The 128336-nt window shown below is 40.6% G+C and overlaps 7 protein-coding genes and 1 pseudogene across 8 annotated transcripts; 5 read left to right on the forward strand and 3 right to left on the reverse strand.

Moving 5' to 3' along the window:
- Window positions 1-9375: 9375 nt before the first annotated feature.
- Window positions 9376-9494, reverse strand: LOC133511573 (5S ribosomal RNA; annotated as a pseudogene).
- An 862-nt stretch (window positions 9495-10356) lies between these two features.
- Window positions 10357-19705, forward strand: LOC133511487 (bcl-2-related ovarian killer protein homolog A-like). The gene is made up of 5 exons (XM_061840451.1): window positions 10357-10684; window positions 11877-12123; window positions 12898-13026; window positions 16787-16950; window positions 18979-19705. The coding sequence occupies exons 2-5, from the start codon at window positions 11901-11903 to the stop codon at window positions 19102-19104; spliced, it is 642 nt and encodes a 213-aa protein (XP_061696435.1). The 5' UTR covers window positions 10357-10684; window positions 11877-11900; the 3' UTR covers window positions 19105-19705.
- Window positions 19706-19849: 144 nt separating this feature from the next.
- On the reverse strand, window positions 19850-23753 carry thap4 (THAP domain containing 4). Its single transcript, XM_061840452.1, has 5 exons — window positions 23642-23753; window positions 22441-22594; window positions 22257-22366; window positions 20872-20975; window positions 19850-20780 (listed from the first exon to the last, which is right to left on the reverse strand). The coding sequence occupies exons 1-5, from the start codon at window positions 23664-23666 to the stop codon at window positions 20664-20666; spliced, it is 510 nt and encodes a 169-aa protein (XP_061696436.1). The 5' UTR covers window positions 23667-23753; the 3' UTR covers window positions 19850-20663.
- Window positions 23754-24146: 393 nt separating this feature from the next.
- Window positions 24147-30950, reverse strand: agxtb (alanine--glyoxylate and serine--pyruvate aminotransferase b). The gene is made up of 11 exons (XM_061840450.1): window positions 30690-30950; window positions 28832-29024; window positions 28691-28755; window positions 28123-28223; window positions 27966-28036; window positions 27776-27860; window positions 27579-27677; window positions 27348-27417; window positions 26580-26675; window positions 26320-26448; window positions 24147-25118 (listed from the first exon to the last, which is right to left on the reverse strand). The coding sequence occupies exons 1-11, from the start codon at window positions 30948-30950 to the stop codon at window positions 25011-25013; spliced, it is 1278 nt and encodes a 425-aa protein (XP_061696434.1). The 3' UTR covers window positions 24147-25010.
- Window positions 30846-70520, forward strand: kif1ab (kinesin family member 1Ab). Of its 2 annotated transcripts, none has more exons than XM_061840448.1 (48): window positions 30846-30970; window positions 35824-36094; window positions 38906-39090; window positions 40532-40605; window positions 40684-40863; window positions 40941-41009; window positions 41112-41290; window positions 43809-43920; window positions 43981-44058; window positions 44153-44218; window positions 44452-44469; window positions 44556-44634; window positions 44724-44802; window positions 45064-45206; window positions 47387-47586; window positions 48446-48525; window positions 48901-48976; window positions 49186-49265; window positions 49343-49449; window positions 49569-49652; window positions 49777-49957; window positions 50737-50809; window positions 50889-50979; window positions 51070-51218; window positions 51977-52155; window positions 52260-52397; window positions 52472-52590; window positions 52662-52747; window positions 53079-53217; window positions 53297-53477; window positions 54871-54961; window positions 55045-55163; window positions 55244-55299; window positions 57037-57145; window positions 58337-58403; window positions 59750-59834; window positions 59929-60034; window positions 60463-60577; window positions 60672-60805; window positions 60890-60951; window positions 61040-61185; window positions 62509-62697; window positions 62777-62848; window positions 63819-63928; window positions 64808-64927; window positions 65599-65791; window positions 65869-65987; window positions 67049-70520. In XM_061840448.1, the coding sequence occupies exons 3-48, from the start codon at window positions 38985-38987 to the stop codon at window positions 67104-67106; spliced, it is 5097 nt and encodes a 1698-aa protein (XP_061696432.1). In that variant the 5' UTR covers window positions 30846-30970; window positions 35824-36094; window positions 38906-38984; the 3' UTR covers window positions 67107-70520. The 2 variants fall into 2 exon arrangements, with proteins under 2 accessions (XP_061696432.1, XP_061696433.1); XM_061840449.1 differs by having other exon boundaries at window positions 47456-47586.
- Window positions 70521-73788: 3268 nt separating this feature from the next.
- Window positions 73789-81575, forward strand: espnlb (espin like b). Its single transcript, XM_061839610.1, has 8 exons — window positions 73789-73880; window positions 74525-74657; window positions 77016-77137; window positions 77722-77736; window positions 77778-77939; window positions 78055-78067; window positions 80137-80566; window positions 80624-81575. Exons 1-8 carry the CDS (start codon window positions 73866-73868, stop codon window positions 81573-81575), a joined length of 1842 nt encoding a protein of 613 aa, XP_061695594.1. The 5' UTR covers window positions 73789-73865.
- A 1843-nt stretch (window positions 81576-83418) lies between these two features.
- On the forward strand, window positions 83419-97166 carry rab6bb (RAB6B, member RAS oncogene family b). Its single transcript, XM_061839164.1, has 8 exons — window positions 83419-83731; window positions 85977-86035; window positions 86434-86487; window positions 89674-89779; window positions 92215-92326; window positions 92402-92495; window positions 94518-94584; window positions 95925-97166. Exons 1-8 carry the CDS (start codon window positions 83662-83664, stop codon window positions 95987-95989), a joined length of 627 nt encoding a protein of 208 aa, XP_061695148.1. The 5' UTR covers window positions 83419-83661; the 3' UTR covers window positions 95990-97166.
- Window positions 97167-98275: 1109 nt separating this feature from the next.
- aire (autoimmune regulator) lies at window positions 98276-117367 on the forward strand. Its single transcript, XM_061839611.1, has 18 exons — window positions 98276-98398; window positions 98850-99098; window positions 100432-100606; window positions 100755-100859; window positions 101249-101308; window positions 101393-101497; window positions 103043-103370; window positions 103467-103536; window positions 104322-104405; window positions 104491-104588; window positions 105858-105936; window positions 106501-106584; window positions 107074-107236; window positions 108989-109709; window positions 110710-110774; window positions 111137-111232; window positions 115663-115822; window positions 115894-117367. Exons 2-13 carry the CDS (start codon window positions 98952-98954, stop codon window positions 107152-107154), a joined length of 1416 nt encoding a protein of 471 aa, XP_061695595.1. The 5' UTR covers window positions 98276-98398; window positions 98850-98951; the 3' UTR covers window positions 107155-107236; window positions 108989-109709; window positions 110710-110774; window positions 111137-111232; window positions 115663-115822; window positions 115894-117367.
- The last annotated feature ends 10969 nt before the right edge of the window (window positions 117368-128336 follow it).

The following is a 128336-nucleotide window of genomic DNA, read 5'->3' on the forward strand; positions in this document are numbered from 1 at the left end:
TCATAAATTGATGACGTAAATGTGATCTACTTCTTCTTTTCCTTTCGGCTTGTCCCGTTAGGGGTCGCCACAGCGTATCATCTTTTTCCATCTAAGCCTATCTTGTGCATCTTCTTCTCGAAACACCCATGAACATCCTCATGTCCAAGTATTTGAAGTCATCCACCCTCGCGATCTCTTCTCCCTGGAGCTTCACTCCTCCTCCTCCTACCCTCTCATTCATGCACATATGTTCTGTTTTACTTTGGCTAATCTTCATTCCTCTCCTTTCCAGTGCACACCTCCATCTTTCTAATTGTTCCTCCACCTGCTCCCTGCTTTCACTGCAGATCACAATATCGTCTGCGAGCATCATCGTCCAAGGGGAATCCAGTCTAACCTCATATGTTAGCCTATCCATTACTACCGCAAACAGGAAGGGGCTCAGCACAGATCCCTGATGCAGTCCCACCTCCACCTTAAATCTTCTGACACACCAACGGCACATCTCACCGCTGTTCCGCTGCTCACATACATGTCCTGTACTATTCTAACATATTTCTCCGCCACACCAGACTTGCGCATGCAGTCCCACAGTTCCTCTCTTGGTACTCTGTCATAGGCTTTCTCTAGGTCTACAAGCAATGATGATGTAAATATGATGAGATGATTAAATATTTTTGTTCCACAGTCATAATGGCCCTCTGAGGGAAACTGGAACAACAATGTGGCCCACGAGAAAAATTAGTTTGACACCCCTGAGTTAGAGCTTTAAGATTTCAAATGATGTTTTTCAGTGAGGTTTGGGGATACAAACCTGTATTCAGTTTTCTAAATGAGTTACGGTTTTAAACTCATATTAGTTATTCTTACTAGTTTTTCAGACTGGTTTAGGTTTTCAAACTTAAGGTTAGGTTTTCCAATTGAGGTTTTTTTTTTTTGGGTAGACAGGATTACGATTTTAAACCATGGGTTCAAGTGGTTATTGGTTACAAATCTGGGATAGGTTTTCAAACTTGTTTATTAAGACGAGGATGGGGTTTCAAATTAGGTTTAGCGTTTCAAACGTGGGATAGGTTTCAAGGCAGTTTTATATGGTCTTTTCAACTAATTGTGTTTACAAATAAGGTTTTAAAATGGCGCTATGGTTTCAAGCTAATGGTTTGTGTTTCAAATTCAAGATAGCTTTTCTAATTAGGGTTTTAAGACAGGGTGAGGCTTTACAATTAGGGTTTCAAGCCAATTTGAGGATTCCAAATAAAAGTCTTGAACCAGATTTAATATATCAAATAAGTTTAAGGCTCTCAAAGACCAGGTTGTGGTCCCACGCCCGAGAGAGGGTTTCCAAAATGGTTATGGGTTGTAAGTATGTTTTCAATACAGGGTTATAAGTATGCTTTCAATACATGGCTTGGGTTTCAAAGTAGTTTCAATGCAGGTTACAAGGTTTAAAATTGGTGTTTCAAGTGTATCAAGTTAGGATTTGAAATTCAAAATAGGGTTTGGAGTCGGGGCAGTGGCGTACAAAGCTCAGGAGTTGCCTGGGGCAGAGACATGTATCTTATTGCCCTCCAGATCGCATTTTTCCTCCTTGAAAAACAATCAGAGATGGTGGGAGGGTGGCAGGTGGGATGGTGGTGGTGGGTTGCCGGGTGTAACGGTAGTTTTCCACACCCTTGCAAAATACTGGGAGGCCCCATCCTGACCCCTTAGGATTCTCCCTCCCATGGTGGTATAACCAAGGCCATCACCCAATTTGCCCCATACCTCCAAATCACCCATGCTTGCTACTAAATTTGGGGTTCGAACAAGGTATTGGGTTGAAAGTAAGGTTTGAATCCAAGTGAAATAAAGAATTAAAAGAGATGTGAGGTGATATTTATTGCAGGGATTGTCCTTTTTCCTTAAAGGTCCACTATCATGAAATGCATGATTTTTAGTATATTATTGCTGAAAAAACAGCAGCCGGTGGCTTTTTGTAACTAAAAGTTTCTTTCAATCCTTCTCAGGGAGTGGAGGCCCCATTGGGATATGAAACCAAAACCCCTGGTTCACCAAACCAGTGCTCTAAAAACTGAGCTACGGGGCCTTCCGGTGGCGTTCGGTAACTCCTGCCATGAAAATCCTATCGAGGGATTTGTTTTCGAGAAGAAGCAGGAAGTGACATACAGGGCAGTAGCGTACGCAAGCGTTCTCGTATGTTTATACTACTTTTACCTGCTGGAAGGTAGCTCGTTGTTCCTTCGTGTTAGCCAAAATGCTGGCTCGTTGTATTGCTAGATAGTGCTCGAACAGTCAGGAGCATGGACTCGCTCTTCATTTCTTTTCCAAAAGACCCGGTTCGTCGTGAAAAATGGATTGCACAGGTGCAAAGGATGAAACCTTCGTGGGTTCCAAATGACAGGTTGGTGTGTATACAGCTACTAAAAAAAATAATAGTAAAAATAATAGTAATCTGTAAATCAGGGATGCTAAATGTGTCGATGTGCCACCCTGGCCGAAGCCGTGATCGGCGGATGCGGCGCCGCCGGGGTGGCTCATCGCAGTGCCGGGCCACGGTGGCTCATCTCTGCCACGGACGCGGTTTGGCCGCGGCGTCGTCGTCACTCGCGGGCGACATTGTTTTTATCACCGCCGCGGAGATGGATCTGACAGGGAGGCAGTTTAGCCGGGCCGTAGTCGTCACTCGCGGGGGGCGTTGTTTATCATCGCCGCGGGCGCCGTTGTTCAGTGCCGCCGCGGAGGTGGATCGGGCTGGGAGGTGGTTTGGCCACATGCGATTTGGCTGTGATTCGCATATCTTCTAAATATGGATCGAAACGATAGAGTAATATTGCCCCGGTCACTTCACTCAGTTGTCTGATGCTCTCTTCTTTGAAAAGAGCTTCCTTGTCAGAAGGGGTGTGTTCGTCTCTCATAGTAGGGGCCACAACGTGGTTTCAATGGCGAATGTCCCAGTGTGATGTCTACTGATGACGTTGCAGCCAATATGGCTACCACTCGGATGTTGAGTGAGACTTCTGCAACTTTGCGCAAGGATGACGCGCTCTCCACTCATATTTATTTTTTCATATAGACATTGAAGTGAATAATGTTATATGTATTTTTCATTACAATATCTATTTTAGAATAATTATAGGTATGACACTTGACCTTTAAATGTAATGTTCAGCAGCCAAATGTGGGGCAAAGGTGAAGTTCTGAAGGCAGGCCTGAGTTGGTGGCTGCCCTTCCCTTGCAGCCGCAGCAATGAGTGCAAAGGAGGTCGTTGTTCGTTGTTCATCGTCCTCGCTCCTCCGTCGTCCAACCAGGTGACGAGCACCCCCCCCCCCCGCCTCTCTGGTCCAACCAGTTCCCCGAGATGAGATGCTCCCCCACGCCCCACCGCCACCCCCACCTCACCCGGCCTGTACGTTACTACTGTAGCTATGGGCTCCCAAAAAAAAAGCCTCCAGGCACGAATGGAATCTGAGCACGAGAGCCCAGAGTGGGAGGCGTGTCGCTGTTTATGTTCTGAAGCACATGAAGGCCCTCTGCCAAAATCAGCCGAAAAGTGCACAGAAGTGCAAGTGGGTCAACTTGAAACAAGTCAAGTGCGTCATGATTATCAACAGCCCAGCAATATCTCTTTTTTTTAATTGTGAATTAAAAAAAAATTTAAATGCCAAGTAAAACAACATTACTTTGCATTTTTTTTTGCATTATTAACTCACTTGGGTTATACATACATTCAAAATGACAGTGAAGTATATTTATATTATTTATTTTAATCTGTGAAATAAACTCATGTAAAAATTAATTTATACAAACATCAATGTGCCGTATTCTTCTTCTTCTTTTCTTTTCGGCTTGTCCCGTTAGGGGTCACCACAGCGTGCCATCTTTTGCCATCTTAGCCTATCTCCTGCATCTTCCTCTCTAACCCCAACTGCCCTCATGTCTTCCCTCACCACATCCATAAACCTTCTCTTTGGTCTTCCTCTCGCTCTTTTGCCTGGGAGCTCCATCCTCAGCATCCTTCTACCAATATACTCACTCTCTCGCCTCTGAACATGTCCAAACCATCGAAGTCTGCTCTCTCGAATCTTGTCTCCAAAACATCCAACTTAGACTGTCCCTCTAATGAGCTCATTTCTAATCCTATCCAACCTGGTCACTCCGAGCGAGAACCTCAACATCTTCATTTCTGCCACCTCCAGTTCTGCTTCCTGTTGTTTCTTTGGTGCCACCGTCTCTAATCCGTACATCATGGCTGGCCTCACAACTGCTTTATAAACTTTGCCCTTCAGACTCTTCTGTCACATAACACACCAGACACCTTTCGCCAGCTGTTCCAACCTGCTTGGACCCGTTTCTTCACTTCCTTACCACAGTCACCATTGCTCTGGATTGTTGACCCTAAATATTTGAAGTCGTCCACCCTCGCTATCTCTTCTCCCTGTAGCCTCACTCTTCGCCCTCCACTTTTCTCATTCACGCACATATATTCTGTATTACTTCGGCTAATCTTCATTCCTCTCCTTTCCAGTGCATGTCTCCATCTTTCTAATTGTTCCTCTGCATGCTCCCTGCTTTCACTGCATATCACAATATCATCTGCGAACATCATGGTCCAAGGGGATTCCAGTCTAACCTCATCTGTCAGCCTATCCATTACCACTGCAAACAGGAAGGGGCTCAGAGCTGATCCCTGATGCAGTCCCACCTCCACCTTAAATTCCTCTGTCACACCTAAGGCACACCTGACCATTGTTCTGCTGCCATCATACATGTCCTGTACTATTTCAACATACTTCTCTGCCACACCAGACTTCCGCATGCAGTACCACAGTTCCTCTCTTGGTACTCTGTCATAGGCCTTTTCTAGATCCACAAAGACACAATGTAGCTCCTTCTGACCTTCTCTGTACTTTTCCACTAGCATCCTCAAGGCAAATAATGCATCTGTGGTACTCTTTCTAGGCATGAAACCATACTGTTGCTCGCAGATACTTACTTCTGTCCTGAGTCTAGCCTCCACTACTCTTTCCCATAACTTAATTGTGTGGCTCATCAACTTTATTCCTCTATAGTTCCCACAGCTCTGAACATCCCCTTTGTTCTTAAAAATGGGAACTAGAATATATATATAACGTATATAATCTATAATATGCAACAATATATTGCTGCGGTACGGCAGTAGGTTAATTGAAGGCTCTCTCTCTCTCTCTCTCTCTCTCTCTCTCTCTCTCTAAATAAATATATATATATATATATATATATATATATATATAAACACATTTTCACTTTAGGAGTGCAACAATCAATCAAATAATTATAAATGGTATGATGAAAAAAGGAGCATACATACACTGTTATTACAATAAACACTTTTACGTAAAAAAAGAAAAATCTGGGTAAAAAAAACTCTTTTTCATTGCAATAAATTATCGCTTAGTTATCATTATATTCTTCATGAAGAATAAAATAAGATCAGTATTTTGGTATGAAAATCAACAATTGAACATTTTCCAAACACATTTTGTTTTATCTTATCTACAAGCGATCAATGAATGAATGAAAGGTGTCAAACTCGTTTTGATCAAAGGCCGCATGGTAGTTCTGAAAGCTCCAATTTGAACAGTGAAAGCTTGACATGGGCTCTGGCCCATGGGCCTTCCATTTGACACCTGTACCTGTAATTCCCGAATCAACTCAATTTATGGATTACATGTTTGTATCATTGTATGTCATGAGTGGAATACCCCCCAGTTCCTGCTTTCTCTTCTGTGTTGCCCCAGAATTGAAAGTGACCTAATTAACATGTGCACGAGTTGAGTTTCACTGAAGACGAGCAGACCCAAAAATGTGAACCACAACTCACCCCTCCCGCAAAGAATGCTGCAACGCTGTCGCTCAGCAACTCTAGTCTGGAATGAATTCAGAAGCAATTAAATCATTTAGTCCTAATGTATTTGAACTCTGAACAGGTGAGCAAGTGCTGCTTCAATATTGTTAAAAATCCATTAATGTCGGATCTTCCATGGAGTATCTATTTCTCCACCACTTTGGTAGACATCATAGCAATAGATGGACATACTTAATTAATGATGAGGAAGATCAAAGGGCATTACTCTTTTTTTTCATTATTATTTTTACTTTTATCGTTTCCTCGCACATCCCCAAAACATGCATTCATTGGACACTCTAAATTGCTCTTAAGTGTGATTGGGAGTGACTATTGTCTGTCTTCATGTGCCCTGCGATTGGCTGGCAACCTCTTCAGGGCGTGCCCCGCCTCCTGTCTGACGATAGCTGGGATTGGCTCTAGCACTCCCGCCACCCTCGTGAGGATAAGCCGCTCAGAAAACGGATGAGATGCAGATTTCAAGAGGGTGCGACTCAGTGCGAAATGGCTGCTTCAAACTAAAATGGCCGTATCCTCTTCATTTTTCATTAGAGGAGTCTGAGCCAATTCATGCAACCTGTTATGATAAATACACTACATTGGCAAAAATTATTAGGGAATTTCTGAGCATTCTTCCAGAAGAGTATTTTTGAGGTCTTGCCCTGGCTCTCAGTCTCCCCTCTTATTCATCCCAAAGGTGTTCCGTCCTGTTGATGTTAGGACTGTCCCGGCCAATCAGGTTCATTTACAGCAGACTCTGTCATCGTGTCTTTGTGTGTTGGTGAACAGAAACAGGAAGGGGCCATGCCCAAACTGTTCCAACAAAGTTGGGAGCAATGTGTTATTCAAAAGCTTTTGGTATGCTGAATCCTTCAGAGTTCCTTTTCCTGGAACTAAGGAGCCATCATTTTGGACACTTTCACACTCCCAACTTTGTTTTTCCATTTCCAACATGTCTGTGCACAAGTGCACAAAGCAAGGTCCAAAAAGACGAGAGGAGGGAAATGAGGGAGTTTAGTGTAGATGAACTTGATTGGCCAGCAATATTGTCACCAGTAGGATACGACACCTTTTAGATGAATTACAGAAGTGACTGAGAGTCAGAACTTTTCATCCAGCATAAGTGTAGGACCTCACAAATACGCTCCCGGAAAAAAGTGGTCAAAAATTCCCAACACACACTCCTGAACCTTGCAGAAAGCCTTTTCAGGAATTTAAGCCTTTAAATTGGTAAAGGGTGAACCAACGTCATATTAAACTCTATTATTTAAGAAGGGGATGAAACTGTGGTTGGGGGCTCCCCCCCCCCCCCCCCCAACGTCTTACACTGTGAAACGGTTACTTCAAACCAAAATAAAGGATGTCTTTTTCAATTTTGGGAATGGGTCCTTAAGACTTTTCCATGCATCTTGTTATAATAGAAAGGTCCCCCAAATTTCATGTCCATTGGAAAAACTGCTGTTGAGAGCATTTTTTATTATCCAACTTTCAAGGCTATTGTCAGTATTTTGGCAAAGTGCGCACCAACCTCTTTTTCAGCCTCTATATTAATTTAGAGCGGTATCTGTTCCTCGTGGCAGATGGCCACGAGTCAAGAAAGCAAGACAGAATGAAACACAGGATTGCCTGTCCGGCGTAGTTGTCCGTTTAACTGAGTCAGAAAAGAATTCACATGGTAGTCGAGGCTTACCACTCGTCGTCAATTACCGAATCCCGGCATATTATAGTCTGCTTGAGTTGCTAAACCTGATGAATGGATCTTCATGAAGAGCACATGATCTCACGGCCTAGTTTGTGAAAGCAGGATTGCCTAACGTACGTCACACTGAGCTCATAAATTCCCGTCACCGTGACGCTGACATCAATGGAATACTTGTTTAGGTGCACTAAAAAACAAGCTTGAATGTTTGCTTTGGAAGGTTTCTAACTTGATGTTTGGGGGAACACTCAAAGTCTGTCAGTATTAACTGGAAGATTCCCTTTTCATGATATTTGGTAGGATACGGCATGACGACTTTGGTTGTTTTGATGACTTGATTTGACAATGCATTGAAATACGGAGGGGAATTCAATTGTTGATTGAAAAATGTGTTGACTGATTATGAAGCCAAAAATGCAACTGAGACCCCGGACTGTTGAGCAACTGAAATTGTACACCAAGCAAGAATGAGAAAGAATTCCTCCTACAAATTTTCATCAATGAATGTCCTCAATTCCTGTATGCTTATTGAGTGTTTTTAAAAGAAAAGGTGATGAAACACAGGTCACAACTTTTTTAGAATGTGTTGCAGGCGTCAAACGGAAAATGAGTGAATATTTTCCCCAAAACGATCAATCTGCTCGCATACGATTGGGACCAACACTCATGCTGATAATCAGTCCAAATATGGACCTTTAGCCTCTCTTCTGATCAAAATGTAAAGGTGCAATGATTGTCTTCTAAGTGATTATGGTAGTATAGAATACCGGGGAGAGCATTTACATGGATTTTTTATTGTAATGACGACTGAATCATTATTTGGTATGAATGAACAAAACATATGAATGATCATGCAGACTTTTATTACAGTTTTATTGCTGTTATGGAAAACGGCACAAGTGCCTCGGTCACGTTGCTATGGCTGTAGTTGTCCACTAGATGTCACATCACTGAAGCCTTGAATCTTAGGAAAAGCCTCAGTGCCAATGACGTAGGATAAATACGAGACTGCCCACGTTCCCCTTTCACGTGGTAATTCGGCTTCAACTTCCAGTCAGGGGAAAACATTGGTTTGGGTACTATTTCACGTGAAGGTTGACGTCCTTTGACATCCTTACAATTGTACATTGTGAAACATAATAACATGGAATTTAATTGGAATACGGTGTCAATATGGTTGATTCTTGTTGCACTGTTGGCTGTCAAAACCATGCAGGGTGTCGCAAAGAAGTAACTTTTCAATGGTATGTGTGTTTCAGTTTAACCCTAATAATGAGTTGTTATCATTATGAATATGGAAAATATATCACTACAGTGCAGATTAATATCCATCCATCTATCCTTTTTCTGAGCCGCTTATCCTCACGAGGGTGGCGGGAGTGCTGGGGCCTATCCTAGCAATCACTGGGCAGGAGGCGAGGCACACCCTGAACTGGTTGCCAGCCAATCGCAGGCCACATAGAGACAAACAGCCACGCTCACAATCACACCGAGGAGCAATTTAGACTGTCCAATTAATGTTGCATGTTTTGGGGATGTGGGAGGAAATCGGAGTGCCCGGAGAAACCCACGCAGGCACGGGGAGAACATGTAAACTCCACACAGATGGGGCCGGAATTTGATTTGAAGGTTGCATGACCTCACAAACTAGTACCAGTACTCATGTCTTCTTCTTCTTCTTTTCCTTTCGGCTTGTCCTGTCAGGGGTCGCCACAGCGTGTCATCTCAGATGAACGTACATTTGTTTGGGACAGTTTTACATCGGATGCCCTTCCTGACACAACCCCTTTCCATTTTAGCCGGGGAGAGAAGCTTACAGCACCTGGTATTCCCAGGTGGTCTCCCATTCAAGTACTAACCAGGGCCAAACCCGTTTAGCTTCCGAGATTTAACGAGATCGGGCGTTCTCAGGGTAGCATGGCCATAAACCCAGTACTAATGGACTGTGACAAAAACTGATGGGAAGTAGCGACGCCCAGTGGAGGAACATAAAAGCACACATCGAGATTACTGTATTACCTCACAGATGAAATACTCACTATTAGTTAAACTACAAATGACATTTTCCAACCCTATTTTGAAACCCTAATATGCAATCATAACTCTGTCTTGAAACAATATTTTGCGACTGAAACCTTCATTTTGTCTTGACCCACAAATTTTTCAGTTTTGAAAACCCTGTTTTGAATTCCAAATTTTTCCGATTTTTGCAAAGCTACTCTGATCATTAACAATAACAAACAAACAAACAAACAACCGCCCCCACACACATTTTAAAACCCCAACAACTAAATTTGACACCCCAATTTGCCACCTTAGCTCTTAAAATACCCCTTAAAAAGTCTCCGTCTTTCTGAAAATCCTCAATTTGAAAACCCAATCGGTGGCTTTCTGATGACCCGAGATACGATGTCCTAAAGTTACGAATGCAACGTCATTGGATTGTTTTAAATATTTACGACTTTGAAGTACTGCATGCAAATACTGGACTGACTTTACGACGGTATTAACTACGCAGTGTTTCAGTTTACGCTCAGATTCGCCGCCCATCTAAATTTAGCCACTTGACGGAGAAGGATTAAATCTCGTTCGCACCATATTTGGAACATCCGCCTGCAACGAGTTGTTACATAAAACAAAAGCTAAATGAAAAACAAACGTGGATTGCATTGCAGAACTACGGACCCCTGTTGGTTTTTTTTTAAAAAAACAAATAGTGTAAAAAATATATATGTATATTCAAAGCCGACTGCTGCTGATATTGCCATTATTTTTAGGAGGGGAGTCGTTTGTGGGGCGGGCCGCCCAACCGGTCGCTCCGGACGTTTCCCGTTATTGAATGGAGCGTACCCGAGTGGAACAACAGGTAGTAATATCAAGGCGTCTTCCTCTTTAGTCCTTCTTCTCTTTTCCCCTTTGCCCTTGTTTGGAAGCGGAAGTTGGAGTGAAGAAAGTGCAAGGATGGGCAGCCAGGCAGCTGCCGGGCACTTGGAGTTGTAGCTTCCTTCGTGAGTGTTTGCGACGGGCTTTTGCCGTTCTTGGACACTTCGGGACGACTCTTTGGGGTCCAAATCGGCTTCGTGTGCACAGGACGCGGCCCTGTGGGAGTGATGTGCAAGGTAAAGAGTTAAAAAAAAAAACACGCTGTGCTGCTCGCTTAGTTCCTCCTTGCTACAACTTTGCTTCGGAATTGCATTCTACTTTGTAGTCATACAGTTAAGAAAGTGAATTGTTGATTTATGTATGCGTTTTAGTATTAAGTGTCTGTATGTGTGCAGGTATGTACAGGTATGTATTCATTCCTACTGAAACTTTATTTTTCATTGAATTTAATGTTTTTTCTGATTTTCTTTAAATTGTGTGTTATATATATATATATATATATATGCACACCCTTTTTTATTCTGTCAAATTAAATTTCTGTCCACGTTTTTGACTAGTAATATATTATAAACTACTCTATATGCACATGTATTTTAGTTTTATAAATATTGGTTATTAATTGTCATATTTCTGTTTGCAATTTATTTTATATTTAATTTCTTATTAATAAAAACGTTTATTTTGAAATAATTTTGTAACCCTATTTTCCAACATTTATTTTAATGTAGTTATTAATCAGACTTAGTAATATTTACTTATATTTTTATTGGTTTATATTTTTTATGAAATGTGTACATGTAAATTTATTTATTTTGATTTTCAGTCGAATTTTATATTTTATTTGACTTTTATTGAAAATGTTCAAGATTTATTTTTTTGTTTATTATTCCTTTAACATTTTCATTTGAAAGCTTTAAATTTTCTTTTTTTAATATATATTTATATTCATATTGTTGATTGTGAAATGCCTCTGTACTGTACCAATTTTTAATTTAGTTGTATTTTCTATTTTCTTATTTTTACTTTTTTCAATTTATTTAAATGTTCACACATTTTTAAAAAATGTTTTTAATTAAATTATTCAATTATTTCTATTTTGTATATTATTAAATATTCTTCAAAAGAATATATTTTATTTTTATTTTATTTTTTTAAATTGATCTTCAGAAGAAAAAAAAAGCCCTCACGTACAGTTCTATGGTAGGGGTCCAAAGCATTGCATAATGTAAGAAGACATCCAGCATTATCTTGGCTAACCCCGCACAATAATAATAACGCCTCCAGCCTGTTCTTATGTAAGTTGCTGGTCACATTCTTTTTCTAAAAATAAGCAGTGTAGTGTTATGTTTGCGGGATGTTGTCCAATGTGATAAAACCAAACAAGGTGACTAGTGTCTTTTTGTAATTTTTTCCTTTTTCCTTTAACAGCTGATTTGAAATCGAAAGGAGGTCATGGAGGTTCTGCGCAAGTCGTCGGCGTTCGCCGCCGAGGTCCTGGAAGTGTTTGAGCGATCCCTGACGGAGAAGGAGCTCGTGTCCCAGGCCAAGGCCTTGTGCCGAGACTTCATCGTGTCCAGACTTAACCAGAACGGGCTGGCGTGGTCCAAAAGCGAGCTCAATCTGATGCCTTCCGGCGCCGCCCTGGCCGACGTCTCCTCTGTGCTGGTCTGCCTGGGTAAGAAAATGACGTGGGTGAAGGACGCGCTTCCTAGAAAATGTTGCAAAATACGCACTGTGACGCATTGTGGAGCTTATCAAAGATGGAAAGATATATTTTTTTTTATACTGTAGTTAGTTCCTCAAATGGGATCTCCACATGTCTCTAGTTAGAGTAGCACTGAATTTTATGAAAATTTGAAGAATAAATCTTTTTATCTCAAGAAATGTACATTTTTTTTCTTGTATTGTTTTGAATTTTTTTTTCTCAAATATGCAACATTATTTTCACATAAAACAATCTTATTCAAGATTTGTTTTTAACATTTTATATAAAAAATATATTTTTTAAATATAAAAAAACATCTATGATGAATTAAAAAAAATCTACAAAAATTAGGTTTTTTTTTTAAACTAAAGAAGCCATTTTTAAATCTGCTAAAATCAAGATTTATATATATACAACCCGATTCATGTAATCAAGAGAATATGCGACTTTACTCACCTACATTCAACTTTATTCTCATAGTTTTAACAATTTTAAGGTAGAAAAAGTACAATTCTTGTAAATTAGTTTTATTCCTAGTTGTGTGATTTTTTTTTTTTTTTTTTTTTTTTTTTTTAATGCTGAAAATTAGATATGCGACTCTTCCTTGAACAAAATCAACTTTATTTTCATAATGTTACGACAAATCTCAAATAGACAATTTTAATCTGGAAAAGTGTCCATCTTTTCTACTTTATGATGCGACATTTGAAATGCATGTGCTGACGCTTTGTGCGCATTGCCTAGGTGACGAGCTGGAGCGCATCCTTCCCAGTTTATACAGGAATGTGGCGTGCCAGCTCAACATATCCGTTGCCATGGAAACCATGGTTTCAGACGCCTTCATCGGCGTGGCCACCGAGATCTTCTCCACAGGTACGGTCAGACCACCACGTCCAGGTGTTGCCTTTGAGTGGTGGTCAAATAGTCCAGTTGAATTCTGGGTGTATTATGGCTTCTGTCTTAGAAATGTACTACTTTTTAAAAAATCTTTAATTTATTCAACTTCATTCTTGTAGTATCCCGACTTTAATCTCAATAGTAAAAAAAAAAAAAACTATGGCTGTAAAGTAATGGTTATTTTCGTAATTGCATACTCGTGGTCCAGGACCTGATTTCACAAAAAAAAAACAAAAACAACAATAATTTTTTTGAAATGTAAAAAAAAAAAAAATGTTTGTTTTTCCATTTTTAAGGGAACAATTTTAATGGGCTGTAATTATCCACCAATTTTCACAGTTCAGCCCACTGTTAAGGGTTTTGGGGGGAGGGTACTTTAGTCCAGATTTTTTTTTTTTAAATCATAGAAGATACTCCTAATTTGTCTTTGCGGGCCACATAAAATCTTGCAGATGGCCAGATTTGGCCCTCGGGCCTTGAGTTTGACATAAGTGCTTTAAAACAAACAAAGGGCAAAGCTCAACAAATTTCAACGTGAGAAAATTGGAGAATGAGTGTGCATGATTAGAAGGTGACCAGTTGAGAAATTGCAGTGTAATGTCTTTAAACGGATCAGAGGCTCATAATGTCTTGAATCATATTATCAAAATAGATCAACAGCTAATAAGTAAGTCGTACTGCATTGATCCATTTTGTGTGTATGCACGTGTGTGTTGAGAGCACACGTTTCGTGTCTCGACGTGTTGAGCCCAACCCACGAGAGCCTTGGCGAATGCCTTCGGGCCTTCACCTCAAAAATGCCCTTTTTGAAAAGGCCGCACCCCTCCGAGTGCAAATCCAGCTCACTGACTCCGTGCGTCGTCGTTGTTTGTCTTGTACAAAACAACTTTTAACATCGATAAGCAAGCCCTGCGTGGGGATTTAAAAAACATTTTTTTTTGGTACGTTTGTCATTATCATGAAATGTGGACAACACAATGATAAATGAGTGATTATAATTTTACATTAGGAGGAAAAAATACACTGAGATTGAAGGAATAGGACAATATTTAGAAATCAGAAATCGTGTATGAATTTTTTTTTAAATCATTATATTACAATCATAAAAACACTGTAAAAAAACAGTGTCACGGTTTCAAGATTCAAATTCTTTACTTTTGAGGTTTGTTGTAACATTACAAGAATGAAGTCAGAATTTCTTCAGGGGGAGGGAAATTATTGCATATTTTTTGAGATTCAAATTCATTTTCAAGAATGAAGTCCTATTTTCAGGAAAAGAGTTTTGTATACCTTTGAGATTAACGTTGCATATTTTCAAGATTTGTTGGAGTATTAAAAGTATAACTTGAGAATATCTTACAAAAAAATGTCAAGAATGAAGTTGTACATTTAATTTTAGTCATTCATTTCAAGATTCACGTCATACATTTTTGAGAATAGTCATTTTTCTGAGAAATTAAGTTAAAGTTTTTAATTAACAAAATTGTATATTTTCAAGATTGAAATTTGTGAAATTATGAGAATAGTTAGTCATTACATTTTGCCATCCTGAATCATCCCATAAAAACCTAATTGTCCAAATTATACAATTTTCCATTGTACATATTTCCTGGGATATTCCAGTATCCTGGCCGCTGCAATCTTGACCATACCCACCAGGAAAGTTTTCAAATATATCTGTGCTCCTTTTTTCCTTTTTTGGGAGGTGAGCGCAAGGATGTGCGCATTTTTGAGGGACGGTTGGCATGAGATTCCGCCAACAAACTTGGTGCACTTGTGGGATTCTTTGAGGCCTGCCTATAAATAGAAAAAGAAATGCAGTACGCTTGATTTCTTCTTGGCTACTTTTGTAAGGTTGGGGCTCAGCTGCCACCAGTTTGAGCTCCACAAAAGGAGGACAATGTTCTCTAAAGTACTTGGATTAGTTTCAGTGACTACAAATGTGTCTACTGTGGATGTTGACCGTATACAGTACTGTACTGTACAAGTCTGGTCCGGGTCATTTAGCGGTGGTTGGAGGAAAAAAAAAAACCCAAAAACAAACAAAAAAAAGTCCTTAATTTAAAGTTGTATGTATAATCCATATACTTATTTAACCAAATATTTCTTAAGAAATATGGATATTTACTATCATTTAATTTAGTTACAATTAATAATTAAATTATTGAATTAGGAATGTGAATAAAAAAAGAATACCATTAATGAATGAGTAAATCAATATTAGAAAAAACAGCTAAAATAATTATCTATTTTTGATGAATGGAATTATTCCTCAACCAATTTATAAAACATTTAAAATTTTGTTTGATCATTATTGTTGTAGTATTTCTAGTATTTTATTTACAATAAAAAGAACCCATTTTTACAATACATAGAAATGAACATATATTTTAATATTTTTTATCTTGTTTGAAAATGGCTTTTTAAATGTACATGTGTAAAATTGGCAATTTTACCAATTATTTAATTTCAAATGAGAATTTATTACCCTTAATAAGACAAAAAGACATCTTATTTACGTTTCAAATCCCAGCTGTAAAAGATCAACTAGAATTACTTCAAAAAGGTCATTCTTTTTTCCCCATTTTTTATAATTGAATTGATTTATAACTAGTTATAGTTTATTCCCCAATATTTAATAAAAATATATCTAAAAATAGTCCATTTTATAATAAATATTTTTAGCTGTTTCCTATAAATATATCAACAAATTATATGAACTACATTAAAATGAAAATAAATAAAAATGTATGTTTACACTTGTAATGTTTTTTTTCTAATTCACCAATTTTAAGAGAAACAATGTAAGCAATATTCCAGGAATGTAAAGAAGGGAGCACTGTCTATTTTTCACGCTCATGCGGCTTCCTGCATTGGCCGTTCCTCGTGGCTGGATATCTCATTTCCGCCTCGCTCGCTTGCTTCATCCCCGAGACAATCTCGTCGCTATTCTCGGTCAGCTTCTCTGAGCTTCCCACAGACACTTATCTCGTTTAAGATGGCCTCAGGCTCAGTGCTCAGGGCCCCGTCCCGTTTATAGATTGCCATTGTGGGTCAGCATCGGGAGGTGATGATGCAAGCGTACACTAAAGAAGGTTAATGTCATTAGTGTAGTCGTCTCACGGGCTGCTAACAATAACGAGCCAACTGCGTCTCGAAGCGACCAATAACAACGTTGTGTTCACTTTCTGTTGTCACTGTAAATAAAGGAATTAGCCCAGTTTTCCATGCAATGTAATGGAAATTTCAGTGTAATGGCAACCTCTTATCAGCTCCAATGTGTTGACACATTGTCCAATGTAATTACCCGAACAAAGTCCAATGTATGCTAGTGCGTTATTAAACAGGAAACAGTATGTTGTGTTTTACCACGTGGCAACCGAGATTATGACCTGATAGTTTATTACTACATGGCTACAGTTTAACGACATCCAGGTGCCAAGTTTATTTTATTATATCCTTATTACTTTTATAGAGTGCTATAGTTTTTATGAAACAACTTTTTCCCCAGTAGGAGTTCTGGAACGGATAGATGGCATTTTCATTCATTTCAATGGGGAAGGATGATTTAAGATAAACATTTTAGAAGTATGTGCATGAGCTCAAAACAAATTCAACTGCCGCTGAGGTTGGAAATGCCAAAATGCAAAATGGTCATCACAGCGTTGCTGAATATGTTTTCATGTGTTATTGAGTGCTAACATACAGTAATGTAATGCATGTTTTTGCGGTGCAGGCATCACGTGGGGCAAAGTGGTGTCCATGTACGCGGTGGCCGGCGCACTGGCCGTGGACTGCGTCCGCCAAGGACACGCTAGCACGGTTCAAGTCATCGTGGACAGTCTGGGCCAGTTTGTCCGCAAGTACCTGGCCCAGTGGCTGAAGAGGCGCGGTGGATGGGTGGGTGGCCACAGTTTTTACTGGCAAATATTTATGACTTTTACATTTCCCTAATGTGACAGTAAATTGGACAATTGTATGCAATGCTAAAATAGACGCACTTACTGATTTTTATATTGCAACATTACAATTACATACTGCTGAGTGTCAGTCCTACTCACTTGGGATAGACCCATCGTGTCTTTGCACTTGCAAAGTTGAAAAGAGTAACGTTTGTATTTGGCTTTATCCAGCCATCCATTTTCTGTACCGCTTATTGTCCATATGTTTGACTTGAATTCATTCCCATTTGAAAAATTAAGCATGAGGTGAAGTGATGATAGTAATAATTCAGCCGCCCATTTGTGACACGCGCAAACGACATCATGGTTAGTAGACGTCACCCGTGCAACGGCATCATCAAGGAACGCCCGTCTCAATTACCCACACCATTGTTACCTCCTCCCCCATCTGTCAATGTCCTTCTTTGAATTTCCAGTGGGAGGAGCTAGCATGTAAACAGGAGTGAGGAACAAGGAAGTTACAATTAGAAAACTGATATGAGCCCAAACTATTTTATTTATGCCGACTGAGTGCAGCTGCTAAAGAAAGCCACTGTGTAGGTTTGAAAATCTGATTTGGGTCAGGATGTTACGCAGATGTTGGTGGTGGTGGTGGTGGTGGTGGGGGGAGCTGGATATTGTTTTTGAAGTACCACTGACATCCCTATACATGTTGTAAAGTAGATATTGTGATGAAAATTACATATAACATTATTCACGTCAATGTCTCTATGAGCAGAGAGTGTGTCATTCATGCGCAAAGTTGCGGAAGTCTCACTCGACATCCAAGTGGTAGCCATATTGCCTGCTATGTCATCAGCAGACGTCACACTGGGACAGTCGCTATTGAGAAGGCGCTTTGCCACCTGCTATGGGAGCGGAACAACAGAGATTTTCGGATTTTTCCAACGCCCCTTCTGACACGTAAGCTCTTTTCGAGGAAGAGAACATCTCACATTCAAGTGACGTGACCGGGGCAATATTACCCTATCGTTTTGAGCCATATTTGGATGATATGCGGCTCACTTCTAACCAACAACAGACTCCCCGACAGTATGTATGACAGTATGTAGCGCAGTCAAGAGGATCCATGCCGGGCGAAACACTGGTGGCCGGGAGAGCTCCTTTTTTCTCCCGCGCACGCCAAACCACCTCCCCGCCCGATCCACCTCCACGGCGGTGAATTAACAACATGGAACAGGGGTGTTAAATGTGTCGATGTGCACGGCCACAGCATTCGTTGTTGTCGCTCGTGGCCGCGCACATCGACACATTTAACACCGCTGACTTACGTGCTTTATTAAATTATTATGACACGGGTCTTTTGTCACTTCTAAGAAGATTACGCTCCCCCCCAGCTGTATACACACCTACCTGTCATTTGGAACCCACAAAGCTCTCATCCTTTGCACCCGCGCAATCCCTTTTTCACGACGAACCGGGTCTTTTGGAAACGTGTGAAGAGTGAAATCATCCTCCCGAGTGTTTGAGCAATGTCCAGCAATACAACGAGCCGGCATTTTAACTAACACGAAGAAACAAAGAGGTACCTTCCCGCAGGTAAAACTGGTATCAACACATGAGGCCGCCTGGGTGGGTGTCTGCTGATAAGGTCACTTCCTGCTTCTTCTCCAAAACAAATCCCTCGATGATTTTCATGGCGGGAGTTACAAAAAGCCATATGCGTCAAAATCCTGTTGTGTGGTGGAAAAAAAACACATGGGTCCATTCTGGCTGCTTTTTAAAAAAATTAAAAACATCAAAAAAAAATCATGTTTTTGGTGTCAGTGGGACTTTAAGGATGCTACAGCTCTTAACTTTAGCTGAAAACACATACCACCAAATAGTTTCTGGGGCAGCTGGTTTTTTTTTTTTTTTTTTTTTGGGGGGGGGGTGAAGTGCTAGCAGCTAGTAGCGACACCACTGGCATAATTATAGAATAGATTGTATTTTTCTTAACGTATCTTTTTCTCTTTACTTCCTGCAGCTGGAACTGACAAACTGTGTAGTGAAAAAGGACCTTTTCCCCGAACACCGCTGGCTGTCCTCTGCCCTGGATTCCTTGCGATACTACCTCACTACCATGTACGTGTACATCATGAAGGAAGCGTGACCACCACCAGTCCATCGTCCGACACATACAAAAGACACTCGCAGGGACCCGTCAGTTTTTGCTTGGGGTTGCCGGGCTGAGAACCGCCTACGGCAGCTGGATGCCTGTCAAAGAACGTTTTCCTCGGCGTCACATGAGGACTGGGCTTCATCCAAAGTCTGGTCACAAGACACCCAAGGTGGTAGAACGTTTGTATTTAATCGCACTGGTGCATGTGAGATGAGCAGGGAAAGATTTTCGCTCAGGATTTTACACGAGAGAACTGCAATATTATGTCTCCCTTCTTTCGTCTAATTGCTTCAGGGCAAGTGTTTTGGGTCCTTTTTGATCAAAAGTGCAGACTTCACATTCACCAATGAATGCTGGGATGCTTTTTTTAATCATCATATGTACATGCACACATTCATGGTGTTTTCCTTTCCTTTTAAATATGTACATAGATTTATTTATGATTTTATTTTGGAAATAATAAAAGCCATTGCAGTGTATTACAAAAACAGATGCAAGAAAGCGCTTGAGAATGATTGCGTGACATGCTCGTTTCTTTTTCCTCTTAAAATGTTTTTTTTTCTGAAATAAATCCTACAATCCTGCAAATATATTCCATTTTTCTATTTTTTTTTGTCTTCATTAAAAAAAAAACTTGAAAGTATTATGTCACTGTGGTCAAACTTGAGGTCTGTGGGCCAGTTCCAGCCAGCCAAAAATGTTTTTGTGGCCCACCAAAGCAAATCGTCTGTCATCTTTCTTACTAAATTGATTTTATTTTAGTAAAATATTTGTAACATTGGTATTTTTTTTAATTCACTTTTTTTTTTTATAGAAGTCACATTGTCACCAAATCCATTAACATAAAATGAACCCAATCACAACTTACCCTCATGAAAATGTAATAGTTTTTAGTTATGGTTCTTCATTTTGAATGAATGTATGAACAGGTCTCTTGTATCTTTTCTAAAAAACGATTTTAGAAATCACGTATTTGTTCTTTATACAGATAAACTGATGAGAAAACAAAATATCAATTATTTTAAAGTGTGTTATTACATGTGTACAGCCTGCGGAAAGTCACCATAGCATGTTTGGTGAATGAAGAATGTGCAAGTAGATTTAAAGTTGTCCAATTCCAACACGTTGGCATTCATCTACCTCATGATCAACGGAAAAGCTTTAAAATCCGACCCTAAATTTTATCTTACGTTCAAAACTGTGCTGAGGTCAAATGCAAAGTGATGAAACAGTGCCACCCGCAGGCATGTATTGGTGATTACAGATGTTAATTTTTGGTCCTGCGCAGAACATAAAGACACTTACCACATAAGACAAATCAGAATAAACCCGGTGTCCCTAAATAATAACCATGTGGAAGTTAGCATATAGTGTACATTCTTTAGTGCTACATAAGTTTTACTGTAAACAAACACGAAAAAATCATCCCAGATAACGGACAACTAGAGAATTCAAATCTTCAAATGTGATGCAGCACAACCATTTCCAGTTCAAAATAACACCACAAACCACATGAAAAAATTTCTCTGAATCATTTGGCTTTTTTTTCTTCAAGACGAGCGGACGTAAGTGATGCGCAAGTGCTCCATCAGTGGCTGGTTGTCTGTTGCCATGGAAACCCTCTGTTCCAGTCTCCCATCTGCGCTGAGCTGAAACACTCGTGAAATCTGAAAGAAAAAAAAAGCGATTCGAATGGCTGCGTGAAGAATACCAAGAACAGAAACTTTGAGATTTCAACCTATCAATGTACTGTGGTACCTCCTTTACGTGAGGTTTCTTCGCGAAGGACATTCTGGCAATGGTGTGGCTACGCAGGTTCAGCTGCTGGCCTGTAACCTCACCCTCCTCAATCTCCACCAAACCTGCACCAGAAAGCAGACATTTTGTTGGTTTGCCAAGTGTGTACAACAGAAAAATAGGTTAGGTGGAGTTTTAATGGTGGACATCTGCCACACAGTTCTGATCCGGCCCTGCCTGCGTGGAGTTTGCATGTTAGATGGAGGTGGATCAGCTGGAAAGCGTCGGCCTCACAGTTCTGAGGTCTGAGGTTCTGTGGTCAATCCTGGACCCGCCTGTGTGGAGTTTGCATATTCTCCCCGTGCCTGCATGGGTTTTCTCCGGGCACTCCGGTTTCCTCCCACATTGCAAAAACATGCATTAATAGGGTGACTCTAAATTGGCCGTAGGTGTGATTGTGAGTGCGACTGGTTGTTTGTCTCGATGTTCTCTGAGATGGGCTGGCAACCAGGTCAGCGTGTACCCCGTCTCCTGCCCGTTGACAGCTGGGATAGGCTCCAGCACTCCCCGTGACCCTTGTGAGGATAAGCGCCGAAGAAAATGGATGGATTGATATTATAGCAATATTATATGTTATAATATATTTTTTTGTTGATAAAATGACTCAAAAGGTTTCAAAACTCAAAGTGTAGGACTTGCGACTTGACTCGGGACTTGAGGGCAAAAACTGGAGACTTACTATTGACAAAGCAATGACATGGTTGCACTTCTCCTAACACCTAACACAGTTCAGAGAACCTAGCATTTATGCTTGTGCTACTTATAAATGTATAAATAGCTTGTATTTGAACAAAAAAATGGTCGCAACACAGGCAGACAAAGAATGCAATAAACTCACAGGCTTATTTCTTTATTACAACAGAGTCATAGGGTCAACTGGTGAGAGAAAACCCAACAGGGCATGATTTTAAGTAACCATGGTGAGATATAAAGTCATCATGATGGAATTTAAAGTGATCAAAATGAAAACGATGAGTTCCATGTCAACAAGTGATGTGAGGAAACAAGCGTTATCATAGATTTAGTGTTTAAACATCAACAATTGACGAAAGAGTATCCTGGCATTGTAACTTGGTCCCACATGACCACCGCTCATCAATTGTTGATGTTATATGTTAATTCTTATGTTAACAGGGATCCTTTCACATCGATTGTTGAGTTTAAATGTCATCATGACGACATTAAATCACATTTCACGATTGTTGTTCACGAGGTGACCCTAATATGTTCTTATACTTTATCTTCTGGAAAAAAAAAACAACAAAAAACAAACCTCGCAGCTTGTGGATGATGTATTTCGTATTATATCTACAAGTACTATGACGACATCAAAAGCCATCAAATACCTGAGTTCTGGGCCACAATAAAAGCCACATTATTGGTTTCCGGCTGCATCCGGATGAAGCCGCACTCGCGGTGCAGCGGCTTCTTGGAGTCTGCGTGGAAAGCGTTGAACCTAAAAATCACCAAAAGAAGAGAAATGAGTCAGTGGGTGGTTCCCCTTAATCACGGCAGAAGTGGAAAACCGACGCAAAGTTGACGACAGGCTGCCCGACGTGGCTGAAGTGAAGCGTCTCCAAATAGCGGAAAGGTTTGATGTTAGGAAAGCGGCCCTCCCCTGGTTCGTCAGACTGCCAGGTACCCAAAAGCCAGTCTAGAGGCAGGATGGCGGGGTTCATCTCCACTAAATACATAGAAACAATGCAACATATAATTCAATACAGGTTCAGGGGAATACATTGTCTCAAATAATATCCACTTATTTGGGCTAGGCAAGTAATCAAATTTTATTGATTAATTCAAGTTTCTTTGTCAGGTGTCAAGATGACTCTTTCATTTTATTTATTTATTTTTAAAATTTTGGACATACTGCTCTGCAATAAATGTTTGATAGTCAGTAAATATATATCACAAAACTATAGCACCAAAAACATTCAAGAGCCCATTATTCACAATCACACTCCATATATTTATAACTATATCATATTTTCAAGAATAAAATAACAACATTATTCCTTTACCATTGCAAACCTTGTGGTTTCCAATTATTTCTTGCCCATGAGTGGCATCAAATATTGGCTAAAGAAATAAAGAAACTGTGGCTACTGTCATTTAGATATTTACACAGATTTACAAAAACGAATGCAATTACGGCAACTTTTCAAATATTGTTTAATATATAGGCACAATTTTCCCAACAACAAAAATTTGAATGAATAATAATGAATAAAGCATAGCTCCGTAGCGAATGGAAGCAATTCGCCTCTTATCCAGCAGGTGGCGGCGCCATTAATGCAGAAATTAATTCTGTCGTGAAAAAGAAAAAGAAGAAGAATGGTTGCACGGTTGCCCTGACAAAACAAATGAGGTAACTCTTGTACTAATTTGACCATATAAATCACATATTTCAACTTTAAACGAACCCCATTGACGCCAAACACATTTTAGGGGCACTCCGAAATTGTTCAGAAGTGTGACATCTACTTAAATTGAATCAGTGGGAGGCGACTTGAAACGTTTTCTCCAGCGCTAACACGAGCCAATTCCACTGTGAGGTTAGCATTCTTAGAAAATAATGAACTAAACCATATTTGACAGGTTTTATACTTCTTGGATGGCACATAAAATATAGGTCATAGGCAATACTCCATGGTCAGTTTATGACGAGTCTAGATTTAGTTTAATTTTATTGCATTCATTACATTATTAAATGACGAGGTAGACGTCCTACCTGGTTGATGAACAGGAGAAGTCATTATTTGAGGTAGGAACGATTTAAATAAACCCACAGACTGAGAAACAATTTTAACTCCGCCTGATTGTATAACGTCACACAATCTTGAGCCACGCGGGCATTCTGGGAAATGTAGTTTGGGCTATTGCATTTAGAACAGCGATGCTTTTTTTTTTTTTTATAATTTCCTATATTTTAAATAGAAAAACAGACTTCTCATGGAGCATGAAGAAACATAATCCTTGATAAGGGCTGTTTGGTCCCTTTACAAGTGGTGTCAAAGTCTGGTTTGCATTGGCAGCAATAAGTCATAATTGTTTCATTTCTGCCTTTTGCAGATGATGAAGTTGTGATGGTTCATCAAACCATGATCTTCCATCTACGTTCCTACCCTCACTTACGATCACAGGCTGCAGGTCATAAATAAAAAGGAACAAGATCGCAGATACAGTTTCCTCCACAGGGTGTGCGGGGTCTCCCTTAGAAGATAAGGTGAGAAACACGGTCGTCTGGGGATGGGCTTGGATGTTGGCCTTGAGGACATTGTCTGGTGTGGCTGGTCAGGCCGATAGGAGAATGTCAGTCTCTCCTGCATCCAGGACAGATGAACGTAGTTGCTGGTCTACAGTATCTGCCTGGGTTGAAGCCCTTCTTTGTCTCTTTGCAAAGTGATAAAAGTTAGATATACACTTCTGAAATAACTAATTTGCTTAAATTACGTTTAATATTGCTGTAATATTTTATTGTTAATAGTGATGATCATTTATGTGAATGTACTGATCATATTCATGATTTCTCACCACTAGGACGCTGATAAATATCGATATTTCTATAAATCTCTTCCATTGTTCACATTTTAAAATAATTACTTTTATAGTATTCCTCGAAAATTACAATTCATCATCACTGGTGAGCTATTTTTAGAACAGGTCCACATGCTACTGATGTGGTCTTTGCGAGATATTAGTTGCCCATTGGGACCACGTTAAGGACCCCTGGTTTAGGCCAAGACAAAACCAACAAAAAAAAAAAAACTGAGTTTGGACTCAATATGAAAATGAGGAACCTTTTGCAGCTGCCCCCTCCCCCAATAATACAGTGTATTGCTTTTTATACTACACAATGACCCCACAAATTGATTAAACAAGCCACATTTATTGACAGGTATCAGTGCATTTTAAATAGACCATGTGGTGTCTATTTGTCATTAATTTCCAAAAATACTACTCAAAACAGAAAAGAAACACAAGTCTATGTTTTTGCAACCTGTTTGCAATCAAAAGAACAGATTACGCATTCTCATCTGCAATCCCTGCTTCTTTTCCTTTGCCCATGGTCATCAAGGTCTCCGAGACTCTTCTCCTTTTCAAGCTTTGCTTTTTCTACAGTTTTTCAGCGCATCCGCCAAGGCGTGTAGCGCCATGTCGGCATTACTCTTCTCACAGTTATAGCCCATCAGTCCGATCCTCATCACCTAAAGGAAAGAAAATAGCGTGGATGTGATTGTGGGTTTGAAGATCAAGAGTGGAACAGGTTCATTCATAAAGCAGTTCGAAGATTTGTTTGTGGCTCGAGCAATCAACAGTTGTTGCAGAAAATAATTTTTGCCGAATAGCATAGTTTACTAAGGCAATTTAAACATGTCATGATATCAACGCTTGTTGAAAATTGTGGGGATATATTTCGGTCTGTGTAGATTCTAAAGCATCCAGATTAAGGTAATCTGCCAAGGGTGAATGAAGGCAGTGGAATCCTTCTTGTGCATTGAATTTGTTGTGTTTTGTGGTATTTTCACAAGATGTTGAATTGTGACTTTGGCAATAATTGTTGGCTAACAACAAAATATTAGAATGTTATTTTGATTGCCAGTTTTTGTGTATTAATATACTCCCAGCATTCTATTCACTTAGTTTTGTAGTATTTCTATTGGCTGCACTGCTTCACTGTACTGTATGTGGAATAAATCCATCCATCCATCCATCCATCCATCCATCTTCTTAGCTGGTTATCCTCCCAATGGTTGCAGGAGTGCTGGAACCTATCCCAGCTGTCAATGGGCAGGAGGCAGGGTACACCCCGGACTGGTTGCCAGCCTATGCCAGGGCACACGGAGATGGACAACAGTTGTACTCACAATCACACCTAGGGGCAATTTAGAGTGCCCAATTAATGTTGCGTGTTTTGGGGATGTGGGAGGTAACCGCAGTGCCCAGCTGAACCACCGTGCCGCCCATTTGGATGTTCTCTCTTTTTTTTTTTAAAATCCAATCAGATTTCAGCCTCTGTGTGTTGCTAAATCAGCCTAATCTGCCCTGCGTTAGGTCAATCAGATTTCAAATCCATCTCACAGGGCTGCTACCAGTAGCTGATGTGCATTTTTCCATTATCCTTGGTCACTCAGAACAAAACTGTTACTGCCAAATGTGACAAGCAAAACACAAAACAAAATCTGCACACACAAAGACAATTCACATTTTTTTGCCCGACAGTGGAGGAAAATTTGACTTTGTCTCAGGCAGACCTAAAAATCTTTTCTGGACAGATTTTTTCAGTTTTGCAACTTTGTCAACCATGACGGTAGGTATTTTTTTTTTTTTTGTCGAGTCAATTGCTGCCAAAGGCCCAGGAACAAAATGCAAGCCCAACACATTCAAATGTTTCCAGCAGATGCTCACCATGCCGGTGGAAGGCCCGAGACCTCCGGTCATCTCCATCTGGTGATTCTTCATGATGTACTCCAGCAACTCCTTCCAATCGTAACCTTCGGGGATGGCAATGGTGGTGACGGAGGGAAGTCTCAAATCCTGCACAGGATTTCACAGTATCAACACTAGCGAAACATGCAAGTGTGAAACAATTTTACCACCCCCCCAAAACATCCCGTTTTGCCTTTTCCCTCGTATTCTATGTGTGTTCTTTACTTTATCTGCCCCACCTTGTCAGAAATGAAGAGTTTGAGACCCAAGTCTTCAAGTCCTTTGTACAAGTAGGCTGCCACTTCTTTGTGTTTCCTCCAAGACTCCTCCAGACCCTAGAGTATGACTCAGTGAGTATCTCTCTTTATTTAAAACATTTTCTTTAGCTTCAGTTAGCAGTGATGGCAAAGAAGAAGAAAAATGATAACTAATAATTGGAAATTGAACCTAATATCACGGAAAGAGGCAATCTGTAGCATCGTGCTGGTCAATATTAGATTAATTAATTTTCAAGATAGCCGGCACGGTGATCTGATTGGATCGTGTCTCTTACTTGGCGTGACATTGGCAGTGTAACCCAAATTGGCTTGGTTTAGGTTTAAAGTGGTTTGGAACAGTTCACCAGAACTTTTTTTTTCAGTTATGTTTGTTTTGAAGGTGTGAGTCCTTTCAGTCTCCTCTTTGGCAGATGAAATGCATTCTCAGTAGAGTTTAAGTTTGGAGATGGAATTGACCTAACAGTGCAGTGCAACCTCTTTTGGTTGTTTTGTTTTGAAGGTACTCCTTTCAAATCTGCTCTTTAGCAGGTATTGTGGGGTCCTCAGGTTATGATGTAATTCTGGTTCCTACGGTGGCGCCATAACTCCACATAAAACAGAATAAATGGAAATCGTCCTGAACAGGGGAGCTTTCCTATGGCAATCCTTGTGAAGCATGAAGAAAACGCAAGTTGACCAGAGTCCGGTGACAGATTGCGTTGGACTACTAATCATAGTTTTTAGTTTTACCCTTTCAGCCAGAATTGCCAGACTCTCTCTTAAGGCGAAGAAACCCGATACTGGGCCAGTGTGGTGGTACCTTTAAAAAAAAAAAAAAAAAAAAACTCAAACAAAAAGCGTAATACAGTTGTAGACTACTGTTCAATTAAATAATAGATGTTTTTTTGAGCAATGAAAGTGCATCTGCAGTAGTGTGTTAAATCTATTCATGGATTGATTTTAATACATTAGTGAACTTACATTCTGGCTGGTTTGCCATCACAGCCCCAGTAGTTGGATAAGTGTGTCATGTCAAAGAGGTATGAGACTGGTTTTGTTTTCCTGTTAAACATTTTGTGGCTGTGCAGGGTTGAAAATAGAGACAATAGGGGGTTCACTCCAATACCAAGACCTACAATACAATATTTGGTGTATTTAATTAAAAAGTCCTTCCTTACCATGCTCTGTCATTAAAAGAGATAGGAGCCGTGCCGGGCGGTGCGTTCAAAGCTTTCTGAGAACCCGTGTATAGGATGTCAATATCTATTAGCGTAACAAGAACAAAGAATATTTTTAAAGATGCACTACTCATGAAAAGGAGTCTTTAAAAAAAAAAGAAATATATATATGTATATATATTTCTCATACTTTGCTGATCCATAAAAATCGGCGCAGCCCCGAGTGACGCAACAGTGTCAACCAGGAAGAGGCAGCCGTGTCTAAAAAGATAACAGATCACGAGAAATGACGCATGGGGTTCCCCAAATGCATTTACACATTGAGATAGATGCACTAGGGGGCGCACTTTCTGCAGATGTCACCAATGCCGTCGATTGGGTGGCACAGACCAGCAGACGACTCTCCGTGTGTTAGAAAGAACAGCACCGGCTTGTGTTTCTCTATAGCCTGAAAACATGTGGAGGATGTTGTTTTATTTCTTACTTTTCATATATATTGTGGTGCCTTGAGATACGAGTGACGTGACTTCTGAGATTTGTGGGTAGGAGCTGTGGTTTAGCCTATTTTTCTCTTCGAATTGTGACCAGAAGCTTAAGAGACAAGCACTGTATGGTGGCAGGAACTTCAAGGATTTGAGGAAGTGAATTGTCATACCATCTCACATCACAACAAGCAGCTCCTTAGCAGATAGTAACCATGTTTTTTTTTTTTTTCAAAAGAGAGGCTTTGATGCCTCTCCCAGTTGAAGTTTATTTTCAAACTAAACATAAAACAAAACTAATAGACTTTGTGTATTTCAAACAACTGCATCATTCTGCCTTGCAACAGCGCATTTAACTGAATGAAAATCCAAATTGTATCTCAAGGCAGCACTCAAGTTGTCAAAATCTTGATTTCGCTCGGATTCCTCTTACCTGTTCAATCTCCTTGTTGCTGAAATAATTTCCGGGTGTTTTCTCAAGTCTATGTACATTAGCACCTATGAATTAAAGACAGTTCAGAGACAAGGTCAAATGTCAAGCGCCATTTCTTCCAGTGGGAGTCTTTTAGCATACCCATTCTCTCTGCAATTTCTGCAACACGCTCCCCCCAGATGCCATTGATGGCGATTAGGACGCTCTCCCCGGGCTCCACCGTGTTAAATACTGCACACTCCATTGCGGCGTGCCCTGAGCCGCTCATGGAGATTGTCATGTTGTTCTCTGTCTGAAAGGCGTACTGAATCCCCTTCTTTATGTCGTTCATGATCTAACATAAAAAAAAAAACGCTTTCACATAAACACACACAAAACACTCGCCGTTTTCAATCGGTATTAATATTGACTGCACTTATTAAAAATCCAAAAAAAGGGATGGGAATTAGCAATAGGATGCAGAACATGTGACATGACTTTCATTGTTTGGCTGTATGTATTCAAAGTGTTGGATGCAGGCTCTTTTAAGTGGTAGGCAAAATAATAATAACAGAAATACAAATAAAGTTTACATTTAAAAGATGAAATACAATCACATATGAGAATGAAGCTTGCAGCTTTAAATACAACCAGTTTAAACGTTTTAACCCTACTGCATTTATTTATTAATAGGGGTAGTGTAGCAATAATACTTTTCAACTACAATGTGGCGGCACAGTGAAGCAACTGGTTTTAACGTTGGATTTACAGTTCTGTGACCCGGGGTTGAAATCCCAGCTCCACCTGTGTGGAGTTTGCATGTTCTCCCCGTGCCTGCGTGGGTTTTCTCCAGGCAATCCGGTTTCCTCCCACATCCCAAAAACGTGCATTAATTGGACACTACCTATTTCCCTTAGGTGTGATTGTGAGTGTGAATAGTAATCTATGTTCCCTGTGATTGGTTGGCAACCAGTTCAGGGTGCACCCCCCCTCCTGCCCGAAGATAGCTGGGATAGGCTCCAGCACTCCCGTGACACTTGTGAGGATAAGTGGCTCAGAAAATGGATGGATGGATGATGTACAGTTCAATTCAATTTAAATTTTAACAATAACAAATTTGCATTTAATCTTCCATCCATCCATTTTCCGTACCACTTACTACCACGAGGGTTACGAGCATGCTGAAGAGCAGGATAAACCGTGAACTGGTCGCCATCCAATCGCAGGGCACATATAAACAAAAAACATTCGCACCTACAGGCAATTTAAAGTCTTCAATTAACCTACCGTACATGCTTTTGGGATGAGAGAGAAATCCCATGCAAGCACGGGGAGAACAAACAAACTCCACACAAGAGAGGCTGTACTTGAACCCAGGTTCTCAGAACTGTGTTGCAGATGTGCTAACCAGTCATTCACCGTGCCACCCGCATTTAATGTTGAAATGTTTCAATCAAATGTAATTAAACTTTTGTATAAAAGTCATTTATTTCTAAATGTTCGTATGTTTAAGCACCATGTTAGTGTAAAAACTGCACATGATGTTAGTGGTCTACAAATGATAAATATACATTTTTATCTGTTAATATTGCTTTTTTTTACTGTAGTTTTCAAGTTTTTGCATTTGCATTTAATCTTTAACGGCATGTTTAAAAAATAATGTAACTTTTGCGTACAATTTATTTTTATTTTAATCTCTGAAGTATTTTTTTAAATGTCCTAATAATTAAGTGCAGTGTTAATGTTCAAGCAGCAGAATGTTACAGTGGCTTAAAAGAAAAAATTCACTTTGATTTTTTTTTAATGAACATTTAGGTCTAACGCTGTACTTGGAGAGTTAAATATATGCATATTTTTTGAGCTACTAAAACTTTGAGACTGCATTTAACTGCACAGAATCAATACATGTAAGTCAGGAAGAAGGGATTAGAGTAACAGATCCAAATGACAGTCAGTTAATTATTATTAAAATGATACAATTGATACTACTACTGATAGTAAAAAGTCTCAAGTGCATTACCGTATACATTTCTGGATGAAGGTGACCAATTATCGGCTTGGCCCCTGCAGCCAGGACACGCGGGGGGATGTTGGAGGGTCCCGGCCCGAACAAGTAGCGTAGAGGCGCCTCCAGTGGCCGCAGCATACACGCCGGTGGGGGGATGGTGACGGACGACACGGTGCGGCGGTCCAGGCGCTGGATGAGGGGGCATTCGAGGGCCGCCGCCGCTTGCTGGGCCAGCAGTCCGCTCCTCCGGCTGAACAGAGTCCGCTGCATCATGGCTGGTTGTACCGACCAGGGTAAGACTGAAGCTGAGCTCTGAGGCCCGCACGTGTTTTGACCAAAGGTTTTGAAAGACAACAGGTCTTTGACCTATTGGCCATGGGGCGGTTTGCGTCATTGGATTGAACACTTGTCAGTGGAAGGCATTTACTTGAGATATTGACATGTATTTGTGGCTTTTTGATAAACCGTACTAGTGTACACACGCTATGCCACCGTCACTCTGTTTTGCTCTCTTATATAACATCATCAGGAAAATACACAAAAAGTAGACAAAAACAAACAAACAGCTTCCTTTGCTGTTTTTAGTGTGACCTCACACACTTAAGCAACAGCAAGAACCTCTTTTGAATATATCGATTGAAACCGGATGAATAATCGCTAAAACATTAACCGGTACGTCAGAATATATTAGAATACGGTAGAAAAGTTCCCTCCATGAATTCAAAAAAGGAAATCCATAGGTCAGTTTCTCTCTCCGAATACATTAGAATATGGTAAAATAGTTCAGTATATGAATTCAAAAAGTGAAATTCATACATCACTTTCTCCCTAATTACTAAAAATTAATTTGATTGTTTCTGATATCATGTCTATTTTCTGGAGGTGGTCAATTTGCTGTTGCTCAAGCTGTAACCTATAATCAACAATGTAAAAAAAAAAGCAATAATGTAAATATTTTCTTAGTGAATATAGCATACCATTTTCATATATAAATAATTATATATAGTGACTCCGTGATATACACTCTTCCAATGGAACTACTGACAAACAGCAGATCACGTTCTATTTTATGGAAATAAACCTATGCATCATAATTACGTGGGTGTCTTTCATAAAATCGAGCTGGGAAAATATGTATTTGAACACGGACCAAAACAGATATGCTTGCTCATACACTTGAGCAATATCAGAAACCTCTCTTAAATCTAATTAAATTGCTAACAAAATCAAATTAAACCTGTAAGATATATCAATTTCCAGTGAATGTAAAAATAATGCTAAAAATATAATAAAAACAACTAAGTTAGTGGTATCCAAGGACTTGCACAGTACAATACAAGTAAATAACCACAATGGTTAAGTACTATAAAGAAAGTAAAGTAAGAAGAAGTAAATAAGTAGTAGAATGGGCTTTCCCATTGAAAAAAAAAATGGCACTCATTAACAGACTCTCATCATAGTACACCTCAGCTGTTTAAGAAATCGACCGTAACCGAGTTTTAATATTATACTGTGGCTTTGCCTGTTTCACTTTGTTAGGAAATGAAAGGTCCCCCTTTTGACAATCCACCTCCAGTCAAGCAGCTCAGAACTGGTTCGGGTTAGTTTGCAGGTGCTCTTGTTGATTTTTTTCCCGTCTATCTGATTGGATCGTGTCTCTTACTTGGCGTGACATTGGCTTTGGGGAGGAGGTGGAGGCTCCTCTCCGGTCAGCCAATCAGCAGATATACAGAGACACAAACACACACACACCCACACCCGTGCACGCACGCACGTGTGCGCAGCGATTATCAGCGCTTTCAAAACAATTAAGTTTTCCGTCCACGTCCTCCTTGAAAATCTTCTGTACAGTAATTGATGTTTATTGCCATTAAGTCAGAATGTTCATAGCTTACGAGTTACTTATTTAACAAAGACAACTCGTAGAGCCGATACAAGATGTCTAACATTGTTTTATCAATATTCAAAAGTCAGACATTTTTTTGCGGCACCCTGATACTTTTTCTTCCAGGTGTTATGTCATGTGTTGCAGGTTGAGGTGTCCTTATCTGGCTTTGGCTGGGTAAATAATTAGACCTTTGGTAAATAAATGGGACCCGTTGTTACCCTACCCTCTGCCCTTTTGGCCTTTGCACTGGACACAAGACTTGAAATGTGGCCAAATGGAGCAAGATGGACGCGTACGGAGCATGTAAATAACAGCGCACCAGCTATGGAACTCTGCCTGGTGACATCGGATGATCCAATTCATTGCATAGATGTTTTTGTTCCTGGGGCTCTTCGGTTTCGGAACACCGTGCTTGAGTTCAACAGTTGCATTTGAAAGGGCACATGAGTGAATGTTAGTTAGGTTTCTGTTTTAGTCTTGTTGTTTGAAAAAGGAAATCATTGGTATCTAATTTGAACACAAACGGTAGAGCAACAAATGTATACCAACAATGTAAGAATACTCAAAGGCATATGTTTATGCTCTGTGAAGATTGACTGTTTGAATGTTACTGCAGCTTACAGAGGAGCTCAGATCATCTCCATACTGTACTGTAGCTGTGGATCTGTTTTATACTGCCCCCAGGTGACCAAGATGCACACAACAGGAGGACCTGCACAATGTCTCCTGATTTGAGGCAAAAATGGGGCATAATCTATTACATTTCTTTACATACTTCTTAATCATGTCAATATTGTATGTTTTAATGGATAATATTGCGGAGTGCTTCATTTCTCATTAAAGCATCATTTTGTTTTTGGTGGATGTACATTCAATTAATGGAACATCCATTCATTTAAATGAGGAAAGATAATTTGCATGACGAGTGTGGTCCCAGAACGGATCAAACTCAAATCTCAATCAATCAAAGTAACACTGACATTTGTGACAATTACAGTAGTTGAATTGATTGATCAGAGCTGATCAGACATGTTAGAGACCATACATAACTGGTGGGTTAAATATATATTGATTAGCAAGAGGGTGAAAAATACAGTGTCAAATAATTAGTGGTTTCTTATGTTAATCTTTGAGCCACTCCAATAGAGTTCTTCCTTGTCCTTAATGGCAGCAAGAGGCTGGCGGTATTCATTAAGATGAACTTTGCACTCTGAGTCTTCAACTTGGTAAACAGGCAGATTTGAACATCTCCCCGTGGAGCTTGTGGCTGCCGAACCTGTCTCTTGTGTTTTCAATCACATTTAAACATCAATGGAGCACTTTGATGCTCAATGTCAGCGTTTCACTTTGGAGTTTTAACACAGATTAGTGTGATTCTGAAGAGGTTAACTTCTTTTTTTTTTAAATATTTCAAATGTGAAAAAATACAAAGATTTGAACAAAAAAATAGTTCAATATCGATGTAATTTAGACATATTGTGCTGTGGTTAAATCCCGGACCCGCCTGTGTGGAGTTTGCCTGTTCTCCCAGTGACTGCGTGGGTTTTCTCCGGGCACTCCAGTTTCCTCCCACATTCCAAAAAACATGCAACATTAATTGGACACTCTAAATATCCCGTAGGTGTGATTGTGAGTGCGACTGTTGTCTATCGCCATGTGGCCTGTGATTGGCTGGCAAACAGTTCAGGGTGTACCCTACCTCCTGCCTATTGACAGCTGGCTCCAGCATTCCCCTGACCCTCGTGAGGATAAGTGGTCAAGAAAATGGATGGATATTGTCCTGTATTCACAAATGAATAGAAGAGGACATCAGAATAGTACGAACCTTGATTTCAATGAAGTTTGAACTTTGTGTAAAAAGTATATAAAAACAGCATACACTAATTTGCAAATAATTTTCAATTGATATGAAAATTAATACACGGTACGAGACATTTTATGCTCAAACATTATGAATCAAGATGGGAGACCCTTCTGTATGAGCCTCTTCAGAACTCAATAGACTTGACCCAGACGCCACCGTCACCTGACACAGACACCAGCCACAAGCCATTCATTTTATTGGGTTTCTGATAACAAAATGTGTCTTATGAACAATTGGGATAAGAAGTATAGAAAATTGCCATTCATGGAATTAAAAAAAAAAAAACAAAAAAAAACCTATCAGAACACACATATAGGGGACCAAAAGATAAGTAAGTTTGTTTCAGCTTGTCCCGTTAGGGGTCGCCACAGCAAAACGCTCATATTTGTTTTGCACAGTTTTTGCGCCGGATGCCCTTCCTGGCGTAACTCCTCTCGGGGAGTGGAGGCCCCATGAGTTATTCACATTTTGAAATTAATCAGCTTTCTGAATTTTTTCACATTTCACTTTTTTTTTTAAATAGTGAATTGGTGGCTCAACAGACAGTCAAGAGGTTTGTGTTTAGCAGGAAAAAGAGGAGGACTCCAGCGCAGGAAAGTGAGTGGTGAGTGGCTGCAAGGAGCTCATAGGTTGACACAAGGTCGAGGGCTGAGGAGAACAGGTGGAAGCAAAAAACAAATGCATGGACACAACATAAACATGTGGCACTTGACAAAACATGAAACAAGCCAAATCCAATCAAAACCTAGTCAACAAAAATACAGATCACAAAAGAAAGATGGCTCAGGGGTGTCAAACTCATTTTTGTCAGTGGCACAGCTGTAGAGCGTTGGCCTCACAGTTCTGAGCTTGTGTGGAGTTTGCATGTTCTTCCTGTGCCTGGGTGAGTTTTCTCCCATATCCCCAAAACATGCATTCATTGAAGACTGTCCCTAGGTGTGATTGTGAGTTCGACTGTTGTCTGTCTCCATGTACCCTGTGATTGGCTGGCAACCAGCTCAGGGTGTACCCCGCCTCCTGCCCAATGACAGCTGGGATTGACTCTATCAGTCCCGTGTGGCTCATGAGGATAAGTTGCTCAGAAAATGGATGGATGCTATTTTAACAAAATACATGAAGTTGTTGCATAGGATTTACTTTCATGGGGCACTTAAAATAATGTGGTAGGCTGGATCTGACCCCCCGGGCCTTGAGTTTGACACCTGAGGTACAGTTAGCGAGCTAGATAGATAATTCGATGCATAGACTGATTGATACTGTATCTTTTTTTTGTTTGTTTGTTTGTTTTTTTTTTTTCCATAGCAGCTGTATCATGGCTGGTGCTGATGCTGCTGTGACGTAATCACACGCAGACTTCGTGCATTCGAATCTTTGCCCTGCATTTTTTCTGACAGGCGTGTGGATCGAGCATCCTGTTTATCGGCTCGCCATCACCCGCCTCCACCTTCCTCCCTTCGTCCTCTCGCCGTCACCCGTTCGAGTCTAAATTGACGCTCAAGCCAGCCAGGCCCCCACCCTCCCCGCATCCATCGTTCCGGCCCACTTTCTCTCCTTTCCCGGGTGCCGAGCGCAGTAGGGAAGGGAGGCTGCAAGCGGGGGAAGCCAGACACGACCAAAATAGGAACCGGCGGAGCCTGGCGCTGATTCTCGCCCGACGCCATCGCGGTAAGAGCTCATTTGTTGTGCTTCCCGACACATGGCCGTTGTACGTGTTATTTGCTGGTGGCACGGGGAGGAGGAGGAGGAGGAGGAGGAGGAGGAGGAGGAGGAAGAGGTTGTTCATGGAGGTGTCGATGCCAAAGGCGTCAGTGTTTTGCTGCGCCAGGGCATCAAAACGGGGGGAAATGAGGGATAAATTCGTCTGTAGCCAGATGTGTTCCGCCTGCATATCATTTGTTGATGCGATTTTTTTTCAGTCTAAACGTTGTCATGCTGACGCAGCGTGCAAATGAGATGATTTGGGTTGTGTTTACGCGGCCTGTTTTTGAGGTGCGGCAAGATGGAGGAGGCAGTGCATTCCGTCCACTACCCGGGCTCGCAAATACAGTGGAAATAGACAGCTCGATTTCCACAATTCTTTACAGATAACGGGGTAGACTTAATAATACCACAATATATTTTAGTATGTAGCGCAAAAGAAAGGAGTTACACACAGTGGCGCTCAATGGTACATCGGGATCCTTGATGAGGTCCTTAAGTGAGGCCTAGTCAATATGATTAAACCCAGTCAAGATTTTGAATACTAACGTTGATCATTAACTAAAAATTGTGAATTCGATGACATTCTATTTCCTTAAGTTGAACAAGTCTTGAATTCATTCACTGCCAGCTGTTTTGAAAGGAGAGCTGAGAGCTGTTTTGACTGATCAAGACCAACAGAATGTGTTCAATAACAATATGAACACCACACCTACCTCCACCAAAAAGTATGCTCCCTTATTTCTGGAGTATGCTTCTAGATTTTTACCTTCTTTAATAATCAGCAGTAGAACAACGGTTGCCCCCCCCCAAAACAAACAAACAACAACAACAAAACAAAAACAAACAAAAAACATTGGTTTCTCACCCAAAAGCAGAGAAAGCAGGCTTTTTCTGAAAAGAAGCATGTCAATGCAGAACAGTGACTTCGACACTGATATATTTTGCTTTGGTGATGCCTCCATTAAAAAACAAGACTGAGAAAGGGCTTTTGATGGCAAATGATTTATTTACAGAGACACGCAGTGAGCAGTGCTGACTCACCGCATGGGTCAAGTTGAACGGCAGTGGCTTGTTAACAAGGTGTTCATCATTCACTCTGTGAATCTATTTTTTTTCTCTCCTCACAATGATGACGCACACTTTCTACTACCTACTGTGACACACACTCTGAGTGTGAGGTTCCGAAACTCTGCAATTATCTCCCTCATAATGAAGAAAAAACCCAAGCTCCACCAAATAATCTCTATCCTGTACTCAAAAGCTGTGCTGATCTTAAATCCGAAGCAATGCGGTGCCGCCACCTGCGGGGATGTGTCACCATTTATGGAAGTAGATTAGTACCACCAAGATTTGAATTCGAAATGTAAGAAATAGGATTTGATTTTGAAATGCTACAGAAAACAGGATTTGAATTTGAAATGTAAAGTGATCACATTTTCAATAGTTGCTACAATTCGCTGTCTGAAATTCAACTGGCTACAATTGGCTGTCTAAAATTCACCGTCTGTCCATGCAGAACACCCGGCCAATCGCAGTTATGCTTTCTTAGTCACGTGATGTCACATACTAAGAAAGCGTAACTGGATAGGGTGGGTTTTTGGTTCTGACCTGAAGTAACCCTGCCTTAGACAGCCAATTGTAGCCAGTTGAATTGTTAACATTGAAAGGTTACACTGAAATACAACTATTGAAAATGTGATCACTTAACATTTCAAATTCAAATCCTGGTGGCACTAATCTACTTCCATGACCATTCCAGCAATTTACAAGCCTGAATTTTGCAGACCAGCTGGGCAAGACTCTTTTTTTTTTTTTTTTTTTTTTTTTTTTTATCCCCACCCATTGAAAAATGCACTTGATGTATTCGTCGGTGGCAGAGTATACAGGTATGCTTGAATTTGAATTCATGAAAATAAATCTTCAATCTGAATCTTTGAATCTTAGTTTCATCCTTCTTGTACGGCTTTTGCATGTTTTATTCATACTTGCTTGGGGTTTCTTCTGGTTCTCCAACTTCTTCCGACATTCGAAAACCGTGGTTCACGGATTCATTGAAAAGACCAAATTGTTCATACTGTATGTGTGAATGGTTGTTTTTCTATACGTGCCCTGCAACTGACTGGCGACCAGTCCAGGATGTAGCGAGGAAAAGTGCTTAAATTAGGCCAGATTGTTGGAATCTGTACATTAAGTGTTTACATTTAGCTTCCTTTTGTCCCTTTTGCAAGAGTTTAGCTATTAAAGTAAGATGTTACATAACAGCAACAAATTTGAAGCCAATCGAATCAGATTTAGGACATTCTTAAAAAGTCTTCAATTAGATTATCCAGCCTTGTTTTTGTGCCATTCAAAAGTCAAAAAATGCCACAGTGACACCATAAATGTCACTTTATTTTCTTTGGGGAATATCCTCATATATTCATACTAGTTTTAAAAAGTACCTAAAAAAAAAACAAAACACCAGTTTCCCGAAAATGTTGTATGAGTGCTCTTAAATGCCATTAAAGTGGTCTTAAATTTGGGTACTGTGTCTTATCATGCCATCATTCATCATTATCATTTCCATCTAAATTGATATCCCAGCCAATCACTTGATGAATTTTCATTTGACATGAAAGGTAGTAGATTTCGTTTAAAATTTTTTTTTTCAATTTTCACCCTCCCCTTGGACATATCCAGGGACAAATATCAGAAACTGTTTAATTTCCACACAAATGCCAATTAAAACACAATGAAAGTAATTAAATGCTAATTGTAGTCTGGTTTCCTACGCAGGTGTCTCGGCGTATGTGTGCGTGTGTGGTCACACAGTTTAACAGTGCTGCACCCCCACACTCCCACAGCCACCAGTAACATGGCCGGGGCGTCAGTCAAAGTGGCGGTGAGGGTTCGGCCCTTCAACTCCAGAGAAATGGCCAAGGACAGCAAATGCATCATTCAGATGACAGGAAACACCACAAGTGAGTCGGATTCATCAGCTCGTGATTATTGACGTTATGTACACAATGTACGTACAGTATTGTACAGAAAGTTCAGGTATGTATTCTTAATCTTTGTCGGAAATTTGCCCATCTTTGCAAGCAAATGTATTGTTGTGGTTTATTAGGTGGTCTTAAAGATGGGACTACAAAAGTCAGTTTGGGAAAAAAAAAAAAAGGTAAGTTAAAAAAAATGAGCCCATGAAACCCGTTTCATAATTGGGTGGATTATATTTGCCACAGCAGGAATCCTGAAAAAAAATCTCTATGAATCATGCCTGAAATTGAACAGTAAGTTTTGATTTGTGTTAGCCATTTTTCCTTTTGGTGGAAGACTAGAAAAAATTTTTTTGCTTCCGACACAAGTTTTGCTGATATGCACAAAATTGGGTGGCAATGTAGTCCGGTACACATAGAAAAATCTAAAGGACACGTGCGTGGAATTGAACAGAGAGCCGCCCATTTTGGCTCAAGCAGCCTTTTGGCACTCAGTTGCACCCCCTGGAAATTTGTCACACAGGACACAGAAATAAAAGTCTTTAAGACCAGTGCCAGGAATTGAACAGGAGGTCTGCCATTTTGGTTTGCAGCAGCCATTTTACACTCCCTGGAAACTCCCCCCAAAAATTCAGTTTTGATCAGAGAGCTGCTGGGCAGGCGGACATGCAACATGCCGACATCTTACAGTATGAGGAGCCAGACAAAAGCTTCAGTCAGGCCTGCATGGCTGACAGAGGGAGTGTTGAAGCTCTTTTCTGTCATCACCCGGGCGTCAGGGACCCACAAGGCCGCCTTGTTCAAGTTTGGGATCCTGGTCAGCTGATACCGGAGGCCTTGGGGGGCGGTGTCAAGTCCTGTTGTGCCTGTCTCTGTCAGCGAATGATCTTGTTTAAACTGGACATGCAAACATTTATCACTTTGGCTCATTCATCTACTCTATTAAAGTCTCCCACAATTGATTATTTCGCAATACTTTTAGGGCAGGGAACCATAGGATGTTACTAATATTTGTATAGATACCACATACTGTAGCACTTTACAGGTAGGAGTGTAAGTTGAATTTCCCTCATTTAAATAAATCATTTAAAAAATAAATACATTCAACTAAATTTTGATGAGAAATATGTCCCAACCTATCGTATTGATGAATATAGTTTTTTTTTGTTTTTTTCATTTTTTAAAGAGGACCATAATCATTTAAGAACATTAAATTTTAGAAATAGGGCACAATAAACTATTAATGAATAAACTGAATTTGTTTTTTTAATTACATTTTTTTTATTTGTGGGAAATGATTTGGACACATTGTGACAGAGTTGAATCAATTAAAAAAAATCTGAATAAATTCGATATGCGAGCTTTGCTCGACTGTTTAATGCTTGTATTAAAAAAATAATAATGCTTTGTTTTTTCTTGATTTTAGCAATCCTGAACCCCAAACAGCCAAAAGAGAACAAGAGTTTCAACTTTGATTATTCCTACTGGTCTCACACCACGGTCAGTGTCGAGTGAACTTGAACTTTTAGAAACATCCATTATTTTCCATTTAAAACACATTTCCCTCTGTGTGAACAGCCTGAGGACATCAACTATGCGTCCCAGATGCAAGTGTACAAAGACATCGGCGAGGAGATGCTGCTCCACGCGTTTGAAGGCTACAACGTGTGCATATTTGCATACGGGCAGACAGGAGCGGGCAAGAGCTACACCATGATGGGGAGGCAGGAGACTGACCAACAGGGCATCATACCTCTGGTACATTTAATATCGCTTGGATTTCAAGTGGAAGAAGTTTGACTTCTATTATTGAATGTTTTTAACCTTTTTTAAAGCTCTGTGAGGACCTTTTTACCAAGATTAGTGACAGCAATAATGACAACAGCATGTCTTACTCTGTGGAGGTAGGTTTATGTGCAACCTTGAGAAAATTGAGCTTTTGACAGTTTTTTTGGGGGTGGGGGTGGGGGCTATGTGGCATACTCACATCTGATGCCTCCGCCCAGGTGAGCTACATGGAGATCTACTGCGAGCGTGTGCGTGACTTGCTAAACCCCAAAAACAAAGGGAACCTGCGAGTGAGAGAGCATCCGCTGATGGGGCCCTACGTGGAAGACTTGTCCAAGCTGGCTGTCACCTCTTACAACGACATTCAGGACCTGATGGACTCGGGAAACAAAGCCAGGTAACATACAAGCAACTGGAAAAGAAAGGTTGTGTTGTGTCTCAATAGTTCTCACCCATTACAACTTAAAGCTATTTTAGTGGATAAAAATAGACTTTGGTGCATATGGATTTCTTCAGCTACTTGAAGTTAATTGGATGATTTTGTTCTGTATATAAATACATTTCCCTTGTCGACTGTGCGGTCAGTCCTTTTTCAATGTATATTTTATTATGCTTTTATTCTTTAATAATTTACTTGGTTGCAAAGTTCTGTTTAAGGTGGCAAAATTTGTATTTATTCTAATTTTCCAACCATAAATTAGTATAGGGTGGCACGGTGGGGCAACTGGTTAGAGCGTTGGCCTCAGACTTCTGAAGACCCAGGTTCAAGTTCCCGCCCCGCCTCTGTGGAGTTTGCATGTTCTCCCCGTGTCTGCGTGGGTTTTCTCCGGGCACTCCGGTTTCATCCCACATCCCAAAAAGATGCAACATTTATTGGACACTCTAAATTGCCCCTAGGTGCGATTGTGAGTGTGAATATTGCCCTGTGATTGGCTGGCAACCAGTTCAAGGTGTACCCTGCTTCCTGCCCGATGATGGCTGGGATTGGCTCCAGCACTCCTGCATCCCTGGTGAGGATAAGTGGTTCAGAAAATGGTTGGATGGATAAAATTAGAATACTGTAGTTCCTAGGCGTCTCTGAAATCCCTCTGTCAAAATGCAGCATATGTCCCCTTTAAATATCCAAATTTCATAGAGTATTGGTTGGTTTTTAGATGGAATCCTTATATGTCCATGACTACTTTTAAGGAAATTAAAAGAACGCCACATCGATAGTGTTTTACAATGACTGCATCATTCAAGTCAGTACTGGTATCAAATCCTGGTGGCCCATATTTACTTGCATACACTAACATCAGCACAACATCTTGGGCTGTAGAATTATTCCAATTTTAATCGTGATCACAATTTTTGCTCCCATAACTAAATTAACCTGATCCCCGGCAACGTATGTATTTCTTTCGGCTTGTCCCGTTCGGGGTCCCCACCGTGTGTCATCCCAGATGAACACTCATATTTGTTTGGCGCAGTTTTTACGCCGGATGCCCTTCCTGACCCAACCCCCTCTGCATTTATCCGGGGAGAGAGCTGGAGCCTATCCCAGCTAACTTCGGGCGAAGGCAGACTTCACCCCGAACTGGTCGCCATCCAGTCACAGGGCAGATATCGACACCATCACTGAGCGGGAATCAATCCCATGCTGCCTGCACCAAAGGCAGGCGTGTGTACTACAACACCATCAGTGACTGTTTACATGTAAAATGTAGGCTCTGCTGGATATTTAATGGGGCATACGTGCTCAAATGTTAGTCATCCAACCACCAGGGGGCAAAGGCATAGTTAAGACTTCATTAAGCTGTCTAAATAGCAATTGAGTGCACCCTGCTGAGTGAAAAGAAAGTAGAGCAAAAAACAGATCAGCAGTATCATGGTGAGTTGCTAGCACTCAAAGGAATTACTTCAGTTCAGGCCACTATTTTGAACATTTATTCTGTAGGTCCTCGGTGAATTTTTTAAAATGATGATCATCATTTGTAATATGATAATCCACTTTAAAGTTTCATTTTCCTTCTCAAGTGCTTACATATTGTTTGTTGTAAGTATCGTGCTGTAGAAATGTGTTCCTAAGCATGATGAACTATTGTGATGAATAGTCATGATTAAAATATGGATCAAAACAAATATGTCCATAACCGTGAAGGCCTAACAAAACCGCCATCACCAGCCGTCCACATCAAAATCCCTGGTCAACCCCACCCTCCAACTAGACAAATAGCCTTTAATACTTTACAAATGCGAATGTCTGCTGTTACATGATCTCCCCAAAGTCTTTCTCAAAGGTCTTTGAGCCACAAGTGATGTAATAAATGAAACAATGAGTGGACTAAGCAGTTTAATAGGCGAAAATGAATCTGCATGCAAATGTATCTCCGCGTCTTACCAGTTCCTTCTGCACCCCAGAATTATTCATCAATTTTTAACAAAACATGTTAACTCAAATGTATCAAAACCAACTACTAACTTAATTTGTTTCTGTCGAAGAAATAAATCCAGACTTTAAATCTTGAGGCACCATAATGTGCATGGCCCCCGCAGCCTGAGGGAGGAGGTGGAATTTTGCAGCTGTTTTCTCAGACCGTTCAAGCATTCAAGAATGTCAGTAGATTTTTTCACACTCAATTTATTTCAAAATAATGTTTTAAAATAACAGACGACACTATGAATAGATATGAAAATATGAAATTTATCACATTTGGATGTAAGGTTTCTGTCTGACAGCGAGAATGTCGCATAATAGACTCAAACTGCATCTAGTTGATGTAGACATGGATCATTTGAATGTGTCACGAGTAATGTGCTAACACAACGAGTTGTCCTACCTGATTTTGCCCGTTTTATTGTATATCTGTGGTTGTTAGGCCAAGGACTGACTGCAATTCCTATTAAGATGAATTGAGATTCTTTTTCTTTTCCAGAACCGTCGCCGCCACAAACATGAACGAGACCAGCAGCCGCTCCCATGCCGTCTTTAACATCATCTTCACTCAGAAGAAACACGACTCGGAGAGCGAAAACACATCAGAAAAGGTATTGAGTCATTTTGTCAAAGAGTGTTTCATTCTTAAAATATTGCATATGTGGTCATAGGTCAGCAAGATCAGCCTGGTGGACCTGGCTGGTAGCGAGCGAGCTGACTCTACTGGTGCCAAAGGAACCAGACTGAAGGTAGAATGTCGTGTTCATGGTTCCAATACGTGGTCCCTGAGTTTCTCAAGGTTGCTCAACTTTGAAATATTTTTTTTGGGGGGGGGGGGTTTAGGAAGGAGCCAACATCAACAAGTCTCTGACCACACTGGGCAAAGTTATTTCTGCTTTAGCTGAGCAGGTAAGTTCTCAACCTGAATTCTAGTACTGGAATTCAGGATTCACCTAACCTAGACTCCATTCAATGTGACGAGATTATTGGAGGTGTTGGTTAAGGCTCATCTGGTATCTTTAGTACTTGTGGAATTTGATTTATTTTTTTGTTCAAACAAAAACAATGCAAAAGATGATGATTTACTGTATACAGTCTCAAAGTTCTTAACTGTTGCCATCTCTCCTCATACATTTTTACAGGACTCAGCCCCAAACAAGGTTAGTTGAACAGAACATTACCAAAAGTTTTATTCTAAATGTATGCTTTTTAAAAGCAATTAAATGTCAGACTTAAATGTGTTCAGAACAAAAAGAAGAAGAAGGTGGAGAGTTTCATTCCCTACAGAGATTCAGTTCTGACATGGCTACTAAGGGAGAACTTGGGTATGGGCGTTCAGCTCCAAACCTTTAAATGTAAATATATGAGACTATTGTAAGCGGGCTAGAAAGTATCCACTTTTTCCTCTTTTTAGGTGGAAATTCTCGTACGGCCATGGTGGCTGCCCTCAGTCCTGCTGATATCAACTACGACGAAACCCTCAGTACCCTCCGGTAAGAGAACATCATTTCTCTGTAAAACATTTTCAAGTCCCAAATTATTATTCATGTAGGATTTAAATGAAATAAACGTTTGAAAGCACTCTCTGATAGCATGTTTCATAAAAATACAATTGAAGCTTTGGCTGCTAGGGTGAAAAATGAAATGGTGCAGGCTCCATCATCACCTGACCTCAACCCAATTATCCTTATCCTTAATGATGCACACTCCCCCCGTGCTACGTTTTCAACGTGATCATTTTTCATCTTTTTCAGGTACGCTGACCGCGCCAAACAGATCCGCTGCAACGCTGTTATCAACGAGGACCCGAACAACCGTCTTGTACGCGAGTTGAAAGAGGAGGTGGCCCGCCTCAAAGACCTGCTCTATGCTCAGGGCCTGGGCGACATCATTGAGAGTGAGTGTCAGGATGGAAATGCCATTATTATGAACAAACACACACACTGCGCGCGTCAAGTATTTCGCGAAGCTGGGGGAATCGAGTGACATGACATAATTCGGGTTAGATTTGAGTCACAGATTTTTCAACTTGAGACATGCTTGGCTAAAACTTCAGAAAGACTTGACGTTGACTTTGTATTCATGAGACGTGACTTGATTTCAACTGCTTAACATCTGAAAGTCTGTATTTTTAATGTAGTCTGCCATTTATTTTGCTTTTGAAAAAAAAATCTATGTAGAGCATTGTCTTGGAGGCACCACTGGATGTTGTGACTGAGCAAGATTGTATTACCTGAATGATAACTTGCTTAACCCTAGTAGTGACTCTACTTGGCCTGCTTGAAATTGAGCAGGGAAACCGACTTGTTTGATTTTTGTCACAGTAACTTCAGACTTGCTTGTAACCTCAAATTTTTCGGGCTTACTTATGACCTGCACTTGTGTGACTGACCTCCACCTCTCCTATTTCATTCCAACTTCTGTGCGTTCAGGACAGGATGACTGTGACACTTGGAGTCTCAAATGTCTTCCTCCTCTTTTTTTGTCCCGTCAGCATATCGGTGCGGCGCTCCCGTCATCAGCAGTTTACAACGTGTGTATCATGCGAGCACGCCTGACGCTTTGCAACTCAAAAGAACACAATCCTCCACACCTGAGAGACAAAATAACGAGCCCCCTGATGGGAACAGGGGAACATAGAAAATGATGCAAACGAATCAGTTATTGAAATGGTTTTGTAAAATTTGATCCGCCAAAACTCACTGAATTTGTAGATGCCAGTTCATTAGCTACAGCTGCACAATCTAATGGCCTCCAGTGCTCTACGTCTGCCTTGACAAAAAAACAGCGCTCATTTTTATTGACATCAAAGACGTATTCAATTATCTCAATTACGACATTAACATATTCACTTCTGTATTTAATTCAATTCAAAAAGCCAAAACCGAGATATGAATAAATAATGAGTATGATATGAATAATTAAAGGAACTTTACTTTTTGAATTGAAGTATTGAACTGAACTTTTCCACAATCATTTATTTTACTGAAATTCACCTCTATGTTGCATTTTTGGAGTTGGGGTTTGCAGAACCTGTACAAGTGTGCTGCATAATCACAAGTGGGGATTTTAATAGCTCTAATTAAAGCAATATTAAATGGTCCGATCTCAGTGTTAGGCAGTGCAGTTCAATAGCTCTCTCTTCAAACAATTCCAAGTAATGTTACAGCATCTATCAAACCGAGTATGATCATGTGCGTAATGGTGAGATCATGCTACATTGGCTCTCATTTGATTGTGCACTTGGATCTAATGTTTGTGTCCTTTGGTAAAGCTGAAATCCTGCACAATATACATCGTTGCCACAAGTGAAGCATTATTGATAAAAATGATAGTTTTAGTTGCCCGTCATGTTCGTTATTTTTCGTCCTGTGCGTGTGGAGAGCAATGCTTCTGTCCAGAGCCTGCGCTGCCAAGGACTGAATAGCACGCACTGTAGCACTAAAAGTGACCAGTGAATTTTCAGGCTGTGGAGACTTGCTTCCTTCTTGTTTTCTTTGTCATAAGCACACAGATGGGTGACAAATTATTGGAAACGAAAGAAGGAATGAGCCAGTGCAGAATTAAAAAAAAACCAAAACAAAAAAGCTAATCACGAAAAAAAATCGAATGACAAGATGCTATTAGAAAAAAATGTTTTTCCCCCACTGCTGGGATTTTCTTTAATTCTCCTGATTTAGCCTATATAGATTGTATTGATAAAATCAGTTAATCAACCAGCCCTATGTTTTTTTTTTTTATTTTTATTTTGTGTCCTCTTGCACGGATCTAAAATGAGGGGATATTTTTGGACAAAGACCTTAGGACACTTAAATGTTGTGTTTTCCTTTAACATGTCATTCGTTTGTCTGGACATGTAGCTTCGTGAAAGTCAAGCATAAAAAAAGAGTTCATTTCTGTCCGTTTGCAATGGCCGCGATTCTATTTATTTGAGCTTTCTCATCTTTTTTTCTACTCCTTGTTTCCCCCCCTCGTTTGCTTCCTCTTATCTGTGACTCTGCGTGTCCCATCCCCCCCGGTGTTTCTCCTCAATGATCGTCCTTTCCCACCTTCCGTCCGTCCATCTCTTTCTGACAGACCTGTGCGATTACAAGAACTTTGTGAATGATCGCCAGGCTGTCAATCAAAGGGGTGATCTCTCCACAGTGACCAATGCCATGACGGGCATGAGCCCCTCCCCCTCGCTGTCGGCCATGTCCAGTCGCGCCGCCTCCATCAGCAACCTCCACGATCGCATTTTCAGCCCGGCCAGCGAGGAGGCCATCGAGAGGCTCAAGGTAGGTCTCATGGAAGCCGAAAACTGGACCGCTCTTGATAAACACCTTAACTTGCGAGCGATTCCACTACACGCTTACAAAATGAGAACACTCGCAGCGAGCTGGTGTTGGCCATCACTGGGCTCCATCTCCTGATGGGAATGACTAGGCCACGTCCCTTAAAGCCACATCTCCAACACATGAATACTGTACTACAGTAAGTACAGCATAAAACTAAGATTATTTGGATTTATTTTGTTTATGCAATGCAGTGTAAAACACACATCAAAAAAATAAAAAAAAAAATTGGGGCGTGGGGGGAGCTTTATACCACTTTAATTGATTTCAATGGCAAAAAAGATCAGTAAATTCAGTTGTTTTGGTCGTGGAACAAATAAGACTGATAAGCCAAGGCACCATAATACAGGGAATCCCTGCCTCTTTGGTTTATGTTTCCTCGCTACATCCCAGTTCGCTTATTGTGGATTTCTTATTAATATTCATGTCACACATAATTTACCAAATGTCAGGATTGTAAGTGGATGGTGCAATTCTTTATTATCATTATTATTTTGGGTGGGGTAAAATAAACTGCTTCCAAGTCTAAAATATTAAAACTGGAAAAAAAATCATTAAAACCCATTACAAGAATATAATTTACATAGTGTACAGTACTACTGTACATTACTGTACGTTTAGGACTTTAAAAGGTGTGGAACAGTTGTAGTGTTTTTATTTTTAAACAGACATCATGTGGTATTACTATAGGAGATTGTAACCATTTTTGAGGGTGTTTTAAGAGCTTTTTAGTTGGTGTTTACTATAAATAACTTCATAGTGTGAGGGTATTAGTAAACAATCTATTTTTATTCCCCAACAGGAAACCGAGAAAATCATTGCAGAACTCAATGAGACTTGGGAAGAGAAACTACGGCGTACTGAGGCCATTCGCATGGAGAGGTTGGTCCAATTCTTTGCTGGGTTCTGGATTCATGCTACCAGCTGAAATTCTGATGCTCAACTCCCGCTTTTCCACAATTGGTATATGCGTCACAGCAGTGTAAAGACAAAATGATACACATCAGTTGGAATAGCTTCAGAATCGTTCACTTTGATAACATCCAATCCGGCATGTTTGAAATACTATTGCTTAGTTATAAATCGCATGTCACATTTCACCCAATTTTATCATATTGTATTTTCACGTTTCACGTATTTAACAAATTCACAAAAACAATACATTGACATGTGAAGCAATTACTAATAGAATTAAATACCAATGCACTCCATTCAGCAGCTCGCAGTGATACACCCAGTGTGACTCTGTGTCCGCAGAGAGGCCTTATTGGCTGAGATGGGTGTTGCCATGAGAGAAGATGGAGGCACTGTTGGCGTTTTCTCCCCCAAAAAGGTTGAGATTCTTACATCTCCCATTTCCCCAAAGTTCAAAATATGAATTTACCTGTTTTTTGTTGTTGTTATTGTTGCTTTAGACACCACATCTAGTCAATCTGAACGAGGACCCGTTGATGTCAGAGTGCCTGCTGCACTACATTAAAGATGGCATCACAAAGAAAATCTGAATTTACCTGTTTTTTGTTGTTGTTATTGTTGCTTTAGACACCGCATCTAGTCAATCTGAACGAGGACCCGTTGATGTCAGAGTGCCTGCTGTACTACATTAAAGATGGCATCACAAAGTAAGTTACATTGTATTGCTTGTATTGGGGAGATTCTGCTTTCATTAACGTATCTATCCCACCTCTCCCTCCATAAGGGTTGGACGTGAAGATGCCAAGGCGCGCCAGGACATTGTCCTCAGTGGGCATTTTATTCGAGATGAACACTGCACCTTCAGCAGCACCACAAGCCCTCAGGGAGAAGGTGGCTTTTATTAATATTACTGAAATGTCAATACAGAGACTTAAGGCCAGGTTTACACTACAGGTCCAAGTGCAAAATCATTTCATTTCTGTTAAATGTATTGCTTCTCATTCAAACAGGTTGTGTGGTTTTGGAGCCTTGTGAAGACGCTGAGACGTACGTTAATGGAAAGCGAGTGACGTCTCGCACCGTGCTACGTTCAGGTATCACAGCAAAAAAAAAAAAAAAAAAAAAAAAAAAAGTAATCATGTACTTTCTTGTACATTCCTGCAAAATGTTCTCCCACTTGAATGGGAAAATGTGACTTTGCAAATTTCTCCAACATAGGCAACCGCATCATCATGGGCAAGAGTCACGTGTTCCGCTTCAACGACCCCGAGCAGGCCCGGATGGAGCGCGAGAAGACTCCGTGCGCCGAGACACCGGTGGAGCCCGTTGACTGGGCCTTTGCTCAGAGGGAGCTGCTGGAGAAGCAAGGCATCGACATGAAGCAGGAAATGGAGCAGAGGTGCGATGACGTCTCACTCTATTGCCTCTTGATTGTTTGATAGGAAATACAGTAAAAAAATGAAAAGATGGAAAAGGAAAAAAGCATTAGAATAACAACATTTGGCACAGTTTACATGTTCAAAAGGAGTAAGACTATCAAGCCCTGCCCCTTATCACGAAATAGGTTTTGACTTATGACATATTAGCACCTGAATAGCTTCTTCACGTGCAATATACTCTGCTCTATTTTTTTCAAATAATGGACCCCGATACAATTTATATCTACAGTAATTCTTTTATCACACGAAATATATACCGTATAGCCCTATTTATATAACCCTATTTTTACAGACAAAATCAAGTACTACTAGCTACATTTGACCAAATACATTGCGGAAATAGTCTCATTACAAAATAAAATTAGTTATAAGTTGTCATAACTTTTTATTACATTGTGTATTTTGTCTACTAAAATTTTCTCACTTTTTTATTAAATAAAATTACAGATCCACATAAAAATAGTTGTACAGAACAGTTTTTACCTTTGTTTTCAATTTTCATGTTGTTTTTTTGTTAAATAAAATGAAATTATAATCAGCCATTGTAGCTAATAGCTTTTATGTATGTCTGCTATTTTATTTTATTATTTCATTATTATTATCAAATTTTAAAAAAAGTTGCAACTTGTATCTTGTCATTGTCTCTCTTTCATTCAATAACAAAACAAAGTATGAACATTTTACGTAAGAAAAAAGGACCTCCACCAAGTCCAAGTAATAATGTCAAATCCTATTTCAGGCTTCAGGAGCTTGAGGATCAATATCGTAAAGAAAGAGAAGAAGCCAGCATCCTGCTGGAACAACAGAGGCTGGTAAGCATAAGATTTATTAAACGCCCTTACAATATATGTCTCTTTTTATTATTTTTGTACATTTTTCTTCTGATTTTAGGATTATGAGAGTAAGCTGGAGGCTCTCCAGAAGCAAGTGGACTCACGCTACCTGGAGTCACCCGAAGAAGAAGAGGAATCGGAAGAAGAAGGTGAAATTAGCTGAAAGATAAAAATGCAGTCATAGACATGACTGCATTTTGCATCATGGACTTATGTGTAACTTCTGGTTGCCTCTCCAGTGCCGTGGACAAAGCGTGAGACGGAGCTGGCTCTGTGGGCCTTCAGGAAGTGGCGCTGCTACCAGTTCACCTCGCTTCGGGATCTGCTGTGGGGTAACGCCATCTTCCTCAAGGAGGCCAACGCTATTAGCGTGGAGCTGAAAAAGAAGGTAGGGGGAAATTTTTTTTACTTATTTGTGTACTAGTCTTAGATATTTTTGGGGCTTTTGTCCCCTATGAATAATGCAGCTTATATCTGACGTCTCCTAATTCCAAATTTTGTGACTTTCAATGTTTTTATTGGTATATGTCTGGGGATTTCCAAAAAAGGGATGATTTTGGAGATGCAAGGGTTTTGCCCAATGCCAGCGAAATGTTTACACACTTTCAAAAATCTCCCTTTAAGTTACTACCACTAGAAATTAACTATTTTTTTCCACCGATTTTTATTTGCAGAATTGTTCCTCAGGATCATCTTTCAGCGAGTACTGATCATCTGATCTTGTCTTAATTTAATAGGAAATAGGCTTAATTGCTCAAATTAAGCCAGAGTATCGGTACGCGTGTACACTGTTTAATTGGGTATCATTCCAATTGATGTCACAATCAGGGACACCATGGATGGGCCAAACTCTCTGTTGGCCACACACAAACGAGGATTTGTGATCGTAATTATTGATCTGGTTTTGGATGTATAATCCTCGTGAGCAAATCAGGGAGGAACCACTCTGAACACACCACACACCTAAGGATAATCACTCTGCTTAATCTTTTACAAAGTTCAAGAATCAGGCTAAATTCTGCTTGACTCTTGGTATTGTGTTTAATTTGATTTTATTTTTTTTCTGTGACTGAAGGTTCAATGGTCACTAGAAATTTTGGCTTTTGTCTCTCTGATGAATTCAATTTCCCATGACAACATCTTTAGGTCCAGTTCCAGTTCGTTCTTCTGACAGACACCCTGTATTCCCCCCTGCCTCCTGACCTGCTGCCTCCCAGTGAGTCCAAAGAAAGGGAGAGGCGTCCGTTTCCGCGGACCATCGTGGCTGTGGAAGTGCAAGACCAAAAGAACGGGGCCACTCATTACTGGACTCTGGAGAAGCTCAGGTACTTTGGATTTTGCCTCTCCAGGGGGCTTCCAATGGAGTTCCATTCCTATGACGTGTATGAAAATCGTAACGAAATATTGCTCTGACATTTTGCCCACGTAGGCAAAGACTGGACCTGATGAGGGAAATGTACGATCGGGCCGCAGAGCTCCCAAGTAGCGCCGTGGAAGACTGTGACCACGCTCTCACTGGAGGAGATCCTTTCTACGACCGCTTCCCGTGGTTCCGTCTGGTTGGCAGGTGAGTGACAGCTCTCCATTTGTACCCGATGGAAAATATCACCATTTAAGTCATATTTCCCTATTTGTCCTCAGAGCATTTGTGTACCTGAGCAACCTGCTGTATCCTGTTCCACTGGTCCATCGTGTGGCCATCGTGAGCGAGAAGGGCGAAGTGAAGGGGTTCCTCAGGGTAGCTGTGCAAGCCATTTCAGGTCAGAATTTAATGGGCATTATTGAAAATGCCATTTGCTTTATATTTTTAGTAATCTTACTTTCTCTACAGCGGATGAAGAAGCTCCTGATTACGGTTCAGGTGTGAGGCAGTCTGGCACGGCTAAAATCTCATTTGAAGATAAACAGTTTGAGAAGGTGATAACTAGTTTCTATCTAAAATATCCGCTAGTTTCAATATCAAAGGTAGGATCTTGTGAGGAAACGCGTACTAAAAATCACACTCTAAAAAAGTGAACTTCAAAACCAGCTCCCAAGTGACCTCTGGCTTTCTCTCGATGCCTTACATGAGTTGCATACAATGACCAAATACTAATCCTATCTTGGATTTAGGCAGTTTTCAGTAATAAAACTTACTGCTTTAAAAAGAAAAAGCTTTGATTGACACCAGAGAGGTGTGAATTTATCAATATCTAGCAGTGTAGAACTGCACTGTATCCCAATTTTTTTTTTTTTTTCATTCCTCCAGTTCCAGACTGAGTCGTGTCCACCAGGCACTCTTTCCCACTCAAACACCTCCCAGGAGGAGCTCCGCATTGTGGAAGGAGAAGGTCAAAATGCAGAGATGGGAATCTCTGCAGATGAAGTCAACAACAACACATGTGAAGGTGGGGGGAAGGACTTACCCTCAAGTGATCTCCGAGGGCTCAATTCCAACTCAATGCTTTTGATTGTTGTTCTCCGTAGCTACCCCGGAGCCTCCACCCAGTCCCAAGAGCTCAGGACTGGGTCTAGATCTTCCCTTGGAGCTCTCACCAGAGAAGGCTTTGTCCCACCTGAAGATAGGCAGCACTTTCACCTTCAGAGTCACCGTGTTGCAGGCCTCCAGCATCTCGGCCGAGTATGCTGACATTTTCTGCCAGTTCAAGTGAGTGAACTGCACTTATGGAAATGTTTGTTGAAGCCTGTCAAATGTCCCATTTAGGTGAACACTTGTTGTTTCAATGACATGAAATCCAAGAAACATTATGAGAACCCTTTGCAAGAAACAGTATGAGAACCTTGTAAAGGTTCTTTTGATTTCTCCATAAATTGGTCACTAAGTGCTATCTAATCTTCATCTAAATCCAATCAGTGGGACGAGATTTGATGCGCTGGTCAAAGCTACCCTTCGCCATAAGAAACACACACCAGTTTTGAGGTTTCTACTTTCAAGGTGTTGCTCAATGTGCCTTGCACAAAATAGCTCTCACAAGACCTAAAAAGTAAGAACTGGTAACTTGCATGAAGTTTGAAAAGGTCATGGAAATATCTCTAAAAACCTTAGTCTTTATCAGTGCATGTTATGACAGATTATCAACAATGAGAGAAAGTTCAGTACTGTTGCTGCTTTCCATGGGAGTGGTAGTAATGAAAAGATGACGAGAAGAACACAGCGTAGAATGCTCAATCTTCTTCTTTTTATTTCGGCTTGTTCCGTTAGGGATCGCCACAGCGTGTCATGCTTTTCCATCTAAGCCTATCTTGTGCGTCCGCCTCTCGAACACCCACTGTCCTCATGTCCTCACTCACAACATCCATCAACCTTTTCTTTGGTCTTCCTCTCGCTCTTTTGCCTGGCAGCTCCATCATCAGCACCCTTCCACCAATATACTCACTATCTCGCCTCTGAACATGTCCAAACCATCTACGTCTGCTCTCTTTAACCTTGTCTCCCAAACATCTAACTTTGGGTGTCCCTCTACTGATTGAAACATTTTTCTAATCCTATCCAACCTGTTCACTCCAAGCGAGAACATCAGCATCTTCATTTCTGCCACCTCCAGTTCTGCTTCCTGTTGTTTCTTCACAGCCACCGTGTCTAATCCGTACATCATGGCCGGCCTCACCACTGTTTTATAAAATTTGCCCTTCATCCGAGCAGAGACTCTTCTGTCACATAATACACCAGACACCTTCCTCCAGCTGTTCCAACCCGCTTGGACCCGTTTCTTTACTTCTTTCTTCCACACTCTGTTTTGCACCCCCAAGTATTTAAAGTCATCCACCCTGGCTATCTCTTCTCCCTGGAGCTTCACCCCCCCCTCCCATTAACGCACATGTATTCTGTTTTACTTTGACTAATCTTCATTCCTCTCCTTTCCAGTGTGTACCTCCATCTTTCTTTGTAATTGTAGAATGCTCACTCAGGTGGAAAAAGAATACAAGAATTGTTGGCTAAAGACAAAGACAGAAATCTCTGTTGACAAATTTTCAGACAGTCACATTAAAGTTGAGTTGCTAGGAACAGTGAATAAACTCTCCACCCCCCCCCCCCAAAGTTTCATCCACCGCCACGATGAAGCGTTCTCCACCGAGCCGCTGAAGAACACCGGCAGAGGGCCGCCACTTGGCTTCTACCATGTGCAAAATGTAAGCTCTCAACAGCCTCATTTTCTTTGCTAAAGATTCAACCTGACATTACCTTTACAGTCCAAGTGATTTTCTTTCTTTAGATCTCAGTGGAAGTGACCAAGTCATTCGTGGAGTACATCAAGACCCAGCCCATTGTCTTTGAGGTGTTTGGTCACTATCAGAAGCAACCTTTCCCGCCCCTCTGCAAGGACCTCATCAGGTCAGGATTTAATGGATCCATAATTGATATCTTTAAGATACATGAAATATTTTCACATGAGTAATTTATGTGCCTTTCAGTCCACTAAGGCCTTCCAGAAGGCAGTTTCCCAGAGTGATGCCATTGTCCAAACCAGGTGAGCAGCACCAAAATGATCTATTTTTCTTTTAGCCAAGGAGACTTACTAGCAGAAGTGAGAGTAAACCATTGCCCCATTTTAAATCCAATTAACCTGAAGAATCGTGACCAAATAACAGTTGCCGGTTCAAACCCGCACACCTGCCAAGTGACCCTCGTGCATACCGGCCTTCTGTAAAGGAAAAACTGCGACCCCTGGTGTTCTTTTCATGAAACTACGTTTTGAAGCGCCACAGATAGTGTTCTCTATTATTTTTCATTGAACGACAAACAATGTAGTGCGATTGTCAAGGAGGAAGCAGATAATCTTTGGCAATATTGTAGTACAAAGAGACGGGAGAAGGAATAAACGGGAGTGTGGAAATTTGAGAGGTTGCTCACGTGACTTACGTCCTCCACTTGTTCGTTACTTGAGTGTTTATAATGCTTTGGAACTGCCATTTGGTCTGAATTTCAATACTAACTCCATACACACAGACTTCTGTCAATGTCATACGACCCCAATACAGATCAGCAATTATTTTTTGTAATGCAATAATGTTCCAGGGTTAATAAATATTGAATGGGTTGATGCCCTTTTATTGACTGATGCCCAGCCCATAGTGTAGTCTTATCTTTTGCCCAAAGATGGGTGCTATAGGTTTCCTCGCAAACCTGAACTACACAAGTGGTCCATAAATTAGATGAATGGCTGTACGAGTTGTGTAAAGTGTTAATAATTAATCAGATCAATAGACACATGCCATAGTAAGCACATACATAGGGTAACTGTATGGTGATAGTAAAGGTTTTTGACCTGAACTAGCGGATAATCAATGAACATTCTATGAAATGTGTAAAAAGCACAAAGATTATCAGCTATCTGAAACCAGCAAAAACTTGTCTGTGCGTCATAAATGACTCGAAGTTCACATTATCATATTTTTAAGTAATCTAGTAATTCCCAACCACTGTGCATGTGCTGTCAAAGATTATCAGTTGTCCTGTGAGAAACGGTGCAGTCTTACATAAGTGGTTCAAAAATTATTTACGACAAAACCAGTATCTTTTTTCAGATATTTATTTTGAGCGGGGGGGTCGGGGATTGGTGGGGGGAAACCTTTCCAATTTTTAAACTGGAGAAGCTAGTAATTTTCAGGCTGGCACAATTTATTCAACACAAATCAATCTTGTCGTTAAGAAAAAAATGATCTTAAATCGGGCCACTACTTTGGGACTATTTTGTTTCTCTAAATCTGTTGTTGCTTCCTGATCCTGCCATCCTGTTTTTTTTCTTGTGCTTTATAAATCCCTACAGCTATAATTAGTGATTTTTGGCTAGAATTTCACATCATAAAAACATGCAACTCCCTTTTTATATCGACATGGGCGCTGTCCATACATGGGCCTGCCCATCCACAGGTGAAATAGATCACGACAGCATTTTAGAGGGATACCATGTGATCCAGAGTGATAAATGGATAGGATAGTTCCTAAATATAAAGAAAATAAAAATATAGCAAGATGTGCCAGAAGCTGATAGACCCACTCAACATTCTGTCATCTCCTGTCGTGGCTTAGGTGAAATTTCTTTTATCCATAAAAAATAATTTTGGATTATAACTATAAGATCTCAGTCAAGCTTTTTCTCAGCCATTCTCCATTTACATCTTTTTAATGTCGCGTCATCATGGTGGGGGAAAGAAAGAGCCTATTTGGACTTCCAGTTTAGTACTGTATGTCTTTTCTTTTTCAGTGCCAGCCACCAAACTCAGCACTCTGACCCGCTCTGCCGCTGGACCTTGTCACTCCAAATATGACCTCATGGTCTTCTTTGAGATCTGCGAGCTGGAAGCCAGCGGAGAGTGAGTTTGATTTCCATCACGATCTCCCATAAGATACGACCTCGTCTTTACAAGTCACCTCTTTTATACAACATAGTCACGTAGCATTTTTAGATTTTTCTTGTTGGCTGTATCTAATAATTGTTTCTGTTGCTACTGGATAGCAGAATTCCTTCAGGATCAATGGAATCTCGGGGGTGGGCAAACAAGATTTTTAAAACCAACAGATGGGCCAGGTCTTTGATGATGATGTAAAAAGAAAAAAGAAGCGTGAAAATGTTTTTAAAATACAGAATTTTAATAATAAAGAAAAATAAAAAGAATGCAGCATAAAAAGAATTAGTGGTTTTATTATTCATAATTGATTTATTTGCATTTAGTTAACCAACTCATTTACTTTATAAATAATACATACATACGTACTGTATATGTAAAATTGTTTATTTTAGTAATCAAATGATTGATTCGCATTCTTTAAATTCTTTTCAATTATTATTAATTGATCAATTATTCCGTAATTGAAAAAAATAAATGTGTGTACTTTTTACAAAAATGGTTCTTTTAAATTTTCTACGCGATTCTTTTAAATTAATGTAAAGTGAAATAATCAATTCTATTCAGATGAATGTAAAATATATAATGTAATTAATATAATTTATATTATGTAATTAAATAAACTATCGTAGATATAATACAACAAAAAATGTTAATAGTTTACATCCATTTTATGAGCCGCTTATCCTCATGAGGGTCTCGGCGGTCAATTGGCAGGAGGCGGGGTACACCCTGAACTGGTTGCCAGCCAACCGCAAGGGACATAGAAACATGCAAACCCCACACAGGCCGGGCCGGGATTGAACCCGGGACCTCAAAACTGTCAGGCCAATGCATTCCAGCTGTGGCACCGTGCCGCCACGTAATTAACCAATTATTCACAATTATTAAATGTGTTTTCAAAATTGTATGTTCTACCAATATTTTTTCTCATTTACTACAAATCAATCACCTATTTTTTTTAGAATAAGGTAAACAAAATGAATACATGAATACATTTTAATTGCCCAATTTAAAGGGAAAGAAATGGCTAAATGAATGCACCAAGACTCTTGACAGTGTAAATGTTCAGTGGGCCAGTTTAAAGAACAGAGTTGTTTATTCCGCGTCAACTCAAAGCTTAACTTTTACATGCATTGGTTTTCTTCCTGTTTCCAGCTACATCCCAGCTGTTGTGGACCACCGAGGTGGGATGCCCTGCCACGGCACGTACCTCCTGCATCAGGTCTGAACACATCACAAAAAGAAAAAAAAAGGGGGGAGGCGGGGGAGATACCTTTTTTGGATGCTGCTTATTTTTGTATTTTCCCGATTCCAGGAACGACACATTCTCGTCTATTCTTAGCTTCTGTTTAATTCGTCCAAACGGTTACTTGGGCAGACAGCTAAATGTTCTCCAAATGCTGGTCTTGCTTCTAGCTTTTCATTTGTCACCATAAATGTTCCCTCAAAGTACTTTGAACACAGCACCACGCCCTTATCATGAGCCAAATGTAAATTTGCGGCCTTAATGCCAGTGTTGAGGAGTAACAAATTATATGAAAGGACATTACATCATTGAACTACAAAATATACGTACAGTAGTTTTAATGGTAATGATCATGAAGTTTGAGTCGAGTATGCATTCTATTTGAGATTTTGAAAAGGTTACGTCAGGTTATAATCACAATGTATTGTTTGAGCTTTGAACAGGTCACAGAACATTAGCTTTTGAAAAGTTTCCATTCCAGAATATTTGGACATTTTTTTTCAAATGAAACATGAAAGGCATAACTTATCTGGGTTGTTATTATATTTATATGAAACTCAGTGAACATTTGATCATGTTTTCCACGTGTTGCACACATATAATGCAATAAACACGTTTCTAAATCAACATCCCATGTTTAATCATCTTAGTATTTGACGAAGTAACAAATATGTGGTTAACTCGAAATTAATCCCAAATTTTAATTTCCATTTTTAAGGAAAAATTTCTAGGTTCTGTCGATGCATTTCTTCAAGACAGGTTATCAAAATGTAATCAAATGTAATAATAGTGCTTTAAAAAAATTTACTGAAATAGTTCCACTACTTACACAAATTGTAACCAACTAGTTTATCAAAGTAATCTTGGTGACAAATTATGACAAACAGGAGAATGAAGAATGCCATACACAGGCTAATATATACAGTATTACCATCACTATTGCGATCATTTTGTGCCATAGAACAATGGTTTCTTTAGTACAAGTAACGTATCACAAATAAGAATCATAGTTATTATAGTTCGTCATATATACTCTGCTCCATGGAAAAAATTAGAAGTACTACAGTTTGGATTTAGTTCAGTTTGTTACATCTTCTTGACCTCATCAATCAACTCTACTCGTACTCGTATCTTTCCACTGCCACATCAGGTTAGGGCATGCAAGTCAGATGGGGTAGCACACTTGTGTTTGTATCTCATTTTAGTTTCCTAATCTAAATTTGGGCTTGATTGAAAGATTCTGCATTCAAATCTACAGTAGACAAAGCTGATATCGAGCATGTCCATCGGCCTAATCAAGTTGTCTTTTTCCCGAGCCTTAGGGTATTCAGAGGAGGATCACAGTCACCATCGCTCATGAAAGCGGAAACGACATTGAATGGAAGGAGGTCAAGGAGCTGGTTATTGGTGAGTGTGCAGAGAAATGGCGTGTTATGGATATATGTCCTCCCCCGTCACCTCCACATTAATATAATTTTATTTTGTATTTCTTCAAAAAAAGGTCGCATCCGAAACACTCCGGAGGCTGACGAGACCATCATAGACCCCAACATCCTCTCTTTGAACATCCTCTCTTCTGGATATTTCTGGCCAAAACATGATGACAAGTATGCATTTTTCTTGCAAATAAGCCCATTTGTATAGAATATATAATAAATGTGTTTATACTGAAATGTTTATACTTAAAGAAGAAAAGAATCACATACACAGAAATTATTCTGTCTTTTCTATTCTGCTTTTGGCAACTAACATTTGATCTATTATCTGCCTCTTTCTTAACCCATGTCTATGCTTGTATTTTTTTCATGGATTTAATTTTGCCCTTTGATGTTGCATTTCCTACTTCTTTCTTCCCTAATGGCAGCGTCTCATTGGGACTTGACCATAGGTAGATTTTTTTTTTTTTTAATCAGTTTTACTGATTTCTCACCCTTTCTTTTCCAAGTAGCTGACTCATTTCCTCTTTCAAAAACATTTAGACAAAATCATAACGGCGATTTTATTTATTTATTTTCTCTCTCCCTCTTGACATCAGAACCTTCTACCGCTTTGAGGCAGCATGGGACAGCTCCATGCACAACTCCCTCCTCTTGAATAGAGTTACGCCCTACGGAGAAAAGATCTACATCACCCTCTCAGCCTATCTGGAGGTAATACTCATCACCTGTCAGCCTAATGGGAACAAATGCAATCAAAAATGGATAGTTGGATGAGTTTTACTGTTGTCATCTATCTTTTAACCAGATGGAGAACTGCACTCAACCTACAGTCATCACCAAAGATTTTTGCATGGTGTTTTACTCGCGTGACACCAAGCTTCCTGCATCTCGCTCCATCCGAAACCTCTTCAGTACAGGCTGCCTCAGGCCTTCCGAGAGGTTGAGAGTCCTCATAGTTGTCCGACTTGGCTGTTTTTAATGGAATTTGTTATTAAATTACTGTACATACATACACCCTTTCAGTAACCGTGTCACTGGAGTCTACGAGGTGACTCTCTGCTATGTTGCTGACAACGGGAGTCCAGGTAAGGGAATGCGTAAGTCAACCACAGATTCAAATGTCATTTGTATTTTTTTCAAATCTCCTTTTAAATTATTAATTTTGAACTTCAGGCATGCAGCGGCGTCGCAGGCGAGTGCTCGACACGTCAGTGGCGTACGTCCGAGGAGAGGAGAACCTGGCCGGGTGGAGGCCTCGCAGTGACAGTCTCATTTTGGACCACCAATGGGAGCTGGAGAAACTCAGCCTGCTTCAGGAGGTGCACTAAGCGGATTCCACAGTTACTAACAATCGTGAAGAAAATTTGAGCTGTTCCCCTCACTGGCAATTAAAGTTAGCAAAGTCCCGACTGTGATGGATTATCTTGAACAATTGTCCTTTGGTGTGGTCTATTAAGTGATTTTCCTTCACAACTATTTCCAAAATGGTCAGTGCTGACAACTGTCCATGCTAAACATGTTCAATTTTGGTATTATATTGAGTCTGCGTAAAGCTTCAGTGAGCACCCAGCATTATTTGTGAGACAGATCTAACAACAGTTCACTGTAAAAATGAATTATTTTTATATTATGGAAGTAGCCTCTGCTTCTCTAGATTATGTTTTGTAATCAGGATTAGACATCTGTTTGTTTCGGGATTTTTGGTTTCAGTAGCCAGTGGAAGAATCACGCAAATGTCCTTCATCTGCAGTCTGTACCAGTACTTGGAAGGGTCAACCTCTCCAGATCTGAAGGGAGACCCAAAGTATATTCGGTAGATATAGATACGTTTATTGCTTGTGACTTTTGGGGAAGAATAATCCCTAAAGGGGTCAGAAAATATCTCAAGTACAACAACAAAGTGGCTAAGTGGGGTAAAACTGGGTATTCCCGACTCGACCTCTGGACGTCATGGACACAGAAGCTGTAGTCGTAATTTGCATTTGACACTTTGTCACATTATGCCAGATCTTTAATTATGAAACCTGAAAACTGTTGTAAAATGTGAAAGAAAAAATGCACGAGTTTTCTTTGACAATTGAAATCTAGGTTGGATTAAGTTAGCGAAGTAAAAATATTTTAATAAATCTAAAGTGTCGCGCAATCAATCTAGAATAAAAAATGAGCTTTTAAGGTAAAATGACAGAAGGTTTAGAATACATCTTTGGGGATTGCCAAATATTGTTGCTTCACTTTGTCGTTGTGACTCCTCTATCACAATATTAGCCAGTTTATTTAGTTTTAATGTATCGTGACTACTGTTAGGCCCAGTTACGGAACCACCCAATGTACTGTAAAACAATAATGTGATGTATAAATACAAAATAACGTAAGATCAAAACCCAAGATCTACACAATGCCACAAGGTGGAAAGTACAATGTGCAAGTTGCTTTTATTGTCAGTTCTTCAATGTGCGTAACATACAGAGGAATTAAAATTACGGTCCTCAAGGTCCTGGGGTGCTACAAAAGACAATACAAATAATATGAAAGCTAAAGTAAAGCTACGGTGTATATATATACAATATAAAAGGTATAATTGAATGTGAAAATATCAAAAATCTGGCGCATTTGATGTGCATTTACTACGTGTTCTTTTTCAGGTGGAGAAGACCCGACATTACTTGCTGCTGAGAGAGAAGTTGGAGGCCACGCTGCTGGCCGGCCAGGATGCGCTCTACAAGGGCAGTGACATCGGAGACTTTGCCAAGAGTCCAGTCCTTAGCCAGAGTCCCCCAAGCAGCCCGGCACTGGACAGCCCCAACCAGAGGCAGAGGGAGCTGGCTGCCAAGGTGAGGCCTCTGGAACTCATCTCATCACTCTTCTTTTTGAACATTGAATTGGAAAAAAATCAACTGAAAATTTCCCCAGTGTCTGCGTCTGCTGATGCACACCTTCAACAGGGACTACAGCCAGGTGAGCAGCAGTGCCAGTGAGAGCAAGGTGAGCCCCTGCCCAAACCCTTGAATCCGGCCCGTAATGCCCTCAAACACCTTTAGTGACCAAGCCCTGCTCTCCATTAGATCCACTTAGTACTGATCCATCACATATTCTTGTCTTCTTTTTTTTTTTTTAAATCAATCATCTCTAAATATTTTGTATTTTTTACTCACCTTGTCACTGCGTTCTATTCACATTATTAAACAATCCTGAACTGATACGAAAAAAGATTCAGATTTTTTTTTTTTTTTTTTTGCTTTGAACCGCAAGAAATGCATTTGAGATGGCAATGAACTAAACTGCACAACGAGCAGCAGTTTAGCACATATAAATGATATATAAATGTTAAAATGTCCGATTAAAATAATCTTAAAGAACTGTATGTTGTGTCTTTGAAACAACCACACACCTTTGTCGGTAGTTTATTAATGCTAACTCACAATGGAAAACATCATAGACGGGCAAACAAATAACCCTGTGCAATAACCCTGGAAGCAGCGTAACGTAATATAACAATCGTGATGGGCATATATTCTTTATCCTCTGCAAATCACAGCTAAAATTACTGCGACTTACTGCGGAGTTATGCCCAACCTCGTGCATGTTAGTAATGTACTGCTACCAGGTGGCCAAAGTACGCACACCAGAAGAAGCAGCACAATGTTCATTGAACTGAAGCAAAAAAGAAAAGTCAATGTAAAACCAAAAGAGAGAATTCCTTTTAAAGAACGCGATACAATATTTTCATACACAAGCTTTAATTTCAACGTGAGTCTTCCAAAGTCACACAATTGAATAATTGCTTCTACTACTAACCCTTCCATGTTACTCCCGCATGGCTATTTTAGCAACACCTAAGGGGCTCTTAGTCAATTCTTGAACGCTGGCGTGTGTGCTGTGGTACACGTTTGCTTATGTCGTGTCTTCCCGCGTGTGCGTTTCTCTCCATACGTGTGCGTGCGTGTGTCCAAAGCTCTCTGAGATATCGGCATCGCTAATGAGGGAGGCGTCCGTTTCCACGCTGAGCACACTCACGCCGTCCTCCACCTGCCCTTCGCTGATCGAGGGACACTATGACATCAGGTTTGAGACACTTACCAATCAATATTTGAGGCATTTCTATGTGGGGTATCGTGAATTTCAGTATTTACATTGAAAAATGGTGTCAAATTGTACATTTATTTGAGGTTTTGTGTGGTACAGAAAAGCAAATAGTGTCCCCTTTCTGTAAAATACTGTTAGACTTTTTCTTTTAAAAAAAATTTAGCTAGTATTACTGACAGCAGTCTTCATAAAATTTCAACTCATCTTGCTTTATTTGTATCCTGCTGATAGTACAGAAACTCTACATAATCACGTTTTGGGATTTGAAAATTTGCCTCTTTGCTTTTTTGCAAGTGGGGGGGGGGGCGAGTCACAGCTATTTATTTGCTGGAAGAACTTCCCCTTTCCTTGATTTTGTGCTGAGTTGAAAGCAATAACAGTTTTGCTTTGGCACTATCTGGTGGCATCTCCAAAACTTGAAAACTGATTTCAAGAACCCCCCCCCCAAAAAAAAAAAAAACAGTTTACTGAGCCATTAGGTCATCATCATCAAATACAGTAAGCTATTTGTAACACTTCATTTGGACGAATGACAAAACCACATGGGGACTCACCAATAATATCAATTTGTGGTAAAATATGAAAGTGACCAAGTTTTGACAATTGTCCTTTGGTTAGGCTTAGTAGGGTTAGTTATGGTTACATAGTTATGAGTGTGAATCATTGTTTAACTAACCCTGCAGTTGACTGTTTACCAGTCCAGGGTGTATGTAGTGGGCCTGTAGAACCGATGTCATCTGGGATGGGCTCCAGCTCACCCACCACCCCAATGAAGACGAGCGCAATAGAAACTTGCCTGTTTTGTGATTTATATGTTCACCCTACACCTTGTTGCAATAATTGTTGTTTATGTCCTAGACACGCTGAGGCCGGTTCGGGAGCGTCCACCCCTGATCTGGACCCGTTCAGCCCAGTGGACAGAAAAAAAGCTCTCAAAGGCTGCAGCTTTGTTCCAGACATACAGGAGATACGTGTCAGGTCAGGATGATTGCACACACACGTTGTTTTATGCTTTAATTACCATTCAGTTGAAAACATCATATGTTATGTACCTGGACATATTATAGACTTAATCCTCCTTACCTACCAACATTATGATGTCATTATGATGGAATGCATCAAAACTATACCAAAACACATCATAACACCACGGGACTGTGCCAGGTCCCTCAACTGGAGAACATCAGAATCAGTTTTTATCTGTGAACATGACAATAAAAGAAAATCATACCTACCAGAAATCCAGTCAAAGGACAGAAAAATGCCTCAATACTTATATTATTTTTGGCCTGCTAGTTGACCCTGTGAGGATGAATTTAAATCCTGGCTAAGTATAGAAAAACTTATACTGCTAGTACTGTACTTTTAGTTAGATTGGCCAGTATTACTGGTGCTGAAAGCTCTGGGAAGAGTAGATTGACATGAAGGCTAAAATAGAATTGGACAAAAAAAATTAATAATTATAATCCATCTACATACAGATACTGGATGAAATGCAGCCAAGAGAGACATACAAAATAATAGCTTGATGAGACTAAATTAATCCAATTTCATGGTGCAAATATTAAAATATACTATGTAGCACCATGCGTATATGTTTTGAAAGGTTTGGTGAGCAATCACCTGACCCATCGTGTTGTTATGTCCAGCCCAATTGTCTCCAAGAAGGGCTACCTGCATTTTCTTGAGCCCCACGCCAGCGGCTGGGTAAAACGCTACGTGGTGGTGCGCCGCCCCTACGTTTATCTGTATCGTAACGAGAGGGACAGCGTGGAGCGAGCCGTCATCAACCTGTCGTCGGCCAAGGTGGAGTACAGCGAAGATAAGCAGACTTTACTGCGGGTATGAGCCGAACGCGTCTGAGAGATTCCTTGCCAAATGAGTGTCGCGAGTGACTCGGGCTCTTTTTCTGTCTGTAGACTCCAAATACATTTACTGTGTGCACCGAGCATCGTGGGATACTGCTTCAGGCCAACAATGACAAAGAGATGCACGACTGGCTTTACGCCTTCAATCCTCTACTGGCGGGTACCATCCGGTGAGTGTTGGAAGTTGGCAGCGAATAGAATGAAATTAGATGGCGTAGGCCAGGGGTGTCAAGCTCATTTTTGTCACGGGCCACATTGTAGTTCTGGTTTCCCTCAGAGGGCCGTTTTATGACTGTGAAACCATAAAAATCGTTTACGGCCTCCTCATATTGACACGTGAAATTTATGAATTACTTTTGGAATCAGAAATCATGGGTAATGGGTTTTTCAACTATTGCTGATGTTTGGTAACATAAAAACACTTGAACTACCGTACCGTCATCATTTATGATGTGACAATTTTTAAATTTTGGGACAGATTTGAACAAGAATCACGGAAGTTGATATAAATGATTTGCCTTCGCGGGCCACAGAAAATCATGTGGTCGGCCGGATCTTGCCCCCGGGCCATGAGTTTGACACCTGTGGCGTAGGCAAAAAAAGCATCAGCTTTTCTACGCGACAAGTCTGTGCAAGAGAAATATTTATGATTAGGAGTAATTTGGGGGCAGTTTTTTTTTAAATACGTTTCAATGGGTGCCACAGAGTATGAAATGGCTGCTTCACATGAAAACTGTGGACTTCCTGTTCCATTTTGGGGATTTTTTTTTTCTTTTTGTATATCCGGTTATGAATGGCTGCTTCCAAACAAAATGGCCGACTTCCTCTTACATTTCAAGCGTGGTTCCTTTAGACATTTCTATGCTTCTTTTTATGAGAGAAATAGCCAACAAATTTCCTGGTGATCAAAGAAACTAGTATCATGGGCAGATTTTTTTTTCTTCTTTCTAGGTAGTGCAAAATGGTTGAGCAACTGCTTGTAAAATCTCAGGCCTGGGTCCGATCATGGTTGTCATGGGCCACACAATTTTCTGTTGACTGGGTGAACAGGTGTCAAAGGATTTTTAAAAAATTATTATTATTTTTCTTTTTTTACAAGAAGAGGCCTCTTTTTTGTAGTAATGTGAATCATCAAAAATGATTATCAAAATGTGAGACAATGCTTCACCGACATTAAGTAACATTGGCTCCTGAACCTCAAGTCTTTTTTTTTTTTTTTAAATTCCCACAGGTCCAAACTATCCAGACGAAAGTCGGTCCAGTCGGCACCGGTTGCCCAGAGGATGTGAGACTCTTCACAGCCGTCTTTGATCCAAACACCCCCAACTGTCCATCTTAAATGTTCATAAACCACTGATGTAACCTTCTAAATATATAAGACACGTCATCACAGTTAGAAACCTGCATGTTGACACCGCTGTGTATAGTCATAAACGTGTAGTTAGCCCTTCCTAGTAATTAGCAAACAGACTAATCCATTGTGTGTTCTTTTTGTACATAGTGGCACTGGTTTGGGGGTGGGGGTGCGGGTTAGGGGTATCCTCTACACGATGATAGCGCTATTGTGACTATTCTATCGTATCGTATCCGTTTTGCTCCGGATTTACCATGCGGCTATGGAAAGCCGTTTGAGCATTTATTTGGCATCCTTAATCCATGTACTAGTATGCTGAGTCCTGGGGAGAGTGACTATTCAGAGCATGAGCAGAAATGCTGCCTTACTTGTGAAGAATTTTCAGCTACTAGAGCCAATCTTGGCCAACTATTAGTATCAAAGATACTGAATACATATTTAAAATGAAATGTTTGAGCATTTATCCAATATCCTCAATATCCATCTTAAGGTAGATCTGCTAGTACAGTTTTTGTCCTCAAGGACAATGTTGACATGCTAGGAGGACAACTCCATGTTACTAGTGATGGAAAACTGCTAGTGGGATTTTTGGTGCTACTTGTAGGGTCCAGGAAGCTTCTAGTGGAATGATGAGGATCCACTAGTAGAATAACAGTGTTATACTAGTCACATTTTTCAGTACTAATGCCACTGTAGGCCTTCTAGTAGGCTTCACAATTTAACTGTACTTTGCTGCACTAATATTTCTTGGCCAAGATAGAGGGAAGTACATGTAGCCCCCTAACCCCTACAAGTACCACCATATTGCTCACTAATAGTTTTTGACTTATAGTAACGTGAAGTTGTCCTACTAGGTTGCCAAAGTTGTCAGACTGCTGCAGTTAGTGGAAACCGCTTTTCTAGTAAGTTACAATAGTTACACTGGTGTGCCCAAGTCATTCAAGTACTCTACATAATATCGTTTGAGTAAATACTTACTAGTAGGTCAAAAGTAACACTAGTAGTGGAAAAACTTTCTTGTTACTAGTGCACTGAATTGTACTATTACGACTCCTACTAGTGACATCAAATCCTACCAATTAACTAGCGGTTCACTAGTCGTACTTATTACCTAAATGTGGCTGAATATTAACACCTAGTCTTACTAGTACATACAGCAATGTTGTGATAGAGTAGTTTAAAAAAAATGCAGTAGCTAGACAGTTGTTCTGCTAGTCGAGTGAATTGTCTTAATAGTGAGGACAAAGAGTGTACTAGTACATGAACCTTAAATTCGATATAAAGGATATTAAATAAATGCTCTGACGTGTCCTTTTCACTGTAAAGTAGGACAAACACCTCAACGGTGGTCTCATAAATGTTGATCTGTTGCCCCCAAAGTCAAGATAGACAACAAACACCCTGGCCTTTAAAAGAGAGGCAAGAAAAACATGATCCCTTGCGCATATTATCACAGAGTAACATTATTTTTTTTATGTTGTTGCTCTCTGCTTTTAGTTACTTGTGAAGGAATTTTGTTGCACGGCACTTTATTGTCCTTGTTGAGTTGTTGCATTAGCAGAAGCTTTGTTTTTGTTGTTTGTCTTCAATCAAAACCAAGATAATCCAGATGATTAGCTGCCTCCAAAATGGTATTATATAAAAAGGCGATTGTCTGTGGTGTGACTAGAGTGATTTAACCCCCCTGCCCCCCGATCTGTTATTGAAAATAGTCATGGCCGGCAGTCGTAAATGTTAAACCTGGATACGGCTATTTCGTGATGTACGTGGTGTGCTGTGTGGGTTGTGTCGAGCACACCACCTACGATAAGAACACACGTGATGATTTTTTGTCATCGTCATGTGTGGTCTCGCTTGCATGTTTAAAATAAGGGCACTGTACACGCGTAATGATTTTAACCGATAATTGCCACGTGTGCTTACTGTTCTTATGTTGTTATCCAGATGGCCAACACAGCAGGGTCCATTTTCTAAAAAAAAAAAAAAAAAAAGCACTACACCACAAGATAACCATTCAGGATAATCATCTGACACATTTGACCAATTACAGCAGAGGGAAAATGATCAAATGTGGCCGATTGTTGTTTGTGTACCTACTGCTGAAGATGTTAAATATTGGTGTGTGTGTAGCCAACTTTTCAATCCTCATTTTGAGAATCTCCACACAACAAATGATTTATGTCAGTCAAGGCACGCTTGCTTTTTCCATTCCTACATGCCTATATCATCTTTACATTATACTTTCTGAATTTGATCTGTTTTGTCTTTAATGCATCGGAAAATGTGCTGCTTTGTATATCTTTGACTTCTTATCCTCACTAGTAGCGGAATACAACAAAAGTGTACTTGTGATGCGGGAGGCTGCCTAATGGGAATTTAGTAGTATTGCATACAAAAAGTCGGTCCAGTCAGTAAGTTGTTAATGAATTTTGTGAAGATGATACAAATAATCCGTCAAGCCATAACATTTAAATGACAAACGGTTTATATAAAATTTGAAGATGAGATGCGACCTGGATTCCTATAAGTAGCACTGAATGTTGTATGTTTTGCTTTGCTCTTTTTTTTGGGGGGTGGGGGTTAAGATTCCCACAAAATTTTCATATGATCCTAAAAAGGCAAATTCCACACAGCTACTAGTGCCTCCCTGTTTCTTCACCTTCTTTTTCTCAGCTTCTGTGTAGGCTAAGCCTGAGTACTGCTAATTTTTGATATACAAATGACATCCGAGTGAATACCCTCATGTAGTTGTATACTGTGTTTGCCTGTGACGTCCTCGCTATATCTCGGTGTCATTTGTACACAGCAAGTCGATTTGTTTGCTTTGTAGCTGTTCTAATGCTTGATAATTAGCTTATTATGGGATGGGTTGTTGTTTTCGTGCATTGACGCCATTTTTTTACGCATTGCGCAAATGTATCGAGTATTTTTACTTTCAATCTTGAGGAGACATATTGCCGCACAGCTCCTCCACACTAAGGAATAAGGGTGCTTCACAATACTTGAGGTAGTTGCACGTTCAAGGGAGTTAACACATTTGCTTGGGCTATTTTCAAGACTTTAAATTAGTGATAAATAAAAAAAAAAAAAATGGGATGAGGTCTGACCAAAATGTATGGATTTGTGGGAAAAGTATGAAATTGACCATAATTGGATTCTGCCCAATTGTGGCGATGTAGCGTGCTGAAATCAAGACTCTGATCTCAATGGAAAAAAAAATTACTTATTTTGAGATTTGATCAATTTTTTGGGACCATTTAAGCTCATTTGGATTGTTTCACGAAAAACTGATATGTGCTGCACTGAGATGACCCCCCCCCCAAAAAAAAAAAAAAAATAAAAAACAGAATGACAAGCAAAAGGTAAAAAATGGTCTACCAACCATTTATTTTTTAGTTTTGCATTCGACAGGCCAGCCAACCTGTTTAACAATGCAGCCTGAATGGAAAATCCTGGAAATGGAAACTGTAAAGCATTACAATTTTACTAAAGAATGACATTCCTGCATGTATTGGGTCATCTCAGTGCCGCGTTTCTTTCTTTAAGGACAAAATATTGATTGCTATATATGAGAGAGGCACGCGAATATTTATTTCTGACGTTTTTAGAATGCAATACAGAATTTCTTTTAGTAGAATCATACACATTGACCTCACCTTAGGCTGGATTTACACTGCAGGTCCAAGTGCTCATTCTGACAGTATTTTCTCTCTGTTTATGGATTTTTCAAGCGACACATATCCCATAGTGATAAAACAAGTAAACAATAGCTTGTAGACCACAACTCACATCCAGATACTCACGCATAGATCAACCCACTTCAGCTCCTGAAGTCACTTTTGTTTGCTACACCCCTCAAAGAAATGCATCAACACATAAAACGCTCTATAAATTCAGTTTCTTTCTTTGCATTGTCTTTTATGATGATTTTAATCAAAATCAAAAACCAATGTATCCTGTAATTGTTTGGGGGGAAAAGGTTAAAAAATTATACATCCTCAAAATATGAAAGTGTCACTTGAGCCATGCTGTGTAAATGCACCCTTTTCTGTAAAGAGGTTTATTTTGAAGGGATGATTATCTTTTAGTGGTGATGACATCATTTGTATGCATTTGTGTGCACTGACTGTCAGCTTTGCCTGCGTTGAGCTGCTTCTTAGAGCCGGGTCCAGGCATGCGGATCCACATTTAGGCCCTCCACCTCCTCCATCTCTCTCTCTCTCTCTCTCTCTCTCTCAATCTGCCTCCAAAAGTGCTTCTGTAAAGTTTATTGTCACCCCCAATCTTTGTAATGTACCCTCCTTTCTGGCTCTGTCTTGTATATAAATGATGATTATGGGTGTGCGGGGTCTCTTTGAGCTCTTTTCTGTCCACTGTATTCCACCGCTAAATGAGAATATAAATAATAATAACAAGTCTTGCAGGGTAACCGTGGATCTTTTTTTTCCCTTGTCTCAAAGTCCCTTCTTGTAACTTGTCTAGAGCAAAAAATAAAAACACAAGATGAATAAATGTGTTTCAATATATGCTCAAATAGTCGTCGTCGTCAATGTAAGGTTACTGATTAGCTATTGTGCTTAAAAAGTAGTCCATCGTCAAGTTTTTACATAAGCGCTGGGTGGGTGTATGTAATCAAGTGTCTGCTGCATACAGTGAAACCGCTAAAGTTGAAATGACCAGAAAATTAAAAAAATGGAAAAAAAACCCCAAGCATTTCATAAAATTTCATGAGATTTGTCATTTCTATGATTGTTTTTTATTTAAACAAAAAATTAACCAAAACAATTGCCAAATATGGGTCCTGTAAAAGAAAGGGTTAATGATATTCATAATAATGCTTAAAATGTAGTACATTTTAATTTAAACATTTTTAAATATAACAGGACTATTTCTGAATTATTTAACATATATTAAAAAGAAATCATTTTGCATAACTTCCATATATTTCTATTGGGATTTTACAATATAAGACATGCACATACATTTAACCTCATACTAAACAGTTCGAGATGTCTAAATAGCACCCCCCCACCCCCTGCAAAAAAAAAAATTGCTAAAGTACATCAATCACTTCCCCCCCCCTCCTGTTAGAAGCTTTCAGTTTGACACAAAGTTAGTGAGGGATGAAGACTTTATAGAATTCACTTTTTCAATAGCTTGCATACAAATATCAGATTTCCTCATGCACGACGTGCGCAGCTAGGCTTGGGGAAGGTTTGGAACCATTTTCAAGTTCCCGCATACATCCACTTGTTCCATGTGCAGGAGGTTATTTTATCCCTCCTTCCTTTTTAATTATGGACAGGAACCTGGCCACCAGCTGAGCTTTAGGTCCAGGAGATTCATCTTCAATGTTGTCCGAGTTATTAAGTGGCCACCAACAACAACATCAGCCTCTGGATTTCCTGCTAAAGTCTTTACATTTTTATTTTGCAACTTCTCTCAATCCACGACGATACTGTGAGTACAATGTGGATCATCATGCGTTTCAAATGAGAGCGTTTTCTTTTTTTCTTGTTTAGGATTCATGTTGGACTGTGGACGTGACGCTTACTTTTTCTTCGACAGGATGGTAGAATGATGTTGCTGTCGATTAAAAAATGCATGAATGCATAATATTGTCACGTAAAATGCAGACCTGCAGCAAGTCCAAATAGCCCTTGTTAAAAAAAAAATTCATAGATGTTAATAGCTTATGTCTGAATTGTGTCTTCGAAATACATGTTTAGCAACCAATTAATCCCCCTCCCATGCTGATTGTAGTCTTTCAAGGGATAATCCAACAAACAGAAAAATATCAATGTGAAATTTTAGCATAATGGATTAAAAAAAAACATCCTTGACATGTATTCAAGTGTTTTCCCCAAATTTATGGCACTATTCTCATATAATACTTAAAATGTAGTAAAATAAAATTAAGGTACATCCGACTGTTACATTTGTACAAAAAAATTCTCATGAATTTAATAATGCCACAACTATTATTACTATGACATAAACATTTCTTTTATGTAAATTAAATCAAATGAAATTCAGTCAACTTTTACTGCTATAATGTGGGATTTTTTTTTAAAATAATCTTTGAAATCTACCAAGATCTTACCGCAAATGTAGTATTAGAAATACTACTTAATGATTGTAATAATTATTTTAAGTTAAATAAAATGAAATTGAAGAAAATCTGAACTGAGTAAAATTTGCATCATCCTCTAAATATTAAAATGTGACACTTTTTTCTGCATTAAAAAAATGTATGTATTGTGGGGGCTAAGATAAAAACCAAAATAATGTGTTCATACTTTTTTTTTACTAGACAGGCTGTGGTCTTATGGGACTGATTTTGGGTCCCTAGTACCTTTCATGCACCATTTAACAGTGTTTAGTGTTGTTAGCTGATCTGAGGTAAAACTCCAGGACCGCACTGAGGTTACCTGAAGCAGCGTATCGCATCTCCACTGACTCTTCCCAAGCTTTCTTCGGCCCTCGACATGTCCACCGAGCGGCCTCACGTTTCACCACCATTGTACTTTGCATTAAGTGTTTGGGCGTGTGTGTGTGTCATAGAGGGGCAGGATTACCTCATGTATATTCCGAGATCCTCCATGTGTGGTCTTTCTCCTGCTCACTTTATCTGTTTCATATTCTTTCAGACTCGACACTCTTCTGCCGTTGTTTGAGAACTTGCAGACTCAGCATGGAGAACAGCAAGGTGGTCCATGTCCCTTTGTTCAATCTATGCAGAGGAAAGAAAAGTATCAGGACAGAGCTTCTATGTGACCAATTAAGGCACCGTAATCGAACCACAACGAGCCTTCTGCGTCATTTTATGAGGCCCACAAAAGCTCCTCACAATTTTGTTTATCTGTCATAAAAGTGAAACTAAACAAATGCAGAGGCAATGAGAATTTGAAAAAAACAAACAAACAAAAAAAACTATATTCTGGTTCTCTAAATCTTATTCAGGAGTATGGTTTATTCTTGGTATTTGTTTTTACAGAAATTGAGGTTTTCTTTATATTTGAGCATTTTGATAATTATACTGATTTTGATTAGATATACTGTACTGTAGTGATGCTTTTACCCTCAACTGAGGTACTGGCATCAGCTTCAGTTTCGGTTGGATCTCATTCAGTATTGTCTAGGTTCCTTGGAAAACAGTAAACACACTCGTGTTAGAAAAACTTTCAATGGAATAGTGATTTTATGTATTTAAAGAAGCCATTTTGTATTTCTGTCACAATTCAAAATAGGTCTCAGGTCTCTTTTTCCAATTTCTTTGTCCAGCTTTTGTCAAAATAGCCCAAGGATCATGAATTATGCTTTGCATGTGTGTATTATATGTACTGCTAGCAGCCGGTGAAGGAGGTGCTCCCCCTGCCTCGACAACCCGAGACTGACTCATCCTCATCCTTGTCTGCTGAGACTCTGGCTAATGCTCAAAAAAGGCAAACTGAATCCTTGCAGCACATTTACACAGCCTCCTCAGGTAATGCAGACTTTGGGCTCTGTTTTTCTGACTGTGGTACATATTACTGCATATTACGTGGTGTCATTCTATGTTGAGGCAGGTCACACCTTCTGTTGCTAATTTCGTGACAAGTGCACGTCAGGGCAAGTAAAAACGGGACTTCTGTGCTGCTGCAAGTGTGATCACAGCCGATTTTAATCCTGTCCAATCAAATTGGCTCCTCTCATTTCCTCTAAACGTGCCAGGGGGGCCACTTAGACTGTTCTTGACCCCCAATTGCTCAAGGATGTGATGATTAAAACAATTTAATTATGCTGATAATGGTAAGTTGTTCAAGGAATTGATTTCCGTTATGATTCAGAGGGTTTAGCGTTCACATATTTCTAAATAGAAAATGTTTGACATCCACCACATTCATCCGTGGACTGCAGAAATCTTTCTGCTGTGTCTCCCGATTAAACTCACCAAAATCATTTGATATGGTCTCAGCGGGTGTAAATTTAGACTTCCTGCTACCAAATTTTCAATTCGCTGGGTATGTCTCAAAAAACACACCCTTGCGTCACCTGAACGCTCAGCTTGGCATAAACTGGTCTACCAAATTGCCACTTGGCGAGGCTTGCACGTTGCACAGAAATCATCGTTATCAAATATTTCCACCCCACCTTACATGCACCATCAAGGAAAACAGATACTCTGTTTAAATTGTTTATAATGCACCTATAATGCATATATAGACAAACAACCATGCCCTCCTACATTCACTCCTTTTGACAATTTACAGTCTCCAGTTGACCAAGGTGACTTTTGACGAGAGGTGAGGTACACCCAGGAATGGTCGCCAGTCAAGCACAGTTTTTTTCTAGATCAAACCAAAGTTTCTTGAGATATAGTGAGAGTTTTTGTTTTCCAATATAATATATTTTAGAATAGTCAAAAGATCAAGGCCAAAATTTTGGACAAAACGCTGTGACAAGACAGAGTGATGTGCTAGGATTGTCAACCAATAATTAGATTGTGTTCAGCTCTTTGGCAAAGTAACATCATATTACAGATTGCCATAATATGGCGCAGATGGGTAATAAATCTGCCACATATTACTGAGGTTGTGTCTTTGAATCCCTACTGTGTGATATTTGCCTGCTCTTCCCATTCTTGTGTGGGTTTTCTCCAGGTACTCTGACGAATGACGAGAAAGACTAAGTTGTCCATAGGTGTGTGTGCGTGTGTGTGTGTGTGTGTGTGTGTGTGTGACCTGCAACTGGCTAGGGACTAGTCCAGGGTGTCCCCGGCATAGGCTGCAATAGGCCCCAGCTCACCCAAAACCCTGAGGAAGACAAATGCTTTCGAAAGGTCTGCCCGTTCACTCAATTTCAAGTTTTATTGTCCATCTGCCATGAACATTTCCAAAGTCATTTGCCGTTCCGTGGCCTGCACTTGACTCCCTCCTATTGTTTTAGTTCTGAACAAAAACTACAGCTTCTCCTGAACTCTGCTGCCTATATCATCACTATGCCCCCTCTCCGCTCTCCACTCCTTCCACCACATCACTCCAGCCCTCAGACAACTTCACTTGCTCTCTGTCCAGAATTGTATCCAATATAAAGTTCTGATCTGGACCTTTCAATGCCATTATTAACCTTGCCTCAGCATATCTTCCTGACCACCTTGACGTTGCCATACCCTCCCACTCTCTGATTTTCATCCACCTTACCATCACTTCTGCCCACTTTTTGGACAGAGGCTTCAGCCACTCTGCCCCATCTCTGGAACCCACTGCCACCGGACCTCCCAATCACAGACTAATTAAGCCTCTTCAAATCCAAAGTCAAGGCACCTTCTATTGTGGACAGTTTATCTGCTTTAACATTTCTCAAATTATTTGCCTCCGAAATTCATGCTTTGTTCTTTTATTTGTGTGTGTGTTTGTATTACTTGATTTATTTTAACTATGTTTGTAATGTAACCTTGAGTTGCTTGAAAAAAATAATGATGATGATGATGATTAAAATTGATATAGTCTGTTCATTTATTTATTTAGGAGGTCATCTTGGTTGAAACTATCATTATTCACACACCCCTTTGCCGGGAAGTTGAATTTCCATCTTATTTCACTTATAGAGAACGGCGCCGTTATTAGTCCTACAAAGCCAAAAGAATGATAAGATAAATGGCAGGGATATCACAACATGAGTGATCTGTGACAGTCAATGTATTTCTTTGGAATGTCAACATTTCACAACGTCATGACTGGGTAAGATAGCTGGTTTACAGTTTGCAGTTGTATTTTTGGAAAATATGCCCTAGAAAAGCTGTACTAAACAAAAGAATCCAAATCAAGACATGTACACATAATATGTTGTGATGCATTTCTAGTGATGACATCGTTCACTCAGCTGAAGCCTCCAGAGCACGATCAGAATCTGATGTCCCGCGTGAAGTCCATCAAGTCCCTGAGGCAGGCTGGAATCACGGCGACTTTGTTCACTGGACAAATGGTGAGCTATCAGTTGCCAAATGACAAATCCTTTGGGCAACCTTTTAAAGGAGCCTTCCATGCAAACACAGGGGTATCTCTGGTGTCGCCGTTCATGTTTCATGTTTAGTTCTAGTTCCACAATCCCCGGTCCCTGGAGAACCGCGGTTTGGATGATAAAACCATAATGAGAGTTAAGTCTGCTGTGCACTGAGTTGAAGCGAACTGAATTCTCGTGACATGTGCGGGGTTAGGCAACTATTTTCATGACTGGCTGATCAGTCTACACCTGGTTCTATGAGAAATAAAAATTAGAATTGCCGTAGCAGTTTGTAGCAACTAGCCAGAGAAAAGGCGCATAAGCTTTCATTCACATTAAAAATATATTTTGGGTTTTGAACAAGCATTTTAGGCATTCACTTGATTCGATTTTCTCACCAGTTAGCAGGTCTTATTTTTCTTCAATGTTCTGTTATGTGTTTGGAGCCTGCCGACTTTGCAGGCCCCAAAACAAATCCTTAGACGCAACTGTGTAGCTTACACCAGGTTAAAACCTCTATATAAATAAATTTTTCCCTGACTATGAAGTGAACCCAGGCCCTAAAGAGAAAGTTATCTGTGGCAATGATGTCGTCTCCATGCAGAAACTTGACTACGAGGAGGTTCCGCCGGAGGAATCAATTGCGGACATGATCCTGGCCGACATTGAGGCCCTCGTGCCCACTCACGACGAGGCCGGGCGCCCCATTGCCGAGTGGAAACGTCAGGTTATGGTGAGACAGATGCAGACCCGACTACAGGATGAGGAGGACCAGAGGAGAAAGGTACTGTCTACTCATAAATGGAGTCCATCCAAGTATGAAGAGACATTCCCAGACATCCCCTGGTTAGGCAACTTTTCTTAGATCTATAGGGTAGTGGCCGTCTGTGGACTCACAGGAATCCACGAGCCGTAGATTGGAGGTGGACAAACTAATTCGCGTTGAACCATACATATACTTTTAACAAGTACATGTCTGCATAATGTGAAAGAGCCAAGAAAACAAACCAATTACTTCTCGCTATCTTAGATACAGTAATACAGTATTTCAGCACATAAATGAATGAAGTTCCTGAAAAGACATTGCTTTTTTTTTATTGAGCCACATGATTTTTACAGGAATATAGTTTTATCTTTTTACATGGAGAGAGGGAGAGAGAGAGAGAGAGAGAGAAAGAGAGAGAGGTTGCTCACTCAGTTGGTCTGGTTTCCATTTGTAGGGCTCGTAGTGGTTGGTTATTTAAAATCTCAAGACCCTTATCCATCCATCCATCCATCCATTTTTTAGCCACTTATCCTCACAAGGGTCACGGGCATGCTGGAGCCTATCCCACCTATCATCGGGCAGGAGGCAGGGTACACGCTGAAGTGGTTGCTAGCCAAACACAGGGCACAGAGACAAACAACAGTCACACTCAAAATCACATTTAGGGGCAATTTAGAGTCGCCAATTAATGCATGTTTTTTTTTATATGGAAGGAAACCGGAGTGCCCTGAGAAAACCCTGGCCCTGGGGACAGTGACGCCGACGCTCTAACCAGTTGCGACACTGTTTGGCCCCTCAAGACCCTTTAAAATAAAGTCAGAGATCCAAAGGAGTCGTGTCCTTCATTAGCTGGTTTGACTCTTTTACAATTTTGTGAGGGATCAGATGGTCACAGATTCATGCTTTTGATAGAAATCCAAGGGGACTCTGATATGGCTGTTGTTCTGCCCATTATCTCTCATCCCTCCACAACTCACAATTTTTTGTACTGTTTTCACCATCTACCTTCTTCTATCCCTCTTTTCTGACCGTCTCAACACAACTGACTGAGTCGCTTCTCTGAACCTGGGTTTTGTTGCAAGTTTTCATACAGTAGGAGGAGTCTTTCCTTGCCTCTGGTCCCAAGTGCTTGCTCCTGTGGAGTTCAGTTCATTTTCTTTAATGTATGCCTGTGGTTCCTAACCTTTTGTGTTTAAAGTGCTTTGAGAACACCTGTGTTGTGTATTGGTACTATATAAATAAAACTGACTTGTAAAAATGAATTGACCCCTCCGTACAGGGCACTTAACCACGCCTCCTGAAGTGACGTCCCGCCACGTGCGCTGACGTAAGACAAACAGTAAAAATGGCAAATACAATACAATACATTCTGAACTGAGACAGACTCCATGCTTCTGATTTCATTCAAATCAACGATATTTTATAGATTCTAAATACAATACATTCTTAACTGAGAGAGACGCCATGCTTCTGATTTCATTCAATCATTCACACGTAGCAATGTTATGCTAGCGGAGAACGTCTCATTCATTTATACGAGACGTGTATTAAAAATCAAATTTAAGGCATATCTTTGTGCAAACACAGTCTGGTTAAGCTTCTGGCCGTGAGCCAGCAAGAAATCAATACGTTTGTGCAGTCCGATCATCGCTAAATATCGCTCAACAAAGAATAAGTGTGTCAATTGTTCACACGCAGCAGTGTTATGCTAGCGAAGAACTTCAAATTCATTTATACGAGACATGTATTGAAAATCAAATATAGGGCATACCTTCGTGCAAACATGTGTTCCGGTTGATATTAGATGGATTTAGTTGATGATGCGGTCTTCCACAAAGTTTGACACATCGAAGGCATTTTTCATACTGGGTCTTCGGTTTTGGAAAGGGTACGAATCGAACTCCACCAACTAGCCTTTCAGGATACCTGTCGTCACTATTACAAAGTCCGTGACTACAGCTCTTAACCATATTTTTTGTTAAATAACCCAAATACGCGATAAAACACTAACTAAACCTACACTGGACCATTCAATGTTGTCAGAGAAAATGGCGGGAGCAAAAACTGGCTTTGGTCTATGCAGATCTCTGGCCTTTGATTGGTCAGTGACGCGGATTGCGCAATATCCACGGAGGGGTCAATTGAAAACTTGCCAATGTCTTCTCAGTATGAATCTTATATTTTGCGCCCCTTCCACAGGACCTGACAATTGAAGGCCTGCGTGTGGACAGCTGGAGGTTCTCCAAGACCCATAATGCCGTCTTGGGGCCCTTTGGGGAGCTTCTAACTGAAGACGACCTGCTGTATCTGCAACAGCAGGTCGACAACGTGTCCCTCCAGAAGCGTCAGCAAGCCTACGAGCTGGAGCTCACCAGGTTAATGGAAGAATTGAGGTCCGTGTTACCAGACCAGATCATGAACATCTCCCTGAACAAAGAGGCTTTGCAGCAGATGGACAAGGAGGCATGCCGAGCACTGCCGGTCTGCTGTAGCCGAGTCTCAGAGTTAGTCAGGACTATGTCGCTGTTGGTGGCCAACCTGACGCAGACCACCGAGAATGGAGTTGAGGGGACCACTGTGGATGGTACAATGAAAAGACCACTGGGGGCAAGTGATGGTCTGGAAGTAGACCTTGGCCAGAAAATGTTGCCACAACCAAATGGACGTGAAACAGTGTCCAGTTTTTGTCATCGCTTGGTCAGCAAGAGGGAACAGGTGGAAAAAGAGATTCGTCAGTCTGGGGTGTCTGTCAGAATTCTCAGAGCCAATTTTGAGGGTAAGATTGGTGGCATTTATCCCTTTGCTGGGGTGGTTCCAGGTAGCCAGGCCTTGAGGAACCAATTAGTATCTGGATCATCAGGGATGAACAAGCTAAATTGTAACACAAGGTTCAGTGGAGGTCCTACCAAGCATTTACCAGTGATAGAGACCACTAGTCTCAGGAAAGAGCGCATTGTAGTTCTGTTCTTGAGTCACTGGAAAAAGTCGGCTTACGCTATTTCTTTGCGGGCTGGCATGCGGGATGCCAAATCAGAACAAGGCCATCAGAGAATCCCGTCTTTGTTTCAGTTCTGCCAAAAGCGTGGCGCAGTAGATAAAATGTTGACTTCCTGGAGGAATAAACTCCAAATGCGTGGTGCTACAACACGCCATTTGGCATCGTCCCAAAGTCAACTCCCTGTGTACTCTCCAGAGCAATTCCTACCCGAGGTGGATGGCACGGTTGTGAGCCACGATAGCTTGACGTTGGACCTCTTCATGCTGGGATACTTCCACATTTTGGAGCAGGAGTTGTCCCCAGTTGAGAGGAAGATGAGGCATCTGCTCTGCTTCGAAGTCTTCGACCATGTGGGCCGTTTCCCCTGGGAGATGGTGAGGAAATTCCACAAGGTTGTTCTCCAGGAAATCAGAACCGGGAAGCGACATTGGAGCGATGGCTTTGACGACATCAAACTACGCTTCTTCGGTCAATCGGAACCCAAGTCAGATACGGGGCCAGTCCCTTTGCTTGCAGTTCCCAGTGCTTTGCCAGATGAGGGCGGCAGTGCTGCAGATTTGTCCGGCTTCAACAACGAGGATATTTGTGAATTTATTGATCGTAGCTTTACTTTCTGGAAGGAGAAGGAAGCGGAAATCTTTGATTTTGAAAGGTAGCCTGATTGTAAAGCCTCGTCGTGTGCTGAATATGGTTGTTTAACATGAGCTGAAAAGGACTCTTTAAAGAAAATCACAAGCATTTTATCAAAGGGGCAGCACAGTGGAATTTTGGTTAGGATGTCTGTCTCACAGTCGAGAATCCTGGGTTTGAATCTCAGCAATTGAATTCAATCTCAGCTCCTTTGAAGCCAAGCGAAGGAAGCTACAGTGCCCCAAGGAAATGCGTCAAAGCGAAGGAAGCTACAGTGCCCCAAGGAAATGCGTCAAATTACAACATTGAACCTTGACTGTGAGGCAGTACTAACGAGGTTTTCTTAAAATAAACACATATAAAGAATATATGTGCACTACATTTTCTACAAGTGAATATACAAATCTTAATTCCAACGAAAGCAGTGCCTTGTGTAAAACCTGAAAAAAAAACAATACACTGAATTGTAAATTGTTTTCAACCTTTAGTCATTCGCAAAGGACAAGATATTTAATGTTCAAATTGAATTATGTTTCCAAATATTCTCATTTGGAATTTGACACCTGAAGCACCTTCCACAAAAAGCTGCGATTGGGGCATGAAATATGAAAATTAAAAAATGGTCAACAAACACCTGTCTGGAACGTTCCACGGGTGAACAGGTTAATTGGAGATGGCCGAGTGTCATGATTGGGTCTCAAAAGAGCAACCCCGACAGGCTCAGTTGTTCACAAGCAAGGATGGGGCGAGGTTCACCACTTGGTGAACAACTGCGTGAGCAAATAGTCAAACCGTTTGAGAACAACACATTGCATGTATCAATGCAAAGAATTTAGTGATTTCCTTCTCTGCACTCCGTAATATCATCAAAAGATTCCAAGAATCTGGAGAATCTCCGCGTGTAAGCGACAAGGCCGAAAACCGGCATGGAATGCGCCTGACCTTCGAACCCTCTGACTTTGTTTTGCCTTCTTTTTGGTGCATTTCCACTTCATTTCATGTTTCTTTCTTAATTCCATCCATCATTTTTTACTTATTATCCTTTGTTCCTATTCTTTCCTTGCTTCTTCCTGTCCTTCAATTCTTTCTTCCAATCCTCTCTCTTCCTTTGAACGTTTCCCTCCCCCTTCTTTCCTTTGTCCTTCATTACTTTCCTTCTATTCATCCTTTCCCTTAACCCCTCCCTTCCTTCTTTCCTTCAAACTACAGGATGCTTGTTTCTGTTTTTTCCTTTGTCTTCCTCCTTGTATTTATCCATCCTTGTTTCACACCATGCACCCTCCGTTCATTTGAAGGGTCATTTGATCCTTCCTCCTCCCTTCCTTTTTCCTTGCTGCCTTTCCTCCCTTTTTCATATTTCCTCCCTTAATTACTTGCTTTCATTCCATCCTGCATATCCCCTCCTCCCTCTTTCATCCATCCATCAATTTTCAACACTATTAATCCTCGTTAGGGTTGTGAGTCCTCTGCTCTTTTATATATATTTCTTTTATCCCACCCTTTCTTCCTGTCATTCCGTTCTGCCTGTCCTCTTATCCTCCTCCCTTCTTCTTTATCATTTTTCCTTCTCTCCTACCTTTTTTCAAGCATTATTTACTCCCATCCATCCTTCTTTCCTAACTTTGTTTATTCTCCCTCTTCCTTAACCCTTCCTTGCTTTCTTCCACCCTTCTTTTCTTCCTTTCTGTCCATCCTTGTTCATTTCTTCCCTCCCATCCTACAAACACGTCCTTTAAAAAAAAAAAAAGAAGTGCATCGCTGCTTTTGTCCCACACTTTCTATATAATGCAAATCTCTTCATCCCATGCACTTTCCGCTCCAACGCATTAAGGTGAGGAATGGAAATAGGTGAGGTCGCGCATGCGCACATGCGCCGGCGAGCTGAGAGGAAGACGCCGAGCTGCATTCCCATCATTTGGAGCGGAGAGAGGAGCGACGTCGTCATCATCCTCATCACCATCGTCATCCCGCCCCGCGATCAAGCTGCTACGAGCCAGCCCGCCTCAGAAGCGACGCGGCACGTCGACACAAATTCTTCCTCGCAGTAATCCGCCTTTAAAAAAAAAAAAGAGAAAAAAAAAAAAAGAATAACAAACACAAATAAGCGCCATCATGTCAGCCGGAGGAGATTTGGGGAACCCCCTGCGGAAATTCAAACTCGTCTTTCTGGGAGAGCAGAGCGGTGAGTCACACTATCGCCTAATTAAGCGTCTCTTGCAGGACAAACACTTTTGTTATGATACTGCCATTAAACAAGCTGATTTGTTTAATTGCTTAAGATGACCTGACGCCCCTTTCTCGCTCTCGCTCCCCTCTCTCTCTTTTTTTCCACGTCCATTGTGGAGAAAATGTGATTAAGCGAGACAGAGGAGAGGCACGCATGCGCACAAACTGCACATTTTTGAGTGAATCCAAGCAAAATAAGGATTAATAACCGATTATTTTCGCACACAACTTGCTGTTATTTAGCGTTCTGGTTGCGTGGGGCGGTGTTTCGATGTGGTGCAGTGGCCCACAAACACAAGCCACCTCTATCTTTTTTCTTTCTTTCTTTCTTTCTTTCTTTCTTTCTTATTATGACTATCCCGGTGTTTAAATTGTTTGATCCATCTTTCCCCCCGTACGTGTCCCGACAGACTCCCCATTGATGCCACAGAATGGCGTTGTTTGTGTTGAGTCCCATGCATGTGTCAGTTCGGGACACACCCAAGGCTACCGATGTCTGCTCTTTCTGCAGCCTCCGGCTCGTCCCCTTTGCTAAAACAAGCGCACACCCGACGGCCCTGACATTACACAACATATTCTCTGTTCGTGTTTGGTGTACGCGTGCGTTCAAGGTGCACAGTGATTGTGTTTTGTGCACGTTTTGTGTAATACAGGCTAATGGCAGGGCATCCGGGAAATAATCAAAAAAAGAGCAGTCTGCGTGTGTGCGTGTGTGTGCGCACGCGCGCGTGCGCGTTTGTGTGGCCTTGTGCTGCAACGTTGCTGTCCGTGGTGCTAAACACAAGCCTGACCCAAAACCGTGTGCGCACGCGGGCGTGTGCAAAAATTAAACAAATAGACCAATAAATTTCAATCCAGTAGACAGCATTCAGTTTTAAAAGTTGTTTTAATGACATCATACCTTGGCATGATGTCAATTATGAATTATTAATGATTGCTGTATGATTATTGCTTGTGTTATCTATTGGTGAGTTAGTGGAGGTCATCGCAGATTGGTTTGCGAGGAGTATGGGGGGAATAATCTGGTTGTGAGTTTTAAATTGTGATGTTCACAAATTGCATGAAATAAGTCGTGTTAAAATGAGAAGTGATGAGGAAAATCACTGTAGAAGAATAAAGCCGGTATATTGCAAGGTAAACAATATTTGAGGGAAAGTTGTAATTGAATGACAAACATGAATTATACCAAAATAAAGGTTATACTAAACTATGTTATAAATATGTGTGTGTGTGTGTGTGTGTGTGTGTGTGTGTGGTATACTGAAATAAAGCCATACTTTTCTCATAAAAATACATTTGTAATCATCATCTTGTGAGATAAATTTGCAAAAATACATTTTAAAACTCATCATGTTAAGTAAGTTGAAGTATTCAAAGAAAATATGTTGGAAATAAGTTGCAGGGTGGCTGACAAATCCGTGGACAAAAATGAAGGTGTTGTAGATAGATTTTAGTGCATATGATATGGAAAAGAAATCACCCAAAAATGTCAGATGACATCATTTGGCAAGTATCATGTTTCAGCATTATGTAAAAATTTTTATCTTTTTATTAGAATAAAGGGGTAACCACTCAACTGAAGACGGATTTTGCGTTCTATGTAGTATTATCAAAAAGTGTTGGGATTTTGAGAAAATTGTGGAAGATTGACAGAAGCAATATTGTAATTTTAAGACAATAAATTCACTATTATTTACACTAATAATAAAGTGAATACTGCAACGAATAAAGTTGTCACTGCATGAGAAGAGCATTAAAATATTATAAGAACAAAGTTGCAATAATTTCAAATATTACCAAATGCGATTGTATATTGCATATCGACAAGAGTAAAGCAGTAATATGAAGAGTAATGAATAAATTGTCATTTTTGATAGATGCCCATCCATAATTGTACAAGGATCGTCATTACTCGTTGAATATGAATTGTGATATCGCAACAGTAAAGTGGTCCTTTTATACAATAATATAAATATAATATTCCGAAACCAAAGTCCTCATAATGCAAGGACTTTTTCATATTACCAGTAATAACAGTTTCATAAAGGTTAAAAAGGTGAGCGCAATTATCAGATTCCCTCGTATATGTGTTTGTATACATTTGATTATTTTTTTTGAAGAATGTTTGTCTTTTTACGCTCCTTAATCCATTTTCATCATGTCTCGTTTCCGTTGTTTAATATCCTTCTGCTATATTTCAGTGGGGAAAACGTCTCTCATCACCAGATTCATGTATGACAGTTTTGACAACACGTACCAGGTGAGACCCAAAACTGTTGATTACGGTAAATGTGTTATCGGACATGAAGTCAAATTCAATACGCTGAACTCATCTAGTATCATATAAATTTCCTTGAAGGGACTAATGGTGAAATAATGCTACTTTAAATCCAGATTGCAATCTCGTTTTTTATAGAAAATACTGATTATGTTTCTGACCGTGGTAAAATTGTGCTGCTATGAAAGACAGATAGTGAAGCAATATCATCGTATTAAAAGAATCTGGATTCATCTTGTCCTTGGCTGTGTGATTAAATCCTGAAGAAGACAATTAAAGTCAAGCGGATTAAGTCAGATTTATTATCCCTCCATCTATTTATCTTCAGTCATTTGGAATTAATGAAGTCGCAAACGAGCTTTTCTCCTTGTGTACCGCAGGCCACCATTGGGATTGACTTCTTATCAAAGACCATGTACCTGGAGGACAGAACAGTAAGACGCACCGATTGTCCTTTCAAATGACATTGTGATCGTCAATGTTTAACGTTCAACATTTACGATAGCTGGCATTGCCCCTTTTACAAGCAAATCCCTGAGGGGAAAAAAATAATTCCTAACAAATCCCACACTGATCGATAACAGCTCGGATAATATTTTTTAGACATTTGATAATTGGGCTTTTGCTGACATTAATCGTGAAGGGTGGAAAAGGCTAAAAACATGGCCCAATTCTCAGTAAAGGTGCACACTGCTCAGATTTAACATTTACAAGAGTCACCATCTACTGTTGTCCAGGATATCATACAGGAAAAATCATTCTGAACACACCCAACACTGCCAGATAATAACTCAGGATCATTTTTAGAGATAACCAACAATCAAGACTCTGCTCACTTTGACCATAATGGATGAAAAATGCTCAGATTCGACCAAATTGTTTCACATCGCAATCATAGTTTGTGGCTTGGCCCGGCGACTCTTTGGATTCTGGATTGTAAATGTTGAACAGGTTTAAGATCTATGATACTTTCCCCCAGCAGATTGGAGAGGAAAAATCCTTATAAACACTCCTGAGGATAATCTTTTAGCCATCTGATACTCAAGCCTTTGTTGAGTTTGATCATAAAGGATGGAAAATGGTCAAATACCACCCTATGGTCAATCTGTGTGTTGACTTTCAATTCTATAAGATTATGATGACAAGATTTTCGCTGTGGTAATGGATAGGCTGACAGATGAGGTTCGACTGGAATCCACTTGGACCATGATGCTCGCAGAGGATTTTGTGATCTGGAGTGAAAGCAGGGAGCAGGTGGAGGAACAATTAGAAAGATTGAGGCACGCACTGGAAAGGAGAGGAATGAAGACTAGCCGGGCTTGGGCCACGATGTTTGCAGATGACATTATGCAGTGAAAGCTAGGAGCAGGTGGAGGAACAATTAGAAAGATGGAGGCACGCACTGGAGAGGAGAGGAATGAAGATTAGCTAAAGTAAAACAGAATGTATGTGCGTGAATGAGAGGGGCGGAGGAGGAAGAGTGAAGCTCCAGGGAGAGGAAATAGCGAGGGTGGATGACTTCAAATACTTGGGGTCACCAATACAGAGCAATGGAGAGTGTGGTAAGGAAGTGACGAAACGGGTCCAAGCGGGGTGGAACAGCTGGCGGAAGGTGTCTGGTGTTCTACGTGACAGAAGCGTTCCCGCTAAGATGAAGGGCAAAGTTTATAAAACAGTGGTGAGGTCGGCCATAATGTACGGATTAGAGAGGCACTGAGACTGGCAATTGACCCCTCCGTGGATATTGCGCAATCCGCGTCACTGACCAATCAGAGGCCAGAGATCTGCATAGACCAAAGCCCGTTTTTGCTCCCGCCATTTTCTCTGACAACATTGAATGGTCCAGTATAGGTTTAGTTAGCGTTTTATCATTTATTTGGGTTATTTTACAAAAAATATGGTTAAGAGGTGTAGTCACGGACTTTGTAATAGTGACGACAGGTATCCTGAAAGGCTAGTTGGTGGAGTTCGAGTCGTACCCTTTCCAAAACCGAAGACCCAGTACAAAAAATGCCTTCGATGGATCAAACTTTGTGGAAGACCGCATCATCAACTAAATCCATCTAATATCAACCGGAACACATATGTTTGCACGAAGGTATGCCCTATATTTGATTTTCAATACATGTCTCGTATAAATGAATTTGAAGTTCTTCGCTAGCATAACACTGCTGCGTGTGAACGATTGACACACTTATTCTTTGTTGAGCGATATTTAGCGATGATCGGACTGCACAAACGTATTGATTTCTTGCTGGCTCGCGGCCAGAAGCTTAACCAGACGGTGTTTGCACGAAGATATGCCCTAAATTTGATTTTTAATACACGTCTCGTATAAATGAATGAGACGTTCTCCGCTAGCATAACATTGCTACGTGTGAATGATTGAATGAAATCAGAAGCATGGCGTCTCTCTCATTTAAGAATGTATTGTATTTAGAATCTATAATATATCGTTGATTTGAATGAAATCAGAAGCAAATGAAGATGTTGAGGTTCTCGCTAGGAGTGGGCAGAATGGTTTGGATTGGAAATGAGCTCATTAGAAGGATAGCCAAAGTTGGATGTTTTGCTGACAAGGTCAGAGAGAGCAGACTTCGATGGTTTGAACATGTCCTGAGGATTAAGCTGCCAGGCAAACGAGCAAGAGGAAGACCAAAAAAAAGGTTGATGGATGTTGTGAGGGAGGACATGAGGGCATTTGGTGTTAAAGAGGAAGATGCAGGAGATAGGCTAAAATGGAAAAAGATGACATGCTGTGGCGACCTGAATGGGACAAGCCGAAAGGAAAAGAAGATGACAACAAGATTTTGGAATGTAAATGGTGAACAGGTCTATGATTGTTTCAGCGACGATAGACATTTCTGACTGTTTCCACGAAGCTCAGAGAGGAAAAATCACTCTTAATGCACCCACACCACATGATAATCTCTAAACATAATAATTTAGAGATGTCAAATAATTGGAGCTTTTCAATTCCAATTGGAAGCAGTGAAAAATGCTTCAATTTAGCCCAAATGTGCCATGTATGTATTGTATGTGCGTACTCTCTGAAGAAACCCCCAACCATAAAATTGCTCAGAATAATCTTTTGAGTTATCTGACATTCAGGCCTTTTCTGACTTTGATCACATGGGAGAGAAATGCTCAGATTTGTCCTGATCATCACCATGTCTGTACCCTGCTTCAGTAGTTTTTCCTACTACATGACCCCAAATTGCTGAGGTGCATACATGCCAGACGATAATCACTCAAGATTTCGCAACATCTGATGATAACATCTGTGCTGACTTTGATCAGAACGGAGAAAGAAAATTCTTCCAATTGCAATATGTGCGTATCCCTCTTTAAGATGGTTCCATGCTCATATGAGCTCAGTAGGAAGAAAACAAACCAAAATAAAAAAAAGCCCCAGTTTCTCCTCCCTTTGACTAATCCATGATTGGATTTAATTTCCACCTAACATGATTAACCAAAGGTTATTTCTGCTGCTAATAACATCAGAGCGCTTACATTTCTTGACAGTCTCTTAGTTTTTTTTTTACTATTCACATTTTTGAGAAAGCTGCACGATGGCCGATGAGTGACTCATTTAGTATACTTACTGTCCACATGCGTAGGTTAGGCTGCAGCTGTGGGACACAGCCGGGCAGGAGCGATTCCGGAGCCTCATCCCGAGCTACATACGAGACTCCACCGTGGCTGTGGTGGTCTACGACATCACAAGTGAGCAGCTTATGTGTTTGTTGTTTATTCGCTATTGTCGCTCAATCGGGCTACAGTTTAAACACTGAGTGTACATGAATATGTATGAAATATATAAATGTACCTTCCGACATTAGCTGGAGCATTTGCGTCTGATTTTAGCTTCCAGTGTCAGCTCCAATGTTAGTAAAGAAGGACCCTCGTTAGCTTCTCCAACGTTAGCTTCTCCAACGTTAGCTTCAGGCTTCCAAATTTAGGTTGAATATTAGATTTAAAATTAACTTCTCAATTTAGATTCCAACATCACCACCAATGTTAACTTTTTATTTTTTTATCCTTGTAGGTAAGGAAATCTTGATCATATTTGCATTTGCAACGCTGACCTGGCTCCACAGAACAGAGTCAAACAAAGTAAAAATAAAAGCAAATTCAAATAAATGCATATACGTACAGCAAACTTTACAATGTGAAATGGTTACATAATCCTTTGCAATAGGAACATGGCAATATTTTCCAGAAGTGACAAATGTCAAAATGCTGAGTCTGGTTGGAATGGTGACATCAACATGAGCAGAGAAAGAGGACCAAGAATTTAGAAAATCAGATGATGGGTTCAAGATGGCTTCCAGAGGTTTTGTTGCTGTTGTTGTTGTTGTTTTGTTTTTTTTGTTTTTTTGAGGGGGAGGGGTGTTTTCATTAAATTTGGTGAAGGACTATTGTTGGGTGCCATAGCTAGCTTCTGATGCTAGCTTCTGAAGCTGGCTTCCAAATTGAGATTGTACATTCGATTCAATGTTACCAATTTTGATGGGATCAAAGAAACCTGAAAGAAAGGAAAGAAAGACCTGTTTGAAAAACAATAATGTCATAGTTGTTCAAGTCCAAATATCTGTCAAATCTATTAATATTTTACAAAAGGTGACAAATAACATTCACTTATGCCAACATGTAGATGCACTGGCACCTAAGCTATACCACTCCTTCATTTCTGGGCCTTCTATTGTTTTCTGAACCTCACTCTCTAGGATGTTGGCAAAGCATCGCACTGACGAACCAGGAAAAGTTGTTGATGAACCAGGAAAATTTGTTTCTGGAAACTTTGTAAAAATATGAGGCTTTAATGTTACACTGACGTGAAAGCGTTCCAGGAGGCAGAGTCTGCTCCCTTTGTTTGAACAATATCGACTTGAGTTATATGCATGCTCCATGAATGGTGACTGAATGTTTTTTTTTTTAATGGTTTATTTGTGTGATACAGCTGCAAATAAGAATTTGAACACCTGAGAAAACCAATGTTAATATTTGGCAGAGTGACCTTTGTTTGCAATTACAGAGGTCAAACGTTTCCTGTAGCTGTTTGCACACACTGTAAGAGGGACTTTTGGCCCACTTCTCCACACAGATCTTCTCTAGATCAGACAGGTTTCTGGGCTGTCGCTGAGAAACATGGAGTTTCAGCTCCCTCCAAAGATTTTCTATTGGGTTTAGGTCAGCATGATGCTACCACCCCAATGCTTCACAGCAGGGATGGTGTTCTTGGGATGGAACTCATCATTTGTCCTCCTCCAAACACGGTTAGTGAAATTACAACCAAAAAGTTCCATTTTGGTCTCATCTGGCCAGAAAACTTTCTCCCATGATTCATCTATATCATCCAAATGGTCATTGGCAACCTTAACATGGGGCTTGACATGTGCTGGTTTAAGCAGGGGAACCTTCCGTGCCATGCATGATTTCAAATCGCGATGCCTTAGTGTATGACCGACAGTCACCTTGGAAAGGGTGGTCCCAGGTCTTTTCAGATCATTGACCAAGTCCTGTCATGTAGTCCTGGGCTGATTCCTCACCTTACTCAGGATCATTGAGACCCCACGAGGTGATATTTTGCATGGGGCTCCACTCCGATTGAGATTGAACGTCTTGTTTAGCTTCTTCCATTTTCTAATAATTGCTCCAACAGTGGACCTTTTTTCACCAAGCTGCTTGGCAATTTCTCCATAGCCCTTTCCAGCCGTGTGGAAAATTTTGTCTCTGGTGTCTTTGGACAGCACTTTGGCCTTGGCCATGTTACAAGTTTGAGTCTTACTGATTGTATGGGGTGGACAGGTGTCTTTATGCAGCTAACGACCTCACACAGGTGCAACTGATTCAGGATAATACATGGAGTGGAGGTGGACTTTTAAAGGCTGACTAACAGATCTTAGAGAGTCAGAATTCTATATGATTGACCGGTGTTCAAATACTGATATGCATCTATATCACACAAATAAATCGGTAAAAAAAATCATACATTGTGATTTCTGTATTTTTCTTTTTAGATTATCTCTCACACAGTGGACATGCACCTACGATGAAAATTTCAGACCCCTCCCTGATTTCTAAGTGGGAGAACTTGCAATATATCAGGGTGTTCAAATACTTATTTTCTTCACTGTATGTGACGCATTCCACCCCAGACGTCAACTCGTTCCAGCAGACGTGCAAGTGGATTGACGACGTCAGGACCGAAAGAGGAAGTGATGTCATCATCATGCTAGTGGGCAACAAGACTGACCTGGAGGAGAAGAGGTGAGTTGGTGGTGTAATGATTATTCATCAGCAGGACCAAACTGACAGAAAAGGTGCTTAATGCTTTCCCAACAGGCAAATTACAATTGAGGAGGGAGAGCAGAGAGCCAAAGAACTGAATGTCATGTTCATTGAGACCAGCGCCAAGACAGGCTGCAATGTCAAGCAGGTGACACTTTGCCCAAAATCACTTAAAGTACACTTCAGTACAGTATATGAACATGTAACATCTATTTTCACAACGGTTACTGAGCTAGGGCTCATATTTTACATCACAATAATCTCACAGCACACCATCAAGCAATTATCTTAATGGAAAATGGATGTGACAGTCAACTTGTCGAATATTACTTGAGGAAATGTCAAAGTGTAACCTTTACTGCTCTTTAAAGGGTATGTTTCCAATTTTTACTCTGACTTCACTAATCCACACACCATCCAAAAAGGAACAGTAAGGTAGCAGTACTGAACTAGCATTAGCGCTGTAAACAAGCCAGCGTTAGCCACGGCCGCAATGTTGGTAGAAGAGAGGATGGAAAAATGCAATGGCACCTGGCCCTGATGACAGACCTGTGGAGGTAAGGAAGCCATTTGGAGAGGTAGCTGTGGAGTTTATCACCAGGTTGTTCAACAGAATTCTGAAATTCTGAGATTGAAATTCCCTTGGGCTACGATGTTTGCAGATGACATTATGCAGTGAAAGCTGGGAGCAGGTGGAGGAACAATTAGAAAGATGGAGGCACGCACTGGAAAGGAGAGGAATGAAGATTAGCTAAAGTAAAATAGAATATATGTGCATGAATGAGAGAGGTGTAGGGGGAAGAGTGAGGCTCCAGGGAGAAGAGAGAATGAGGGTGGACAACTTTGAATATTTTGGGTTAACAATGGAGAGTGTGGTAAGAAAGTGAAGAAACGGGTCCAAGCAGATTGGAACAGTTGGTGGGAGGTGTCTGGTGTTCTATGTGACAGAAGCGTCCCTGCTAAGATGAAGGGCAAAGTTTATAAAACAGTGGTGAGGCCGGCAATGATGTACGGATTAGAGACGGTGGCGCTGAAGAGACAACAGGAAGCAGAACTGGAAGTAGCAGAAATGTTGAGGTTCTTGCTCGGAGTGAGCAGGTTGGATTGGATTAGAAACGAGCTCATTAGAGGGACAGCCAAAGTTGGATGTTTTGGAGACAAGGTTCGAGAAAGCAGACTCCGATGGTTTGGACACGTCCAGAGGCGAGAGAGGATGGAGCTGCCAGTTAAAAGAGCGAGAGGAAGACCAAAGTGGAGGTTGATTGATGTTGTGAGGGAAGACAAGAGGGCAGTTGGTGTTAGAGAGGAAGATGCAGGAGATAGGCTTAGATGGAAAAAGATGACACGCTGTGACGACCCCGAAATTGACAAGTCAAAAGACGACTGCAACACTCAATGGATAGGTTTCAAATTTTATTTTTTGTAAATGTACAATCAATTAAAAAAATAAGAATAATAATCAGAAACTGGTGATGAACGTACCTTTTGAGGAAAAAATGCTACTCATTCCGCTTCTGAATTCTCTGGGCTGCCTGAGGTCCCTTGTCTCTGCTTCTGTTTGCCAGTCTTGCCCACTTGCTAGCAAAGGAGGGATGGCCATTATTAATTAATTTGTTTATTAGATGTGATGTAATGTGCACAGTCATGAAAGAAGTGCGTGGGCAAAGTTAGCGAGCAAACCTTTGCCTAACCATCACGTTAACATCCCCCCCCCCCAAGAAAAGAAGGTATGATAACTAAAAGGACATCATTACCAACCAGTACCAGTTAATTTAAATTGCCAGGTTGGATGAGATTTCACTCCAGTCAACCAGATACATTCCAGTGAATACGCCCATGAGTGTATGACGATAGAATCGTCCTCCATTGTCGTCATCTTGGTCACCATCTGCTGCTGGAAGTCTCACAATGAGCAGCAGGTCAACAGCAGGGAGGCGCTTCCATCCAACATCTTGAATTTCTTCAGTTTGCATTCTGCCCAGGCGGGATTATTCTTCCGCTTTGTGCTCTGCAGTTCCAACGAACAATTTCCAAATTAATGTACCGTAATTAATGAATGTGATCCCAGACCCGCACAACACACACCTTGCATAAAACAATTCTTCATTTGCATGAATATGAAAACGAATGTAATTAATTAATATGCCTTTTTCCTGTGCTCTGCTGCAAGCTGTTTCGTCGCGTTGCCGCCGCTCTTCCCGGGATGGAGAGCCTGGACGAGGCCAATCCCGAAGGCAGTATCCTTGACCAACACGAGCAACGATTCACTGATGACTTTGCAATATTGGCTGCCATCATTTTTGCAATCGAATGGCTGCCTTGCGTAACGGCACAGAAAGTCAGTCTGAATCACGTCATCACCTAAGAACACGTCCTCTTTTTACTACCATCTGCTGGAAACTAGAGGAACTGCACGCAGGGCGTTACCCTGCACTAAACCATCCCATACATACTACTGTATACTATATCATACCAAATATACCATATATGCTATACCACAGCATGCCATGCCATACTTTATTTCCAAAGCCAAGCCATAAGTACCATACCATTCAATATTATACATGAAATACCATACTTTGTCAGACTATACGATAATATACCATGCCAAAACATACCATACTATGCTATATTATACTATGCTATACCGTTTCATACTAAACTATACCATAACGTACTATACAGTACATCAGTACAGTACATATACTATACAGTATACTACTGTACTACTACCATACTGCTGTATACCATACCATACAATACCATACCACACTATACTATAATATACCGTAAATGCCATACCATACTATGCATGCTCTAGCAAGCAAGCTCCAGAAAACATAACCACACTAATACTAATAGTATACTCTTGTAAACTGCATTACATACTACACTTTACTATACACTGGATATTGCACTATTTTGTAAAACATTATACAATACCGGGCAGCACAGTGGATCAGCTGATAAAGCTTTGGCCTCACAGTACTGAGGACCCAGGGTTCGATCCCAGCCCCGCCTGCGTGGAGTTTGCAAGTTCTCCCTGTGCCTGCGTGGGTTTTCTCCGGGCACTCCGGTTTCCTCACACATCTCTCTCTCTCTCTCACACACACACACACACACACACACACACACACACACACACACACACACACACACACACACACACACACACACACACACACACACACACACACACACACACACACAAAGATGCAACATTAATTGGATACTCTAAATTGTCCCTTGGTGTGATTGTGAGTGTGACTGTTTGTCTCCATGTGCCCTGCAATTGGCAGGCAACCAGTTCAGCGTGTACCCCGCCTCCTGCCCGCTGACAGCTGGGATAGGCTCAAGCACTCCCCGCGACCCTCGTGAGGATAAGTGACAAAAGAAAATGGATGGATGGATGGATTAAACAATACCATGACATATTACACCACAATATGGTATATTATCCTACATTATGCCATACCATAGTATACTATACTATGCTACATTTTATTATTATGTAATATATAATATTTTATATTGTATTGTGTCGCATTATATTTTTCCTTAAGTCGCCCTTTCCCAGTGATTGACATCAAGTTGGACAAACCGGCAGAGCCGAGCGTCCCCGAGGGCGGGTGCTCATGCTAATGCTGAGCTGCGATTGGCCGCAGCTCCCTTCACGCCATAGGCTTGTTATGTTGCTTAAACGATTTCTTGGTTAGCCTACAGTTGACTCTTGACTCTAATTGGATATACCCTAGGATGTGTCTGGTTGGACCAATCAAACATTCTCTCTCAATCAGTTGTTAATTAAGTTGTAAAATATTGTATACTTTGTCAATATGTAAGTGACCGGAGGACAACAAAAAGAGAAAAAAACAAACTATGCGGAAACGAAAAGGAACACGAAAACGATATTGGAGGGGAACTCCAGCGGGAGATGAGACCAGTTTCTTTTTCGCTGTTATGTTTTGTATTTTTTTATATATAAACAGGGAAAGCACCAAAAATGATGCCCAAGCATAAAAGGAGAGTTTTAGGCGAGGGGCTAGATTGAGGGGTTGTTGGTCAGCCATTTTCCGCCCTAATGTGGCTGAGCACGTCTAAATGTCTGCAGCACGCATGCACGCTGGTCTGACTTATTAATATTTTTTTTCCATTTTTTTTTTTTTTTTTAAACTTGGCCCGACTGCTCTCGGAATGCTTTCGAGCATCCTTTTTCTCTCTCTTTCTCTCTTATAGCGTTACCACGTCTCACACAACTTCCTGTAGGCTCACATAACGGTAGCTGTGAAAACGTGGCACTCTCTAGCTCTCGTTGGACTCGACTTTTATAGAAAGGAATTGTACTGTGCATTTTAAAAAATAATAATAGTAATAATATTAAGACTAATGTACAAAAAAAACCGATCTTCTTCTCTCACTCGTCCTCTCCATCTCTCCTCATAATTCCTCATCCTCCCTCCAGCCCGGAAAACCACATATAACAATCCACGGTAATGCACTGCACTGTATATAATAATGTAAGATGTATGTTGTGAACGTCCTCTCTGTACAAGTGGTCCTTGTTCCACCAGTATGAATAATGTAATAATGTTTCATGATTAATAAATTGACAGATTAAAGGGCTTCACTCTCCTAACTCCCAACATTTACAGACACGCTTTCTTGGGATGAAATGCACTTTTATTCTTCTTCCATTTTTCATAGAAAATAGAGGGGAACCGCCATATTCTCTAAGATTACAGTCAATGAAATGTCAGAAATAAGCAAAACTATGAAGGAATGATTGAAAAGCCCAATTGTTTTATTTTATGTGATGTGCCTTTTGTCCCATACATGGTTACAAAGGGACTGGAGGCCTTTCAGAGACAATTTATTTGAATGTATTCAATTATTTTATTTCAACAGTTATTTTAAATAAATTCACATTGTAGTATTTTTCAAAGAGATTTATTTGTAATGTATTTCGTTCATTTTTTATTTACTTTAATTTTTCAATCTGTCTATAATTTCACAATATTCATTCCTTCATTTTTTTTAATGCTTTGAGGTTGGATGAGCCGGACCCTCATTTTAAAGGATTTATTTTGACATGCAATATTGTATTTTATACTTTTGGATTTCTTTTTAATGTACTGTTTCATTTATTTTTTTCATCCCCAATCATTTTCACCATGATCACCAATGAACTGCCTCCATATCCTCTAAACTTACTTTATCTAAATGTATTTTTATTTTTCATATATTCATTGTGTTTAATTTCATTTTATTTTATTTCAATTGGGGCATTCATTTATTTGTCCATGTCTTGTCTCTCCAGGGATTATTTTTTTAATTTATGTGTATTGCTGTATTTAATTTTTTTATGGTGGCTTTTCTGCAAGGTGTATTTATTTATTTTATTTTTTTATTGTCTTGTATTTTTTACTTAAATTTGTTCCATTTTTTTTTACAAATTTTATTTTAATTTATATCCTCTAAACTTACTTTATCTAAATGTATTTTTATTTTTCATATATTTCATTGTGTTTAATTTCATTTTATTTGATTTCAATTGGGGCATTCATTTATTTGTCCGTGTCTTGTCTCTCCAGGGATTAGTTTTTTTATTTGTTATGTGTATTGCTGTATTTGATTTTTTTATGGTGGCTTTTCTGCAAGGTGTATTTATTTATTTTATTTTTTTATTGTCTTGTATTTTTTTATTTAAATTTGTTCCATTTTTCTTACAAATTTTATTTTATTGTCAAAATAATAAAACATCATTACTGAACCATTCAACCAGAAGAATACTTCATACGTAGCACACGATGCTGTACTGACATGTTGTGGGATCCTGTAAGTTGCCAGTTGACAGGGAGCCATGCATGCTGGAAAGAACCTTCGTAAGAGTGATGCTTTCCTGCTCTGAGGTATTCCCCTGGACGGACGTCGCGTTACTCGATCCCCCTCGGGTTTCTGGGCAGGCAGGCAGTTACATTAGTGGTGGACTCCGTTGAAGGAATTTGGCCCGTCCCTCACTCGACTCCACAGGACCTGTTATTGCACTCCAAGGTGAGCATTTCTACATCTATGAAAATGTCATCCTGATTGTTGTCACCAAAATAATCATGATTATCGGTCTCACATGTACTACTAAAAGTGATGTCCATTTGAAACACATACTGAAAATGATTCATGCACTGCACGCATTTTTGTATGGAACAGTTGTCACTCCTGCTCTTGAACATTACACAATTCAGAATGCCAAATATGGTATTGACGATACTTAAAATTTCAGACTGTAATACTGTTTCAAATGTTATCACAGTTCATCAGTTTCACTCCTAGCAGCCACCAAAATACTACAGAACACATGACTATTAATGATAATGAGAATTTGAAACATACTTTTTGAGTTTTCATCATGTTTTTTCAAACATTTCAAAGAGTTTATTCCAAAAGCAAGACCTTTGATGACTAAAGGTGCAAATGATTTTTTTTTTTTTTTGGGGGGGGGGGGCAGTCAACCCTCCTTCACAGGCCACACCCCTTCCATCGCAAATCCTCCAAAAGCGAGGTTGGGGGTCCAGGTCCCACACGCCGGTTGGAGCTGAACAAGTGGACCATGTCCCGGGTGGAAGCCCTCCCGGACCCCAAACTTGACTCGCTCCTAAAGGGTCTCCGTACGGAAATTGCCATGGCTGTGGATGACACCTTCCCGCTAGTTCATGGCCTGGCCGACAAGAACATCATCACTGAGCAGATGCTGAAGGTGAGTTGCGTTCAGGAAGATCGGAATTCAGATTTTGGTTCCTGGCAACAATATTAGCTGAGGAATATGGGGAAAAATTTAAATGTGCACACTTATTTACACTTCAGGGCCACTGTAGTTCTAATTGGTTTGAATCTCCGTTTCAGCACATATTTTTCATCTTCTGTAGATTTTGTTTGAATAGTGATTAATAGCAAGGGCAGCATGGTAACCTAGTGGTTCGCACATCTGCCACACAGCTCTTAGGTCTTGGGTTCAAATCTCTGCATGTTCACCCTCTGCTTGTGTGGGTTTTCTCTGGGTACTCCCCCTTCCTCCGACGTCCCCAGAACATCCATTGATGACTCTAAATTGCCCATCAGCGAGAAGGGTGATTTGACAATATCACAGGTGTCAAAGTCAAGGCTCAGGGCCGAGATCTGGCCCGCCACATAATCTTATGTGCCCCGTGAAGGCAAATAATGTGTCAACTTTCTTGATTCTTGTGAAAATCTGTGCCAAAATTAATGATAAATGATAATATTGAGGTACAAACATTTTTGTGCTGCCAAACACAAACAATCCATTACCCTAAATTTCTGATTCCAAAGGTAGTTCATAAATTCCGTGTTTGAATATGAGAGGCAATGAAAGATTATGATAGTTTCAGTCATAACAGCGAAACTAACTTGGAAACCGTAACTACAATGTGGCCCGGTACAAAAAAAAGTTTGACACCCCAGATATTGTCTATCACAATGACTGACGACCTGTCCTTTGGTTTATCCCACTTTTCTTACTAAAACTCAACTTTGATCAGGTCCAGCTTACCATCCCTCCCAATGACGGCAAACCCGGCACAAAAATGAATGAATGGACGATTAAAAAGAAAACTCATTACATGCTTCCATCCATCCATTATCTGACCTGCATATCCTCACAAGGGTCACGGGAGTGCTGGAGCCTATTCCAGCTATCTTCAGTCATGAGAGGGTGTGAATCCTGAACTGGTTGCCAGTCAATCGCAGAGCACTGGAGACAGACAACAGTCGCATTCACAATCACACCTAGGGGCAATTTACAGAGTCCAATTATTATTGCATGTTATTGGGACGTGCGAGGGAACCGGAGTGGCCGGAGAAAACCCACGCAGGCACGGGGAGAACATGCAAACTCCACATGGAAGGGGGGGGGGGGGGGGGGGATTTGAACCTTGGTACTGTGAGACCAACACTCTAACCAGTCGTCCTTCACGCGTCCCAATTTATTGTGTACTTTTGCCAAAATTCTCTGTTCATCCCCCAAAGTAAATTCTGGGATTTTTTTCTGTATGTGTGCGTCTGTGAACGGTCAGGACACTGTGGAGCAGGAGGGCCGGGAAGGTGTCCACAAGGCCTTGTACTCACTGCTGTCCTGGGTACTGGATCAGAGTACTTCCACCATGCGGACCTTCTGGAGGACCCTGAACAAGTCCTATAACCTGGACAGCTACCCCAAGCTGCGACCACTCCTCGCCCCCCACAACCATGGTGAGTGATGTTCATTGGAAGGAAGTTCCAAACTACACCACATCAATAAAACCTGATGAAAACTTTGAGATCGTAGGGTTCATTTTTTTCATCAAATTGACTTATATGTCAGCTTTTATATGATTAATTGCTACATAATTCAATGCAGTCAGCGACAATACATCTCCTCAAGGCAAGAGGACTCACGGAAAAAAGAGGAGCCACAAGGACAGAGAAGATCAATATCGCACCAAGACGACCCACGGATCTCCAGGTAAACTGTGATTACATCCCCCATAGAAATTGGGCTTTTGTTGTTTGTGTAATTGATTATCAGTAAAAAAAAAAAAAAAAAAAAAACTATTCAAAACCAAATAATATCTAGACCACTTTTATTTGCAAGGAAGTAAATTTTGTAATTAACGTAAATAAACATACAAAATCAAAATACAAACAAATAGCGGTATAACACTGTAAATTAAATAACGATTGAGTGTATGATTAAGTTTTATATCTTTATATATCATAGTGTGAGAGTACAATTATCAATCAATCCAAACAAAAATGTGTTCATTTTAATTAAATAATTGTGTGTAGGTTAGACAGAAACATTATTTTCACTTGAAGATTACATAGACAAAATGTGTTTTTTTTTTTCTCCAGAGGGTAAAGTGAAGCTGTACAAAGTGAAGAATGAAGTTCCTCCTCAGCAAGCAACAAATGGCAATCATATTTTTAATACACTTTGCTTTAATTACAATTTTTGTTTCTTTTTAAAGCATTTAAATGACAAAAATTGTGTTTCAGCGTCAGTCCAGAAAGTAGGAATTCCCTCGTCTTCGGCGGCGGTCTCCACCGGTGAGCTGTCAGACACGTGTGGATCATCGAAGGAGAAACTTTTGATCTTGGATGGTAAGTCATCCTCAGCTGAGGCAGCACGCCCTGAAAGTCACAAAAAGCCACGACGACAAATATAACAACTGTTCTGTTTTCCCTTGTCAAGGCAATTATGTCTTTCATTATAAATTTCATCATGTAATTTATCAGGTACAGTACGATGGAGTGCTTCTTTCCCTTTATCATTTTAAATTTTATTTTTATAATCTTTGAAGTCCTTTTAACGGGCTTGGGTTGGAAATATGCAAAATGTCTTTTTCCAGCTATTCTTGTTGGTCATTTGAGAGGGCCAAGATTTCTTATAAATAAGCAACATGCAAACTAACTTTTTGATTGGCTCGCTCATCTTGCCATTTAAATATCGCAACCAGCTTGGCTCTGATTTGCCCCGACTCCGTCATCGTCATAGCGACCTCGCATCCCGATGTCTTGCTTTCATCGCGCTGGACAATTGGCCAAGAGCCCGCTAATCGGGAAAGTGATCTCAAAAAGGGGACGTGGCGTGAGTCGAAAGTTAAAAGCGACACAACAGATGCAGTTTAAGGGCTCAAAATGCATTGTCAACTCACAAACACACAGACCTTACTTAGGGTGTGTCGAAATGGTGAGAGGAGTCATCATCCTATCAACAATGCATCCTTCAGAGTGGCAAAGGTTGGAATGCACTGCTCAGGTCAGATCATATGTTGAACAGAACAGCAGTCATGTTTACACACAACCACTAGCACTAGCTTGCTATGCTACGTAATTGTTTTTGCTTGCTTGCGAGACGTATCGTATTTAAAGTATGGGAACATACCTCAAGCAAGCCTTACACAAATGTCCATTGGTGCCCTGAGCACCGGTGAACACCAACACGCGTCCCCCTACCCTCCATTTTCTTCTTATAATACAGTCTGCACGATCTCAGATGAATCTGAGATTTGAGATGACAAGATAACGCCCAATGATCGTAAAAAAAAAAAAAAAGTATGTGTTGGTATCATAAGACAAGATATTGTTGCAATACTCTGACATCGTGCAGTCGTGAATGAGGAAATTTGTCTTGTAGTTTGGTTCAACCCGGCATTGCATGTTGTCTCTCTCAGCCATCTTGTTTCTCCCATGCCGCCAACATATTTTTTAGCATCTTGGTGGGCAGGGACAACCCCCTCAGGGCCACCCATGGTGACAGGTACGTTGTAATTGAAGTGACATTTAAAAAAAACCTTTAAAAACAGTTTTTTTTTTGTTATTTTTGGGAGAGGCTTGAACAGATTGATGGCATTTCCATGCATTTAAATGGGGAAAGACTATTTGAGATATGAGCAATTTGAGTAACGAGCATGGTCATGAAAGGGTTTGGACTCGTATCTCAAGGAACCACCCCGCCTCCCCTTTCACAATTTAACCACTTCAAACACATACCTTTGCTCAACTTATGGCTTTGACACTCTATCCACGTGCAGACTGTAAATTAAGAGAAGACTGGCTCCTTTTACCATATCTGGATTTTGGACCGTCACTTGAAAGTGACTCTGGACCTTCTGCTCGCCTGATTTTTTTTTTTTTTCTCCTCAGGTTCTGCAAGAAAGTACCTCAAAGTTCCAGGAGACTTTAACAAATGTAAAGAGCTCAAGTCCAAAGCTGCCATGGCAACCTTTCAACACAAGACGGAGACAATGGCAGGCTCTGCACAGGTCCCGCCATTCTCCACACAGCCTTGTCATACTTGCGTGCAAAGCGTCATTTTTTTTTTTTTTAATACTCTAAATCTGTTCATGCAGAGTCACCACAACGACGACGAGTGCGCCGCGTGCAAAGACGGAGGTGAGTTGATCTGCTGTGATGGATGCCCGCGAGCTTTTCATTTAACCTGCCTGGAACCTCCGCTTGCGTCCATCCCCAGGTTCGTACGCAGTTTTCCCAACTTCCGAACTATTCCGACCCCAGTATTTAAAAAAAAAAAAAAAAACATTTTTTTTTTCCGCTTTTGGACCCGCAGTGGTTCTTGGCGATGTGAGGGCTGCAGTGGCAGAGTGGGGCAAGAACACAAAAACCAGCAAGCTTTGCAAGTGAGTAGCCACAATATTGACAAAAGGGAAGTATTTATATGATTAGGATTTCTAATGAGTCGTTTAATAGTGAGCTGGAGACAATCCCGTCAGACTCGGAGCGAAACAAGTAGGGTACACCTTTGAGGCTTTTGAGTCTTTTGAGTTTTTCAATCATCGAAAAAGTAGATGTACTAATTTCGACATCAATGTGTTGCCTGGGATGTAATCAATTAATCAATACATACATATATTCATGGGAAAATTTCATAATTTCACAAACTACATGACTTAACTAACTTAAGGCAAAGACATTTTGTGTATGAGTCAAATTCTTGGTTCACCTTTAAGTCTTTAGGACTTTTTTTTTAAATGACTTTAAGCAGACATGCACTTTGCTTCCAACTTGATTCACTTCATTGAATTTAGTCATTAAAATGTAATAACAATATACAAATCTAAATAGAAATGAATTAATAAAATACATATACACGCCTTTATAAGTGAATAAAATACATATTCACATTTTGATATATTTTGTAGATTAGATTTCACATCATTTAAAACTAATACAAAATGTATGATTATTATATATATTCCATCATAGTAATACAAATGTAATACAATTCTTGTTTAAATAGTACAATTCATCATTTAAAAGGCACGATTGAATCAAGTGAAGGCACATGAAGGACTTTGATATGTTGTTTTGGCTTCATCATCATGTTTTTGGTGTTTCTCAACTTTTTCTCGACCTTTGGATGACTTTGCCAGTAACTCACATTTGTCGTGCATTCCTTCAACAGCGGCCACGGACAAAATCCATCCCCTCCACCGTAGACATGTCGTTGTTCCCCTTACTGTCCTCCTCCACAGCCTCCAGCAAGGAGGTAAACACTTTCCCGCATGTCCGTACAGTACTGTACATACAATCCACGTTTGCTGGCTGAAATGTATGAATTGTATGAAACGTAGTACCCAGACTCGTGTGGTATTTGTCACCTGGGAGGAGGAGACCTCGCTCGCTGCCTCCAGTGTTCCAAGCGATACCACCGCCACTGCCACTTCCCCATGTAAGCCCGTCTCATGCCTTCTCGTGCTGGGTGTAAAAGTCATCTAAATTCAAACAACCAGCAATATACAGTCTTTTTAAAAACATTTTTTATTAAGGCTGATGAATAACATTCACTCACACTAATGTGCAGATCCAATGGACTACTTATTTTCAGTCATGTCTGGACCTTACTTTCTGGGATGTTGGCCCAATGTTGCTGAGTACAACAATGTAATATCCCTTACATCTTAAAATTGGATTTGCAGTATATCTTGTTGCAGACCAGTATTCATTTGATTGATATGCATTTTCCCTATTGCGTTCTGCAATTAACTTGAAACTGACAAAAATGGAGTTGGCCCACCAAGCTTCTCAGTGGTTCCTTTATAATTGAATGGACTCTACATCACATCCATTCATCCATCCATCCATGCTGATTATCCTCACAAGGGTCGCGGGAGTGCTGGAGCCTATCCCAGCTGTCAACGGGCTGGAGGCGGCGTACACCCGAACTGGTTGCCAGCCAATCGCAGGGCACATGGAGACAAACAAGTCAAATTCACAACCACACCTATGGGCAATTTAGAGTGTTCAAAAAATGTTGCATGTTTTGGGGGATATGGGAGGAAACCGGAGTGCTCTTGAGAAAACCCACGCAGGCACGGGGAGAACATGCAAACTCCACACAAGCAGGGTTGGGATTTGAACCCCAGTCCTCAGAACCCTAAGGCCAACGCTGTAAGGAATTGCTCCACTGTGCCACGAAACTACTAGATCAAAAAATATATATATTTGACAAAAATATCACCTAAAAATGAGAAAAATTTGGAAAGGAATTGTTTAAAAGCCAACCAAGACTAAATTATTAGAAACAAATAATATAGTAGCACTCCCCGTGACCCTCGTGAGGATAAGCGGCAAAGAAAATGGATGGATGGAAATTCAACTTGTCAAATAAAGGCACTGAGAAAATGAATGCAAAATTTACAAAAACTGAAAAAAGTATAAAAAAATATGACTCATTTTTAAAAAACTTTTTACCAAAACAGACTTTTTTTTTAAAATACTCAAAAAAAAAAAAACACACAATTGAAATATAATGACATAAAAAATGAGCAACTACATCAGTCCAAATGTAATGAAACAAAATAAAGCATCAAAATTACTATTTCTGTGCCATAGTCAATCAAAAACATACTTTAATTCAATGTAACCGTTTTTTTTTTTAAAACATCAGTGTTATCGTACAATAAATGTGATATTATTTTTTGATGCCGCCTTCTGTTAGCGGGAGATCCAGCTGCCTGTCGTGCTCCGTGGCGCTGGTCAGCACTGCAGAAAAAGAGGCCGAGTCAAAATGTTTGCAGGTAGGTGTGCAGTTTGAGCCTCCAACACTTACTGAATAGGAAAGTTGGGGGAAAATTTTTTGTCCCATCGTCACGAAATTGGGTGTATGTATATGTGTATCATAACGAGATTCACAAAAAAAGTCTGAAGGACTGAAAAAGAAGTTTGGGTGGATTCCCTGAGTAGCATCCCCTAGAAAGAACAAGAAAAAAAAAAGTCAAATTTAATAGTCTGCAGGAAAAAGGACACATGCCTGAAATTTTTGGTTGAATGTAGCCATTTTGCACTCAGTCGCCGTTCCTGGAAAAGTATGAAAAAAAAAATGAGCCAATCAACACAAAATTTGGTGGGCATTCATTTGAATTCCACAGTACCTACTAAAAAATTCTCCAATGAGCCCCAGTGGGTCGCACTCAAGCTTGGACAGATGACTGAGGTGAAACTTTCAAGCTTTTTTGACAGCTGCATTGAATGTGAGTGGAGAGTTTGTTTAGCATTCCAAGGATCGGCCTTGAAAAAAAAAAAACGGTGCGTGGGGGTGGCCGTGGACATCTTGAATACGATTGGTTGTTGCTGTTTTTCAGCTTCCCGTGTCCGTCCGCAACCCGCACGGCCATGAGCAGCGCTCATCGGTCCACAAAGACGAACTGGACTCCATCCTGGGAGATGTGAGTGGTGCTCAGTTACACACGTGATGTCGAATGTGTACGATGTATACGAGGGAGGGGGCCGCAGAGATTAGAGTCAGATGTCTTTGGGAGCATTGCATCATTGGATTCCATTGCCTTATGTCCTCTTTGGAATTCTTGTTAAACTACAACTGTTCCCTCGTGAGTACGCCTTAGTAATTAAACATAGTTTTCTCTTTGCTGTTATTGAAATAACTCCAATTCAATTACAGTACAAGTCAGGATAATCCAATTGGTCATGACTTCGCTATGACCCAAAGCAATGAAAGCCAAACCCGATGTGCGCTGACATGATGAATGTAGCAACAAACTCGAGACGATCGGCCGAGGCATCGTGTCCGAGTTCATCACATGATGTCACCTGTTTGTGTGTGTGTGTGGTGTGTGTGTGTGTGTGTGTGGTGTGTGTGTGTGTGTGTGTGTGTGTGTGTGTGTGTGGTGTGTGTGTGTGTGTGTGTGTGTCATCAGGCCTCCTTGGATAGCATCCTGCAATGGGCTTTCCATAACATCCCTCAACCTCTTCTAAACTCTCACGGATGCTACCAGTGACTTGGAGTCAAGCACCTTCCAACTAGTGTACTACTAATATTACTAGGAATGGGACTCCTACTTCGTCTACTACTATTACTCGGTTACTATTACTACTACAATTGAGTCATTGTGCTTAGTAAAAGCAGAGAACGCGCAGGAATGCTGCAAAAGACGAAACTGAAGTCAGTTGTTTTGCATTAAATGGCATTACAAGTTTTAAAGAAGACTGTGTAACATGATCATAATATTTCACACTCATTAAAGTGTGACTGGTCAAAATCGGAGTTTTCACTTGAAACATGTGTTTTTTCTTGTAAAATATGATCTTTAAAAGAAAGAGAAGAAAATTACAGTAAATCAACTTCAAGACAGCCATCCATTCATTTTCTGAGCCGCTTATCCTCACGAAGGTTGCGGTAGTGCTGGAGCCTATCCCAGCTGTCAACGGGCAGCAGGCAGGGTACACCCGGAACTGGTTGCCGGTCAATCGCAGGGCAAATAGAGACAGACAACAGCCACACTCACAATCACACCTACAGGCAATTTAGAGTCTCCAGTTAATGCAAACTCCAAGAGATGATCTCTAATATTATCCCTAAAAGAGGGATTATTCTCCAGAAATATTTTTTTCTCTGTCAACTCTATGAAATGACTTTTAGTGTAGATGAAATATTATAACTAGTCAATATTAAAAGAAATTTGAAAAAATGACATACTAGTCATTCCACTCCAAATACAATCAAAATATGTCCAAAACACATACAATTTCATTTCTAGAGAGTACAAAACAAAACATTCATACAAATTAAGACATTCTCAATTCATCATGAAGTATGACGTAACACTTTTCCATGTTGTTACAAAGTTACAGGATGCTGTCCATACTGTATTCTGTTTGAGTGGGAGGTGCCTAAACGTGTCTGCTTTGCAACATGTTGGGTTTTCTTTCGGTCGTAATCGATGTGACGGGAAGAGATTTTCCACCTACTCTTTGTCTTTGACTTAAAAGCTGTGCTGATCTGAAATCCAAAGGGACGCAACCTCCAGCATCTAGAGGGAGCTGTTGGTCAATGCAATGGTTTACAAATCCAAGTTTCGCAGACAAGTGAGATTGACGAACAATTGAAAATTCACAACTAAAGTTTATCCGTCGGTTTCCAGTTACGAATTTAAACGTCCACGGCAGAATATGTTAACGTTTTCGCAATAGGGTTTAGCTCAGGGGACAACAGACGTCGTATCTGACTTTAGATTGCAAGAATCGCCACCCAGCATTTCTGTTTGGAGTTTCACTGCCGTCCAGATGTCAGTTGCACAATTTCATGTTCAGCAAATTCACACTCGCATCGCAGCAGATGGTTTCAATCCAGCGAGGTATGAATGCGGAGAAATGCCCTTGTTGCCCAGGAATTCCTCCAAGATTCGTACCCAGTTGCTGAATGTTTTTTCTGTCATGAGATTTCCAGCGTTTAAGCATGACTGCCAGCCCTCGGTATTTGGTTGCCATGACTCCCAGCTCCTACAAGCCCAAAAAAACAGAAGCTGAGTAAAATGCTCCTTCGCACTCTCCATGTGTGCAACACTTCACTGCACACACGCTTCCAAGTCATCCTGGGGGTGGTTGGGAGTATCCATCCATCCATCCATCATTTATCCACCTGTATAAAACACATGTAAGGCCAGAAACAACAAATTATCGGATAATATCAGAATGTGAAACAAGTATGCAGTAAATCCCTCAGTTTGAGGCCAAACAGCGGCCTTAAACCGTCATTGCAGCTGCGGCCAAGACATCTGTTAACATGCTTTTTTCTTTACTCTGTTGGGTCCTGTCATCACTCCCACGCTGCAGCGTTGCTGCCAACGACATGCAGCGATGCCTCGAGATACAAGGTGAATTTGTTTCGTTTCCACACTCGCCACTCAAGAAATTGTGTATCTCAAATCATTTCTGCCCATTGAAATGAATGGAAATGGGATTAATAGATGAACGAAGGGCTGCATGTAAGGATTGGATTTGGTTTTCCTTGCACGGAAGAACTTTGTTGCCATACTGAGGAAAGACTATTGATTGGCTATGTGGGGAAACAAGAATACAAACATATAAAAAGGGGTGGGTTACCTCGGGTAACGATATCTGCAGAGCTGCAATGGGAACATTACGGTGAAGTCAACAACGGACTCATTGATCAGTGTTCCAAAAAAGACAAAGTTGAAAAAGAGGTCGCAGATACGTTATTTATAATTAATTCTGTTTGTTTGCTTCCAGGCGGAACGGTGGCTCAGCTGGAAAGCGTTGACCTCACAGTTCTGAGGTCCCAGGGTCAATCCCGGATGCGCCTGTGTGGAGTTTGCATGTTCTCCCCATGCCTGCGTGGGTTTCCTCCCACATACCAAAAACATGCATGCATTGGAGACTCTAAATTGCCCCTCGGTGTGATTGTCAGTGCGGCTGTTTGTCTCGATGTGCCCTGCGATTGGCTGGCAACCAGTTCAGGGCGTACCCCGCCTCCTGCCCGTTGACAGCTGGGATAGGCTCAAGCATTCCCCGCAACCCTCGTGAGGATAAGCGGGTAAGAAAATGGATGGATGGATGTTTGCATCCTGCTCTGACAGAGAATTATTCAAGATTATGAACTTTCACCGCAGGGGGCACGGCAATCTTTCACCAGGCACCTGTGAAAATTCTTGGGTACACACTCAGGCTGCACAATATATCGTAATATATACAGTAATGTACTGTATGTGTGCACAACAGTGACATCATAACTGGTGTGTTGATTTGCAGTTAATCAACTTTAATATTAATAACTGACCAGAAGAGGGGGCTGTTTAGACATTCTAATAAGCTTAGCACTGATGTTACTGTAAAGTACAATCTATCAACAACAAAAAAAAGGCCCTGAGGGTTACTTCCCCCCATTTTGGCATGATTACTAATGAGGACACAAGAAACAATTACATAGCTGCATTTACTGTATCTCTCTTCAGAATGTGATGAAGGAACGCGTGTTGGAACAGATTAGATATGGGAGAGGCGGGACGGGGGGGGGGTGGGGGGGGGCTTGCACAGCATTGGGGAAGTGACAAACTTCAGCTGTACACAACGTCATTTGCATAAACTAGTTCACTCACCTACAGAAATACTAATGCAAATGTTGAAACAGAAGAATAGTGTTCCAAATGTGCTGATGACTACAATATAACTGGGCATGAAAATAAAGGATTTTAATTTCATGTCTGGCTGGACTATTGCTCAATACTACAGTGCATTAAAATACAGGTGGAGTTCATACAAATTACTCTGCATTCATTTGTGCTCTACTGAGCATACTTAAAGCAAAATGCATTGAAAAGATGTGTGGTAATGTGTTTTTGGTGTTACATTTATGATATTCTGTATTTAGCAACATTGCAATATACTTTTAACTATGGTATATCTTGATGATTCTGGGCAATTGTCACGCTGTGTCAGGTGTGTAAAGAGTGATTTTTCCTCCTTGATCTGGTAAACAACTGTAAATGTTAGAACCATTTAATATTTACGATGCTGAATTCTTGTGCTTGGTCAAGGGCGCTTTAGGCCGATCCACGGACTTCGTGATTTGTGGCATCAACTGGAACAGTAGCCATTTAATGTGGGTACACACACACTGACAAAATAGGTTACAATTTATCATTGTGAGTCTTTCAAAACCTTCTTCTTCTTCTTCTTTTTTTCCCATCCAAGTCTATTATCTCCTGCATCTTCCTCTTTAACAACAACTGCCCTCATGTCTTCCCTCACAACATCCATCAACTTTATCTTTGGTCTTCCTCTCCCTCTTTTGCCTGGCAGCTCCATCCTCAACACCCTTCTACCAACATATTCACTCTCTCTCCTCTGGACATGTCCAAAAAAATCAACGTCTGCTTTCTCGAACCTTGTCTCCAAAACATCCAACTTTGGCTGTCCCTCTAATGGGCTCTTTCTAAACCTATCCAACCTGCTCACTCCTAGAGAGAACCTCAACATCTTCATTTTGGCCACCTCCGGATGTTATCTCTTCAGTGCCACCGTATCTGATCTGTACATCCGTCTTCTCTCACAACCAAGGTCAGTAAATTTTCCCACTCTAATCATTCTGCTTGGAAGACAATTGAGGCAGGTAATCGTACGTAAGACCTGTTCCGATTCTAAATCTTTATGTGAATGGTTAACACCTACTTGAGCCAACCCATGATCTTAGTGATTGTTATAGCATATTAAGTGGCCCGAGGTACATGCAAACTGATAATTGTGATGAATTGGAGCATTTTCCATCCTTTGTGATCCATGTCAGTGAAGGACCTAATGTCACTAAAAGATTATCCTGAGCGATTGTCCTGAGATGAGGGGTGTGTTAAGAATGTTTTTCTCTCCAAAGTCAGCTAAAACAAAAACAGTGAAGGAATGTTAAAGCCGTTAAATATTGACAATCTAGCAGAACTGCAAAGACTCGCCGTGCCGCACAGTTATGTGAAGCATGTCATCACATTGTGATCTTAACATGCATAAAATGTGCCACTTACGTCCTGCTGATAAGAAATACTTTGTGCTTGCTCTCACACCCACGGACCCATATCCCGTCACAATTCTACACACATACCTGCATACACACACACACCACACACACACACACACACACACATCCTGCTCGGAGTGTGTTCATCACAGCTTTGGAATCCGTCAGAAAAATTCAAAGAGCAAAATTCCCACACTTTGACTGGCTTGACCTTGCTGTTGGGTCTGAAGGAAGTGAAGCATCAGCGGGTGTAATTTTGGGGACAGACACCGTTCTTCTTTCAAAAGGAAACAGTCTGCATTTTCCACAATTACAACCAGTTTCCAGGTTTCTCGATAAAAGCTCTGCAACATTTTTTTTCCACCATGTCGCCAATTTAACAAACTCATCACAATGATTACCTACCCCCCGACCACCCTAACCAAAAAATGAATGAGCAACAAATCTAGTAACTTACACCATATTTCCCTTTGTCAACAAATGTAGTGGTGTGACTCAACGAAAACGCTGCCCCCTGCTCATATTGACAATTTAGGAACATTAGTGTGTAAGGTGGTTGGCTAAAGCTGCAGTTCCGCTTACCTTTTGCCTTTGACAGCAGTTGCTTGAAATGCGATTGGTTGGAGACCAGTTCAGGATGCAGATCAGTTCAGGGTGTACCCTCCTTCTTTTCACCAGGAGTCATCTGGGATAGGGACCAGCACCCTGAAATGGTCCGTAACTAATCGCAGGGCACATATATTAGTAAGTTTCTTTCGGCTTGTCCCTTTCGGGGTCGCCACAGCGTGTGTCATCTCAGATGAACGCACATATGTTTGGCACAATTTTTACGCCGGATGCCCTTCCTGACGCAACCCTTCTCAGGGAGTGGAGGCCCCAGTGGGATACGAACCCACAACCCCTGGTTTATCAAACCAGTGCTCTAACCACTGAGCGACAGGGCACATATATTAAAGTCTTCAATTAACCTACCATGCATGTTTTTGTAATGTATGAGGAAACCAGGGATCAATATCCAATTTCCACACAGGCTAGGCTGGATTCGAACCCCAGTCCTCATAACCGTGAGGCAGATGTGCTAAGGATTTGTTGCCAATCATGACGCCTCACATCTGTGATTTCACTCTTGAAACTCGGCAGGCATGCGGCTGCCAAGTGTATTCAGGGGTGAATGCGTTCTTTTTGTATTACTGTACAGAATTGTACAAAGAATTACTTGCATCTGAATGCTTTAGTTACATCACTGTACAACAACACTGTAACTGTGATAATATGAAACTTATTTTATTTAACCTATGAGTAGAATATTTATTTTGTGAATATAGTCAGCCAGAGCAGTGAGGATTGAGAAATTATCAGTTCTTTCACCATCGTTCCTCTCGTGTTGCGTGTTTTTGTTTGTATATGCAGGACAAAAGTCCAGCTATTGTGTGAATTCACCATTTGAAAAAAAAATACAATTTATCATGCAGGTTTAAAAAAGAAATTGCAATGTCATTTTTTTACCAATAGTGTGCAGCCCGAGTGGGAAGCCATTCCTGAGACGCGACTTCAATGGAAAAGTCAAATTTTACTCAACATGTTCCTATTAAACAAACAACCAAGTCATCACATCTAGCACTGGAACGCCTTTTCGACATTGCGCTTTTTGCATAATGATTTTTCTGTGAAGACAACTTCCACCACTCACTCAGATCTTATGTTCAAGAAAGTCATTTAACTAGAAAGTTGAAAACCTCCCTGAAATTGACCGTGAATCCTGAGAGATGTTCAGAAATGCCAAAGACAGAAATGCGCTTTCAGGAAAAGTCTTTGTCAAAAATCTTCAAAGATTTCAAAGAGTGACGTCAACACACCAAGAGACTTTTTTTTCTTTTGCTGTGGCTTTTGTGGGGGGAGGGCAGGAGCAGTGGCATTTGTTTTTGGCAGTATCCGCTGTAAGAGACACTGATCTGCTAAACAAGTGGCTCTCAAATGTTTTGCACAAAGGACCACCTCAAAATAAATAAATAAATAACACCATCATTACCTTAAAAACAACTTAAATTTTGATTCAATTCAAATGTATGCCATGCCGTACAAAGTAAATGAAAATTGTACCTAAGTGAATGTTTGAAATTGAACTTTTTTTTTTTAATAGGTGGCATGCAAATGTATATACAACTTTACAACTAAACTTTATTCAATTAATACTCTATACAGGGTTATTCATGCATTTATTTTTTCAAACCAAGCTGGGATAGGCTCCAGCACTCTGAAAATGGATAGATGTCAAGTTGAAACCACTCTAGCATGCACAGTTAAACGTTTAATTCACTAATGTGAATTAGTGTAGAAAAACCAGTGTACCACACTTTAAGAATCAATGCGCTAAACAAATTTTCCACGAGTGAGAAAATGGGCACAATCACATCTTGATGGACACTTTATGGCATGGGGAATATTGTGGAATTAACATTGTTGAATATTATTCCCAAAAATACATTTGTCCAAACAACAGACACCCCCCCCCCCCCCAATAGACGGAACCACAAAACTTAACGCCTAACCCAATTTCCAGTTGCATAAACAGACATCCCTGGCCACTACTTCTAAATCAATAATATGTACCACGTGTGCCAAATGGTAAGAAAATCCATTTAAAAGGCACTAACCACATTGGTGCAGGTTTATGACCTTGACCCTTGATGACGCCTTCCCCGTTTGCAGTTGAGTAAATAAATCCGCCAAGCCAGTATTTGCTTAAATTGATTAATTTCGAAAGAACAGACATTTTTAAAGCAGCTTTGCCTTCCGTCTGCATCAGTGGCTATGGTGGGGTTTTTTGTGGTTTCTTGGAGACTTGCCTGGTAAGGAATGTCCTGATTTAATTGTACAATGTGTTGATTTAGTACGACGGTCCACTTCCAACATTCCACAGTTACGTAAGAGCGCCGGTGAAGTCAATAAACTCACCAGCAAGCCTTTCTTCCTCTTTGTCTCAAGTAGACCAGAACATACTGTGAGCTGAGGGAGAACACACTGTCAACACGCTCACATGCTTGCCATACGTGTGAAAAATATATAAACTGTCTGAAAATATATTCAGTTGCAGCATGTCAAGACAATCTTTCCACTGTTAGGGTAAAAAGTCAGCTAGCCCGGTCTTAAGTGTTGATTCTTAGCAGAAGTCAAAGCAAATGCAGAGGAGTTGGAAACTTTATTAAGCAAGTCACAGAATTCATTCGGCAAAAAAACAATTATCTGATGTCTTGAAGAGATCATGTTGAACGATTATCCTGCGGTGTGGTGAGTGACCAGTATTTTTTCCTCCCAGATCTTCTCTAAAAACATCAGGAGTCAATATTCCCAAGTATTAAACGTGTTCAGTCTTTACGATGGGAAATCTGTGTGTGGTCAATTACCCTAAACACATGGCGCACCAGAGCATAATGTTTTGGGATCATCTCAGAGAGGTATCTGGTGAACGGACTTTTGCTGATTTTGATAGAAAGGGTAGACAATGTTTCACTTCGGCTTGATTATCATTATGTGTGGCTAGCAGTCGACGCGTCAAGTATACCACTCAGTAATGACGGTGATAGCTAGAGGTAGATTAATAACCAATCATGTATTTTGACAACATGGATGGCATGCTAAGACAAACAGCTATGCAGCAAGCTTGCAGCTGTGCCTGAAGTGTGGCAATATTTTCTGAGAATGAGATCAGTAGCATGGTCAATTGTGAAATTTACAAGGCTTTTCAAAAAAATAAAAAAAAAAAGCAACTTTGCTATCTACGCACACCCCTCTGATACATCTAATGCTCGTTCACGAGCAGCCCTAAATCTTCATGTCAGTTATCAGCAAATTCAGCAAACGTCCTCCTGCAATAGTGAAAATACAGACAAAATATTGTAGTTGTAGAGCCATAACTTTATTATAAATCTGAACAGTTAACGTCACCAACGAAAATATCTGACTGGTTTCTCTCAACCGTCAGATTGCCTCCAGCAGACACCCGCTCACTATCTTCTTCCTTCATTCACTGGCCAAACCCCTGATTCACTCATCCAATCGATGAGTCAAAGTCGACTGGACTATTGTCGCCTTACCATTGACTACAAAGAAATGGAAGTTGGTCAACTTCCCCGCTTAGTACGGTATCACTCTTTCACATCAAAGCCATGGAGTCCAGTGATCAACCTAACTCAATGTTGATCTCATACAAAAGGATTTACAAGGATTTGGATTATCATCGCCTGCCACTGTGGAGGACCTAGGTTCAAGACCGCGACTGGACCATCCCGGGACTCACGGCTTTGGTGTCCTTGAGCAAGACACTGATACCCCAAACTGCTCCACGGGCGCTTCAGCTGCCCCCTGCTCCGGTGTGTTACACTAACAAGTGTATGTGTTCACTGTGGTGGGTAAAATGCAGAGAACAGATTTCATGTGCATGCATGCATTCATGACAACAAAGATGAATCTTCTTTGATAATCTGGCCTTTACTGATTTGATCGCAATGAGGAAATTTGGGCTCATAATCGGCCCGATTATCACTGCACTCTGCTTCGGAATAATTTTATTTTTCTACGTCAGATAGTCGGGTCTTTGCTGACTTTGATCACAAGTGGGCAATTGTGCTCAAATTCAGTTTGATTTTCAGTATGCGTATACCCCTACTAAAGACAAGACAAAGGCTCCTCAGCCACATTTATTCTGGACTGCGTAATTGGAAGTGGCTTGCTTTGTTTTCTATTTGAAATAACATGCTTGCATAGTTTTCTGGCTTGAGTCTCCATGTCTGAACTTTTGTTCAAGAAGAGCAAAAAGAAGGGGAAGAAGAAATATGTATGTCCACGTCTCCTGAAGAGCAGACAAAATGACATGCTGGCAGGGGCAGATTGCAGGGTTGCCATCGGCCTGGAACTGTAAACACGGCAGCCGGCCTCGTTAGGACATTCCAGAATGGTCCTCAACTGTGGATTCTTGGAAGAGTTTCCCGCTTGTTTGCATTCCTCCTGTGGGACAGCAGCAGCGCTAACAGAGTGGTGCCTGTGATCAAGGCTGCAGCCTGCAGCCCACTCGCAATTACACCAGAGAGGACACCGAGGCCAGCAGATGTCAAGCATTCCAACAAAACTGTCAAATGGGCCGCGGGCGATCCTTTTTACAGATAAGACACGAGCTCTTATTTCTCGCTGGTTTTAGGGGAAAATTTTATGCAATCATATCATTCATAGAAGATGAAATGTGTTCATTGCCGCTAGACCGGTTTTTCTCAACATTTTGTTGAGCCGCCGTAAAAATTTTTGATCAAAGAAAAATGTAATTGCAACAAATGACACAAAAAAAGTACAAAAGATATGGGTTACCACACCACTAGGATTTTCATACCTAGCTGTGCACGCCCTTTTTGTTGCCAGCAGTTTCAACATTAATGGTTGTGTGTCGAGTTATTTTGAGGAGACAGTAAATTTCCACCATTATACAAACTGTGCACTGATTACTTCACATTGTAGCTGTGTCATTTCTTAAGGATAGCCCCATCAAGATGTGAGTGGTGCACTCATTTTTGTCAGATACTGTTCATTGGTACCCTGACTTTACTTGTCTATCCAATCGATTTTCCCTCATAAAATTAACTGAAATGCCATTTCTCTATTCCAGTAATAATACTTTTTTTTGTGTCTAAAACATAAGGCAGGAGAGAATGCAATGAAATAAACGGTTTTTATAGTCTAATTACTTGACATCCTGTTGTATTTGTGTGTTGACGTGTGCCTCTAAAGGGTGTGGTCTCTTGAGCAACATCAAGTGATGGAGTCAGTCCTTGTGAGTGTTTTTATGGTTGAAAGGGAATCATCAACTGTAGCTCTCGTCACCAACATGGGTACTTTTTTACACTTCACTCAAGCAGCAGCATATGTGAAGGTTGCCCATTACTCAAACTTTGGCTCACGACAGAAAGCAAAACAACGAGTGACAGCTTGTGAATGAATGAATTGGGGCACTGATAAATTAAGGTACCAATGCAAACTGAAATGGTGATCCCACCTCAATTTGTTTTACTTACTTTAAGTGCAATGTGGGCCTATTTAGTTGAACACAAACCTATTACAGTACTCTCTTTTATGAAGAGCAACAGGTGGATACACAGGTTAACTCTACCTGCTGCCATCTAGCAGAAGGCAGTTAATTGTCTTCACTCCCTGTGACTGTACATTCCTGAGGAAAAAAAATGTTTGCCCCATTCTCAAACTCTTCTTTTTTATTTATTTGAAGCGACTTGGCCCTGTAAGAAAAATTCATCCCACCACCCTTTGCTGAATCACAAATTAGCTGTGGCTAATCACATGCTTTGGGGAAGCTCAGTTCAACTTCACTGACCACATTCATGGCTAATTACCTACAGACCTGTTCAGTCAAGAAATCACAAAAACAATGTCTCAGACAAAAACAAGTCAACCAAAGAATCTCGAAAAACTGCAACAAAAGGTCATAATCCGAATAAATTAAAAAATAGAAAGTTTTAAAAAGTTGTTCACATCTATCACAAGAGAAAGGGCTGCAAAGCTATTTCTAACAATTTAGGACTCCACCACACCACAGTGAGAGCCATTAGCCACAAATGGAGAAAACGTGGAACTGTGGTGAATCATTCCAGGAGTAGCTGGCCTACAAAAAGTACCCCAAGAGCACAGTGACGACTTATCGGGGAGTTCACAAAGGACAACATCTGAAGAACTGCAGGCCTCCTTTGCCCCAGTAAAGGTCGCAGTTTATGATTAAAAAATAAAAAAGAGACTCTCCTCTGTGGCAGAGTTTCAAGGCAAAAAATATTGCTGGCCAAAGAAAACATAAAATCTTACTTTTTCAAAAAAAAAAAAAACAACAACAACAATAAAATCCCAAGCCTCCAAGGTATAGTCTATGGACTGATGAGACGAAGGTGTGTGTTCTGAAGATCCGCCGAACATTGTGGTGGTACTGTGATGGTCAGGGGCTGATTTGCTTTTTCAGGACATGGATGGACGTGCTGTGATAGAATGAACCATTAATTCTCTGTTATTTAGCAGAAAATGTTGAAGTAGGATGTTTGGCCATCAGTTTGTGACCTCAACTATCAGCACACATGGGTTCCGCAGCCAGGTAATGATACAAAAATACACCAGCAAGTCAACTTCTGAATGGCTTAAAAAAAATGTATGTTTACAGTGGCCTGTTCAGAGTCAATTGTATCCAATTGAAATGTTGTGGCATGATCTTAAAAAGGCTTTTTCCATGCAAAAACTCTCCAGTGTTGCTTAATTGAAATAATTCTGCAAATAAGAATCGGCCAAAATATCTCCACAAAGATGCGGAAGACTCGTTGCGAGTTTCGAATAAGCTCCATTTCAGTTGTTTTTGTTGAGGATGGCCCACAATTAGCTTTAGGGGGCCATTACTTTTTCACAAAAGCCGGGTAGCTTTGACTAGTTTCTTTTTTCCCCTAATAAATAAAATCATTTCAAAACTGCATTTTATGTTTACTTGGGTTATCTTTGTCTGGTATTCACATTTGTTTGATGGTTTTAAACAAAGTAGGAAAACTATGCGACAACAAAAAAAAAAGACAAAGTACTGAGCATTGCTAGCATAGTGATGAACAAAGAATACATTACTTTTACTGAATGAATAAATAATTTTCTCACCGTTTAAGTAGAATTGGATCATTTCGCGCAGTGTTTGGAAACGACTGCAATGATGTTGGCAAAACTAATGGTAATGCTCAAAACCCCATATTTGTCAGCATAATTCATTGTTTTGTTTGATTTTACAAGTATCTTGTGCTTCTAGAGTCACCATGCAGATGGAATAACTTGAAAATGTTCCAGTAGAGTGGATAGAAATTGCGCTTTGTTCATTCCTTCATTTTCCCCCTTTAACAGATAAAACATAAGTCCACTGTAAATTCAGCTAAAGACATTAGCTAAGCTACACGTGATGCTATTTGTTTAGAACCACAACATTGTTACAGCAGAAATTGGGGTTTTCTTCATATTCATACAGATAAAACAAAGGTATGTTTACGTTAGTTTGTAATAACTATTATCAGTATGTCAAAGTGAATCTACTTTTCTCAATTGTTTTTTTAACATCAAGATTAAGCTTGTAAATGCCCACTAAACTAGTTTCACTAAGCAAACAGTGAAGCACCCCGATTGTTATCTCAAACAACTGTTTTCCATTTCTATGCTGAGATTAGCATTTTTTACTGTTTTGATAAAATTCCTGAGTATCATATCGTGCGGGTTATCAAAAAATTGGGTTGCATCAGAAAAGTTTCGTCTGACAGTTTGTTTTGTATAAGCTGTTAGTCTCAATTGCGCTGACAGAGGAAGTCGATCTGGAATTACTTAAATGTTGACTTCAGCATTTTGCATTCTGATGAATATTTTTTAACGCTTGATTCATTTGTTGACTATGTTGTAATAATGAACCACAATTTTAAGAAAATCCTCATACATTTTGATTAGTTTGGATACATTATCCTCTTCTCGATAAGGTTGAACGATATCTTGACAAGCATTAGAGAACAGTGTTTGTGTTCAAATGTCATAAGAGTCGACATGTTACTGACTGAACATGTACAAATCTATCTGGGTTATTGCACAACAGAGCTTTTCTCCTGCTCTGTGATGTATTTTGGGCATTTGGATAGACCTCAGATTATTCCCCTTTTTTCATTTTTTTTAAAAATAGACTAAGTAAGACAATGTGCTTCTTTTAGTCCACACAATTCCGCTTTGTGTAGTTGTGTGCAGGCTCTAACATATCTTACAGCTGAATCATCAGCAGTTCTAGACATAAATGCTGGGGGTCGTCTGGAAGATAATGCTTTTTTTTTTCACTTGACACTTTTGGCAATGTTTCCAGTAAGTTAATGCAAAACATACTGAGTGCTGACATAGGAGTTTTCTTTTTTTTTTTTTTTTTTTAGCAACAATGTATGGGTAATGTGGGTGTGAAAGATACACTTTTCTTTTTTTTTCTTCTTTTTTTGTTTGTGGAAGGATTTCTGGCGTTCCTGGGCAGAAAAAGCTTGAAAAGTGTAGTTTTGAATCGTCAGTGCAGGCAAAGTGACAGGAACCCGTCCCTCTTCCATTTTGGTGTGAGCAAGGTTCCGTTAATATATTACTATAATGCTATCTGGAAATTAACCTTTGCAACCAGCTACGAGAGCTACCGTGTCTACAGTTGGTGAAATAGATGCTACAGACTCGTCAACAAGGCAATTCAGGATCAGATTGAGACTCAGAATCAGCTTCATTGGCCAAGTATGTAAATCACACACATGGAAGTTGTCTCTAGTAGTTAGCGCCACCATAGTACAACATGTTGAGTACGACAGCAGACAGACCGTCAAGTTGACAGGGAACTTTTTTTTAACTCACAGTTGTGCAAAGGATGCAGAGACTTTTAGCATTTAGGGCAGTGAGAATGACCATTAGAGCCAAAACAATTTTAGTCCACTTTTGAAGACAAATAGCGGGATTATGTGAAAGTGAAAATCGACAATTTAGGCCATTCTTGGGTGTAGAGCATTTCCGGGCAATGCTGGCCTAAAAACTGTTCAAAAGATTTTTATTTACATAAGAAAAAGGAAAAAAAATAGTTTTTGGACATGGTTGGATGGCACTTAGAAAACAGCCATGCACAAGGGGCAATTTAGGGCCAGGTTTGGTCAAACTCCAAATGTAAGCGTGGATGGTTTTCTCGACCTCTTGGCTTTAATAGGGGTTGTGGTAGTGCCTGGGCGGGAAAAAGTACTTGAAAAACTTGATTTTATGCTCGTGTATAAAACACTTCAAAGTCTAACCATTTTACGTCAATTTTTGCAACCAAAATTATGTGGATTATGTGATCATGTTAATAATACAATACAGTATAGATGTATGCATACAGCTCTCGTACCGCAGTTATTATATTACGCAATCACCACTGAATGTTCAACACATCACCAGTCTTAGTCAATCTGATATCCCAAGTCGTACAGGGAATAAATAGCTTTAGTCCATCGAAAAGCCTCCATTCCATTTTCAGAGCTCATTTACAAACTAGGAACACGCTCACTCTTTTCTCTCTCTTTGCATCACGCAGCGTGCCAAAGCCGGCCATGGGATAACATGCTATGAGCAAGCTCAGCAACAGTGGGGCACAGATAGCTATTTGCCAAGGGTGGGGGGTCCACATGCATGCCTAGGGGGCCCCCGCGAATGAATGGCTGGCATTCTAGTGACCTCCTGGACAGCCCAGTGGAGCGCAGGGGTGGGAGGCTGTTTTTGGGACATGGCTGTCATGTCTTGTTGCTGTGTCATTGGTCTGCGGTATGCATGTTGTCTCTGGGGCAGAAGATAGAAGCACAAGCCTTAATATAGCTGATATATATAAAGCCGTATTTTCCAACATTTGCCCTCGAGCTTGGAACCATTTCAGTCTTTGAATGGACCACTTTTGTACAGTATAATACCCGGTGTTCTATTCCGGGAGGATGTAAAAATGTGAATTATCTTGAATTGCATTTTTTTTTTTTTTCAAATTTTAAACTTGAGCTATTCAGATCAGATGTAGACGCGGGGTAGCATACCAGTAGTCCAGTGGTGGTCAAGCAGGGGGAGGGGGGACGGGGTAGGTGGGCAATGCTCCATGCATCCACCCAGAGGTGGAATGCTGCATATAGTAATTACAGACCTTTCCAAATTGCAGTCTTGTTACTAGTATTTTCCTGTACTCCTTTTCCAACGTTCTAGGTGCAAATCACGAATGCAATGAGACGTCATTTTTAAGTTTGGTGGGAATGGAGGTCAAAGACAACAACAGAAACATCATTACAGTGACACTCAGCTATTCGCCTCCAGCGCCTTATGACTAATATGTCTGAGAGTGGAGTCCAGATATTCTGTGTTTGGAATGGGGGGGTGAGAAACAATTGAGTTGCTATGACAGTCTGTAAATATGTTGGCTCAGAGGGGAAATTTACATCAGTTGACGGACGTCATGAGCTCTAGGAGTCAAGTCGATGAATGCACATGCTAACAGAGTCCATATGTGTCCAAAAAGTACTATTAGAGCTGATGCAAGTGCCAACTCACATTAGAGGTCTTCAACGTGGTTCAATAATACATTGAAACCTCAAAATTGGAGCATATTCCGTTTGTTTGGTTGACTTCCAAGTTTGTTTAAAACTGTTTTATGTATGCTCCACTTATTGATGGTAATGCTGAGACCACTGTTGTGCTTTCACTAATCTGTACTAACAGTGCTTACCTTTTTATTCTATCCTTTGAAAATTTATGGAAACTTTAGACTCCCTTCAGAGCAGGAGAAATTTGTCACTCTGTGTCCAGCCTGTGACTACTGGCTAATTTAACTAAGGACTCCAGAGATTCAACTATTTGTGTACAGATAATTTAAAAAGTCACTTTTCCATCATATGTCCCCCTTAAGGTTGAATACTGTAGTTGTCAACAGGTGTGAAAAGCCATTCTTTTGATAATAAACAAAACACTTCTCAAGTATCATGGCCAGGGAGAGAAAAATGTGGCTAGACCTGTCAGGCGGACAGGGTACGTGTGGTCGCTTTTAAACAAACGTAGACACTGTACGTTGTTCCAACATGATACACAATACTCTTGAATGCCTTGAAAGTTTTGCCATTTCATTTTACAGATTCAAGGCAAACCGTGCCACATATAACAAAGCAGCCCCAGAACATAACCCAGAAAAAGCTTTCTGACACTAGATAACATACTTCTCTCCCACCTTTCTTAAGAGTCTGAAGATTTCACTGCACCGTGTATAAATTTTCGAGCTATCTTGTGCTGGAGGTAGCAAGAGACACACCAAGACACAATTTTGTGACACAGGACAAGACATTTCTCTCACAAATGCCTAAATATTCTTGAAAATTCACTGTACCCTGCACACATTCAAGACATCCAGTTCCAGATGTAATAAAGCCAACCCAGAAGCTAACTGCAACCAGTCTTTCTGACACTGAAAAGTACACTTTTCTCCTGAACGCATTGATAGTCTTGAATTTTTATTTCACCCTAGAGAGATTCTATTCACCCCCACCCCCCACCCTCCCATGCACCATGCTAAGCTAAGCGGCTAAGTGACTCATAAATGTGTCTTCATCTGTTGAAGCATACAGGTTTGTTGAGCAGGGAATGACGGGTATATTCATCAAGACCTGTCCTCATTACAGCTGCACATCTGTTTTATTTTCACACACACACACACTCAACACTTGTGAGTCACTATCTGAAGTCTGCAAATGTCTGGAAATTCCCTCTGAATACTTGGAAGTTGACTTGCTGCGACACGCAGACGTTCCTCAACTTCGTTCCACTCTCCTTACAACACGTTATGCTTCCGATTCCAAAAAGCACTTAAACATACGCAGTACACGTACAAGGACAAGAATCAGAGCTGTTGTGAAATTTGAACACATGGGAAGCTCACTCAGCTGCCGTTTCCTGAGAACCGGACACGGGCTTGGCTTTAAAACACCTTGATAGCGCCAACCCTACCACCCCTCATTGTGTATTGTGTGAATGACTAAGTCCTACATGGATGTGAGAACCAAAGAAAGGAATCCATCCCGGTCCTTCCAACGCTATCAGTTACATTCCTCACCCATCCGGCTGCATCAAGCGCCCTCCCTGTCTATTTTGCCTGGAACTTTCCTCACACAAACCCACCACTTGGGTATCTCCACAATGTTCTCGTCCTCAAAGGGATAAAAAAGACAAAAGGAACAGAAACAAATGCGAGCGAGATTAGGAGAGACAGACATCTTGTTGTTCAGTCGAGTTTTCCACCTTTTTTTTACTTTATGACTCTTATCCAAAAGACCCCCGGCTAAACAATTCAAGAAATTTACAATATTTAGATTTTGTCTCTATTCATTTCTATTTATAAAATATATCACATTTGATGCATAACATGGGTTGAAAGTAACATCTAGGTTTTTACTTTTTACATTTTTGCAATGACTTAAAGGAATTCCTGTGCATTTCTGATCATCATCCATCCAACCATCCATTTTCTTAGCTGCTTATCCTCACAAGGGTCGCGGGGAGTGCTGGAGCTTATCCCAATTGTCAACAGAGGACAGGAGGCAGGGTACACCCTGAACTGGTTGCCAGCCAATCGCAGGGCACATCGAGACAAAGGGGAAATTTAGAGTCTCCAAGTAGTATCGCATGGGTTTGGGATGTTGGAGGAAACCGGAGTGCCCGGAGAAAACCCATACAGGCACGGGGAGAACATGCAAACTCCACACAGGCGGGGCCGGAATTGAACCTGAGACCTCAGAACTGTGAGGCCAACACTTTTCAGCTGAGCCACTGTGCCTCTCTGATCATCATACATCCTTATTTAATTTTTGCTTACATTTTTTTAATATAAGAATATCACCACCCTTCAAATGGGCACCATGGCTCTAAATTTGGGTGGGTAAACTATGGCCCGCGGGCCACATTCAGTCGATTTAGCAATTCTGTCCGGCCCACCAAAGATTGCTACAGAATTGCCCGAATCATACCAAAATCATGTGCATTGTACATTTGGGTCCTATCCCATGTTCTGTCCATGACATGATTGGGCGGTGATTGTTGAAACTACAATGCACAGTGATGGTGGAAAACCTTAAAAGTGTAAATAAATGTACAATTTCACTATTGCCACACTATTTTTTCACTATTCACAACTTCATTGTAGTCCGGATTGTGAGCTGGTTTAATGCGCTGCACGGCTGACGTCACCTAGGTGAGTGTTTCTCCCCGTTTTCAATCAGAACTCTAACCTAGAGTTTGCTAGACTACCCAATTCATTTTTGGACGAATTCCAAAGTAGCAGCTTGTCAAAATCTTGGAATTCCAGACATGGAGACTTTTTCGTGCATTCTGCTGTGACAGGCACGCTCACCTACTTTTATGTTGATTGGTGAAACTGTTGTCGGGGCTATTTTTTCTTTCTAAATTTCCAGGGGATGCAACTAAGAGCAAAACGGCTGCTTCAAACCAAAATGGCCATCTTCCTGTTCAACTTTGTGCATGAGTTCTTTAGAGTCTTTCACGCTTCCTGTTGTGATAGACATCTCCCCCAGATTTTGTGTTGCTTGCTCAAACTTGTGTCTGGGGCTAGCTTAATTTCCTAACACTACTGAATTAATGCATACATTTCACAAAGACAAACGTGAAAAAATAAAACTAAAAATTCTCGAGTTTTAGAGCATGTTGAGGGCCCTGTGAACGTAACAATACCGAAAGAATTTTTGAGAAACGTCTAAAATATCCAAACTATTGTCCCTTCTCATGTGTAAAAGTGGAGTAAGTCATGGCATTCTCCCTCTATTTGAGGAAGAGAAAGTTGACCACACCGCGTTTCCAATTGTGTAACATGTACTTTGACTGCACTCACTGTTGTCTCAGTTGCGTTCATGTTTTCCACCAAAGCCACAAAGAGTGGACTCTTTTTACATGTTCACGTACATGCCCGACCAGGCCGTTTAAAAGACCTTCTCCACACATGCATACAGCTGTACGTAGTACACAAGGAATATTTTTGTCATAGATGTTCTGTAGTGTATCAGTGTCTTAAGTGTATATTTTTTACATTTGCTCATTCATGTCATTTATTATGGACTTATTTTAGTCTTCATGCAGAATCAAGAAACAGTTAGGATACAAATGGTGACACTAAGCTTGAGATTTCATCGTACCCAGTACAGATTAGAGATACCCTGTTCCGGATCCAGGAAAGGAGCTCAGAAACATACACTAATCAAGGCTTCTCCATATCTTCAATCTGTCCAGAGTACAATGAAGACTCAAGACAATCAAGGAATTCTGGACCTCAATGTGCTGCCTGGTGTTGGCGATGTTCTGGGACTGCGATGTACATCAGGCTCTGGGTGTTTCGAATCTATGCAAGGTACAAAAAACTTGAGACTGTCGAGGTATTCTACAGCAAATTCTGCAGTAGAATGTCAGAAAGCTTTCTTCGGTTATGTTCTGGCGGTGCTTTGCTGTATCAGGTGAAAGGTCGCTTGAATCTGAAAACACAAATGACCCAAAAGACTCTTCCAAAAGTAGCCAAGAATGACTCATTGTGAAGTACAAATATCAATTTTTACAATTAAGCTCAAGTACAAGGTGTGTTATTTAATGCAGCCCTATGGGGGCACAAACCAGTGCAATCTGTAGACCGGTCCCAAGCCCGGATAAATGCAGAGGGTTGCGTCAGGAAGGGCATCCGGCGTAAAAACTGTGCCAAACAAATATTCATCTAAAGAATCCCATACCGGATCGGTCGTGGCCCGGGTTAACAACGCCCGCCCCCGGCACTGCTAACCTGCAGGGCGTCGGTGGAAATTCAGCTACTGTGGGTCGAAGACAAAGAAGAGGACGAAACCGGATCCAGCGTCAAAAGAAAAAAAGGAATGCACAGAGCCTACAACTGAGTGTAGGGACTTTGAATGTTGGGACTATGACAGGAAAAGCTCAGGAGTTGGTTGACATGATGATTAGGAGAAAGGTTGATATTCTGTGCATCCAAGAGACCAGGTGGAAAGGTAGTAAGGCTAGAAGTTTGGGAGCAGGGTTTAAATTATTCTGCCACGGGGTAGATGGGAAGAGAAATGGAGTAGGAGTTATTTTAAAGGAAGAGCTGGCTAAGAATGTCTTGGAGGTGAAAAGAGTATCAGATCGAGTGATGAGACTAAAATTTGAAATTGAGGGTGTTATGTATAATGTGGTTAGCGGCTATGCACCACAGGTAGGATGTGACCTAGAGTTGAAAGAGAAATTCTGGAAGGAACTAGATGAAGTAGTTCTGAGCATCCCAGACAGCGAGAGAGTTGTGATTGGTGCAGATTGTAATGGACATATTGGTAAAGGAAACAGGGGCGATGAAGAAGTGATGGGCAAGTACGGCATCCAGGAAAGGAACTTTGAAGGGCAGATGGTGGTGGACTTTGCAAAAAGGATGGAGATGGCTGTAGTGAACACTTATTTCCAAAAGAGGGAGGAACATATAGTGACCTACAAGAGCGGCGGTAGAACCACGCAGGTAGATTATATTTTGTGCAGACGATGTAATCTGAAGGAGGTTACTGACTGTAAAGTAGTGGTAGGGGAGAGTGTAGCTCGACAGCATAGGATGGTAGTATGTAGGATGATTCTGGTGGTGGGTAGGAAGATTAAGAAGACAAAGGTAGAGCAGAGAACCATGTGGTGGAAGCTGAGAAAGGAAGAATGTTGTGCGGCCTTCCGGAAAGAGGTGAGACAGGCTCTCGATGGACAACCGAAGCTCCCGGAAGACTGGACGACGACAGCCAAGGTGATCAGAGAGACAGGCAGGAGAGTACTTGGTGTGTCATCTGGTAGGAAAGGGGAGAAGGAGACTTGGTGGTGGAACCCCATAATACAGGGAGTCATACAAGGAAAGAGATTAGCGAAGAAGAAGTGGGATACTGAGAGGACTGAGGAGAGGCGAAAGGAGTACATCGAGATGCGACGTAGGGCAAAGGTAGAGGTGGCAAAGGCTAAACAAGAGGCATATGAAGACATGTACACCAGGTTGGACACGAAAGAAGGAGAAAAGGATCTCTACAGGTTGGC

Source organism: Syngnathoides biaculeatus, chromosome 13, assembly GCF_019802595.1.
Source record: "Syngnathoides biaculeatus isolate LvHL_M chromosome 13, ASM1980259v1, whole genome shotgun sequence".
Taxonomy (NCBI): Eukaryota; Metazoa; Chordata; class Actinopteri; order Syngnathiformes; family Syngnathidae; genus Syngnathoides; species Syngnathoides biaculeatus.

Bases quoted from the DNA above. Each gene is read 5' to 3' on its own strand.
- LOC133511487 (XM_061840451.1), top strand. From the start codon at position 11,901: ATGGAGGTTCTGCGCAAGTCGTCGGCGTTCGCCGCCGAGGTCCTGGAA. The intron at 12,124-12,897 runs GTAAGAAAATGA...CGCATTGCCTAG, and splicing joins CTCTGTGCTGGTCTGCCTGG to GTGACGAGCTGGAGCGCATC. The intron at 16,951-18,978 runs GTGGGTGGCCAC...TACTTCCTGCAG, and splicing joins TGAAGAGGCGCGGTGGATGG to CTGGAACTGACAAACTGTGT.
- thap4 (XM_061840452.1), bottom strand. From the start codon at position 23,666: ATGACTTCTCCTGTTCATCAACCAG. The intron at 22,367-22,440 runs GTCGGTTTTCCA...GGTGATTTTTAG, and splicing joins CAGCCTGTCGTCAACTTTGC to GTTCAACGCTTTCCACGCAG. The intron at 20,976-22,256 runs GTATTTGATGGC...TTTCTGGTGCAG, and splicing joins TATTGTGGCCCAGAACTCAG to GTTTGGTGGAGATTGAGGAG.
- agxtb (XM_061840450.1), bottom strand. From the start codon at position 30,950: ATGATGCAGCGGACTCTGTTCAGCCGGAGGAGCGGACTGCTGGCCCAG. The intron at 29,025-30,689 runs GTAATGCACTTG...TTTTTATGTTAG, and splicing joins TTCATCCAGAAATGTATACG to ATCATGAACGACATAAAGAA. The intron at 26,449-26,579 runs GTGGGGCAGATA...AATCCTGTGCAG, and splicing joins AACTCTTCATTTCTGACAAG to GATTTGAGACTTCCCTCCGT.
- kif1ab (XM_061840448.1), top strand. From the start codon at position 38,985: ATGGCCGGGGCGTCAGTCAAAGTGGCGGTGAGGGTTCGGCCCTTCAAC. The intron at 50,980-51,069 runs GTGAAATTAGCT...TTGCCTCTCCAG, and splicing joins AGAGGAATCGGAAGAAGAAG to TGCCGTGGACAAAGCGTGAG. The intron at 62,698-62,776 runs GTGAGGCCTCTG...AAATTTCCCCAG, and splicing joins AGAGGGAGCTGGCTGCCAAG to TGTCTGCGTCTGCTGATGCA.
- espnlb (XM_061839610.1), top strand. The intron at 74,658-77,015 runs GTAATGCAGACT...ATGCATTTCTAG, and splicing joins CATTTACACAGCCTCCTCAG to TGATGACATCGTTCACTCAG. The intron at 80,567-80,623 runs GTTGCCACAACC...TCGCTTGGTCAG, and splicing joins GTAGACCTTGGCCAGAAAAT to CAAGAGGGAACAGGTGGAAA.
- rab6bb (XM_061839164.1), top strand. From the start codon at position 83,662: ATGTCAGCCGGAGGAGATTTGGGGAACCCCCTGCGGAAATTCAAACTC. The intron at 86,036-86,433 runs GTGAGACCCAAA...TGTGTACCGCAG, and splicing joins GTTTTGACAACACGTACCAG to GCCACCATTGGGATTGACTT. The intron at 94,585-95,924 runs GTATCCTTGACC...GCCCTTTCCCAG, and splicing joins CGAGGCCAATCCCGAAGGCA to TGATTGACATCAAGTTGGAC.
- aire (XM_061839611.1), top strand. From the start codon at position 98,952: ATGTCCCGGGTGGAAGCCCTCCCGGACCCCAAACTTGACTCGCTCCTA. The intron at 101,498-103,042 runs GTAAGTCATCCT...TTTTCTCCTCAG, and splicing joins GAAACTTTTGATCTTGGATG to GTTCTGCAAGAAAGTACCTC. The intron at 106,585-107,073 runs GTGAGTGGTGCT...GTGTGTCATCAG, and splicing joins TGGACTCCATCCTGGGAGAT to GCCTCCTTGGATAGCATCCT.